Raw genomic sequence first — 144,179 nt, forward strand, 5'->3', positions numbered from 1 at the left:
TTTTTTTTTTTTAAAAAAAGGTTTGTGTCTCTCTAAACAAAAATGTCTTTTTGACAGTGAACAGGTGACCCCAGATTTCTACCTTCAAGTACCACGACCCACATAATACAGTACTACGCAAAGGACAAGAACAACACAGTACTATGCCAGAGAACAAATCCAGGATATCTCCCGAGTTAGACAAAAAACAGGCAAAAAAACCCCCAAGAAATGAAACCCCACTCCCTCCCACCCACCCTCTCACCCAGCTCTAAGAGCAACGCACCCACACACACATACAGACACGCAGTTACTGTGTGTAATGACAGGAAGCACCTACAGCAGCTTCTGGGAAAACTGCACAATTTCAAGCTAAACAGACAAAAGATACTATGTTTAAAAAAATATATAAAAAAATTCAGCACCAAGTAAAAGACTTTTTCTTATTCCAAGCAGCTAGATAATGTTAAGAAAAAAAATGGTGAAGACCCTCAAGGTTATTCTGAAATAACCTACAGTTTTATAAAAAAAAGTCTCTCATCTATATCCTTGCAGTGGAAACCTAACATCAAAGAACTAAAATGCTCAGGCTGCTTGGCATTTTAATGGCTAAAAGGACATTTTAATAGACATTTGGAAATCCGAAGTGAATCTTCAGATTTAAACTGGGGAATAAACTAGGTATCTGAAGACGCTCTAGATAATACTCCAGTATTTCCTCTTCTTTCCCCATCTCATACTGGAGATGTATGTGGACTAAGAACAATATCCCTGTCCAAATTTCTTCTCTACCACTACTTGGAGAGAAACATTTGCATGGCAGCTCCTCCAGCTACGAAGATGCTGCGGACCTGACCTCCTCCTGCCTAGCCCCGATGACATCGAGCTTTTCAAACACCGCACATCGTTCCATCATACCACGTACCATCACGTGCCACATCAGTTGCTAACATTCTGATGAACCAATGGGTTACATGACCAACTGCAATTACGTGTAAAACCAAAATGCCCCAAACTTTTGAGAACAATATTACACAACAGACCTAATTTGTACTTGTACAGCACAATGGAACAAACCTAGAGACCCCATGCCTTGGTCTGACAGTGTGCTGTATTTCCCCTCAAAAGTTAAAGGACAGAGATTTATTTTTTTTTTTTAATTAAAAAAAGTAGAACATTCTACTAAAATACCACAGATCATATGGCCAATCCAATCTTTTAGTCAAGGCAAAATATGATAAGTTATAAAGTGAATTCTCCAGTGCTACAAGATGAAAACAAAATAATTGGGAAAAAAAAAGTTGGCTTCATATAATCATCTACTGGAGTTGCCTATTAAAATCATTATAAAATTAGGCTAATAAAAACTGAACAAATAATACACAGATCAGGATATATGTATTGACTTACTAGCATCTTTATAAAAATTTGAAGATATACACAAAAACACATCAACATTTATGGAACTGTATCCATTAAACTTAGATAAGACAACACAAAAAAACTAACAAATAGCTAAGATGTGGTTGACTGTAAGCACTTTGAGTAGCATTTTAATTTTAAAAGGTCAATATTTACATACTACATTAAATGCCTTTTTTTCCTTTTCATTTTGCATTGTATTTTGAATGCATGATAAAGAAAGAACAAGATAATGGTTGCAACAGATCTTCCAAGAAAGTTAACTTAAGATGCTCAGATTTAACTACGTGCTGAAAGAGAACATGGCAAGAACACATCCATCTAGCTTTACTCTACTTCCTTTGGGGTTTTTTGAGAGGAGACAACAAACAGATCTACAAGAGCTGTATTACCCAAACTGATCATTGCCAAGAGATCCCCTTTTAAGTTAGGATTTGAGAACTAACAAAACACAAACATTTTAACAAATGACTCACCTAACTGCTACTTCTGCTACTGAGTTTTTTAAGATATTAGAGAGATATGGTGACAACACAGGGTGTGAGTATGTATGTATGTGTATAATAGAACTGATATAGACATACATACGTAGAGTATGTTTACGTACAGTAAGATACCCAGGTACTGCAGTAAGCAGCTAAAATCACCACCAGCAATCCACACGTAACCTGTCTATGCACAAGCAATAGTTACTGCAACCGCCTTTAAAGAGGATGCATCTAGTCATTAAACAGGCATTGCTTACATTGCCTCCTACATTTAAACATATCTGAGGCGATTTCATACCTTTATTCTGAAGCCACACATTTGTCTCCAAAAAAATTTTTAAAAAAAAAAACCCAACTGAATAAAAATTCTTAAAACTTTAGTTGGCTGAACCTCAGCCTCTTTGGGAGGGATTCAAAACCCAAAGCGTGAGCATTTCTACAACCTTCTTTGACTTTTGAATCAAACCCATATTCTTAGGCTCCAAGAAACCCTCTAACCCCAATAACGTTTGCTTCTGACAGGAGAGCTGATCAACTGCAGATGTTCCTACTGCTGAACTCAGCTGCTGGCCTGTCTGGCATCTGCATCTAACCCAGATTTACAGACACACACTATGATCGCTCCACTCCAAGATGCGTTCCCAGCCTTCTCGTTACAGAGAAGCTGCCCCTGACAGTGTGATGAAGAACTGTTTAATGACTTGTTTTAAAGATAAGCATTTATTTCTCAAAAATAAAAATTACATAACCTGAGGAGGCCGCGTAGGGGTCCTAGTGCTCACGGTGCAAGGAGTTACACAGCACGGGGCAGATCACCTCGCATGAATCTTCAGGGTCGGCTCCCACCGGGCACTTCCTACCTGCGGCCCACTCTGTCCTGGGCTTGGGTCTACCCTGAAGCACTAATAGCACTTTACGTATAGCAATTGTGCTGGATGTTATTAAGTATTATGCATAAATGGGGAACTATACAGACCGGTGTAAAATTAACTTCCATGCAAAAACTCTCATGATGCTACTATGTCTTGTCACTAAATTGTAAATGGGCTTAGAGTACTTTTTCTTTTTTTTTTTTTTTTCCCCAGTGCAGTATTTCCAAAGTACCACATTATTTCAATGAACAAAGTGCAGTTTTACCTAGAACACTTTTGACAGTATTTATTTCTCAATAATTTTAGTAACTTCTACTCAATTGAAAATCTGGACCAAAACTACAAGAAAGCCAGTCAGGTCTTTGTGACTTGGTTACCATTACATCTTCACAAAACCAAAAAAATCTATGGTACTATAAACTTGCTTAGTTCATCCTTCCACTCTTGGCATGCCTATTTTGGGCCCCATTCGCAGCTGTTTCGTTACATACCAGTAGCGTTCTTCTGCGGTCACACTCAGGTAACAAACCTATAAGGTTTCTGTAAGACCCTCCTTCAAATAGTAGGTGGAGTGCTTAAGAGTATGTTAAAATAAAGGATGAAGCAAAACCTCACAGTCTAAAAACTAAGGAAATGTTCATAAAAACTGGAATCCAATATAAAGACGACATTTTAATAAGTTTATTCAAAAGTAACTGAAAAAAATTCTTCCTTTGGTGACACCATCTAGATGGTTCTAACCGAAAGGAAGTATTATGGATTTTACTTTGAATAAATTATAAGCTCCTTAACGTTTGCATGTAATGTCTGGGAACTGCCACATTCACCAGCAGATTCACAATGTCCTTATAGTCCTGTATTTATCGGGAACAACACATCAAACCAAGTCCTTTCAGTTATGGGTTTCTTATGGTTCAGCATTAGTCACAAAATAAATCTTGAAAAAAAAACCTAATCAAAACAAAGCATAAGGCAATCATGAAAGGCTAGACCAAAAGAACTATTAGGAATGCACCACTCTTCCTGTGTAACGTTTTTGAAGTGAGCCACCAAATATTTCTTTTTCCTTGTATCTGGCAATGTCAATTAAAACAATCTAGTTACAACTTGGAGTTCACTACCCCACGATGCTACTAAAGGGCAAGGATCCTTGTTTTTAAAAACCAAGGGAAAATACAGCAATGTTACTCCTACACAGGGTTTTATGGAATAAGTGGAGTTGGAAGGAGAAGATGGAAGTCTGTGTTGGAATAGGAAAATGCAAAGACAGACTTATTTACAAAGATCGAAACTACAATTTTCCAGTGTCACCTCCAAAGCTTCTCAGCATACTGCTATTCAGTGAAGTAGACCACGTTTAAATCTATGCAAGAATACCTTCTGTGCTCTCAGATATACAACATAACTAATGTGTTTCGTTTAGAAAAGCAAGTTTTCATTCAAATACCTTGCACTGAAGATAAGAGCAACCATTATCAAATATTCTTTGCTATGAAGAAAGTTTTTAAATCTTTCGATGTAAACGTTCTCTCTCAAGTCACTGTGGTCACACAGTAGGATCTTGAAGAACAGTGTCTACATGCATTGAAAGCATTTCGAAAAAAAAGATCTGTAGTTCCATGTGGTTACAACAGAATGTGAACAAATTGAACAGAAATTCCAACTTTGCAGATCCTCTCAAGTTCAGCTCTTCTGGAGGACATCTTACTGCTTTCTGTAGTTCAACACAGCAATTAAAGACTAAGCTGAAAGGTTTCACAACCCGATGGTTTTGCCACTGTGTCTCATGTAGCTCCACAGTACGCTTCTGTTAGTGTCAGGGTTTCTCTCAGCAGACATCACTCGACTATCAGTGCCACGTTTATGTGGGACAGATCTATCATGTGCCTGTTAAAAGTTAAAAGAAATTCAAGCCTCGTACTCGAACTGATTCTAGGGGTGGAGAACAGACAAGGAGGTTCTATGGGGGTCACTAATAAACATGCTTGATTGGATTAAGAGAAACAGAGCAGAGGAGACTGGTTTAATCATTTGAAGGGAGGGAAGGTATTGAGGCAGCAACAGCGCTTAATTATTTACCTGTGGAATTTCTGTTGAAATGCTAAAGCATGTGCTGGCTCCTTAAATTTTGCTATGGCTTTCCGTTGTTGAGGAAGCATCTGTAAACTCTGCAGAGACAAAAAGCCAAAACACACTTTTAATATTCACTTGAAGTTCCACTTAAATAAACCTCATTTTGCACCAAACCAATTCAAATTTTGCCATACTACTTTTCTCTTATTGTGGATGGAAAGAGGCTTCCAAGACTGCAGTCAGGGATCCAGCTGAGGGTGTTTGCATCAGCGCATTAAGCAACTGTACCAACTGGAAAACCCAGATCATCACTCGTTAAGTAAAGGCGACAGCTCTTCAATTCAATCCATACAGATGAACCAAACCTGCAGCCAAACTCCCAAGTAAGAAACACTCAACTGAGCAGAGCTCAACTTCATACACAAGCACCTGGAGACATTCACCTGAGGTACATTAAAGGATCAGGGCTTTCCACAGGTTAAACAGGACAGAACCAAGGAAAAGAAGTGGTAGGGTTTGGTCTCTAGACTGCATAACCTCACAATGTTTTAACAAAAACAAGTGGCTAGCTTTTGACAGATGCTAACCACCACACAACCCCAATGAGACTGCTTAGATCACCACTTCCAAGTCCTCCTAGCAATGGAAAACCATGCAACACACATCTATCCAGACAAGTCCATCTGACACAAGCTTCTCATACCATGGGAGCAGCATTTCACAATGCTGTAACCATCAAAAAAATCCCTATGTAGTATTGAGGTCTCCAAAAAAATACAGCATGCCTCAGCCAGGGCTTTGGAGAACTCATGTCCTTGCTCTCCGCTGCAGCAGGACGTCCAGGCAGTGCCAAGACGATCCCAGACAGCAGTCCTGTGGCCTTGGTAACGAGTAGTTACCAGATTTACTAAGATTAAAGCTGATGATTTGAGTTAGCACCTTAGTTGTAATAGCGTGTTTTTCAAGGAGACACTTGAGAAATGGGAGAAGATACACATTAAGCAGGTACACACCCAACAATCAACGAGAACATGCAACAAGTATCAGCATCACAGAAGTTCAGGATGGACATATTGCGGTCCTGTCATCCCACTGCCTGTAACACAGGCCACAGACATTTCACAGTAACTAGGTTAAAACGGATCTTCTGAAGGCTTCAATCGTAACTTTAAAGCTCCAAGCCACAGTGATTCCAGTATCTCACAGCAAGTTTGGGATGTTCAATGGCCTATGCTGCAGCACATTCAATACAGAATTGTTCCGATTCAGCTTCCAGTTTCCAATTGTTCTTATGGCTTTGGACGCAGAATTAAAGAATTACTAGTATTATTCTTTTCTGTGCATAAGTTTCTACATAAAGCCAACTCAGTTTTGTATTGAACTTATATATATATTTTTATATAAACATATACATATAAATATACACACACATGCATGTATGTATACAGGCACCTTAACACTTTTCTAGATTTCATTATAACCTCCTGATGGATAAGTATAAACATAATTCTCTGTTCCTTCCTCTTGCCTGGAACTCAGTAGTGTCGTCGCCCCACATTTGGATGATTCCGGCACTCCAGCACCAGGATTTTAAAATTCACCTGCAAAAACTCTGTATCATCATCTAGACTATTAAAACATGTCTTTAGACAAACAAGTACTCCGTGGGAAACCACATATAACCTCACTCGCTGACACATTTTAAGGGTGACATACTTTGAGATCTCTCAGTGAAAGAATTTTTAATCCAACTTACATGTTCCCTGTTCATTCAATCTAATGCAGCATTTTAAGCGAGTTGTCAAAACGCCTAGATGAAATTTGCTATTAAAATTGCCTACTTATATCTTTTTTGAACTGCTAAGACTCACATTGATAAGATGCTTGTTTAACAAGAGCCATGGCACCTGATAGGCATATTTCTTCATATCTGAGCCTGACAATACAGCTCTATGCTCTCTCTCTTCCTGTAACTTATCTATCTGTGATTTCAAAGTAATTAATTTTGGCAGTAACTACCTTGCACCTTTTTGTAATTGACGGGAAACTTCCCTCTCACCAGGAAAATCACAGAAGTTTAATACTCCTGTCACTCCTGTGATTTCAAAGTGAAAGCTGAGGAAAAGTTAAAGGATCCAGCAAACCTGATAAGCATCAGCAGGTTAATTTGCACTGTATAGTTTTTGGAAAGCTGCTACGACAGACAGGTTTAGCTAAGTCACTGAGTCAGTGCAACTTCTTAGTTTCTGAGCTGGTAGGAACAGGATCTAGCTTTAAAAAAAGAAAATACTTGGCAGATTATTTTTGTGTGTGTGTGTGTTTGTTCGTTTTTAATCAGAAAGCTCTTGACAAGGTTAAGCACATTTTACCAACTCGAACACAGTCACCAAGCGCCAACAGAAAACCTTGGACAAAGCTCAGTTCTCCTGGAGATTATCTGCTGGAGTGGGTGAAGGAGGTGCTGAAGTTTGTGTTCTTCTCCTTTTCTAACGTCACTTTATAACAATTTACAGAACTGTATCAAATACACATTCTCTTGACACCACTTTTCTGGCTAGAAAAGAACTAAGGACTAAGTAAGCCCTATCACCAAGGATTATGTTTTGAAGAGTAAGAACTAATCACAGCCATTAAATAAGATCTAGAAACAAGAGACTTGCAGAATTGAAAACAAAATAATCTGTATTGCAAAAATTGTATTTTATTAATTTATTATATTTAAATATAATTTATATATATTAAAAAAAGAAGTAAATCTGTTCTTTGAAAAAACCTGACACTTTTAATATGAGGAAAACCTGTTTGAATCACTGAAAGGACAAATATTTCAGAGAACAGTCGGACAAGAGGAGCTGGAAAAGAGTCCTGGGACGCATCCCTTCAGCTGTACCCTGCATGTCCTGCTGTCACCTGCTTCTCTTCCCTCCTGAACCACCTCCAGCCCTCTTGCTGACAGCTGATCCTCACAACAACGTCATGTATTACTCAGCTACCACAGAAGATTCTCCCGATGCTTTATGCTCCAAACCGCTGCCGTGATAAACAGCAGAAGCTGCATTCAGTGACTTTTTTTTTTCCACAAGAATCGAGCTATTATTGCATTAATAGTCTTGAGATGCAAAAAAACAAAATGTGATTTTGCAGTTTATACACCCGTAACGATAAATCATTACGAAGCTGCTCAGTAATCAGCATACAAAGACTTGCCTAAAGGAAGACATTCTGGTACAGTGCAGACTTATTAGCAAAATTATGCAAAGTAACTAAATATTAACACAAACAATTCATTTACACCTTCATATGAATAATAAAGTTTATTGACTGACTAGTTTGGGTATTATGTCACAGCTTGTTCTTATGTTGTATTAAGGCCTTATTTTCCAAAGCAAAAAAAATGCAATCAAAACACTAACTACATTTTAATTTTAATACTCAATTGTTTTGGCAATAAGGCATCAGTTCTTGGATAAGTCTATTGAAAAGCATCTTTATCAGATTTAATTTCACTTGTCAACACAGACAATTGTGGAAACAGAAAGGCAACCCATCTGGATCCTTCACTGAGCTGCCCAAACACCACCCATTACACAGCCCAGGGATGGGGCAACAACTTCTAGCATCAGGGTCTTCTCAGCTACTGCAGTTACACATGCCCTCACTTTAACAAGGGAGAGAATCAAGGCCTGCAAAACAAAAGGATAAACTAATGCTACACAAGTGATACTCCTGCAGTTGGAAACTGTCTGAAAAATGTTAATTCAAATTGTTTTAATACAAATTCTCAGCCTCCACTGCATGCATAAACAATGGTAGTGAAAATGATGCAGTCACTTCATGTTTGTTTAGGTATATTGGGTACACATACTTTATTTAGGTACAAAAAAAAAAAGTTCTGGTTTTGTTTTAACAAGAAAAAAGACATGTACTAAGCTAAGTTACTGTGATGGTATGACCACCGTGGCCTGAAATACTGCCATAAATATCTTTGCTGACAAAGATTTTTAATATCTCAATGTAAATCATGATCTACATTGTGTTTTCAAACAAATCCCCATGTATCATGACTTGCAAGTATGAACTTTATTCATCCTGCTAACAAAGATCTCTTGAAAAATTGTGTTCTGATTTTGGGACAGTATGCACTTACCTGCATTACTATTTAAACCCCGAGTTTTATGCTTAACAACATTGACTGTCAGGCACAGAACAAGTAGGTATGATTTTGCCAGACTCTGTAGGTCCTGAGCTGCTGCTATGCTACCCAGAGCAGATGGGTTATTGGCCAGACATACAAACTAGTGTTCCACTTCAGTGGAAACCTGAAGTAAGATAACTGCATACTCATCCTACTGGATTATTTCCATCTCCTTGAATGCAGGACAACATACAGTTTAGAGCTGTTCCTGCATTTAGATGATGTTAACAGCGATAGCTTGATGACGACATATTTTGGTGTGTAACCTGTGGAATTTTATTAGCTCAAAATGTTGTTCAAGGCATTATCTTAAAGTCTTACTTCACCAGCTTCTGCTTTTGATGATTTCAAATACACATGCTAGGAAAATACAAAATACATACAAAATTAATTAATTTTGCAGATCTTAATCATGCTACCTTGCTGGTTTAACACACTTAAATTTTTTCACCTTTTTTGAATAATTTGGCAGCCATTTTTTTCAGTGATAACATTCAGCTATTTCTAGCATCCATAACATTCTCAGTCTTGAGTGCTCGCACATTCACTACAAGGTGTTCTGGAAATAACCTAGAAAGCTGTTGCTTTTAACCATGCTCTTTCACCACTCAGACTACCCACTGTATTAGCCAGCTTGCTTGTAAAGAATGCTCTATAAGTTTCCAAAATTGTTGGTACCACTGTCTGACGTACTCCCTAATGTAAAAACCCCCACACACGCAAGCATTCATCTTTCGCTTTTACAGTAAAACCTGAAGTACTGCATTAGTTATGATACAGCTTGCACAAAAATAGATGCTCACCTATAATGTCTTCAGTATTACTTTTGTTTCCCCACAATACATCTAACTTGTATTTCCAACACAACACTGTACATCAGGACAGATTTAAACTCCCGTGATTTCTTTTCATACTGCCTAACTATCTCTGGAGAAGATGCTGTAATAAGTTAAAGAAAAGATTCACTGAACAAAAGGTCTTCTTCCATGATTCTCTATGTAACTAAATCAACTAATCTAGTACTTGTACATTTTTCATCTATTGACATTTTATTTTTGAAGTTAATGATGTTTATTTGAAATTAGTACATGTTCAGAGACAAGGGGTTTTTTTTTAGTTAATATCCAATATGAACAGAAACAACAGGATTTTAAAGGAAGCAGTTACATCTTATTTTTGGACTATGACCTCAATGGCTGCTAAAACTTCCAAGTGAAGCATGAAATCATGGACGTCTCTCCTACAAATCACTGTAAGAAGAGCCTTGAAGCAAGAGCTAACCATAACAGCAAGAGGCTGGAAAGATCACTGCCAAAGTAAGGCGAGGAAAAAATACAGATCTGAGAGAAAAAAAAAAAAGAATTAAAAAGAAATCCTCAGGGTGTGACAATTACCAGGAAGCACAGTAATTTTTAATCCTGAGGAAAATACTTCGTTTCACGATGTTTAATATGGGCAAAATTTACAAAATTCTAGTTTGCCTAGAAAAGGTTTTGTCCATCATTTGAACCAAACCAGACAAATGGACCTACAGGAAGTCTCTGCAAAAATATCAGTCCTTTGTGAGAAGTGCTAGCTCTCCTGCACCACCACATTTCCAAAAATACCACCAGGATTGCCAGAGGGAACCGTGCCAATGACCTGCTCCATGTTCAAGTCCTTAACAGCTAGTGCTATGGCTGATACCCAAGTGCCACAACACAAATATCTCGCATACTATTGGGGGGGGGATTTTCTTACAAAATCTAGATGATTTCTGTTTTATACTCTAAGGCTTGAGTAATGTCCTACTAAATGCATAACTATATGTTACTTAGAGACAGACATGTTAAGATCCCTATTAAATACTAATATTAATAATAAACGTTAACGTTCAGATACAGTAAGCACCACAGATTAATGGTATTTTGTGATGGGTTGACCCTGGCTGGACACCAGGTAGCCCACCAAACCCGCTCTATCACTCCCTCTCCTCAACTGGACAGGGGAGAGGAAAACATAACAAAAGGCTCATGGGTCGAGACAAGGACAGGGAGATCACTCAGCATTTACTGTCACAGGCAGAACAGACTTGACTTGAGGAAAATAGTTTATAATTTGTCACCAATCAAACCAGAGTAGAAAAATTACAAAATAAAATCTAAATCTTAAAAACACCTTCCCTTTACCCCTCCCTTCCTTTCAGGCTCAACTTTACCTTTTTTTTTTTTTTTTTTAAAAAAAAAAAACAACCAAACTTTTTACTCACAAAATTTCTACCTCCTCCCCACCAGCAACGTGGAAGGATGGGAAATGGGGGTTGTGGTCAGTTCATCACATGTTGTCTCTGCTGCTCCTTCCTCCCCAGGGGAGGACTCCTCGCACTCTTCCCTTGCCCCAGTGGGGGCTACTTCCCATGGAAAACAGCCCTTCATGAACTTCTCCAATGCAAGACCCTCCCATAGGCTACAGCTCTTCACAAACTGCTCCAGCGTGTGTCCCCTGTGGGGTCACAAGTCCTGCCAGCAAACCTGCTCAGCATGGGCTCCTCACTCCATGGGCCCACAGGTCCTGGCAGGAGCCTGCTCCAGCATGGACTTCCCCCTGGGGGTCACAGCCTCCTTCGGGGACATCCACCTGCTCCAGCGTGGGGTCCTCCATGGATGGCAGGTGGGCATCTGCTCCACCATGGACCTCCATGGGCCGCAGGGGGACAGCCTGCCTCACCATGGTCTTCATCACAGGCTGCAGGGGAATCGCTGCTCTGGTGCCTGGAGCACCTCCTCGCCCTCCTCCTTCACTGACCTTGGTGTCTGCAGCGTTGTCTCACATATTCTCACTCCTTTCTCTGGCTGATGGTCTGCAGCAGTTTGGTTGCCCCCCCGCCCCCAGCTTCTTACGTATGTTATCACAGAGGTGCTGCCACCACTGCTGATAGGCTCAGCCTTGGTCAGCAGCAGGTCCATCTTGGAGCCAGCTGGCATTGGCTGTATTGGACATAGGGGAAGCTTCTAGCAGCTTCTCCAGAAGCCCCCCCACTAACAAAACCTTGCCATGCAAACCCAAGTTCTGAAAAGTAATTCGGTGTGTTGGTTTTAGACCTGAGGTAGTACCACAGAGAAGCTAAGAGCATCAGACAGGTCTTCCTATAGTACTAATGACAGCTGTTCTCTCATTTTCAAAGAGCACATAATACTAAAGCAATCCGTAGTCTTATGATCTCCATTCTAATGATAAAAATGAGTCCATCTTTCCCAAAGTATCATGCCTCATTAGGAGTTTGATCTGAATTTAATATTATTCCATAATCTACTGATTTTGAAAGGCCAGTCAGGGGAGGCAGCAAACGACTGGCTATGCAGCACTGCCTCTGGAGATGGGCTGGTTCTACCGAGCATCATTTGACTTCCCATTTAACGGGAGGACACTCACATTTCCTCCACAAGAGATTTCCCTGTTGCCACACTGCGCTCCACTAGAATCTCCTTCCATCATGAATTCCTAAACTGAGATATCACATCCTCCCAAACGTCACAGCTCTGAGAAAACAACTTCATTCACATCTTCTCTTTAAGTTGACCTAGTCAGACGCTCACCAGAGGATGAAAACCCCTTCCCGGATCCACTCAGGTGTAAAGGATTGACAATACATACAATAACTTCCAAGGGATTTCAAATGACTGGTTACTTTACTGATTCAGGCGTACAGATCTACCATACAACACTTCTCAAGAACAACCCAAGATCAGAGGTATTCTGTGCACATTCCTATTCGACTCTGGAGAACAGAGATTACATTTTGACACATTCCCAGCATTAAAAATAAAAAACTGGTTTAGGCTGAGGAGGACTATTTTATATGGAAAGGATTTAGACAGCACAGAGCTCATACTGATCTTGACATCATCTCCTCCTTCTGCTTCCTTAGGTACTGCCATGGGAAGATGCAGTTCTTGTGTTGAATGGAAAACGCAATAAAACCAATATTCCAAGATCACTCATTTTTTAATTGAGAGTTTGCCTACAAACTATTGTAAACATACTACTTAATTCAACAACTTAAAAATATCAGCAGCTCTGGCTTTTTCTGTAACTGAACTATTGCCAGTGACTAAAGCATGAATATCATAACAGGACCATTCCCCCTGTAGACATTTCTTTAGGCCTACAGACCTACGCTGCTCTCAAATTTCTCCTTTACACACGCTCTGTAATTAAATCTACACTTTTACAGTATCAGTGAAAATAATATTGAAATAGCCTGTATGGTAACAGCAGCACAATAATCTCTAGTTAAGCTTCACTGCAAAATAAAGAACCTTGAGACAAGCAGCAGGACACCCACGAGTAGAAAGCAAGAGATCACTTGCAGAAAGCAAACATCTTTGACATCGAAACTCTCAGAGGTTACAGAGAGAAAGAAGTTAAAAGGGAGATAAAAGAGCACTGGGAGATGGAAACCAAGCAGGTAGGAGTGAGACTGGAGCAAGCACTCATTTCAGTTATAGCAGACACATTGGAAATAAAAGTTTCCTCCTTTCCTTAATTTCTTTCACTGAAGTAAGTGGACTATCTAATAGACTGCACATTCAGTTCATTGGTGAGTTTGGGATTAGGAGTGGCAGTCCACATGAAGCTGCTAAAAAAGGGTCTATGCAAAAAGAAAGAGTAAACTTTCCTAAGCAACATCATCTCCAGTGTGTGATCCAACCTGCTCTGCAACAAATCAAATAGCAGCACGGCAGGCACTTTCTAAAAAAAAAAAAAAAAAAAAGATCAGATGCTATTTATTCTTCCCTCCCATCAATAAACGCAGACACATTTTTATTATCCTTGCAGTCTCCTGACAAGTGAAGCATCTTTCCTGGGAGCCATTACCAACAGGCACAGAGGCTGGGACAGAATGTATTTATTTTATCCTCAGCTGTCGCAACTCATCCCTTCCACCTTCTGCCCCTCCTTCCTGCTTTTCTGCCACCTTTGACTTCCTACTATCTGCCTTAAAGTGCTCAGCTTTCCATCTCCATACGCAAGATGAGGTGAGAAAAAAGGATCTTCTGTCACTGAGATGGGCATCTGGAGCTCACATACTGCTCTACCGCAGGGCTGAACTGCACAGGCCCATGATGGAGCTGCTCTTCTCTTCCCTCAGCCCCAAGGATGAAGCAGGACTGCCCATATCTTCTCCCACAGCTCCTGCAACAGCTGAAAATGTTTTTACAGCTAGGGAGACCACACAGGTCACCACACCAGCCCTGCGCGCCTCGTGTGCCGTGGCACACAGAGAACCACTCTGCTGAGCCGCAACAGCACCCGTGGTCTGGACGTGCTCATCCTTGCGTGCTTGTTATTTCAACCAAATCGTCTTTAAGCCAAAAATAAACAATTTTGAACACAGTGTCAGTGCAGATAGCTAGCTGCCTTTACCCCAGCTGAGCACTAGGTAGCACTGTCACTCTAAGAAAGCAGAGAGAAGCACATCAACATGGCAATTTTTTTTCCCTTCTGAGACTAGAAAAGAAATTATGTTATCAGAGTAAAACTCGTATTTGTAAAACTACTCAACATACACCTACAACGACAACATTCTCATCACCTCTCATGCACAACAGTGGAGTTTTTCAAGTATATTTTTTCCTTTTTCTTTTTTTTAAGATCAGAATGATGATGTTAAATCTTCACAAAGCAACACTGAGCTTTTGCACTAATGTTTTATGTTGGTAACCATTTGATGTAAGAAAATGTGATTAAAGATGATGATGGAACACCTCCACAGAATGATCACTCAGCACACAAATTATCTGGAGATCTAGCAAATGATCCCCTCTACCTGCCACCACCCTTAAAAAAAATAATAAATTTGAAGGTGGCAATAACTAGAACATAAGCCTCTTTAGTCAGTATAAACATTAAACCAGAATTCAAGAGCACCAAAAAAATGTGCTGGGTTTTTCATGACCTTTACAACTTATTAGTAATCTACTTTAGCAAGTGGTTCTGGATGGATGTGTACTGAATGTCACTGCTCCAGCACAGTCCCCAGGAGGCTCTATTTTGGTGATGTGCTCTGTACTTTCCAGCACTTTGGTATGCATAATTTTATTTATAGCATGTAATTATTTTAGATTCAGCACTCAGATTTTACTGCAGGTATATTATTTGTATCTGAAAGCTTATCCCCTCCAGAAAGAGGCTGACAGCAAACCGTATGTTGAAAGGAAATACCTTTCCTGCTAATTTAATCACGTTAAACTTGTAAAATGCAGCTATGACTAAGGGGCTGTTCCTGCAGCCCCAAAGATTTTCTTCTATTCAATGTCTTGAGAATCTTAATGGTATCTTTTTTCTTCTGTATTAATAACAGAGGAACGATAACGAAGCAAGGATAAGAATTAAAGAGTCTTCAGTTATTAGGCAATAGGGGGCATTTCAAAGCTCATATATGAGAAAAGATAATTTTCTCTATTTCTAGGGTATGGAAGGGAAAAAACGCTGAATTTCCAACTGCAACTGTAGAAGTCCCCTTCATCTTCTCTTATACATGCCCAACTATTCCCAAACCCTGACTCTCAGAACCACCACCTCAATGCAAGCTGATGGCAAAGCTAGGAGCACTGAAAAACATAAATTGAGGGAAGTTTTCAACTTCCCTTCCCAAGGTTTGTGGCAAGGTACTGACATGAAAAAGCTAAAAATAAAATTCCAACCCTTTTGTACCCAGAAAAAGTAATCTCTTCCTCCCCATTCACTCCATTGATTTACAGACTTTTTCCGTAAATACGTTAAAACTTTCTGTTACACCAGCAAAGATCCTCTTCCTGAGAAAAACACATGCAGGATAAGCACACTGCAACAAAATCAGGAGCCAAACTGTGTGTTTGAAAATAGGAGCTTGTGTGGGATCAGTTGTTCTACTGACGCACCATTACGGAAGGTGCAGATTAAGCAGAGGTCCTGTACCAGGTGGGACAAGTGCTTGTGAACTACCCTTGTTGTCAAAGAGCAGAGAGATCACTGGGAAGTATTTCTTCTCCTCTAGGAGCTGTGCCTCGGTGCAGCCATTGCCACGTTCATGTCTTGACTGCAACAGAAACTGATACACGAGAAGCAATATTCAGATTTAGGAGGTATGTTTGCACGTTACTCTGAAGCAAGATGCTTGCTTATAAGTAGAGGCGTATGTTCTACAGTTTGGGAATCTTTACCTTTAAGCAGGGATTTGGTGTTAGGTAATTGGCATGTGCCATTTCAAGACACTATCTGAGCAGGAAGGGAACTCTAAGTTCTGATTCAGATTTGAAATTTCTTTTACAATTTCAGAAAATAAGCATGAGTTTGACGCGTACATTTCCCCCCCGAGATAAGTAGCATTCAGTGAACTGGTAACTCAGAGTTCAGTTCATGAAAGAAAGTTTTGCTGAATATAGTCAACAGCTAAAGATAGGATAGCCTGCATCTTAAAAGATGGAGTCAGCTACAACTGACTCACCTTCCCCTCCTCTTACCTTACTATCACTTGAACTCCATCTGAACCCGCTAAAAACCTGGGCACCTTGCTTAATTTCAAAAAAAAGCAGCTAGAATTTCTCATCTTGCTGTTTTCTCACAGTAATCATTTCCTCAAATCCCCCCTATTTCAGTTCACCAAGCAGCAACACTTCATCTTAGAAGATCAGAGCTCTGCCCAACCTGAGATCTCTCTGCTGTGGTCATGGCCGTGACCTGTCCTTGCCTCTCGCACATATTGTCCTCACTGCCCCAAAGCCCGCATGGCAAGGAGCCCTTCCAGTCGCTACTTGGCTCTTCAGTGACTCACTTCTGCACTCCTCATTGCAAGTCACTTACATGAAACACATTTTAAAGGAAGAACGAGGAAATAGCCAAGCATTCCTTCACTATCAGAGCCTCCTGATGATTCCCAGTTGCTGGGGATTTTGTACAGCACTGAACACAAACACTAGTAAAACCATTAATTTACAGCCACAAGGAAATCCACTTCAGGGTATTGACCTCTTTGAAAATCTAGCACCATTTGTATAAAAGCGATAGCTGTGAACAGGGACAACAGAGATTTTCAAACATTTCATTTTCAGTTAATGTCTTACAAGGCACTTAGAATTGCTGCCACTGCCTCCTCGTTCGGTGTTGTTAAAACTTCTGCGGCGCCGCTTCTCATGGTACCATTAAAAAAATATCCAAAACCAAAACCAAAGAAAAAGCTAAACATTGCACATGGTGGTACCAGTCTCATCATCTTCCTACAAAACGATCACTTCTCCCCTGCATCTCTCACTATCCGTACTTGTGAACGCCATTCAGTCTCAAACAAGCCAGGAAATTTCTAGCCATCTACAAGTCAGACTTGAAATTCCAGTGCTGAATTAGCACAAAATCCTTCTGCATTGGTAGCTAAATTCAAGCAGCTCCTCCAAGTACTACTTTCTAGATTTTTGATATGGAGAAAATAGATGATGCTTTAGAAACCGTAATTTCCAAAGGTACAGCTGATGCTGCTGCAAAAGTACAAGTTCTGTAGGGCACAGGGATGTGTCAGATCCCACTAGAAAATTAATTATCCTTTTCTTCCTATAAGTACATCCTCTAAATTGGTCTGTGACTTTGAATTGAGACACTAGATTTTGGAGTCTGCTATGAAACAGCAAGTACTGAATAAATTTTTTAGCACATTCTCAACTTCTCTCAATTGTAAGTAGGGTAGTGTAATACTACCCTGTGTAGCAGGGTTTCTATTAATCTCCTTCCAATATTCGCATACAAGATTTAGCAAGTAAACACTAAACAAACGTGCTTTGGAACTGTATGAACAATTTCCTAGGGTACTACAGAACATGAAGGGACAAAGTATTTTGTGAAAGTATTTTTGCTTTCACAAACAAATTAAACCTCTCTGAATTGATGACATAAATAATTCAGCATTATTCCATTTACTAAATTGGGAAGAAGTGAGGCACAAGTGCACTTCTTTAGGAGAGCAATATGTTTTGCAACAGAGGGATGATCCCACTAATACAGAAATCTCACAGAACAGCTCCAATTCATGCATTGCATTTGTCTGAAAACACTGATCCTGTCAAAAGCAGCACTCAAAACTGGAAAAAAAAAAATCCAAGTAAAAAAATTCTCCTCCTCTGTGTTTCATTATTCATTGACTGATATTTTCAAATGTACTAACAGTAAGTCAGACAGGGCCTCCTAAGCCCTTCAGTGCTGTGAAAACCTCCTGTATCCCTAAAGCCAGTTTAACTGATATATCAGCTACAGGAGGCAGTTTACGAACAGAAGCTTCACAGTAGATATACCAGTGTGTGTGTGTCACAACCTTGCTCACAAGCCTCTCCTAAAGAGAACCTTCTAACAAAACTAAAGGATAAATAAAATCCTTCAAAGGAGACTGTGTTTTCATCTGAAAAAGTAGATGGTGCTACATGGCACAAAATCTCCTCTGGGCAGCTGTCACTAAGTGCTCTTATCCCAGGACTGCAATGACAGGAAAAGGTAAATGTCAAAAAAGAGGGTAGGTCCAAGTCAACGGTTGTCGCAGTTTGAGCCTACCCAGCTGGCTCCAAAAGCCCCCCCGCAGCTGCTCACTCACCCCACCCTGTCCCCTGAGGGATGGGGAGGAGAAAATGCAACCAAAATGGCCCGAGGGTTGAGACAAAGGACAGGGAGGGCTAACTCACTAGTTATGGTCACGAGCAAAAGACAGACTCAACTTGGGGATAACAACATCAATTTAATACAAACAACTACCACCATCTAGGACAATGAGAGATACAACCAGGTCTTAAATATGACACACCTTTCCCCCACTACCACCCCTCTGGTCTTCCCAGGCTCAGCTCTGCTCCCTCTTCCCCCCCAGCAGTGCAGGGGCAGGGAATGGGGGTTACACAGCCCGGCCGGCACAAGGGGTCTCCGCTGCTCCTCCGTCCTCAGGGAGAGGGGCCCTCGCAGCTTCCCCTGCCCCACCATGGGGTCCCTCTCACGGCAGACAGCCCTCCATGAACTGCTCCAACATGAGACCTTCCCGCGGGGCCGCAGCTCCCCACAAACCGCCCCAGGCCCAGTCCCTGCTCCTCTGGCCTGGGGTCCAACGCGGGCTGCAGGGCGACCTCTGGGCCACTGCTGGTCTCCAGGGGCTGCAGGGGCTCAGCCGCCACCCCACCGTGGGCTGCAGGGGAATCTTTGCACCGGCACAGCTCCCCCTCTCCTGCCTCACTGACCGGGGTGTCCGCAAGGTCTCGCTCACAGACACAAACAGACAAAACAAATAGACAGCAATCAACCGCTTCCTTCTCTCTTCAATAGTTATTCGAAGAGGAGCCATTGGTCTGGCCTTGCCCAGAAGCGGGTCCAAAATTGGAGCTGGGGGAGGTTCTCAAAGCTTCTTACAGGAGCCGCCTCTGTAGCCCTCTCCCCCATTACCAAAACCACACCAAAACTCCACCAGACACCAAACCACCACAACAACAAAAACAAGGACAGCAGCCAAAAATACACTTGCTTTGATACGATCATTTGGCTTTAACAACCGCACAGAAGGGACAGGCTTGCATTGTCTAAGAAAATAACGGAGACAGCACAGGAGCTCCAAAATGAAGGAGACTCTTTTGCAGCAGGAATGTGATGCTTAGCAAAATCCTACCGCAGCTCCCCTGCCGCAATATCATCATGTGCTTGTCTTTGCTACCAGGTGTAGCGTGTGTGGGTGGGGGTGCCTTCAAACATAAATTACCAATAAACACACATTGTATTTAGTGTCAGGGAATTAATTGAGCTTTCTGGAATGAAAGCCTTTTGGCACAAAAATGATAAACCGAGGTTGACCTACCTGAATGGGTCCCACTGACATCAGCAGGTTTTTCAGTTGGACATCAGTAGTTGATGAAGAAAGCCCTTCAACTGACACAATACAGGGCTGAGGTTTGCACTCCACCACTCGCAGGTTCTGTTTATTTGGCATCAAGCGTCCTCGGCCCATCTGGCCTGCTACTCCTCTGCCTCTGCCGTGCATAATGACCTGCCAACAACAAAAGTAACAGTATTTTGATTTACTTACCTAGTGCTTCTGCTCGCTGCGTTTGACAGACGATATAAAAGTTGGCCATTTACTTAAAGACTTGATTAAAGTACATGTTGATTTATAACAGCTTGTTGCTGCTTGCTGATTTGAAAGGCCACTTATTAATATATTCATCCACTGCTTATACAAACCTCTTTTAGAAGGATAGCAAGTTACACATTGAGTTATATCTATTGCATTGAGGCTAAAAGCCTCAGCTTTAGCACAGATCAACCAAGCAGTGGAGGGTCTCAGACCAAAACATATACTCTAGTTTTCAACACTGATCACATTAGCAGCATGTGTTCAGCTCCCATGTTTTGAGTCTGGCCAAAAAAAAATAACCAGTGATCCCTCTCCTTTTTATCTTCTCAACCCACAGGTAAATCTAATGTACCCACAAGACCAGCAAACTGCTTCAAGCACCTCCAGCCTCTACTGAAACCAACTCTTGGTCTGTTATCAGGATGGAGTACTTGCACACACTAACTTTAAAACAACTTTCCCCCAAATCCTGTAGGATCTGGTGCCACAGTATCCTCTGAAGCAGGAAATGTGTGGATTTAATTCTTGTAAATTAAAGGTTGAACAGTTGGAGAGAGGAAAAATAACGACAAGAGTAACAAACATTAAACAGAGTTAACACTTAACATTGAGTTAACACTCAACACAATTTCTCGTTTTCTACTTGGAGAGTCTATGGAGGTTAACGACTTTTCACACTCCTCTGCATCAGCATGGAAACTTTATCCTTACGTGAAGCAGGAAGATTACTGCCAACAGTTTAGAACCAACAAGTAACTTAAAAGCCAAAATACCAGCTATTTTCAGGGAGCGTGCCAGTTTGCAAATGCAGAGTAGGCACACACCACTGCCACCTGAACCCTCTCCCTGCCTCCTCCCAGCGCACGACCAGTGCAAAAATCAAGTTACAAGATCATCAACTGTTTTTAGCGATACCAACTTTGAGGACTGACCAAAGAGCATCCTGAAACAGTCGCTGTCTGCTCCTACATATGCAGGAAACAGCTACAATAAAAGCTGAAGCACAACTTTGGAAAAACTCTTGGCTTTAAGGCCAGAAAGCAAGTTGGATAGCTATCATCGCCTACAGTAGCTATCTCGGGACGCACGCATTTCCTCCAGGGAGTACTGTGCTGGCCAGAAAGGCAGCAGCTGAAACAACCAGCAGGCATCTCCAGTCGGTGCTGGGTACAAACAGGCCTTTCTAGATAAAAGCTTTATATGCAATTATGCATCTCCTGGGTCATGCAGCCCTGCACTAGCAATTGACAAACAGAATGCTAGTTATTCATAGAGCAACACAGCTAGACAGTAAAACTTCTAGCAGCAATATGCATCTAAAAATCACCTTTTTAGGTTGATGGATTCCCTGGATGTTTTTGACTCCTTGAGGAGCTGGTGAATGGATCTGTGCCTGCTGTTGGTGCTGCTGCTGTTGCATTCCCTTTGTCAATGTGACCTTCCGCACTGGCTGCTGTTTCGGCTCCGGGGGTTGTTGAGGCCGCTGGGGCTGGCCCTCTGGGTGAAAAAAGCCAGCATCCTCTCCCCCCTGCTGAAATCAACAACACAACAGGCGGCTCAATGTCCAGGCACTGCAAACCCTCACCCTGAGCAGCCTCCTGCCACATCCAGCTCGCTCAGTGCACAGAACACCAGCGGTTTGCCTGCTAAAGCAAACCGGCAGCTGTGGCAGGCGTGTGCAAGGGCTCAGCCTGGAAATAGTGCTTCAGCCTAAAGTAAATCCACGGTATCTGAGGAACAGGACTTTGTTCAGACTGTAATACATTACAATGTTCAATAATGTCTTTTCATATACAAAACAGCAAGGTGTTTTCACTTCTCTTTCCAAATCATTCCTCCTTCCAGGTTACATGTGAACTATGGTGTGCATTAGGGGTTTTTGTTGTTGTGGGCTTTTTTTGTGGGGGTGGGTGGTTTTGGGTTTTTTTCCTCTTAAGAGAGACATACACAGTGCAGAAGAAGGAGCAAAGAACTGTGAGGGCTGGAAGAACCAGGCAAATACTCTGTTCATCTTTAAAACAGCAACCTCTCTTTAGTTAAAAACTGGTATTTATTTTGAAGGGCATACTTATTCTGTCAACTTCTATACCAGCAGCCTTTAAGCAGTCTCCTTCCTCAAACACTGTATGTACTTGGAATAGTTCTTCCCCATGTTTTTTTGTTTGTTTGCTTTATAAAGCTCTTATTATAGATATTTATAATCACAATGAAACACCACCTCAGTGCCTCTCATACAACGTTGCTTTTTCCACTAAATCTCTCAGTGCAGTCAAGCACATTAAAAGCACAAGTTGAAAGCACTGAGAAAGTACTCCCTTCCACTGCCTCTACCCAAACAGTTCAGCTTTTTCTACAAACAGACAAGCGATTCTTGAATTTGTGTGCCTCTGTCCAGATCAGATCAATCACTGAAAAACATCCCACGGAGCACCAGACAGCAGAGCTGACAAAAGATCAGGTACTTTCGTATCTATAAAGCACATCGTACTACTGCATGGTTTCAACAGCAGTATCTGTACTCCAACTTTAGAACTCAAATACTTGTAAACGTTGTATCTGCAGGGGGAAGGCATTGTCCAGGTCCCTAACCAAACTCAGCAAAAGCTCTCAAATAGAAGGCATGTCTAAAGTGGAAAAAAAAATATGAAAATATCTTTATTTACATTGGGGTTTTTTTCCCTTTTCTTAAATAGTCACAAGTCAAAACTCCTTTTGCATCTGTAACATACGTCACAAACCAGAAGGTTTCATACTAATTGGCATGTTTCTTGCAGATAAAGGAACAAAATAGAAGGCTGTAGAAGGAACAGGTTTATGGTCTGAGATTATCATGACTGCGAATATAAATAATTACCTCTCTACTGGGATTAAACAAAGGCAAAAGAAACACCTACTGAGGACTGGTTACTAAGTCTCTATCATTGGAAGAGAAATAGTCTGGTACAGGTGATATGTAGGACAGTCTCATGTTTGCAAGCTCACTAGTTCACAATTCACACCCCTAAATCAAGTCCTCTGTATTATCAAGTATACGCCGGATTCAACTTCGCAAGAACTCAGCTACTCAAATTCCAGACAAATCAGCTTCATCACCCCCTTGCATCATCTACACTTCAAAAAGCACAATCTGTCATAGGGAAAATCTTGAAGCTCTTCCCACTTAAGGGCTTTCATCCACAGTGTCCAAAGCAAGAAGGCAACAGAAAACTGCACGTCTAATCATATGGGGTTTTTGTCTGCTCAACTGAATGGCTTCATGGCTTCGCAGAAAATTTTGTATGTAAACCTTGAAGAGCAGGAACTAGTGAGAAGTTATAAAGCTTTCCCTTCAGAGTCTCTCTCTTCAATTATCACTCAAAAATATAAAAGCAACAGCTCTCCTCCTCTCCTGAAAAACCCAAACATACACACACAAACAAAACTTTACCAGGACACCAGCATTAAATCCTCCTCATTTTAGTATTAGTTCCTCTATCAGCATCGCTATGAGCCCTATGCCCTGATCAGATAATTTCTTTTATTCAACCCTACAGCAGCTGGAAGATGATGAAACTAAAAGGAACAAAAAAATTCTAGGAGGAATTTAAACACATAATTGGGAGTTAAAATCTAATCTCTGCTAACTGCCTGCTGTGAAAAACAACCATAAATACTTGCAAGCATTTCTTTCCAAATCAAAAAGCAATCCCAGCACACAGGAAGAGCATCTGAGAGTGAAGCTCTCAGGTGTAAAACACATTGAACACGCTCATTACTGAAACTTCAAAAGCAAACAATCATTTCCTATAAAAGGCCAACAACCACCCAATATTTAACCACCAAGCCAAATTATCACCAGTAAAACTGTATAAACTAAACACACACCTATAACAGAGTCAAAGGCATCAGCACACAACATTGGTTCATACTGATGACAAATCTGATGGGGTTTGTTCCCTGCTGGGATCTCAAATGCCACCTTTGGGCTTCACTGCTAGCATGATGTTCCTGCAAAAGTCTGAAAACACAGAAACACCTCTGGACTTTTTAATGATTTATACATTTCAGAAATAAGAAAGCCTATACATAACAATAAAGAAAGTCCATAGGGTAAGAAGAGGGGATGGAGCAAGGTCTGCTCATTCCTGCAACAAGAAAGAAGAAAGGGGAACTGGACCAAACCCTCTCTTTATACTACTGCTCTGAACACCTACCGCTTTTTGAGATGATTTCAAGAGGGGAAGCAGAGATGGACCTGCAGCACCACTTCTCAAGAGAGCTCTATGAGCGAGCGACTTGGTGCTCAAGGACTAACAGCACACCCTGCAAGTCAGCAATACATCACTTCCCACTAGAGGTAGCCCTGGCTTCAGCTGAAGACAAAATTTGGTGGTTTTCTTAAGAAAATGAAAACCAAATACGTGCCTAACAAAACAACACAGCCTCAGATAATGAATTTCAGCACCAATTTCTTTTTCACCATTAAAGACATCACAATACAAGGAGGACAAGCATGGCTTGAGCCAAAAAACCCCAACAAATGCAGTAGTATTTAGCAGCAAATTAGACTCACCACCACCATTATCCTTTAAACTTCTTCTATGCAAGACAATTAGTGTCTTCTTCAGGCACATCAATGAAGAACTAAGTCAAGCAAAACATCCACAAAGAGCTTTTAACATCTGGACTTAAAGCTGCAAAACCTCAAAATACTACTTACAGGTCACACACTTATGAGAACATTATTGGTTTGAAGGAAAAGACGTAGATTGCAAAGATGACTACGTATGTTGGCTCTCGATTTTCACTCACAAGGTACACAATAAGCTGACACCCAGAAGGTAAAGCAAAACACACAGCAAAGCTACTGGCAAGCAGGTAAGTGAACTGAAGGTGTATTGCAGAAGCTACCCAAAATGATGTCTAAATCACAGAGGCTAAATTGCTAGCATCTCTGCTACTTAAAATGTCTCAGTTCTAGTTCATTTTAAATCAACTTTTGCTCTTCCCAAAGACAACTTCTGTATTGCTAATTTTTCTTTAGCTTACATCACTGCCCTCCCCAAATTTCTACATGTAGCAACAGATGGAGGTATTGAAATTTTAAGTCTTCTCTTGTCTAAATACATTTACATCTGCTTTTTTCTACAGCATTTTGGGATGTACAAGGCAATACTAAATTTTTCAGAGATGCATCTATCCGTCACCATTGCCTGCCTCATACAATTTGATGCACAAAGTGCTGAAACCAGGTAGAACACTTTTCAGTCCACCAGAGTCCTGAGATTGACTGATACAAGCTTTGATTTTATACTGCAAATTTCCTCTAAAATCCTCTGCAGAAAAGTCAATTTCCATTCTTTGTCTGCAAACCAATAAAGGAAGAATGTTTTTCTGTTATTGCCTACCACTTAATTTCTATATTACAAATCATTCCAACCTTCAAGCTCTAAATTTCCAAGTTTTAGAAAAGGTCTACCTTCCTAACACACAGCCAGGAAAGAGTTCTCTTGAACAAAACTTTACCACTATTCGGTTAATTCTGGAGTAATAAAAATGCCTTTTTTTAAGTGACAGGAGTTCTGTTCAGGGGAAAGTATAAAAACTATCTTCCAAATTTCAAGCAGTGCAAGATTGTTAGTGGCGCCAAAACGACAAGATAATTTCAATATTTGAAATTAAACAAAACTCGAAAGATTTAGGCAGAAGGTTTTGATCTACATGTTGAATGGTTTTCAACTTCTACTGTGGAAGAGTCTGCACAGTTTGATCTGAAAGTGGACTAACAAAAAACAGAAACTGCACCATTCAATGGCCATGGATTTTAGACAGATTCCCTTGATACTTAGTTATTGAGGCTGCTTTTCAATAGTCAGACTCTCTCACTGCACATACATACATATAGCCAGAGTTGTGTTTTGAGAAACATAAAGACCATTCTGTCAAATATGAGATTATGAATTCTAAAAGCAGAATTTTATGAGGGTCTGCTTGAATTTAGCAAGCTGAAGCTCTCTACTCTATCATAATCATTATGACAGTTTTACAATGAAGATGAAGTTTATTTGCCACCAACATTAGCAGGACAAATTTATTTATAACAAATGCTTTAAAATGTACTGATAAAAATGCCTATTGATACTGTCAGAGCTGCTTGCAATTTGACAGATCAAATCTTATTTTCATTCTTAAACCCCATGAAGGAATGGTATCACCAACTTGCATTCTGTAGTGAGCAAATTGATTAATCCCCCTCTATAGAAATCTCAACTCTTGATTACACCTATCAGACGTTAAGCAGCATTATTCTAGAGTGACAACACTTGACAAATTCCCAAACCATTTTTCTCAGCCTTTGTGGCCCTGCTAGCTTGTATTAACCCTGATGAAAAATTAATTTTCCTTATCTTCTGCTAAACCCCAAAATCCAAATCCGCCAAACTGGCAACTCTTTCTGTAAAGGTATTATGAAAACCTCTAAAAGATTAATTGCATGTCTTCAGGTGACATTAAATTAATTTCTGTACTCGTGACAGACATTTGATACTCCGTACTGAGAGGACAGATAACATTGTCAGGATACACAGAAGGACAGTGGTGCAGTGTCCCAGGGCAGCCTCTTATGAATTCTCCTTTCGATAAGGCCATACTTCACTGTCATTGGCACTGTTAGTGATCTTGCAGCCCATAGACCTCACTGCACAGGTTTCTATTAACTACGACAATGCTGTGTCTATCCATGTAATCTTTATAAAGCTAATTCAAAATCACCCAATAGTAAAGGGATGCGCATGGCAGATAAAGCACTTAAAGGAAATAAACTCCGGTTGATTTGTGTAAAAATAACACAGAGAAGCAAAATGTTTTGAACTTTTCTTAGATGGACTGTACCTCAAATTCTCTGTAGCATGATGAAGGCTTAAATCGTGCAGTGAAATCTGAATCCAAAAATGTCTCGTAATTGATTTCCTTTAAGAAAGGAGAAACCCCTCATCTGTTAGCAGTTTATGTCAATATTTCTAGAAATGAGTACCCTCCACAGTATCACAGTAGTTAAGGAGTAAAAAAACCCCATCCTTTAGGTTACTTAATCTTCACTTCACGGACAAGAGAAACTACTATTCATCAGCCATATAGGTTTTCCTATGTAAACTTGTATTTTACTGATACGGCGACTGACCGTAGTAAAAACCACAGACATCTACACAGACAACTGTGATCCCCACGTAACAAAGAGATAAAAACAGTAAAGCAAAAACCATGCAAAGCAAGAAAGACTATCATCTAATAGATACGAGTATTTTCTCACTACGACTATCAGAAACATACATTAAAGGCAAAACCCTAATAATTAGCTATTTCTCTTTGACTGGTGCTCCAAATACTTTGCCACTTTGATACGGCCGGTTGACGAGACAGAGGACCTGTGAACAGGAAGCCTAATCACTTGCCAAATACCCCACACAACCAAGGGACATGACCAAGCACTGTTTCCGAACAGCTGAGGATCTGCTTTCAGTCTGTCAAATGCCAATGAGAAACACCTGGAGACCTTTTTTTAAAGGCCAAGACCTTTAAAAGTCTTTTTCTAAATTCAAGAATAGCAGTACTTAAAAAACCATCCTGCTCTCCAGCCAGGCTAGAATACACTACTCAATTAATAGACAACTCATCATTAACGGCTGGTTCAAGGTATGGTTTTGACTCAGAGCACGCAGAAATAAGCTACATCAGACTACAGAAGCGGTGGAACAACCAAAGCCCTCCCTGTTCACACCAGAACAATTACGCTTCTGGTGCTGACCAGTGAGTTACGGATTATTTTTCCGAGCCTAAAACTTTTGCATGGGACAAATTTACCTCAAACAAGAGCACCCAGACTAAGCAAGAAATAAATAAAATGCAGAAACAGTTCCCTTCCTGTGATAAAAAGACACGACTGAAAAGCTGCTTCAGTGAGCCATGATGTGATCACTATCTTCTCTTCTAATGGTGTGTGAGCAGCCAGAACAGCAAGAAGAAAATGTCTTGTAAAAATAGCAGCTAATTCCATTTAATCCCATGTACTAACAGCATTCTTACCTTAAGTATCTCCTCATCTGCCCGAGAAGAGAACTAAGGCATGGAGAAGTCATACCCATGCTACACTGAAGTTTCACCAGGAGTGACAGAAACACAGCTGACCAGACGACAACGTGTTTTTCTAGTACAATCACCCACCAGTTCATTACAAAAAAAAAGATAAATTCTGTGTCAAAGCTACAGCAAAATCAAGGTTCTGGACTGGATATGTATAATACTCTCAGAAGTACCTTCATTTTTACGCTGCTGTCTGCAAAATACATAACGTAGATGCCAATAAGCACGTTTTTGAGAAAGCTTCCTGGTTCCCTTTTCAGGTGCCAGTCTCCGGGATAATTTTTTGTACAGAGAATTTTAGTGAAGACTGGACATGCAGAGAAATCACCAGGAGAAAAGGCTCCTATTGGAAAATATCACCAATTCAAAACTTCTGGTGGCCCAAAGCTCCTGAAGAAGCACTTCCCAGCTGAACACGAGCTATGGCACAGAAAGCCAGTACTGCATATCAGAAACCAGTACAACTGGAGCTTCCCTTCTTGTGTTATGTCTACTTTTTTCTAGTTCCTGTTCCTTGAAGCTTAAAACTAATGGCAAATCAAATCCTCCTGGTATGTTACCCTAAGCTCCTTGTAGTCTTGACAGGGACAACCCACATCACCTCTGGCCCCAACCACTTAGTGTCAGGATTCTCCTGACTCAGAGCCACGTCTCTGTACTGAAGGTCTATTCCAAGTGGTCAAACCTGAAATACCATTTAACAAAGGCATTTGTGACTTCTCAAAATATTAAATCGAAATTGGACAAATCTGCATGTTTCCCTCCCAAGTTAAGAGATTGCATTCAATTAGTTTTCATTTGAAAATTAGCTCCTTCTCTTTGTAATCCACTTTCACGGTGTTACAGCTGCCTTTAGCCATTTCCTATCAGGAAGCTGGGCTACTAAATACTCCGTAACACCAACACTATAACACTTACGATGGCAGAAAAACTCTCCTTTGAGACTTAACAAGAGTGACAAGCAATACCAAACACCTTGCTTTCAGAGTGTTCAGGAGGAAGCAGCGCCCTTTATTTTTTTCTTTTTTTATTTAAAAGTCTCCTGAGGAAAAGGAGAAACCTGTTCTGCAGTCTGCAATAGGAAATACTTTATTGCATTTTAGTTCCAAGTTATCCACAGCAAAGTTAAATTCAATTTAGGTAGGTATCTCTTCCCCCTTTCGAGGATTTTATTACAAACCCATAAAAAGTACTACCAGTGTCTGGTTTCTTCATCACCTTAAGTCCCTCTAGTTGTTGTGTGTGTTCACACATGCCCTTGTATTTCATTTTCCCAGTAACCAAACACGCCCCAAACAGTACAGCATAGCCTGCCTCACTTCCCCCAAGCCATGAAATATTCTGTCTCTATAGGTATCCTCACTGGATGTCCAGGAGGATAGGGTTTATTGCTCATTTTCAAATGTTTCATGAAAATACCATGCCTTTTTCATAACCAGAATACCACAGGGCTCCCTGACTTCCTTTTTTTTTTTTTTTGAGGTGGAATTACAGAATTAATGTCCATTTGTGAAATACCTCCACAGTGAAATCTTGCAGGTTGTGGCAGGCACAGTCCTTCTTCAACAGCATTTACATTAGTACTGCTTCAAAGGTCTTGCCCATTTTGACACTCTAAGCGACAAACATGGTACCTGGGCAGTCAACAGCATGGTTTCTGCAGCGCCTTGAGTCTGCTGCTGATAGAATACGGACATTATCCACACCTCCTTCCAACACAGTGGGATATGAATAAGCCACAATGTCATTCTCCTGCTTCTCAAGAAGTGACAGGACTGTATGCGGCAAGAGTTCCTGTGCTGTTTCTTGCAGCTGGTGGCACTGCAGAGCTGGGTGAAGAGCTCCCTCAAGAAGATTCGTCATGCAAATGCCAAAAATCTTAGTGTTTGTAATTCCTGACATATTTAGATGAAAGGCGCTATAGAGCTTTCAAGTCAAATATTTTTAATTAAACTTGAACATACACATGCAAGTAGAGACAAGTACAAACATTAAGCAAAGGTGGTTGATAAAGTTACATTATCAAACAACAATCATCTCAATCAGCATCTTTTTCCATATTTAGAACTCCGTATTTAGAACTCCATATCAATCTTTCACACTTCTCAGTTACTCTAAATATGAATAAAGTTGTCTCGCTTCCATTCCAATTCTCTTTTTCTTTGTACAATCCAAGGACATTTTTTGTGACAGGCTTCTCAAATGAAAGAACCTTCCACAGAGACAAAAACTGGTGTGCTCTTGGTGCAGCATAAAACCCAGCATTTTCAGGCCTTTTGGACAGACAGACATCTCTCTGAGCAAGGCAGGCCTTTTGTGGCTGGAGAAAAATCACCCAACAAAAATATAAGATGACTGAATGATACCGAGATTTTAAACTACTACCATTTCCCACAGAACCTCCAACTAAATGAAAAACATGTTCAGCACATATTTTATATGATCTTAAGACATTTAAGGTTGTAGCTGGTACAAACCTATTCTTCCAGGACTAAAGACACTACTAATATACTGGCTTAAGGAATTCAATTGCAGTTGGTACTAGAACTATTTACTGACAGACTGACCACAGAGTGCCCAAAGACCACCACCATGACGACGAACAGCCAAGGTGTCAGAAAACATGCCCCAGCAAGAGAGACTGAAGGATATTAGTACTCAGAAACAGTTAAGAGATCTTTAAAAAGTGAGACAGCCACAAAGAGGCATATAAATTCTTTCCCATCTCTTTTGAAGTGTAATACAAACAGTCATAGATTCAAAATCACAGCAAGAAAATGTAGTTTGGTCACCAAGAAAATTCTCCCAAGCGTACGTGTTCAACACTGGAATAGATGGCCAAAGGAATCTCCAATAATGAGATCTCAGAAAAAGGTTGGACAAGTCTGTCAGGAATGCCACAGAGTTCATCTCTTCAAGACAGAATAAATTATTTCTATGGTCCTTTCACCCTCATTTTTAAAATTTTATGATCACATATTTAAGTAATTTATTAGGGTGTTTCTTCTCAACACACACTCTACAATCTCACTGAGTTTATTCTTATGAGTATCTTTAGGATTTACTTCAGGCTCCTCATCAAGCCAGGCAAATCTCAGATGTTTTCTTAGTAAAATACACTAGTATGAATACTTGGCAAATACATTGAACTCCTTTATCTGTAAAGGATGTCTCTGAAGACATGCTACACAAGCCATAAAGCACACTGGATCCATCAAAAGATATCTGGGCCTTCATGGAAAAAAAAAAAAAATAATGAAAGTTCATCTGCTAAACACTGCCTCATTTTCCAGGAACATAACATTTAAAGGAGTAATTAAAATGGAAAACTATTCACTGTACTGCCATTCCTGTATAAATTACAGGAGTATTAGAAAGGGATGGGCCTATCAGTATTAGGGAGGAGGCGGGGGGTGGGATTTGTTTTAAAAAATAAATAATAAGCATCAACAGACAAAACCATTAATGACAGTACCAAACGTGTCACCTTGATATGCAGACTTAGTCTGGCATACAGAAAATGCTGAATCATTTTCCACTTCCCTTTTCTTCAAGTATAAGAAGCCACAAATTAAGGCATCTTATGCATCAAGTAAACTGGACAAATTAAAACATTTCTTAAGATTTAATTACTAGTTGTTACAATTCCATAAAAATACTCAAAAAGCAAAGTCCTCTCAAGAGAATATTGTGGAAAGAGATGAAAGGCCATTTTACCTTCTTAAGTAACAAGGGGTACTTCTACCTGGAGGTCAGAGATCCTCAGCAGTACTGCAATGCCCAGCAACACAAATAAACATAGTTAGAAGCTTAGATCAGGGAAGATATTGCCCTCAAGAGAAGAAACCATTCTCTTCTGACAGTATTTGTGCACCGCAAATCTCACCAGTATACCAAGTACATCTCCTTAACTGTCAAACAAAAAACATCACCAGCAACACACCACCATTTAATCCTGGTTCTACAGATGGTCCTACTGAATTTACAACAGTCCTTGCTACCATCTCCTGGTTTAGGTCAATTTGGTCTAGATAAGAGTTAGTGCAGGTCTCAATCAGCTTCTTCAACTACCAGCTCTACTATCATGCTGTACCATGGAGGCTGAAAGAGAAGGGACTTTCCAAGTCTTTACCAACATGAATCAAGAGAGCTTCAAAAAGGAACCTGCACTGCAGCTGATCACAAGCCATCTCACTCGTACATGGGTATTCAAAACACCTCTGCACAGAAGAGCTCTAGACGTGAAAAAGGGTACAAGTGATCAGACAGAGAAATGGGCAGGGCTGCTTAACTGCGGGATCAAGTCAGTGCATACAGATAAGAGATACCAGCCATCCCTTCGGCCAAAGGCACGGAATTAGAGCAAGCACTATTACATGCTAAGGAGAATGGCTAGGAAAAATGAGATTTGCCTTTTGCTTTATATTTAGCATCGAGGCAAAATTTGTGAAAATAAACAAACCATACAGCAGGACTAAATACTAAGTGGAAACTAAGTGTGATCTGTAATCTTTGTAGCATTCAGAGTCCAAGCAGCTTTTAATTCTTCTTTAAAATCCTGTCAAAATGGACAAGATTGGCCCCCCTGCTGCTCAATTTTTTCTTTTTCCTTGTATGGTCAAAGAAACAAAGTCATAGATTCAGCTTGTCACTAACCGATTAAAAATTAATCAACTATCTTGATCAGTGTTAAACAGCTAATTGCAATGCTTGCTTTTATTCTTCCACAGTTGGAAGGAAAACTGAAAATGTCTGTGTCAATATGACAGAAGTAACAAAGACTACATGTAAAGAACCTGCTTTACCTTGCTAAAACCTCAGTATCTGAAAGTTAAGGACAGAGCAAATCTGCTTCTGTGTACAATGAAAGAGGGGTTACACAGGCATTTAATGAAGCTAATTGCTCTTGCTTACCATGAGACTTATGTGAAACAAATAATTTACAGTTTTCTGAAATAAAGCATTATGATAAAAACTATTTCATTGTGAATGCTACTGGGGGCACTGATAACCATTTGTTATGAAGAGCTGTGACTGGCATTGTTTTGTTTCACCACATAATGAAAGAAGTTGTGCATGACTGCTTTATTCAATTATTCATGACTAACAAACCTGTCATACCTCTTGCAGGCCACTGGGATTCCTGCAGACATATTTATATATAAATATTTTTAGCCCAACAGAATCAATTCCTTTCAACTTCTTGTACTTTATTCTTCTGTACTTAAGTTATCATGTCTGAGGAACTAGACATCCTCCCAGTCAGGTTGTTGTCAGCTCTGTGTAGTCAATAAGGCCCTTTATGTTAATATTTTGAAAGACCACATGGTCATTATGCAGTTCACAATTTTAAGTGTATTTAAGTTTTATGAGCTGTACAAAAACATTTATAAAAAGTAATTAAGACTTTGGCATTTCAACTTCCTCCCCATTTCTACAGAGTAAAGCCTGGCCTCCAAGGCCTTGTTCAGCCGCTGTTAACACAACGTGCACTTCATTACAGACCTTCAGCAGTTCTGCAAGTTTCCCTAATTAATGCTCTGAATAATTTAAGAAGCATTCTTCCAAAAAAATACCTCCAATGTACTACAGCATTAAAACACATCACATACTACTTTCCTCCTCAGCATAAACCCGTGGACGGATTTCACACTGACAACACGATCTCATTATGTCCCCTCATCTCAGTTTCTTCAGAGCCCTAACAAATTAACTTGTCTTTTCATTAAGACAGAATAATTTTGGTCAAGATACTTTCTAACCAAAGCCCCAGATCTTACAATACGCACACCGCCATCAAGACCCGCATTCTGAGTCCTCCACATCGGTGCTCAAGGGACACTCTGCAGATAATAGACCCCTCATCAAAAGATAAGGAAATCTCATTTAGATGCAGAAGTGAAATGGGTAACGTTTTAAATCCAGCCTCTAACAGAAAACATCCCTCTCCAATATACTGCTTCAATTAGTTTCACAACACACTTCAAGAAAACAAAAATAATCTTCCCTTGAGTACAGAAACCACACTAACACCAGCATCTGCACACAACTAAATTAGGTGGCTTTAACTACCAAACAATCAGAGTCTTGCTTTTTAACCGAACCTTAAAAACAGCCATCCAAATCCTTTTTTCTGACCCCCTATCAGACCTATCAACCTTAAGCAAAAGGAGTTCAGTTGAGGAGTCTTTCAGACTTAAAACTTAGAAGACAACTTAAAAGGAAGAAGTAATTTCAAAGCGATTTCAGTGATAACTGCCTGGCAGTAAAGCATTACAGGAAACATTAACTTCTGAATAACTGCTACTAACTTACAGTTCTGAAAATATAAAATATGGACTATTAGGTCTGCTAAACCTGCTACTTCCCTCATCAGCTTCGGCCCATTTTTTATTTTGGGATTACACAGGATGAAACACGCAAAACCAAACCATGACAACACACACACACGAGATGAGCCTTGGAAACTTACCCCTCCTGACAACTTAATCACCCTGACTTTGCTGCCGACATGGGACCCATCTCCACTACCACTGTTTGTCCGGTGCATGACAGTCCTTTTCACGCCAGGTTTCAGTTCCTGGGGCCTTGCTTGTACCGAAGCCACTCGAGCAGTCGGTGTCGTGGGCAGCGATGCTCCAGCAGGCTTTGTCTGTAACACTTTCTGTGGCGCCTGAGGCTGACTCAGAGGGACTGTTCTCGTCTGCCTCAGCTGCTTCACTGGCTTAATCTGCTGTCCTTGATACTGCACATTCGCCCCGACCTGTGGGAAATCTGTGGGTTTGGGTTGGATATTTGGAACTACCGTATCTTGCTTTTTAACAAGGAGTCTGTTTTTCACATTTTGCCTGGTCTGTAAGCCGGAGTGGGGTATGTAAGGGCTGCCATTGGTGGGGAACTCGGAGGAGTCGTCCTCCTGCTGCATGTAGGACTGTTGCGTAGGTTGCTGCTGCTGCTGCTGCTGTGCGAGTCTTTCAAGCAATTCTCTCTTTCTAGCACCAGCCTGCTGCTGCCGTCTCAGCTCCTTTTGTTTCAGAATTTCTTCTCTTAGACGCTTCTGCTCTTCTATCTTCAAACGATATAATCTAGTTTCTTCATCTTCGTCTGGGTACTACAAAGGAAAATACAAATGAATTTACAAAATTCTCAATACGTGCCCAGCTTGGCCAAAACAACATTAAATTGTTGTTTCAGATGTTGTAAGTCTCTGAAGAGCTTTTTTCGTTTTGTTTTTTTTTGTTTTTTTTTTTTTTTTTTTTTGCTATTAGTGGAGTATATCTGCTGGTAAGGTTTATTTGCTATTCATTACAGACAAACAGCTCAAATTCGGTTTAGGACTTAGAGATACTACTTCCTAGACAGAAAAGCTTTAATACCAGTTGAGAAATCTTATCAGAATATTAAAAAAAGAGGAAGTTTTACAAATTGGAACTCATTTAGAAGTTTCTAAAACCAATTAAACTATTAATATAATTCAAGATATCAAAATATGTTTCAAATGGAAAGTAACAATACAGAGGCAACCCACTGTCACACAGGTTTTTATCTTGCTCTTTTCTGACAAAGTAACAAAAGGTAGGGTGGTAAATGACCTGAAAGGCCCTGATTAGAACTATTGATTTTTCTCACAGAATTTTCAGCCTGATCTCAAACTCATTTGTCACACAATAATTGGTTATAATGAACAGCACAAGTCAATCTCTCTGACCTTGAACTCATGCACTCTCTTCAGAATCAAAATGTTGCCAAACGCAGAGTTGGAATATTAATGGTATATAGAGAGTGTTTTTAATATTCCAGCCCTGGGCCCTTCTGAAAGTATTACACACCATCAAATAATCTTTCTAAAGATTCTTCAACTTTGGCAGAATGGGTTCTTAAGAAAAGCTGTATAAAAATGGACAAGAGTCAAGGAAATGCAGATTCTCATCATCCTGGAAAAGAAATCAAATTGCTCTTGCAGTACAATCAAATGCATTTTTCAAAATTACACACAGAGCGTACAGCATGCTACTGCTTGTTGGAGAAATTTGTACTGGGCTTATTAAACTAATGGGATGAAAATCATTAGCAATAGGCATTGTGTACTGTTTCCATCTTGACCTGATACACTGTCTTGCCTGTTCTGTATGATGAAGCTCCTTATTGTATACTACAGGTCATTTATATATATTACAGCTCAAATATATATATATATATATATATACACACACACACACCCCCCACCCCCCCCTACACTCTATAGTATAGTATATATAAGGTGCTTTTAAAGCCGAGAAGAGGATTTAACTGCCTGTTTCCATCCCAGCACGGAATCTGTGCTGTTGGGTCATTACGCAACTAATTTCAATTAAACCTGACTCCTAATGCAAATATTTCGTTAATCATCACAGGGCCTCTATATTGGTCTTCCCCTAGTTGCAAGTGTATTTTACTGAGAACTTAACACTAGCAACTTGTTTACGAAGATGCAGGATTTAGGTCTACCTATAGCCCATTAATGGGCTGATCTACAGTTGTCATACAACCTCAGAGCTCTTGGCCCTTGATTTTGAAGCTTGCCCTTTAAGAAGGGATTGACTTCACGGGAAACTAGTAATGATCCTGAGTATTGGAGTTTCTGAAAGGAAAATTTCAGATTATACTTGAGATCAAGTTGCCCGAATAGTCTACTAAGCCTTCATCCAACTTCATATGCGTTGGTAAGACAGTTTGTCAGTTGTCTTCTGTCTTTAATGCTAGTGTAGTTGAAATCAGTGTATCTGTCCAAGGGGTGTCACGCGGATGTATTGGTCAGCGTCCCTCAGGATGCTCATTCTTTGTCTGCTGGCAGGACTCATTTAAGTGTGCTGCAAAGTACACGTCTCTATGCACAAAGGCCAGAGATGCAAATCAGTTCCCTCGGTTTTGTGGAGATGGGTGGTTTTTTGCTGGGTTTTGGGAGTTTTGTTTTTGTTTTGCGGGGTGTGTGTGTTCGTGGTTTAAGCGCAGATTCTCATCCATGTTTGAACAATCCTTGAACACAATATATTTCCCCTGTGGTTTGAAGGGAAGACTGAGACTTAGCTATAGGTTTTTCTTCTGCCTTAAGGTCCAAAACAGCTTTGATGGAAAGTACCAAAAGAAACTGTTACGGGCTGCTTTTCTGAGTCTAGCTGAAGAGCAGCAGTAAGAGATGCAGCAGTCCTACATTATTCTCCAGGAGAACTTAGAACGGCACTGTTGACTGAGGAAAAGACAGCAAAGCCATGCTCCAAAAGGGATTAAACTTTCTACTGAAATGTAAGCTGTAGTATCAGTAGCTTGCTTTTCACATAGTGAATTTAAACAAACCAAACCCACACCTTTTCAGAGGTCTGCAGCCTTCATTACTAGGTGACAGAACTACATGGAGGGTCATTAAGAACCAGATACTGTAAGTGTTCTGGTTTGCTATCAAGGAACAAAGAAGGAATCACATAATCAGGCTCACTTGTGTCCCTCAGTAGAATGGGCACAAGGACAGAGCAATCAAAACGGTTTGATCCGTAGCATAAATACAAACCTATTCAGCAGGTTTATCTTTATTTTTTCAGTTGTAACACTGGAAACAAAAGAGGCTAGAATAATTTGTCCAAAAAATTCAAGTCTTCATTAAAGGTAAGGCCAGATCCAAACTGCATCAATTTGGCTGTTTGTGTTCAAAACCAAAAAAATAACTTAAATAAAGGGACCTACATACACACCACACACTTCACATTGCCATAACATCAGCTCCTGAACCCTAGGAAGGTATGAGTCACCCTACAAAACACAGGTGCTGTGTATCTTGGACAAACAGGAAGAGATGTTGGAACAAGGTTACAAGTTACTCTGAGAAGCACACTGCCCTCTTGCAACCTTCAAACTGGAAAAAGACTGTGATAAGAAGAATCTTCTAAGCACCAGACAGGAGGCACCATTATCAAAATTTGGAAATCAAGCCTATTTAAACTGGAGAAAACTCAAATTTAGACACGTACTATTTTTCAGGTAGTTAATTTCCAAAAAGATGAAAAGATTTAGATATGTTTGGTCTAATAACACAGAAACTATTTTCCATATTGTGAGCCTTGCTAAAAAACCACAGCAACATAAAATCCAACAGCCCAACTTCAAACCAACTTCAAAATTTACTGGACTTGGGAAAATGGAATGTGAAGGTTTTCTTTCAGTATATGAGGGACATTAGCTGCAATATTAGCAGTAATATCAGTACACCTATGATTATGCAGCGCTTACTAATTTCTCACCTGTTCTGAGCTCCAATATCCATTTCTTCTAAAAAGAGATTAACGCCACTTTTCTACATTCTCCCCCTTCTTGAAACTCAAAAATGCTTAATATTGCCTTAATTCCTTTTATCCTAAATTGACCTCAACATAAGCAGAATTAGGCCCCCACAGTCATCACCCATACTTTCCAGTTTCATTGGCTACATCTTGGAGAGTAACAGCTATTCTAAACAAAGGCATTTAAAGTCAGTATTCTGCAGCCTCACAGGAATGGGAACACAAGCATACCATTAGTAAAGTAGGAATCCAGTTTTTAATCTTCTAGTCACTCAGGTTGCAAACCTTTCAAAAAAAAAAAATATATAGCCAATACTGCTATTTTTTCGTGCTTCCTGAATGATAGGGCATTCATAAATATGGCCACTGACTCTTCAGGAAGAAAGATGCAAAGAAAACTCTTAATAATTTTCCAGTTGAAGACACTTGCAAAATAACCTGCCCAATTCAGTTACGAGCAATACAGCTAGAAAAGATGATAGAACTTAACTCTTTCCCATCTTCAAAGAAAGCAAAAGAACCGGACAAAGTTAGCTAATTACAAGAGGAACACACAAAAAAGACTGGAAAACATTACAACCTGCCTAAGAAAAGAACTGTAATAACCCACATTAAATCAACAGTGACGAATATGATCAAATGCTTGGAAATGAACACTACTAGGGCACCAATCCTGTTTGTAGAAGTGACAATAAGCAGCACCCGTCAACAAGACTAGCGCAGTGGCACAGCTGAAAAGGGACAAGCACTACTACGCTGTTGGCAGCACAAGGCTCTGTTTCAAGTCTGCTTTGAAAGCAGAAGAGTTCTGGGTACACACACATTCACACACTTTTGTAGTACTTGCCAAGGAGATCTGCAAAGGCTTTTTACTTTACAATTAGGAGACGTCATTCAGTCCAAGGCAATTTTTTTTTATCCTGTTTTGCAAAAACTTACGTAAAACAGGTATCAAAATGTTTTCAAAGATAGCTTTGACACAGAAATAAATAATAAAAAAAAGCTTTATTTGTAAAACACCAAGAATTCACACAAGAATTTAGTCTTATAATTACAGGTTTGTTAGGATATGCTTAAAACTTAGAGAGAACAAGATGACTGCTTTGGTTTGCGGTGTGGAGTTTTTCAGTTTTGGGTGTTTTTTTTTGTTTTTTGTTTGGTTGGGTTTTTTTAACTCATTTGATTAAGAGGAGTGAAAAAAAAAAACATTAATTCATTTTTCTAGACACTGCCAGAGATATTTTGGAACTAACGCCTTAATTTTCATATGACTACACTACGGAAGAACTTTAAGATGTTTCAGACGTTGAGGACTGCAGCTGATTTGCTTCAATATCCTAATAGCCAAATTACTAATAGCCTAAAAGACAGAGGCTTCTCTAAGAGGCACTGCATTTTCTATGACTTAGATTATTCCAAGAGACTGAATTGAGGGGAAGGGGATTACTCAATTTTTCCAAAAATGATCAAAACTAAAAGCTGAAATAAGGATTTTTTAAACACGTATTTTCATTGAAAAGCAAGTGCACAGGAGCTCAAACACTGCTAGCTACGAGTTCTTTTGTGCCTCATTTGTGAAAATTAGTTATGACCATCCCGAATATAAGAACAAGATGAAAAGCTAATCATGAGCAGCTTGAAGGAAAGACATTATTATCTCAATTAAAGCCTTCAACGGTTGTTGAAGAAAACCTGGTCCTTGAGAAAAGATTCTTGGTCAACTCAACTAGAAAGAATTACAGTTCTGCTCAGAATTACCTGACCCTCAGAAATTACACAGGGTGCATTTAGCCATCATGTTCCTCTAGTACCGCCTGATGTTCAGGACTCTCAGCGCCATCAGTGCAATCCTACTCACGCTCTCAAACTAACAGTGCTCGTGAAGAGCTGTTTCTAGCTTCCAGGAGAATCTGTGCAGGGAAACGGGCATCTGTTCACACTGCATGATCCAGTGGAGCCCAAAACACTGGCACCTCATTTTTTGATTGGGCAGAGTACTAGCAGAACAAACAGCACCATTTTCCCCAAAATGGAACACTTAAGGAGTATTTCCTACTTTCCCTCATGTCAAAAGGTTTCACAAAAGAGAGATTTTCTTCAAGAGCAAGAAGCTCCATGGACGATGCAGCTGCAACCTCCTGCATGAGGGCTCAAGACACTAGAGGAGACTGAACAGCCTAAAGGAACACAGCATGAGGAAGACAGCTCTCCAAATAGCCTTTTTTTTTTTTTTTGAGGCATACAGCATCATAGGAACTGGAAGAGAAAAGGCCTTCTGACTTAGAAGGACATGATTACCTGGAGAGAACAAAAAAAAAAAAAAAAAAGGATCATAATCTTGGAAGACAGAAATAGGCACAATGGGTATTTCAGAGGCTTGCATCATTGATAACCTTTACTCAACCTCTGACTTCTCCTCCTGCAGAACAGATTCACCACAGCCTTGCCAACCTGCCAGACATTTTTTTTGTCGATGGAGACTGGTTTTGCTGTCACATTAAAGAGACAAGTGCAACTTGGAAGGGAGGCCTCTAGTGGCACCAAAAAGTGAATAAATACATTAAGCGTGCTTACAGTTCATGAGTCAGATTACTAAAGTTTTATAAAGGTGGGAATTTTTTGTTTCTTGTTGTTTGCTTTGTTGTTTTTTTTTTTTTTTAAAAAAAAAAAAGCCTTACCTCTGGTTCAGATTTCACTTCTGATTTTGCTTGGCCCACTGGTGTGATTGCTCTAGCTTTCATCTCAGGCCTTCCCTGTGAGTTTCCAACACCAGGTACGGACTTGGTGGCAGACATCGTGCTGGTAATGGGTTTGACCTGAGCAGCTGGGGTAGAGGTTCGCCTGTTGTTGTTCATTTCCATAGCATGTGATGGTGCTATTGGCAATTCACGCAAGTTACTGTTTCTTGGAGCAGTTGACTGTAGCTGCTGATTTGAACGCTTGACAATATTCTGTGATGGTGTATTCTGAAAAGCAGAAAGGAAAAATACTGCAGACTTCCACTGCAAATCAGACTAAAGTGTTTCCTGTTTCACATTTTCATGATTTAGTTAAGTTTGTGAAAAAAAACTTTTAAAAGAGGCATAATATTTTCAATATGAGAAGAAAAACGATAAAAATGAGAACATTTTAACAACAATTTATTTAATTAAAAGTAAAACTGCATCTCACTTGATTAACATCCTTCTCAGAAATTTGCTTCACTGTCTGATTCACTTTCCTAATCAAAGCAATGATTCTGAACTTCAGTCATGTTGTCTTGAGCACTGCTACGGACTGTTGTGCTACCCCAACCTACCAAGCAACAGAACATGCTGCACGGGAGCAAAGTCACAAGACACAAGTAAGTGGCATTATCTGAACCAGAAAGCTTACTAGCAGTGGTACAGAGAGGCCTTCAAAATGAAAGACAGTGTCAGAGAACTGGGCTCCCACACAATCACAGGCTATCAGCAGTTTTTAAACCTTATTAAGCAAATCCATTCTCCAGAGGAGAAAAGAAAAAGATACACGTGCTGTTCTTGGATGTAGGTTATAAAATGATTAAGGCAAAATGAATGAGAAATGGTGGAAGAAGGGCACAGAACAGGAAGGGAATAAATGAGACTGAAAAACCACCCTGGTGAGTTTTGAAACCTGAGTTTACACACCTGCTACTCATGCAGAACTACACAAGGCAACACTGATGTACGTGGTACTTACATGCCTTGGCTTCATTGGACCCTGTCGCGGCTGACACTGCATCCTGTTGTTATTTGGCTGCTGCTGCGTGGCCTGCATATGAGGCCTGAACTGTGGCTGGTTCATGGGCATCAAGGGCTGCGGTGGCCCTTGGAGATGATGGTGGTGTTGCTGCTGCTGCTGCTGGTGATGGTGTTGCTGCTGCTGGTGATGGTGCTGCTGAGGCTGAGGCTGTGGCTGAGGCTGTAATGGAGGATGCAAGGGACCCTTCACAGGAAGAAAAAGATTATTTGACTTTAGTTTCAAGGTAATAAACTCCCGAAAAGTAGCTCCAGCCTCCCAAGTCCTCAAAACATCTGTCAGCAGCTATGGACCAGTATAAACCAAAAGTAATACACTGAGTAAAAGCCATACTAACAGCAGCTGTGCAAGGTAGCTGTACACTTAAACCTGTGTAAGCCAACAGCTGAAGTGGAAAAAAGCAAATGCAAGGGTTCCCGCCCTCTGCTGCCTTTTCTAATGACTTTTAAACTGGTTTGTTTGTGGGGGTTTTTTAGTTGTTTTTTTTTTCCCCCCAACATCAGAGGACTTCAGGATTTCCCCACATTCAACGCACAGACACACACATAAAGCCCACGGGACACGCAGGGCCCAGCACACCCCCAAAACCTGTACCTACTCCAAGCCCCAAATTCAGGTTCCTCCCGGTTTGCCGGGGGCCCCCGGCTCCCCGCCAGGCTCCGCGGCTGAGCAGCAGAGGGCGCTCCCGCCCTGCCGCTCGCCCCGCGGCCGCTCTGCCCGCCGGCGCGGGGCTCCGGCAGCTCCAGGAGCCCGCCGGGGCTGCGGGCTCGCTGGCGGGGCTGCGGCAGCGCTGGCCAGCGGGGACAAAATTAACCGCTTCTTCAGGCACAGCGACCAAAAGCGTGACGGGCCCGTCTGCCTCGTACCTGTCCTCTCCAGTACCCCCAGTCACGCCAGCCCTGTGAGCCCGCCGGGCCGCGCGTACCTGCATGCCGGGCTGGGTGTGCGCGGCGAGGAAGGGCTGTCCCGGCGCCTGCAGGAACTGCTGCCTCGGCGGGATGAACGGGCGGGGATTCGCCGAACCCGGCTGGTTGAAGTGGAGGATCCCCACGGGACCCTGAGGCTGCATGTTCGGCCGTACCGGCCGCTCTCGGGGGAACACCGGCTGCTGTCCCTGCTGGTTGAACGCCGGGCCGGGCTGGCTGAACGGCATCGGAGTTTGGGCAGGGACGGGGTGGGCGCTATTAAGCAGCGGAGGAGGTGGCGGTGGGGGGGGGCTTCGCTGCTCAAACAAGGGATGGCTTGGAAACCTTGGATCTGTGGGAATCAGGTAACTGATTAAATGACCGCCTCCCCGGGACACAAACATGCTTTCGAGACGCAAAGCCCTAGTTTGATTTGGAAAAGTAACCTGAAATTTGTAGAAAGCAAAATTGTTTGGGATGTTTGAATTTTGAAAGCTACCCTCAAGGTTATGTTTCTCTTGCTTCTGCCACTTGCGTGTAAAAGGAACTGATGCCTGAAAGATCTGCACAGCTGGTACTTTGCTGGAATTAGCAATACGTTTTAGGAATTCTACTTTAATTAAATCAATGAAGGATTTCAGGGATTATAGTTTAAACCACACAAAACCCCATAAAATGATACCATTTGCTGACCAGATATTTGGCAGATTTTCACACGTTTTGTGTAAAATGTCAGTAACATATACATTATATATATATATATGCATATGACATATATATGATATATACATATATCTATATAATATAAACATGCACATGCACCATCTATTTTGTTTGCTATGCTGTATCATTTTAGCTAACCTTAACAGATTTCTTACAGTACCCACATAGGCCAGGCAGTTTAAAGAGTTACTAGTGGAAACCAAAGCGTATGGAGAGTACTACCTACCTAAAATGTAATTACATTTACATGTAATTTACACGTATTTATAAACTGTATTATGGATAAATTACAACTTTATTGCAATAATCATTTACACATTAATTTTATTTTGCATCTGTATAAATATCCAGATTGATGGTAGTTACAGACAAAGACAGACTATTACATCAGAAAAGCAAAGAGATACCAGACCACCAGAATTTTTGGCATGTACTAGTCTGGCTACATCAAACATGATCTTCCAGCCTTCAGGTCCTTCTGAACACGTCATGTTACGATACATCCTTACTCTGCATAGCATTTTTTTACAAAAAGCGGATTTTGTATGTTAATGGCTGTGAAAATGCTTACCTGCTATGAAGAAAGGATCTCTTTCCTGAGGAGGTGGAGGAGGGAGTGGTGGTGGCGGTGGTGGCGGCCCTCTCCACTGGTCCTGGATTGGCAGCCTTGGGGCTTGGGAGAAGTTGGTAGGAACTGGTCCAGGCGTATGCTGCTGAAAGTCTGGAGGGCCCTATTTAATAAGGCAGAACTAAGATAAAGACTGCCATCCAGGAATTCATTTAGTGCCTGCCATGACTTTTCTTCTCTTAAAAACACAATTGCTTTATGAGGTATCTCCTATCATCGGTACAAACTGGCAGCCCTTACTGAGTCATTCTTTCACAATGGAAGAACTTCTAAACCCAAGTACAGTACCTTGAAATGAATTCACAATGTTTTAATAATCACTAGCACCACAGGAATGCCATTTCTTCTCAAGATTATTGAAATCCATGCAATTATTGACCTTCTTTTGCATTAATCCAAAAAAATCTGAATGTCTACTTTAGAAGACATTCCTGACATTTATCTTCTTAAACCATGCTATTCTTCACCATCAATTTAGTACCAGTTAAGCTACAGAAGTGAAGCAGATTTACTTTAAAAAAAAAAATGGGGGGGAAGGACAATTTATGGCATCCAGAAAATTAAAGAAATCATCTTCTAAAAAGAAGTAACAGGAGAGTAATACTTCTGTCTATTCACAACTTAGCATCTGGAGTATTATAAGAAAGAGTGCAATATTATCTTTCTCCAGTAAGGTTTTTTTTTAAATGTAAAGTGAGCCTTTACATATTGCAGAAAGCAGGATATTAATCCAAAAGCAGAACTTTGCAGAAGACACACTTAATTGAGTAATGCACACTATCATTTTTTTCTTTTCTATCAAAAGTTGACAAAATATCTTGGCAACCTCCGATAAACAGAAGCAGCTTTGCTTCACATATATCATTATATTCACAAGCATATCATTATGTGTGAGCATATCAAAGTAATGAGAAAAAAAAAAAAAATCTATGAACATCCTTGTTTTCCTCTTTATACAGATTCGGAAAACAGTGGTGGCATCTGTTCTGTCTACGTTTGGTGCTCACCTTAAAGCTTAGAACTTGCCGTTGCTGAAGACAAGCTTTTCAAAACAGATTTCAGATCAAACACTCCCTGCTAGACTGAAATATGGTCATCAAAGGATCAAACTACTAAGTTGCAGTGGTTATGATTTATCTATTGAGCTGCCCTCACCAACAGTTTGCACATCTCACTCTACCCTATTTGTACTGCAAAAATACTTCCATTTTAGGACAAGAATTTCTCACCCAGCAAAACCGGCTATTTGCCCTGGAAATTGAAGTCTACACACTACTGAAGTAGCACAAGACAAAGCTGCTTCCTATGCTTCTACCAGTACAATAAACTGGGATTGGCAAGGCCCAAACAGATAGATGAGAGGCACTGAGGATCACAGCCATTGTTAGACCTGTGGCCTTCTTGAAAACATCTAAATGGGAATATGTGAGATACCAAAACCTCTTATTTGGAAGTGATGCTGTGATTACTTATGTCATTACACAGCCATCAACTGTAAATGCTTTATCATTCCTAGAGATTAAAGGGTCTATATCCCCTTGCCAGTGCTCTTAGTCAGCCAGTCTCCTGTGGCTATTTCATTTAGTGGAAAGACATTATATTACACTCAAGCCTGACAGTCCTCAAAACATATATAACTGTTTGTAGGAGGAGCTCCTACGCTTCTGCAAGTGAAGTTACCAACACAAAATATTCTTGCCACCTTGGAAAAGACCATCACCTTTGAATTTCACAGGCTGTTTGCAAACAACAGCAGTTGGAGGAAGAGGGAGCTATTTGGGATGGAGAAAGTGACATTTATTTGTCCCATCAAAATCTGTTCAGGTTTAGCTGAACAAGGCTGTTCAACTGCGTTGCCCTTCCCTTGTGTTGAGCAGGACAGCGCTGGCTGCCTGCCAAAAGAGCAACTGAACACAAACCTTGAGCATCCTGACCCTTCGCTCCCAAAACACACCTCTACCATCACCGCACGCAGGAGCTGCCAGAGGTACTTTAAAATTAAGGTTAAATGCATTCCCTCCTCTTGGAAGCCCTGAGATGAAAGCCTAGTTCTCAAAGCATTGCTCTTCAATCCATCCCAGGGAACACTGAGCGCTTCTGCAAGCCGCACGGCCTGGAGGGAGGCACCCAGCAAACCAACTGATATTCAGCTATTTAGTTATTAGTTTATCACTGCATAATGCATAAGGTGTCATCGCAACAGAGGCAGGGGAGAAACCAGTTCATCAGGGCAGTTTTCACACAAGATGGTTTTCATCTTGCATCTTATTTACCGCACGTAGTCACACGAACGTATTGCACCTGGGGAGACAAAGCAGTCTCAACAAGACAACCTGCTTTTTCTTATTTTCTGAGAGCTTGACTTTGAAGCTCTGAAATTCTCCCTGTATTTTTCTCTAGACACAATATATGCCTACATATATCTTGGTTATTTCTAAAACAGCCAGCAAAAACCAAATTATGTGGAAACTTACTGAAACCCGGGCTAATAAAACCTAAGTACCACATATTTGCCACCCGAACTGAAGAACTGGCAGCAGCAATGATCTGGCTGGGCTTGTTTCCAAGCATCAAATGGCACTGCAGTGACCACAGTCTCCTCTACCTGCTTCTTCCGAACTCAATGTATTCTCTTGCGGTGGAAGTAACAGATCCTTCTTGGTCTCTTCTCTCACTCCCAAACTTCAGTTTTAGGGCTAGGCTACAAAATACAGGCTTAGGTTACAAAACAAGCAGTCATCTCCGCTTCTATGACCAAATTTGTAACCCAGTCTCAAGCAACTTCCCAATATAAATTATTTGTCCAATTAGCCTTACTGTTCTCCCAGTCCTGCTTGCTCTTCAGACACATTCTCTCATCCCCATCATGTCTTTCACTCTGCCCACTGGTTCCCAATCCCAGCACGGATCCAGCTTCCCAGCTCCCTGACTCCAAGCTGGTGGCCTTGCCTTGCAGCAGCTCGTCAGGAGCTCCCACTTACCCGACCCAGACCCAGGCTTTCCTGCCTGTACACTTAGCCCAAGCAACTTCCCCTCTTTTTCCTGCCAGGGAAGGAGATGCAAATGACAGCACAGGGGAAAAAGGATTCCCTGCTTATATTTCAAATAAACACTTCTTCGTACCAGCTTTCCCTCTCCTGCCAACCCATATCCTCGTTCTTATGCACCAACCTACTTCATGCCAAAGCAGCCCTGAATTGCAAATGCATGGGAAGTCCTGTTGAATTTCACACAGCTCTTATGTGTACTGAAACATCCTCAGTGCAGCCAAACTCTATTTTATTCCTTGAAAAACTGAGCAACGATAAAACATGTCTAAATAGTTCACTTGGGCATAACAGTATTTTTCTACCATTTCAATCTTGGAATGAAAGTATTTGGAAAATGTCAATCACAACTATTCAAACTGAGGCAGGCAACCAGCACAGCATCTTGGTTCAAACCACAGAAGTCTGGTTGTACTACACATGCTAAGAGCAGCTTTGTGCTTTCCATCATAAGGAAACTTTAAACCCTTCTGAAAAACGTTTTAGTTAAGTTTTAGAACTGAGTAATAAGCAGTTATTTTTGATCTAAGAAAAGTCACACTTAAAAAATGAGATGATAGTTTATTTACAAATAAAATTACAGAAACCAATAACCAGCAAGATATGTTCCTGTTAAAAACACAAATAATGCCGACTCCCTTCAGTACCAAAGGTGCCCTCTGGCTTAATTTAAGAAGCAAATATTTACTGTCCTCTTAAATACTTTCACTGATTTAAGATAAAGTAACAGTTATCCAAAACCAGTATCTAAAAACCCCAACAAATGCCCACCAAGATACATCGAGAAAACAGCTTTTTGCTCTAGTTTTATTGGTATATTTCATACAGTTATATCCCGCCACTCCAAAACAGTCCAATGAAATCAGAGCAAGAAGGAAATATTTGAAGTTTGGAACTCTTCCTATTGGCCTCTCTCTTTTCCATCCTTCACAGTTAAGAATTCTGGTTCCCCCCCCCGTCCTTACTTTTTAAGTAAGATTCCAGTTAAGCTTTGAGGCTGAGAAGTTTTTAAAGATAAATATTTTCCCATCCTAAAGCCAACCCTCCTTCTCCATTTTGCATTTAAAGTAACATGAAGATCCTTTTTATATCCTGCAATGAACATGAGATGTCCCTCAATGTCAGGATTCATTAGGGCTGAAACAATGACCCTTCCCTGCCAGAGCACTTACACCACATACAATGGAACAGAGGGTTGGGCTTTTTGAAACCCAAAACTTTCAAAAATGGCCAAACTACAGCAGTACAGCTGATCTAAATCACACCACAGTAAAGCTGCATGCTATAGACACTTGGGTATTGCCAAAAAATACCTACCTATTTGATCACTGAACAGATTTTAACTTTATGTATATGACATTTTGAAGAACTACTAAAATATGACTGATCACATTTCTTGGCTGATAACCAAAGGCCAATCATGCAAGATTAATTGCAAAGACATTTGTTATTTGCAGAAAAACGAATTACCAATATTTGCTTCCAAAAAAAAAAAAAAAAAAAGAAATTAGTTTGATTCTTTTCCTTTTAATATCCATGAAAAAGACTGACCTCCACTTTTTTTTCCGAAACCAGCTTTGCTTCTAATATCCCTAAAGACTGAAATAAAGTTCTGCCCTAAATTACAGTAACACGGCTGGGGGGAAGCTTGTATTTTCTGATTTTTACATTGCTGAGATCTTTCTTCTGAAAAAGCTTTCAGGACAATTTCAACAGGAATTTGATTGTGTGATGGATTAATTTCACATACATGTGAAACTAGAGCTCTAAGGTTCAGGCAGAGTTACTACTTCCAGACGTAATTTTTTTTTTTTTAGAAAATACATAAACAGTGGTGGATACTTTTCTAACTTATGAGGTCCTTGTCTATTATTCTGAAACACCATCACATTTTTTTTCCAATTTAATAAGAATACGCTACTACTACAACTTTTACTTATGCCAAATTCTAATTGTCCTGAAAATATTACAAAGTAGTATAACAGTTCTCCATTAGTTAAAGTTTTTGAGGGTGGTGGTTGTTTTTTTCTCCTTAACAGTTATTAAACTATAATTCTAGGAGTGGATTATTTTACCATTAGTGTTAAACTCTACATTCAGCAAGTATTTGCTCCTAATAACCCCCAAGTGCCCTCTGGTATTTTGTAGAAAAGACCACGCACAGCTATTTAACTTCAAAAATTAATGAAGAGCAGGTGCAAAAGCCAGTTTTCATAATGGTCTATTTTTGATAAAATAAGCATACTGTAACATAGATGCATAGTAAATCTTTATATGCACAGCAGTTACTCCCATTTTTCATGGTTTTGCTATCTGGACAGTTTCAAATTACAACCAACTATTCAGTACACACACCAACTAAGACTCCCTACAAAAAAATAATTTTAACTATTACATCATCAGTATGATACCTTTTAGAAAACTTCATTACTTAAAAATCTCACATTCTTCAAAATACTTATTTTCAAGTTAACAGGTTTCAACCTAACAAGAGAGAGATTTGCAACTTCCTATGATCAGCCAAGGCTGCAAGGTTCTACCGTTCAGTCCAAGACTGGGGCCACCTCTGACATTGGTGGAAAGGACAAAATACTTATGTGCCTTTCCAGCAAGACCCCATAAAGCTGGAACACATTCATACAGACAACGGTTCCGAAGATTGAGTTACCAAACATCTGTACGAGGAAGACTTGGCAGAGGGTAACTTTTTGGAGGAGTCTTCTCTCCTTCTCATCGTTACTGCACTATATAGTATCATTATTATTGATTTAGTATCATTAATAATGATTACTTAGTATTATCAGATTGATTACTTAGTAGAAGTGCACCAAACTGCAAGGTAAGACTCATAAAATAGAGGGTTTTAGCTATGTTTAAAGCTATTTGCACAAACAGCACAGAATTGGGAAACAGCACAAGACCTGAAGCAGATGTACCCGTCACGCCACAGTCCAGCCTAGAAGTCCTCAACCAACCAAGACATATGCCTTCACAAAACCGCAACCACTTCAGCACTGCAGTTCCTTCCAAACCACTCGCTGCAGCCCTGGTGTCAACAAGTATTTCAAAGATCTGAGAGAGAAACTGTGTAATTTTGAAAGCTGAAGAGCTCTTGAACAGCCTTCTCAGTAAGGCTTTGTGGGCTACAAGGGGACACAGCTCTGGCCATTCTTTCTTTTCTTCTGTGAAAATCAAAAGATGTCAATGCCTGAACACTGAAAGCTAGGTACTGAAGATCAAGACTGTTCTTAAACTAACAAAGAAAGTAATTTTTGGTCTGTATTTTTTCTGATTTTTAAGGAGTGTGTTTATCACTTAATTTATCTTCATGTAAATTAATTTTACTTCAAAAATTCTTATGTATCATCTTTTTTGAATACAAGAACCAAGGCCTAGAAGGAAATTACATTGGAAATGGGCTTCTGTGTGGATTTCCAAAGAGACCGCAATCACAGATGTTTTAGAAATACTTAAAATGAAAAGATAAGCACACCGAAGTGCTACTGACAGGTATTTTGTTGTCTTAAATCTTTAATTTTGTGAAGTTTACTCTGACAAAAAAAAAATCCTCCCCACACACTATAATTTACAGCACCTCAGACTGACGTTTTTATACAATTCTGCATGCTGGCATGTTGCACAACTTCGCCTTTTACTAACGTCCATGATTCAACATAGCTAAGGCATAACTTACACCTTATCAATCACTTTTGGAAAAAAAAAATGCAATGCAAACTTGTGTCTACAATTCATTAGCGTTGTGAATAGCTCATTGAACATGACTTTCACACACTCAGGCAATCCCACCTTCTGAAAGAACACGAGATAAGGTTACTTTAATCCTTTCAAAGAACTGTGCTATTTTGCCTTCCTTTTATCCCTTTAAATATCCTTCCTAGTTAAGAAATTAACATTCTCTGTCATACAATTCTTACACAAATTGTACTTTTACTTTTCTGCATCTCTTGTTAATTACATGATGTTATCTCCAATAATCTATTCATGAAGCACAGATAACTTTGGTTACCAATAAAGGGAAAAACTTAGCATAAATTGCTTAGCACAAAGTTAATCTTATAAAGCAAGGAATAAAGAGGATCTAACAGCTATTATATGACTTATCAGCTTCTCTAAAAGGGTCACTCTACTTTTTTTTTCATGAGACTAATTAAATACCTTAACAATGTCATTGAAACTTCATGAATCTTTCAATAAAATACACCCTGCCTCTACAACATGTTTTCATTTATTAATCTCACTTAAAATGCAAAGAGCTAGGAGAACCCCATTGACAGTTAAGCAGGGCCACTCAGTTAATTCTTCTTATACGGTTTAAATGCAAAGAACAATGACCACTATAACCTATGACAATTAAAACTATAGCCGTCTGTCACAAGATGTTAATCCTCTTATTTCAGCAGCTACTAGACTTTTTGAAAAGCTTTCCTAAAATGCCTACCTTCCAGTGCAAGGAACTGACACTTCATCCTCTTGTGCAGGAACCCTGCTTCATATATCTTGGACATGGCTCAAAAATTTTCAAGTAGAAATGTATATATCCCACAAACCATGGCTTTTCACATTCAAGTTCCACAGTATTCTCATTTACTGTGCACAGCACACAGAAAGGGAATAATTAACTGGAATATTGTAATAAAAATTTTGGTATTTCCTTAAATTCAGTCTAAGTGACTCCATAGTGTCCCTGCGATGTCCACGACAATCATGTAATTCCATCAAGGTGAACTAAAACGTAGCAAGTGCCGTGATTTTCTCAATGGATTTAGTATAATAAGACAACCTTATATAAAAATTCATGCCTTAAATACATTTCAATCGGGGACAAAAATTAAAAGTTCAGAGTGATCATAAAACTCAAGACAACGATTGTACACTACCCACACATAAGTCTTCTCAAAGCTTCTGGAATATATTTTCTGAGGGGAAAATGCAAGGAGACAGCAAGTGCTGGTTCAAGTATATGGACTGCACAGGTTCCAGTATTACAGGCAGAGTAAGTCTGACAGAGAATGGGTTGATATTTTCCTCAGCTGAGTCGAAAGTAACTTTTAACATTAAGATGTACCACGTAACTTTGACAAGCTTCTCTTTGATATGACACAACTCCCAAGAGATAAGAAAGTGTGTTGGGAGGTTTAGGCACAAGTCCAGGTCATCTGAAAGAAATCACCAATGCCCAATTTCACTGTTTAAGCTCCCAAAATATAATTCAATCATCATGTAAAACCAGTACAAGCAAGGACAGAAAGGCTTGGAATCCCTTGTTATTTAAGCCAACTTGTGATCAAATAGCCACAATAAGGGCACAGGCAATACAGAAAAAGGATACTACCAGCATGCTAAGACAATCCTCATCAGGAGACCAATTAGATTCATTGTATATTAAAAGTATCCCTCTTCAGCAAGTTTCAGGGCATCCCCCAATACATCAAGAGGGACATACTCATGTTGCAAACAGAGACAAAAATACTCCCAGTTTCAGTGTTTCTGTAAGAGAAGAAACAAAGCGGAATGGCCCACAAGCAACCAGCTCTACACAGACGGATACTTCACACATAGGTTTCTTGAACCTCGATCTGCTCTACCATTGTGGTATGTATGTTAGAAAAGGAAAATCTGCAGCACAAGTGCTGCCATTCAAGAAAAAACTCTCAGAAAACACTCTTAAATGAAATACAGGTATAGGAAAGGTATTGTTAACTAAATCCCAACTCTAGTTTTAAATTCCTAACAGTGCTTATGCGCAGGAAAAACACGCTCCCACGCATCTGTTTTGTTTGGATGAAGGAAGAGTGTTTCCAGCAAGCAGAGACAGGCCATAAGAAGATATAATGTGACAGACACGTTGTAGCAGCCTGCACTGCCTGAAGGAAGAGTAAACCCAAACCTCTCAGATTAGAGCACAAACCTAAGTAATTTCTTGAACAGGTGTTTAAAATGAATTCATCTGGAAGATTCATTTTCACTTTAATTTGTAATCCTCTTCGGGGTGTGGCGTAGAAGAGCACAGGATCATTTTTGTTTGGTGCCCTCTAACTTTTTTAAATCAAGTACAACACAAATAGAAATTGAAGAAAGTGTAAGGGACATTAGTGCTATTTAGAAAGAGGAACTCTCCCTTGAAAGAAGAGAATTTCATAATCTATTTAAAGACAAAAAAAATCCTTCTGCATATTTTTTGTGCTGAAAGCTGACATTTCTAGGGATGTGTAAAAAATTAGGGATCCAGAAGTTTTGTATCTCCTCTGTTTTCAGAACTAATGAGATAAAACATCTAACAAAATTCGCATCTTATCCTTGGACTTACCAGAGACTACTCCATGGAAATACTATTACAGTCTTTATTTACCTAGTGTATATGGGTGATCTGCAAGTCACTGACAATTAGAAACAACTCTGAGGTCAGAACTACACTGGATCATCAATATCAAATTCAGGATTTCTAGATTACACTCCAAGCTTGAAGGCACAGTTACAGTTGATTTAAAAACAACCTGAGAACCTCAAAGATAAATACATGTGACTTGGGGATGACGCTTCTTCCTTCAACAAAAAAATGCTCAGATTGCTACAAAAAAGTCAAGAAGCAGGTAGTTTTATAGAAGACAAATATTAGAATTGTTGCTAACCTGGACTTTCATGTGTACTAGAAAATGACATTTCAAACCTGATTATTTAGTAGTTAAATTACCTGATTCCTGATTTTTAATTCTGCAAGGAAATCTCATTTTTGAGATGTTTTACACATCTCTGAACTTGCAAACACATCGATACGAGAACTTTACATACCCAGAGCTCCCAACGTGCCTACAGGTACTACTGCCTTGTTGTGTACGAGGGCCTGAGCTTTTTTTCTTTTTTAGGAATCCCACAGTCAACTTGTAATATTCCTCTAAATTACCTCATTTTATTGTAAGCAGTAGAATGATTTACTGTTTTATAATGAAGTATGTTTTCCTTTCACATTCTAAAGAATTAGAAAGAACTGGAAGTGTAGAAGGTGAATAAATACCACAGATTTTTTTTTGTATTGTGATGCACAAATGTACTGAATTACTTTTTAAAGGATGTTTTCTCAGCTCCATGAAAATAGCTTAAGAGAACTATACTATCACTACGACTCTATAATATTATAATAAATATATTTTAGGTCTCCATTCAGTGTTTAAGCACTGGATTACTCTTACTGCACTGTAGCAGGAAGTTAATTGTATATTTTAATTGGATTTCTTGATGAGTCTTGGACTTCTGCAAAGTATCTCTTTAACAGTGCCTAATTAACGGCTACATAGCTATATGCATAATACTTTTCCCTCTTCGCTTTGACAAAAATTTGTGCTTTGCTTACAAGGTTTAAAAACTTCTAATTTAATTCATACAAATATATCGAAAACAATGTACAAACCTATATGTATAAAAATGTATCTAAATAAAAACTTTTTTACTGTGAGGGTGACTGAGCACAGGTTGCCCAGAGTTTGAGTCTCCATCCTTGGAGATATTCAAAAGCCATCTGGACATGGTCCTGTCTAGGTAGCCCCGCCTGAGCAGGGGGGGTGGGGGACGAGATGACCTCCAGAAGTCCTGCCAACCTCAGCCACTCTGTGGTTCTGTATTTAGCAGGTACTAAAGCTGAGATGGAAGAAAATCTAGCACTATGAACACAGGGAAAAAAAAAATTAATTCTACAACTCTGGTTTCCTTGGCAGTGCTAAATAGCAATCACTTAATGGAAAGGTAAATGACAATAACTATGAAATATAAATGCACAAGTTTTCTGTTTGATTTTAATATCTACAAAGCATGTGCACACTGGAGCTAGCATGACAAGTTAAAGGGTTACTGCATTTAGAAATCATCTATTTCTCTCTTATTTAATAGCTGTTACCATCATGTTTAGCTGCTGCTGCTCCTCCTGCAGATGGGAATTCATTGATATGATTAAATTTGATGGTATGATAATGTATGGTAATCGTGATTAATCAGAAGCCCACTAGCAAATGGAGGATGTTGGGTATTATGTCACCTGCATTTTAAACTGCATTCCCTCTATGCCAGCCTGACAATATTTGACAGCTGGAGGGATCTCATGCTGCATCTGCTTGCTACTACTTATAGATCTGATAAGAGAAAGTGCCCATCATTCCTTCACTATCTTAAGTGCTGTAATTATAGGGCTTTGCAGTCAAGTTGTGAAAAGTGTTAAAAACGAAAGCTTTTTGCTAGCTGCTGAACAAGCTCTGTCTCACACCTGCAAGGGCTATAATCTGAAAGAAATGTAATTTGATGCAGCAGTCTCATTCAAACATGATTTGCATGAAATGCTGTATAAAGCACCATCCAAGAAACGTCAATCAACACCACCTGATACCATGTATCCTGTTAAGCGAAAACAAAATGCTTTCCATACTACCTGTGATCTGCCACTGCTACGCAGTAATAGAGTGAAAATTTCATTTACTGTTACGCATTATAGTAAAGCCATAGCTAAAGCAGAATAATTGTGAGGAAGTAGGAGAATCATTTTCACAAGTGGCTTTTCATTTCCATTAACAGTTTGTCTCCTACATGCACACTGTTGCAAACACGTACTAGTTACTAAATACATTACTTACTAAATATCAGTTTAAAATGACTGACTGTACTCAGATGCAGGCCCATTTAAATTGTCCTTACTGTGAGTACAGGAGAATGAGCCATGACCTTAGAAACAGTGGCTAAAACCCTTATTCACATGTAGCGACTCACGACTGAATTTGAACTGATAGAAAGAAAAAAAAAATTACTTCCTATTTGCATTTCCCACAACAAACAGCAAACACTACTGCAAGGAGTTTTGCTTTCAAAAGCACTGCAAATTTCTGCTTCTACATACTGCAAGAGGTGTTTACATAAAGGCACACCTACAGACCCAGGTACACTGTAATATCCATTAAACCAACCCAAGTTTGCTAAAATGGTGTTGCAGGCTGACCCAAGTCAGCCCAAGGGTTGCTTTGGGGAAAAGGAAGTAAACTGTATTCTAATGTACCTTTTGTAATTAATTTGTACAGCACTAACATATTGCTTGTCTAAAACAAATGTCTCAAGTGAGTGGCAAAGGACATCAACCTCTGTTTTGAGCAACGACTGGGCACTTGTTTAAAAACCTCTCACAGATTAAAGCATAAAAGTGTTTGAAAACAATGTCTGAATTACAAACAAAGCTCAGAATTCATCAAACTAGAGTTTTCAGAAACGGTGAAAAAAAAAGAATCAAAATAATCAACTGCCTTTCACACCATCCATTTAAGACAACACCTAATGTCCTGGAGATAAACTTGAAGCATGTTGAACGAGAACACAAAAGTTTACTAAAGTTTTTGCAGTTCAAGGAAAAAACAATAAAAATCAAGTAACCTTTGGGATAAAGACGATTTTGAAAAGAAATTGTAAGGTACATTCCAAAAACAAATCATGTCAAAATCCCCTAGGAACTGAAAAGGCATGTGAAGTAGAATATTCACAATGATCCGAGGACAAGTCACTATTAAAGTCTTAGTTTTATACTGAATAAACCATAATTTATGTTATACAATTCAACTTTTTCAGAATTGAATTCAACCATTACCTGAAAGGCAGCCAGTGCACTAAGGTGTCCTATAAAAAGAGAAAAGCTTTGTGCATTAAAAAATACCACAGAATCATTTAGATTGGAAGAGACCTTTAAGATCATCAAGTCCAACTGTTAACCCAGCACTGTCAAGTCCACCACTAAACCATGTCCCTAAGCACCACAACTACACTCTTTTAAATACCTCCAGGGATGGTGACTCCACCACTTCCCTGGGTAGCCTGTTCCAATGTTTGACTACCCTTCTGGTGAAGAAATTCTTCCTAACATCCAACCTAAACCTCCCCTGCCACAACTTGAGGCCATTTCCTCTTGTCCTATCACTTGTTACTTGGGAGAAGAGACTGACCCCCACCTCACTACAGCCTCCTTTCAGGCATTTGTAGAGAGCGATAAGGTCTCCCTCAGCCTCCTCTTCTCCAGGCTAAACAGCCCCAGGTCCCTCAGCCGCTCCTCACCAGACCTGTTCTCCAGACCCTTCACCAGCTTCGCTGCCCTTCTCTGGACACGCTCCAGCACCTCAATGTCTTTCTTGGAGTAAGGGGCCCAAACCTGAAGTCTAGGTAGGCAACATCCACAGTCTTTCCCTCATCCATTAAGTGGGTCACCTTGTCACAGGCGTCATTGGGATGGACATCTGCCCAGCTTGCACCACACCCAGGGTGACAGGTTAAGGAGAGCGGCTAAATCAGAATTTATTCCAGTTTCCTGAAAGTTCTCCTGGCAAAAGGCATGCAGATGTGTTAACAGGCTCTGCTCTCTCTGCAGCCATTTCAGAGAAGGATCCAGGGCACAGACAGAGGGAAAATGGCCTCAGATCCGAGGAATTCCTCTCTTCTGCCTTGAGAAGTGTGAGGCAGGTTCTCTCCAACTTCCTCTTCACTCCAAATGCCCAAAATGTGGATGCTAGCGATACCTCACAACTTCTGTCTGAAGTATGTTGACAGTGAAAACATCTTCCCTTCATCATGCTCTATCCCAAAGTGGCCATGACAACACTCACTCCATTTTTATATGTCCTTATAAAATTGCACACGTGCCACACATAAGTATAACTTCAGTGTTCATTAAGTTAAATAAATGATGTTTGAAGCAAAAAGACTATAAACTTTTCTTCAGGCAAACACTGAAATATTTCAGACACAGAATATGCTGGCGGACTCGCATAAGGGATGAAAAGATTTGGACCATCAACTTAGCTCCTAGTTTCATATTGAGTAATTATCTGGCCTCTACAATAGTCAGCCACAGCCTACATATAAAGTGTTTGGAAACACCTCTTCCATTTTCTATTTAATTTCTTCTTCCCTTGTTTTACCTTCACAGAATGCAGGATTTGAAAGATAAACTAGCCCAGATAACAAACACCAGAGGACAGGAACCACAATGGTCCCTCTTGCATAACAAGAAAAAAGACACCGTACCTGCACTGGGGCATCCAAAAGATTTAATAATTTGGTCAGAACTCATGTGAAAAGTTCAGAAGACCCATACAACTAACCTATGAATAAATTCTTCTCTCACCCTCCTTTAAGTGGATTGGTCCTCAAAGTAGACTGTTATTTGTAAAATATCAACTGTAACACTGAGACAGGAACTCAGAAAAAGGCATCTTAACCACTTTAAAGCAATGGCAGGTGATAACGTAAGACCTTCAGAAGGACTCTGTCAAAGAGGTTAGCTTAATCTATTCCTGAACAGTTTAAAGAAAACATGTGGTTGGCACTTGCACAGTTCCAGGTTAATTCAAATACCTGGAAAAATATTCTCAAGCACCATTCACCTTGAATGCTTACAGAACGAGACAGACAACTTGCTTCCTTGATTCAAGATTACTGTAAATGTTAAAGTAACTCTAAGTAAAGAACACAGATTCATTCTATTATACCCTTTCTAGTACTTCCTCTCTAAACATTTCAAGAGGTAAGTTTTAAGTAAGAAATAATTGAACAATGAGCCCGATCCCGAAATATCAAAATTCAGATTCAAGGTTAAGTGAATTTAATCGGTCCCAACTCCAAGCAGGTTCAATCCTGATCAACATTACCCTGATTTAGTACTACATTATTTCTAATAATTTAGAACTCGCACCAGTACGCTAACATGCTCATTACAACTTTGTTCAACTCTTCAATTACATCCTTCTGCAGGAGGTTGTAAGAATTAACCATTACATGGTTACAAGTCACTTCATTAGCCCTAAATTAATCACACCTGGTTTCCAATGGATTTATGACTGGCAATTGATTAGCTCTGATTGGAGCTCTTGCTATGTTCAGAGCACACACAGGCTCTGCACTCAGGGGGTTCTCTCCGAGGTAAGGTAGGGACTCGGAGGCAATTTTTCCTTTCGTTAGGGCACTAGCCACTTCTAGGTCTCTCCCTCCCAAGAATTTCATTCCCTTTAATGTTTCCACCTCTGCCACATTCAATCAAAATGAACCATCTAGTTCCAAGTTAAAGGGGAAAGCAGGCTACAAATATTTAATTCTAACCCCCCATTTTTTAGAGACAAAGCAATCAGAAAAATCAGTTGACTACTTTCCTTTGATTAGGAAACAAGAGGAAATTCAAGTTATTACATATCCAGAACTCTTCCTGCAACGAGGAAAAGGATGAATGAACTACAGTCTGGAATACTACTTTGATCTTTTTCAAATGGCTTGTCAAAGTTGTCTAACCATTGCTATATTGCTGTAAGTCAACATTTATACATAAACAAGTGAATTATAATGGCACAAAGGCATTTGACATGTAACAGAGCAAAAAAGGTAGTTCAGCAAGATAAAATGTTAGTCAGAAAGTAAATTTGTCTTCAGCTTGAGAGCTAACATAGTACATTTAATAAAACAAACATGAGCTATGTACACAGTGACACTTAATTCCTAATCCTAATATGACTGATAACCTATGCAAAATTTATAAAGTACTTCATAAGGGAAGTCCGTATTATACTGTTTGATAACTCAGTGAGTCATGGAAAGATGAAGTAACTTTCTCAGGGTCATACAGCAGGTTACTAGCTGAAGTAGAAAAAACCCCAACCAACAACCTGGGGCAACCAAATCACAGTACTGGATCCTCTTAGTTAAGGTAGCCCTCCTCCTCTCACACTCTTTGCTAGCGCACTGTTTGCATAAAAAGGCAGCAAGCGGTCAAACATTTTTCTTCAGGCAAAAGGATCAGGAGTCCTACCAAAAATGTTCAATCTACTTTACTCCCTTTTAAAAACTGTTGCATACAAGATTAGCTAGGTTTGCAGTACTTCTCAACTTGGAAAACTGAAAGTGAACCGAACTAAAATCTAGTTTCACAGACAATTTAATAATAAATTAATTTCCAATTTTTCTACACTTACGTAAACTCATTTCAAAGATGTCAATTGCACTGCCTTTACAGATATTCCTTGTCCTGCAATTTCTTTTCCATCCCAAATCCTATTTGCTGGCAAAGCAACTTAGTGTCAAAGCAAAACAAATGCAAGATACTTGTTCTCATAAAAACCAAGTAGAATTACTCGTAAAATGTTACTAAGGTCTCCACATAATACCAATGGCTGCTGAAGAAAACTATTTCCTCTGAAAACTGAATATTAAATAGAAAAACATCTCTGGTTAAAGTGTTGATGATAAAATTATGTAACATGGATTTACTTAATGAAAATGTTGTTTTATTTTCATAGTTCACTGAAGAAAAAAGGCAATTTATAAACTCTGTTATTGTACAAAAAACAGACATCACAATTCCTCAGCTAGATATCCTGTACGAAAAATATTGTGCATCAAAAACACCTAGGTATGCACATGGCAACCAAAAGTCACAGCAGGTTTCTGAAATCTGCTTCTTTCACATACATCTGACCTCTATGCAAGTAATTTACAGTGTGATACTACACAGATGTTCACAAACATCTACTTTCCTCCTTCAACACTGCACACATTAACAGAGGATAATTTTTGTGTGTTTTATATATCTGGGAAACATAATATATCGGTCTTTATTCGAAAATATTTACCGTAACATTGCACAAACTATTTTTCTTTTGCTTATTCTGATACTCTGCAAACCACTTGGACTAAAAAATTTAGGACAACAAAACTGTGAAATGATGAGAAAAGCCCTAGAAGCATGCACTGTCTCCATTCACAAAATCAAAAAAAGAATTATCAAGTGAAGTCAGCCTAGTGAAGCATTTAAGTGCCTTGTTTGTTTTAGAAGTTAGAAACATAAGAGAAAGCAAGGTCATGCAATGCCATTCCCATTTTTTTAGAAAAAAGACATGAGGGCATTTAAATGCCTGAAGTAATGATAAAAATGATTGCTGATTTTTACAATAAATATGTATTACTGCTTTTTAAGCTTAGGGATTATTTCAAATAGCCTTTTATTATATCAAATAAAATAAGGATTCTATTTATACAGAGTCAAGTAATAAAATGAAGCCCATATTCCTTAAGACAAGGTGCATTCATGCCTCTCCCACTGGAGAGACTGGTTCAACAATTTTACAGTTAAACAGAATTAATTCTACTCTCAAAAATCCATTGACCTTAAGCTTTTAACAAACATTTTCAACTGCAGAGTGTATTGTCAATATTTACAAATCCTTAAAATTATATTTCACTAGAACAGCTTTTATTTGCTATATTAATATTTCCTTGCAAATGTATGCTTATCCATATCAGAGAATAAGAAACAGCTGCTACTCACGGGAAATCTCTGGGGTCCTACAGCAGGTCTTGGCTGGGCTGGAACTGGCAGCAAGGGCACTGAAACAAGAAGCACCTTTTAACACCATTTGTTTTACCTAACAGTTGTTGCTGTTACTTCCAAAAGCAGTTGCAGAAAGCAGCCATGATTAAAATCTGCTACGTTTAGCCTCACGTCACAGTTCCTACAATTCACTTTAAGCAACCATTCCCTTCCCTGCAACATGCAACAGGGCAATCAGGATACTCCTAGTTAATTTACATAATTTAATTCTGCATTTTCCAGAATTAAACTGCTCCTTGTTGCAGGAAGGAAAACTAGAATACTTATTCAGACCAGACATCTCTTAGACAAAGCTCAGAGACTGTAACGATAATTTCACGTTTCAAATAGAAGGATGCACGATTAATTTGCCTTCTCCACTTCACACCCCTCGAGTTTCCTAGGTTTCTCCCAGTCTCACCACCCACTTCTCACAATAAGCATGGGCATGAGAGACTCTTTATCTGGTATACATTACTGTTCACAGGAGGGTAAAATGAGGCAGGTAGTGGCAACCGACAGCAAGCAAAAACTACTTAACCTGGCCTTGCCACCATAATGGTACATGCAACTGTGATCCCAGTTTGTGTAATCCCAGAACTGCTGGTCTCAGATGAAAGACTGCTATTTGGTAAAGAGACACCAAGAAGAATTACGAGACCCTCTTCCTGAAAAATAACCTCCAAAATAAGTATTTCAGGGGTATTAACATGGGTGACTCGTTCATACAACTGCATTTCAAAAGACTAGTCACAAACAAGTATTTCCCAAAATATTCACTTAATATTATGGAATAATGCACAAAGCGTCTCCAGCTGGATCACCCTGGGGACTGAATCCGTATTTGAATCCCCAGTACAAAGTGTAATGACAGATTTCCCATTTTCTAGCGTGCTTTTTATTTCCTCTCCGAGTTGTTTAAGTGGCTAAAAATACAACTGTTTCAATGTGAAACAAAAGGCCCACAGAAGTTAAACAAAGCATTTCAAACAGCACTGAATGCGTTTGCTCATTTACTGAAAGCTTTTAGTAAGGCTGTTTTTCTTCAGTCTGTTTTTAGCACTTCTGAAAGTGACAGGAAACATTTCCCACACAAGGTTAAATGTTAACTTTGTAGACAACTACTGTATTACACTTCATAGCAGAAAAGATGTCCAGAAATGCAGCTAGTTTAAGGGAGAAGCTGGGTGCATTTCCCAGTGCAGGTATTTGCTAAGATTCCTCAAAAATACCTTTTTCCTTGGTAACTGAGGCACAAGAACTAATGCATTAGTGGTTATTTTTTATTTTTAATTAATGTCCATGTTTGGCTTCTATCCACTTTCGCTAAGTACTTGTGGTTTACCCGTTCAGGGACTGATGGGGTAAACTAATTGCACCAGTCTTTCAGCACTGAAGGACTACATGCAGACTGTATCCGGTTACATGAGCAAATTAGTTAAGTAGTCTCATCTTGGCTTCTAATGAACATCTGTCGATATCAAACAGTCAGCGCCACCTGGCAAAACTTAACAGGGTGCTCTTGACAGACCTAGGACTAAAATAGCTCAGGTATTACAGGTCAGAGAGACACGGGGGGGGGGGGGGGGAGAAAAAAAAAAAAATCACAGAAGGTGGGAAATATAGAGAAATGTCAGCTGAACAAGGCACTCATGTCTATTTCTGTATCCTGCCTCTGGCAGTAGCATATAGATATGTATTTTAAACAAGTAAATTTAATACTCATGAAAGATAGCAGTTCAAACTCTGTGCCCTTTCAATCCTTGGACATTTGCTGAAGCAGCAAAGAAGTCTCAAATAAGCATTCATTTTTCTGATGTCAAATCTTCCATAGGTTTGAAAAGTATGTTTCAAAAATAATACACAGCATGTTGTTAGGTACTATTTTAAGAAGATTAAATTGCTTTTGGCTGTAAATTCCAATGCTATACCTGACAAGATGAAGATGTAATTCCCATATTGATTATTTAGGAGAATTATAATGTAACTTTTCCCCAGATACCAGTTTTTAAAAGGTAAATGGCATACTAATCTACCTAGCTGCCATAAAGTGCTCATTAATTCATGTGAATTTTGGCAGCATTACATTATCCTTAAAATAGTTATGATAACTATTATATAGTTATATATATCATAATATACAAATATAATAAACTATAATCATAATAGTTATAGATAAACATTAAGGGGAAAAACCTCAGTACCTGTGTCACAGGTTGAATGAGTATTTCACAGTACATCTACATACAGTCCTCTGGCATTTGTAAATTGATCATACTCAAATTTGGACATGCATTCAGCCAAAAATTACTACTTAAAATTCAAAACTAATTTACAGCATAGGACACACAGAAAAAAACTATATGGCAAGCAAGGAACAAAAAGACATGGGATTCAAACGCCACAAAAGGCACCACTGAACAGCATCTGCAGCAGGTAGACGCAGAGGCTCCCATGACTGTTTTAGAGGCTTTTATAGATTGAGTCCTTCAATCATTTATGAAGCTACAAAACCTAAAAATATTTCTAAAAATAGATTTGTTGGAAACAAAAGTGACTTGAAAGTAACTATTTTTTTGAACCAAGATTCAAGGCTGGGCAGGGAGATGGTGGCCACTGTAAGAGATTTATTTGCCTTTGAGACATCAAAGGAATAAGCCAATGACAGGATTCTTCAAGAGTGCTTCAACTCACTTTTAGGCTGAAGTAGCTGGCTACTACAGCTCTTATACCTGCTATTTTATTCATATGAAAATTTCATAGCAATTTACAGGAGGTTTGAGTCTATTTTAGAAAATACTGATACATTCGATGCATTTCAAGACTAACTCAACCCAAGACGATGCTGAGAAAGTATATTCCTGTAATTTGCAGTTAGAAAAAGCGTCCCTGGTGCTGACAATTAGCAGCATGTGAGCTTAATCCTGCCATAAAATTAGAGAGGAAAAATGCCAGTCTACACTAAAACATGACAGCGCACCATTAAAATTACCATAACCTAAGTGTGCATATCATACACTTCCAGACAGCACTTTTAGCTTCCAGGCATCACATTTTCAACAATAGAATCCAAATAAACTTTGCACCTATCTGACTGTATTGTCCAATGTAAAAACCCTCACATATCTGGAAATACACTCAGCTAAGAAGGGGCAGGACATCATCAAGAACATGAAGTCCATCTCATCTTTCATACTTCCTGTTACCCTGAAATAAACGATGCTGCAGGTGAAACACATCCCAGTGTTGCGAACTACCAGTCTCCGCCTCTCGGGCCTCAAGCAGACTGATTAAACTGAGGAGGACTTCTTAAGAGAAAGTTTAGAATAGCTCTCCCTCCACTGGAATTTCTGTCTACTGTTTGCCTGCAGTGACTGATTAAGCATTCATCTTAATATGCAAATGCCAGTGAAGATTTTAGAATTATGCTCATCTTCCCTGAAGACGACTACTGACTTCCTACACGTTTTCCTTAGGTGTGCAAACGTACACTTTCATGTAACGTAACTCTACTGCTGCAGACTAAAAGACTGAGATGGCCACTACTCTCAGCCACTGCAGAAGACTCAGCTTCCCATAGATGCTCTCTAATCAAGATTAAAATTTTACAGTGATTTCAAAGATTGCATTTAACAGGATGCTGCACAGCTATTAGCAGAAATAGTCAGTAGTCTGGCCAAGGAATCCTTCAGTAAAACGGATGACACAAGCTATTTCATACGAACCAGCTGCCATCAACATACATAGCAAAGATCTTCCTCACTGAAATACAAATCTTATACCACTCAAAAACGGATCACACTTCTCCAGAGCTGCTCATTCTGAGAGGATGATTGGACTTTTACCACTCAAGAAATGAATGTGCACACAAACCAAGCAGCTATAAGATGTAAAAAAAAGTTTACAAATCCAATACTGAAGATCTCTTAACATGCAGGAAGTACACAATTTTTTTTAAAATGCGGATCTGCAAGTGAAGACAGAAAAAAGGCTACACTGAAGATAAAGCGAGGCGCCCCGAATACCCCCAGAGCCACAGATGTAGTGGTAAGGCTGAGACAAGCCTGAAGTCACCTGGTGATGTGAAAAATCAGACAAAAGAATGAAGATACACTTTCCATGTTAGGCAAAAGCAAAAATCCTCAGTAGCCACTGTTAGCATTAGGAGGACACTTGTTCACCTAGATACAGAAGATCTGTTGACCGTTTCATGGGAACAGAGGAGAGGCATCTAGAAGAGCCTTAAACAATTTTTGCTTTTCACAAGTCAGTAACTGTTGCTTTGGAAATGTCAGAAAATACACAGAAGGCATAAATCCAAGACTAAAGTACCTTTTCAACTGCTTCCAGATAATCTGTCCCGATGCACAATTTGGTGGGAAGCACTGATTTTATCAGACAGAAAAAAGCAAATTAATCTCGACAAATGCAGCTACTATGAAGCCATCTGTGAGAAGCCTAATAGATCCCTATCAACAGGCAATGCCCTACCCTGTCAAATTCCTACTTTTCATTGGTCAAATAAATGAAGCAAAGATAGGACTGACTTGGAGTTCTGCTGATTTGAAGGGGGAAAAATAAGAAAACCTAATGGCAAATATGTATAAACATATAAGTATTTCTTTACTTTGTCTAGTCCCAACAGAATGACAAATGAGAGCTATGTAGGTGTGTCTTTTTTTTTTTAATCCTCTTACAGATTAAACACTTCCTAAATAAGTAGTAATGTTAACAGTTTTGCTGAGAGCTGCCCTAAATGCATAGTCCAAAGAGTGCTTGTGTTAAGCTACTTCCAGGCTGCGAATCAAGCCATCATAAATGTGGCACTGAAAGAAGAACTGAGGGCATTTATCTTGTCAAGTAAGGCTGGCAGCTGGTACCTTTCACAGGCAATTACTGCACAAGGAGTGCCTCAGTGTACTTTCACTGAAATAGGTGGGTGGTCATTCTGTGAATGCCTGGCTGAAGCAGGGATGATGTGGGAAATTATGAACTGCAGTACTTACCTAGCTTTGAAAACTGACGTTTGCTACTTCTAAAAAGCACATTCTCTTTTCAGTTTCCATTTTTACTGCTCTTTGCAGGCTTTACAGTAGAGTAACAAAGATGATAAAGAAAAGGCTTTACATTTCACCTGGCCAGTTCAACAACACTATGTTTTACTTCAGGCAAAACATTTGTTTCAAGCTTAAGGAAAAAAATACCAGCCTGAAGCACACTTCTGTGAAGTGATAAACAAACAAATTGTTGCACCTCTGGCAAAGAATAAGATGAGTCATGCTTGCATGACTGGGAAGGCGTTCAGAAAGCTCACCTTGTACAGGCGTCACTACTGTCCCCTTGAAATGTGGATTTATGTGTATGTTCTTCGGCTGCTGAGGTGTCACTGGAGGTGGAGTCATCATTATTCTAGGTGTTTCTATCTGAGGGGGCATATGTAGCCCTGGAGGAGGAGAAGAATGATGCTGATGCTGTAAAGGAAGCAGAGATTGTAACTGTTGCTGCTGCTGCTGCTGTTGTTGCTGCTGCTGCTGCTGTTGCTGCTGTTGTTGTTGCTGCTGCTGCTGCTGCTGTTGGTGCTGCTGGAACAGACTCCTAACAGGTTGCTGGTGTGTTGGAATTAACCTCTGTGAATGAGTCTAAAGTCAGACAAAAGAACAAAGTCAAAAGGCTTTGAAGTTACAATATCCTGACATAAACCAGCACAAAACCAAGACACCTTTGGAGACCAACTAAGGCCAAATATGAACAGAAAAACTTCCTTCCCGTATCACCAACAGGAACTGTTAAGAACCATCAGCACATGAAAGTAAAGGAACAATTTAAGACATTCAGGTGAGGGAGAGGACAGCAAAGAGCAAGAAAGCACACAGGGAATGCAGACATTCATTCACTTATTTTTAACAGTGAAACTGTCTAGTTTCCTGTTAGGGTTCTGCATATGTCACTGGAAAACTGTCATCAATTGCAATAAGGTAGATGTGATGATCACCAGAAATCCTAGCATCAAAACAAATCCACTAACTTTTGTCTCATGTATAGAAGAGCCTCTCTGAGAAAACGGACCTAACAGTAGCAACAGAAGTCAAAATACAAATTAAGCTGGATTCTTAAGACAGCAGTGCAGCCCACCTATCCATAGTGCTTGAAGAAAAAACTACTTTAAAGATACCTTTCAAAGGTACTTTTCATAACATAGAAGAAAGTCTCTTGCTGCTCAACACCCTCAAACACAAACGGTCAAAATCAGTTAGAACAAAAAAGAAAATATGGTCACGTTGCTCTTCAGAGACTTTCTCCTGCTTCTGAACTCACTGATACTAGGTACCAGTTTTCCAATAACTTCCAAATGGTGGGGCAAGAAGAGTCTCAAGAAGGCAACCTTTTGGTAACAAAGATGTGACACAATTTTTTTTCAGCAGCCATATACATAAAGCAAAGCAGCTACAAAGTATGCACAAGAAGGTGGTATTGTGATGACCACAAAAATGTTTACAACATTAAGATCAAAATAACTAGCAAAGACTGCAGCAATACAGAAAAAAAAAAATATTCCACCTTCACTGTTTTACAAGCACGAAATACTCTACTGCAGGGCTCTCAACCGCTGAGATATCCACCGACTCCTGCTAGTGATCAGCACCTAGAGTTACTGCTGTTGGAAAAAATCCCCTGTGTTTAATACAGATGACCTTGTTCTGCAAAGACATACACAGGCTTTGTTCTACAATCTCAGCTTGCAGTACATTTTACAACAGTTAACAAAAATAAGTGGTCTACTTCTTGATCACACACTTGCTGTGTTTGCTAATTTTTCGGATGAAAAAGTAACATCTTTTAGTTTGTGGTACAAAGCACAGGGGTGGGGAAGAGTACTAAAGCTAAATTTCACCTGAAATCTCAAGATACTCTAATGGTGACTACCTTCCTAAGGTTTTATTTGCCTCCATAGTAGCATGGCAGGTACACAAACAGATTTTTTTTTTAAAGTATCAGCAAAAATATTAGTTTGACAAAAAAAAAAAAGAAATATTTTACAGACTCATTTTTTTAAACTAAATTACGATCATTACTGTGGGACTGAACATGTTCCCATGATGCATATAGAGGACTCCACAGAGGAATTAACTTTTTCCTCCATCCTTTTACAAACCAGTAGGTAAGGCTGACTGCGTTGCAGAAGTCAAAATCCACTTTTCATTGGAGGCCTTGAGATTCCTCAAGTTGAGGCTGGTAACAGGACTAAGCACATACTTTCACAATCACCACATTACGCAAAGCCCATCTTGCCTAACAGTGCTCTGAAGGAGCAAAAAGCGTACATTGGAATATGTATTCCACCTTTGTAAAGATTCATGATTTAGAATACGTTTCTCTGTAATTTCCTGAAAGTATGTTCAAAGAATACTAAGGATTAAAAGGTACCATTGTTGATGGCTGGTTTGGCAGCAGCGCAGGCCTGTGATCCTTCATTCTTCCCCTATCATTATTGTCTCTCCTTTGTTCTCCCATTCCATGGCACATAACGGAGCCTCCTCTTCGCCCTCCTCTCCTTGAGCCATACCGTCCCTGTTTAAGCTGCCTTTCCCTCTCTTCAAATTCAAGTAACGCTGCTTTGGCTTCTGCAGAAAGTTCTGTTAAGAGAGAAATGGAAAAAAAAAAAATTTAGCTTTGTGCTGAAAAGATGGAAAATATAAAGAAAAAACCATCCCTAGAACTACAGAAGCATCCCCACAACTAACATGAAATTTGCAGGCACTTTGATCTCCTTTAGGTGGCATGTTAACATTTCATTAAAGACATGTTTAAAAGGAAAAAGTACACAGATATTTGTCTGTTGCACAGGCAAAAAGCAGCAGGTAAATGAAACAAACGTGAACAAAAAGGCTTGGATGTGGGGGTTTTTTAAATGCTATTGAAGTTTGCCTTACGCTGTAAGAGGAGGTTGTGGCTCCTCTCACATTTGTGTTATCTTAAACAACATCTCACTTACCTGCAGAGGTGTCAGGCAGTACAATGAAACCCCCAGCAAATTTTACAGTAAAGGATACATTGAGTCTTCCATGTAAACAGATTTTACCCACCAGACTCTTTTGTACATTGGCCTGTTCCAAAGGATGACTTTCTGGTCACTGTTTTTCCAGTACCTAACTACTTAATATTTATTTTTGTTGTATGTGGTTTAAGAACCAACTGTACTTTACAAGTGATAATTCCACTCAAGAGGGAGCACACTCCAAAATCTGTGCTCAGCTCAAGTCAAATACAGGGCCACTGGTAACACCCGCCCAATTCACATCGCAGGTAAACACCAGAGGACAGATGGTACTCAAGACTGACAAATTTGCGTGAAACCTGGGACAACGCTGGTAACATTAAGAGAAAACCACGCAGTAACACGCCCAGGTAATCAAATTACTTGGAAATTCAACGAAAGTCTACAATGAACTTCAGGGAACACACCGTGACAGCACGAGCAGTGCCACTCACCAGGTTTCAGTTACTTAAAGGGAATGAACTTTAACCTAAAAACACAGCTGAGGATTTGGCCATGTGCCACCCTTGTTACCTCTAAAATTGACTCCTGCCTCTAACGGGGCAAAAATCAAACTACTCTACAAGAAACACCTGACGAATAAAAACATTTTGAATTAATATAAAAGCCAATTAATGCAAGAAATCCAGTCTTCCACTTTAAAAGTCTGCTCTTAATGTTAAAGGAGACTGGGTACAGGGACCACTTTTCAGGATAAAGTGTTTTTACTTGCTAATACTTACACATAGTGGCTATAATATCTGAAGATCAGAATTAAATTGGTTTGTGTCCAGTAGCTGAGATGCTGCTAAAACATCCCCACATCACTACATGACCTCCATTGAGAATATCTAACTAAAGCAATTAGAAAACTATTAAAATTTCTTGTGAGACTCATAGCCAAAGCTACTTAAACCACCATCTTAAACATCTTCATAAGTAATCTCAATGAGCCTTTGAAGCTGAGGACTGACAGAAGGGCAGAAGAGGGTGAGTACCGCGCATTCCCACTGCGGCAGTTGTTCTTACTTGCCTACAAAAACTACCTGCACAACTGAGCTGCAAAGACTGTAAATCTGCATGTCCCAGTTTTCAGAGGTATTCAGTACCTCCAGAAAGCAAGGGCTTTTTGATTTTTAAAGGAAAAGTTTAGAACTTGCTCTCTAAGCACACAGCAAACATGACAGACTCCTAAAAGCCTAGGCTCTGCCATATAGTTTCCTATTGCATTTCTGAATGTTGGTGATGAGACAAGTTTCTCTACCTCCTCTTCTCTCCCCTCGGGACACCATAATTAAGTGACATACAACTTTAATTTACAATCACAACAGACACTCTTATGAAATGCTACCTTTGCCCTACCACCTGCCTTGAGACAGAGCCCAAGACAATCAGGTTTTATCAGGAAAATCTCATAGCACGCTTAGAAAGGGGCAAGGAATCACACTCCCTCAAGTCTTTGTATGGTATTAAATGTGCATGCTATGGATTTCCAAGGAAAACTGAGACAAATGTACTCTTGTCCAAACCCATCAAAAGCATTAGATGTGACTAAACCAACCACCTTATCCATCCTTAGCACACAGGGTGTCCTGGGTTACAGCGTAAAATGTGCCAAAAGAAAAAATATTCTATTACCATCTTCAGGAGCTGTTGAGACCAGGTGGGGCGGTGCTCCCTGCCTCCCCCCTCTGGCCTATCTCCTGTCAATGGGCACAACAATGCCTTATCGCCTGACCCATCGATAACTCGCTCCTGGGCTATCTCCTGTTAACGGCCCATCAAGGAACTGCCTCACCACTCCCCATCCCATTGTGAGATGCTCCGCCCGGGGGGAAGGAGCCAAGCAGTCCATGCCAAATAAAAACTGAGATCTCGAACACCCTAGCAGCCTTTCTTCCACTGGATTCCCAGAGGAGCTCTTCCCCCCACTGGAGTTCCAGAGGACAACAGCTACCTACCTACCACTGGACCTTCGGAGGAAGACCAGACCCTTTTACCTGATTGCTGCTTCCACAGAACTACACCCATCGCTTCAGGAGGACTGCAGCCAGCATCTTATCGGACTGCTACTGCCACCCTAACAGGGTGTCAGGTTGTATTTCTGACTCTGTCAGTGTAAACCAGTGGGTTGTTTGTTTTTCCCTGCCTTGTGTTATATATATATATATTAGTAAAGAACTGTTATTCCTATTCCCCATATCTTTGCCTGAAGGCCCGTTAATTTCAAAATTATAATAATTTGGAGGGAAGGGGGTTGCACTTTCCATTTCAAGGGAGGCTCCTGCCTTCCTCCACAGACACCTGTCTTTTCAAACCAAGACACAGGGATGAAAAAAAGCTGGTTTAACAGGAAAAATAGAGCTCTGATTTCAAGCCTCCTTCCTGTCCACATGTGCAGCAAGTTCAGTTTCTTCACAGGTTTGCAGGTGTGAAAGGGCTAACATGGGCTTTTAGTTGGTCTGCAGGAAAGAAAGACCATTAGTTCCCATATACTTATGGGAAGAAATGGTGCCATTACATTGCAAAGCAATAGCTCTCCTTTCTTCAACCAGAGAGGATCCAAATCCTGCTGGCATCCTAGGCATGCTGCGAGTTAGCAAGTTTCCTTTTTCTAACAGGACAGGCAGGAAAATTTTTATGCCATCTTCCACTCTACAATCCCCAAAGTAGTTTGGAAAGCAAGGTTCAGTCACTGCAACAACCACTGATACTTGTTCAAGATGATATTTCCTATTAGACACATTAGAAGTCCTATGTGAGAAAAGCAGCTCTTAATGAACCTGAGAATAAAGCTAGCCTTCCTACCAGGCAGTATCATGTCTGCGTCTCAGCCTCTTGAGCACATATCCAAGGACACTGCATAGAAACAACTCCAGAAGAAAGAATGGGCTGCTCCAAACAAAATGACTATAGAGGGCTGCGCTGATTAAGCTTGGGGAAGGGGTGATGACATCCAGAGCAAAGTCAGTCCTGATGATCTGCGATGTGCAAGTACTTTTTACTCTCTTTAAAATGAAAGCTAATAAATTGTCTTCCTACTTACTGTACATGAAAGATCTTTCGAGGTCCCTTCCAACCCCTAACATTCTGTGAAAGTTCTCAAACTTTAAGGCTGTATCCTTAAAGGCACAGTCCACATATTCAGGTTTTCAGCCAGAAAAGATAGAATGTGGTTTTCAGCCAGAAAAGGTAAGATGTGCCTAACACTGACCTTGGAAAAAATATCCCAACCAAAACAAAAACCCCCTTGAATTCACTGCAGCAAGCATCACTACATTCATACCACATCTATGAGCACAAAAGTGCAATATAATCTTTTGGTTTTTAAAAAAATACATATAACTTTTACATTAACATCAATCATACCTCCTCCACAACATGCCACTGAAGGCAATAGTGTTCTACCTGTGAAGAATTTTGCTTACACACAAAACTGCAGGTTCAGAGCCTCAGAGACAGACTGCAAAAACAAAGACTTATGCAGTGAACAAACTCGTGAATACCTCAAGTGCTTTATATTGCTATGGGTCACACGCAGCAAAATACACAGTCAGATCAATTATTAGGTGGGCTGTTCATTGAATTTGAGACCATTGCGCCATAGAGAGATCAAGGAGAGGAGACAGTGTGGAAGACAGTTTTGCAGAGAGGGGAGCAATGAAAATAGTCCCTGTCTTCGCTGAAAGCAGGATCAGGCTGCTAATTAGAAAAGAGCTGAGGAGCAGAGGAAGAAGAGATCCTCTTTCCCTCCCTGGACTCTTGCAAAGCACAGCCAGGTACTCACACGAAAAGGCGCACTGCTTCTCTCTGGCTAAGAGCTTGTGTGCACTGTGACCAAAGCACACTGAGCCAGGCTGGGTGCTGCCGTGCCCTGGACAGTGTGTGCAGGCTGCTGCAGCAAACGGCCACACGCTGCTGATGCAGTGCAACAGGACACTGGTGAAACCACTCATTTTGATTTCCTAGTCTTGCCCAAAGTATCAGCCACTAGTTATCAGAGTGAACATAAGCCAACTAAGCAGGACCTAACAACAAGTACTACCGCATCCAATAACCACTGCTATCACTTTGCAAATGGCTCTGCATAAGTGTAACCTTTTGTTCTGGTTTTTAAATTAGGTACAGAGGGAATACTTTAGTTTGGTGATGCCAAACAAAGACATTTTTCTTCTTCACATTCCTTAACAGGTAACTAAATCCAGAGCATAATGACAATTCCAACTCTGGTAAGACTTCAACTATGTGCACTGAAAGAAGTTACATATTTCTCATCACAGATGGCAAACTTAGTATCTCTAGAAATCAAATGCATAGTTGTCCTACAATGCGTCTCCTTTAAACTTTTCAAAACCACTACTTCACTACTTTGGATAAAGAAATGTTTAGGAAAGATCTCAGCTATATTAATGAGAATACTCTCTATTTTTGCACATTTTTACCAGCACACACTTACTCTCATCTTGACTGTACAGTTCTCAGACACACAGTTAATGCAGTGAATCAGCAATTATTTTTCTAGTGTCTCTAAGTGTCAAGATTAATTTCACTATTGCTGGTAATAAAATGGTTTCAAATGACATCTTTAATCAGCAAGTAAGAATGCACTCCTCCAATAGAGACAAGCTGTCACAAAAGGTCACCAAAATGTGACAGGATGGAAATTACGTTTGTAACTTCAACTGAAATGTTAATTCCTCTTTAAGGGTTTTCTCAACTATGTTCAGATTTTAAAGTAAGGAGATGTAGCTCTGCAACGAAGTTCCATTTTTAAACCAGCAGCATCTGTAAAAATTTGCTCCATAATCTCAAAAGCAAGCAGATACTTATATGCAAACAAGTATTTTTTGCTGTTTAACTTTCCACCACATGTTCAATCATTTGGTCTCTTTATCTGCAAATTAACATGAAAAACTAATACAAACAGAAACCATTTCACAACAGCAAGACTGTATTTTTGCCAAAGATTTGTTTCAAAAAAAGCTCTTTAGTTTATAGATTCATCCACATTGCATTACCTAATCCAAATCACTGTTCTTTAACAGTCAAGCTCCACTATGGGTTCTCTCCTCATTGCCTGGTCTTGTCTTTACATTAAACTATAGAGTAAATCCATAGATAATACAAAAATGCACGCAATTGTCATTTACCTTGCAATACTGTGCAGAAATTTAACTATTCCAGAGCACTTTTTTTTTCTTTTTTTTAAATATTCTGTTTTGTAAAACTGCCAGCATTTTTCACAGACATGGTCTGTAAGTGGTATGTAGAAATATGGTCTTATGGTTGAAATCACATTTGGAATGCACCTCCACTAAAATATCCCTTGCCCGTATAGACTACTCTGTGCCTCTAGAGGGTTCCCTTCAGTTTTATGCCAATCAGAATCAATTCCTGATTATTTAAACGATGCTGAATAAAGGCCCTTAATACACACTTTGCCTGAAATTGCAAGTAAGAAGAGCTATTTGCTAAACACGAACAACAGATGAGAAAAATCTTCCTTCAAAATCATGCACTGCTGTCTCGCTCACAGCACGACATGGCCTACAGGAATACCACTGTGAAAGCCTGGTTCAGCTTCTGCAGCTGACTCCTGGCTGTTCAGGAACAACTCCCCTTAGCCATACCACCTTTGTTAAAAAATTAAGGCTTCTCAATTTGTGCAGGCACAGTAAAAGCCCAAATTCCTTGCAACCAAATTAAAGAATTAGTAGGCTATGCAACACAAAGAGACAAATCCTTAGAACTAACATCCTTTGCAAAGCAAGGCTTTTAAGGCAAGAGGAAAATATCATCAGGACAAGTTCTGGCAATCTAGGTATGTGCTCTGGGAACGTAATTCCCAAATGCCCTATTGTGCCAAAGACACTGACTCATCTGGAAAGAAAGCAGAAGCATCCAGCTCCCAAGCTCACGCTGCACAGCACCCATCTTAAAGCAATCCGGTGTGAAGAACCCAACCTTACAGTCTGGCAAAACTTGAAGTATCATCAAAACATATACATCTTCTCCCAGTGGTATCTGACAACTAGCCAACTGTGTCTGACAATTTGCCTTCATTACCAGTTCACCTCCTGCATACCTTGATTCTCTTCAGAAGATCAGGGCTTTTTCACCATAGTTTGAGAATTGGTATTTCGGTTCAGTGGCAAAACTATGAGAATGGTACGCCCTTCTGAAAGCAAAACTTAGTTTCTGCCCACATCCCTAATATAACCTTTTTAATTTGACTTATTATTATTATTTATTATTATTACCACCACCTTAAAGCCAACATGAAGAGACAATATAGTTATACCCAGTGGGGCAGGTACGACACCAGTATCAGATACCTGAGTACCCAGGGCACATGAGGGGTCTTGAAGTTAACTCTCAAAACCATAAACCAATGTGCTTTTATTTATAGTCCAAAACAGAGCAGCTGCAAGAAAGTCTCAAATCTACTGCTTCTTCTGAATTAGCAGTGGCAAATTCATTAGCTACACAGAGCAGCGTTCCTAGAAACAAACACACTTGTGTTATGCTACTCAAATACAAAGACACTGCCTAAAGAATCAAGGTGGTGTAAGAGATCCAGACTCTTCCATGTCAGACAAGCTGAACCTAGGAAACAGGGGTTTCCCTATTTTCCTAACACACTGCCCAGCAAGTTAGAATTTCTCTAGCCCAACCTAACAGTAGGAACACAACAAGTTCACAGCACACTTATATCCCTGGGGGAAAACAGCAAACGTGCAGGTATTTGACAGCAGAACACAAGTAACAAGATCTGTGAAGATTGTCAGTTGGTAACACAATATGGAAGTCCAAAGGCATTCCTTAAAACGTATTGCACCACGATATGTAGAGAAGCACAGATCAGAGAGATGCTGCTTGAAAACAAGAAAGCTTCTGAAGACACCACAAAAGTCTCAATGAACAAACATTGTGCTGTTTTTCAAAACATGATCTGCTTAAACATTATTCCCAAGGAGACAGACACTACACACACCACATACAACTTTGGACAACTTGGATATAGGCCAGTCTAAGTTCAAAAGCAACTGTTCTTTTGCCTTTAAACTCCTCTCTGACAGTTTTGGCAAGCCTGTCTTCTACTTTCTTTCATTATAAGCTCTTCAAAATAGACCACTGCCACAAAACCTCACCCAAAGTTTCTGGAATGTTTCTCCTTTCTCTTGTCACATCCGAGAGCCTAATTATTGTTCCTTCTTTCCGTTCCGTTTTGAAACGTAATCGTCCAGACTCTTCGTCGTCATCCTCCTCTTCATCAGATTCTTCTTTTGTTTCTTCTTGAAGTTCCAGAGATTCAATACCTGCCTGAATCACAAAACACAGAGAACATGTAAACTGAAAAATCTACTTTCTTATAATCAGTGAGAATCAAGAGACAAAGCTTTCTTTAAAGGTCCCATTGTTCAAATTTTGCTGGCATTATACATTATTCTCATACACAACTCAGTGAACATTTAAGAGCTCAGTGAATTTTTCTTTTAAAGATACAAATTCTATAGTAAATTATATAGCAAAATCCATTGAGAAAACCAGTTTTGCTGCAATATTTAATGGAATATGGAAACTCCAGTCAGAACCACCATCTGATTAGTAGCTACTTTTGCACACAGAGTGACATTTTATCACTGAATTGACCAAGATGCAAACCTCAGATACTACCAGATTCAAGTAATACAAACATTAAATCATTAATTTTTTTTTCATTTGTTAACAACTGTCAGTAGCACGTTGTTAAAAAAAAAAAAAAAAACCAAATAAATAAAACAAACTCTAGTTACCTTACATATAAATTTTACCCCTCTAGGTATGTTTAACTGTACTTGTCTTTACTTTTTCTACTCCTTGAATACTTCCCAGTTTTAATTCAGCAATTGACAAAGAAAATGAACAACAGGATTGGATAAAATTTGATATATTAAATTTGTATACAGGAATGCTACTCCCTTGTCCTCATTTACTTTCCAGTTCTTTCTATAACAGAGAACATTTACTTAGATGAAACAATGTCCCAAATGAGAATGGATCCCTCTCCTTCAAATGCAAAAAAAAAAAAAAAAGAAAAAAATCAATTTTCCTGTGCTGGCATGATAAAATTACTGTTCAGAATGTTACACAAGTTATATTTGATTTCTAGAGTTGAAAATTAGAAGTGTTCTAATATAGTAGGATTTTCCATAAAATATTTGGTTACTGTGTATTTGGTTATTCCTTGTGCAAGCCCACTTGTTCATTTCTTAGAGCCTGCACATGCATTTTAATTCTTTGTAAAGCCATTAAATACATCATAACTTTTTTGTTGCTCGAGGACAGTTAAAATTGAGTGAAATGTAACATGCAAAAAATGGTTTAATCTTCTAATTAACCAGATTAGTTCAGTAACTTATACGAAAAAGACCCAGCAAGAGTGTCAGTCAGGTGGACAGATACTAAGTCACAAATTAAGAAAAAGAACTAATGGCAAAATGGTGCAAGAGATGGCAAATTGCCTTATCCAGGATCCTGACTTCATCCACAACCGAAAAGAAACAGGAGAAGTAAGATCAGAGATAGGATCTGGCAAGACAGCACAGCGTCTACTTTAAAAGACTGCACACCATATGAACTGAAGCTCAAAGCTATTCCAACTTCGGTCTGGCGAAGAAATGATCTGTACACTTAGTAACCAGGCTTTAACGGGCTACTGATCCCAATGTGTTTTATCCATTCCAAGCAAACACTCAAGCACCACATTTTCTGGCCTCACAAAAATGCTTTAAGATACAGCTAAGGGAATAGTCAAAGCCTACATAAAGCTTTAAAGCTTATGTATTTAAAAAATATTTACTTTTATATAACAACTTTATTATATCAAAAAATGCAGCTAAAAACAACAGACAGGATAGCAGAAAAAAAAAAAATCCTTCAAGACTGAAAGAAATCCAAACCTCAAAAGCAAACCAAAATTGAGCACAACTGGTCTGATTAACATATCCATGTATAATCAAAGCACCTCTGAGGACAGGCAGTTGAGACTCATGGAAGAGAGGAGGGATGTTAGCAAGGAAAGAGATGCTAACATAGTTTAATAAAACCAAACAAAAAATCAAGGGAAAAAAACCCTTGAGTTAGTGTTTTACTTTCAAAAGAAGGACTCCCAAAAGAAAAAGGAGTAGCAGTATCTCTCTGTGTTTTTAAATATCATAAACCCCATAATATTACTGATGTGATGCTTGTCTTTAAAAACTTTCCCTTCAGGATCAGGATTTGGAAGTCAGAGCTGGAATGACTGTTTTACAAGACATGTTCTCTCACTATACTGAGCCTCCTGCTTTACTTTAGAGCATGAATCCCAGACACATCCACTCTCTATGTCCGTGCTCCTTAAAAGCTACATCGAAATTCCAGGTTTTATTCATCAAAGAACAGTCTCAGTCATGTAATCTCCTCTGTGCCTGCAAAACTTACTTGAGCAAGGCTCTATGTGTGGCTCAGACTGCAGAATCAGGACTAGAATAGTTAATACAGTCGGCACTGTCCTGAAAATTTTTGTAATGCTTTAATAAAATACTACAGGAAATACCCGTGGAAACTCTGTTGCCTTTTGATAATTACTCATTCTGGAAAAAAATATATATATCCACTCTAAAAAAACAAAATCCAAGTTGTAACAGACTACAAGACAACTACTTCCCTATGCAACAATAAAAAAACATTTCTCAAACTTTTCTAGACCAGCACCATTCTATTCTTAGCTACTTATACTAATTCTGTAGTCTTCTGGGTCTAACTCACTTTATTCATCAGTATAATGCTCATGCCACCTATTAACAAACAACAGCCGTACAAGCGTTAAGTATCAAAGACAAAAAAAAATCAAAGGAGCTAATGAAAAAGCAGGCACCAAGGAAAGGCAGTGCTCGAGAATGCTAACTGACCCATGTCCAAGTCTGATTACATGTATTATTGAGGGATTTATATTAGTTGCGATGGAGACACAAACACGTCTGACAGCCAGCCATATGTTCTCTACATATAGCTCCAGGAAAGGTTACCTGAGCTGTGTAGGAGCACACACCCTTCCCCTGCAATCTGTTCAATAGCTGCAGCACGCAAGACTTGTTTAGATCATCTTTTCCAACTTCCAGCCTAACAGGATGAGTTGTTTTGCCAAGATTACAGTATATGAATGGATTCTACGTTTCAACCAAAATTAATACAGGAGAAGACACAAGCACAGACATAGAATTAATACATACTTGTACTTACAGAATTCTATTTAATACTTGCTAACCATTAACATCTCTGCATATACATAAACAGTCCTTGAACAGCCACTTGAGGTCACCTGACCAGACTAGGCAGCCCAGGATTCTTAGCAGCTCTCATCAAAGGGAGCTTATCATTTCCCATTATGACACCTTGCACAAAGCTACCAAAGAGCTTTGCTGACTCTTCCTTACAAAGAAAAATAATGACCCTTCTTCTATCACAAGGCCACAGTTTTCTCCCACTCTCATTAAATAATTATGCCATAAATCCCAGCCACTGACCAGAAGTCTCTGCACTGAGTCACGATCTGCTATGGAGAAAGAGTGAGTGCTCCTGCCCCAAACAGCTTACCACACAGCTGCAGGGCTGATAACAGACAGAGCTCAAGGAAAGCAGGAGAAAACACTAGTCAGCATGACAAACGCCGATCTTAGCACAGGATCCTCCTAACATGGGATTGTCAAGTGTTCGGGAGAGCTTTGTGTCAGAGATCGCCAAGACGTACAGAACAAGCAAGCACTGTAAAGGCTAAACCAGATCCCTTCCACATGAAACATTATGAAGGTGAAACAAAGAGCTTTTATTAACTAGCTAGAAAATAAGCAGTGGAAGCTTCTACCAGAGGCTAAACACTGAAACAGCAGCAATTGCTCAATCTTAAGTGATCACAAAATAACATGGAGCAGGTAAGAGGACGTTACACCTATTCCAAGGGCATCTCCACCTCAGATGAAAAATGGGAATAAAAAACAAATCTAAGAGCTTCTAAATATATTTAAAAATTGGCTGTTTTGATTTGCACTCTTGTCATAATTTTCCTCCAGGCTGACAAGTAGTGCCTTCAAACTTGAACGAAAATGCCCAAGTTTTGCCTAAACACAGATGTAACAACTCAACAGGTATACACATTGGCCTTTTTTTCCAAGTCTGTATTCTATCAAAAGAAAAGCAGCACGCAGCACTTCTTCATGAAGTGTTTTCTTGAATTAAGTCCTCATCTTATCAGCACAACCCAAGACACAGTTTAAATTTATGCAGGGAGAAAGCCCCTATCAGAAGACTTCACAGACTAGTCCCAACATAAAACAAAGAAATTGTGAATTCTAATTTCAAGAGGTTACATTTTTATGAACATTTCACAGAAATAATTAGTGATATTATTCTGCTGAAAATATTTAGGACGTGACATAACTGACAGTTTTACCACACCTATTTGCTGCTGAAACTTCTGGGTATTGGTACCTTAGGAAGGCAAAAATATTTCCTGAAGCATTGCTACATTTTTCAAGGAAGTTCCACAGAGAATGTTATTTATTCAAAATCCAAGTTCTAAGCACTGTTTCAAATCAAGTATCAAGTTAAAAAGCAAGCCTTGAACCCAATCTGGGCAAGGACACAAACTTCTCCTGCCTCTTTCCTCACACCTCCCACCTGAGTGCCACTCTTAACAGATGTCTCACTTCCCTTATTCACCAGTTTCCCCCCATCATGTTCCAACTCCCCAGCCAGTCAGCTTTTCCCTTTGTTTATAAAATTTCTTCATGCAATATAGTAAGAGGCTTTATTTGGTTTTAATGTGGAAACTGCCTAAAATACAACACTTCCAAATCCTTTTCTCTATCAACTCGCTTTCAGTTATCTAGCTGCCAAATTTCAATCAAGAAATAATAATGCTATTTATTTGTACCACATCCATTACAGCTCCACTCTTGTGTTGCATTTTCTACAGGAGAATGCCAACAATTACCCTTGTTCACAAGCAGTGAATGTTATGAGACTTAAGGAGGAGCGCTGTTATATAATGCTGGAATAAAGAACAAAACTATTCAGAGCTGGAGGCATGCATCTAACCAGGCACTAAACAGAAGTGCACATTCTATAAAGGTTCTCTCTCTCGGTGGTATTTTGAAGAGTGCAATTGTGAGCCTACTGATAAATGTAAATAAGCTACATAAGAAATAATAAAGGAATAAAAAGACAGTACTATTTTGGAAGCAAGAAGCATGTGGCAATCTGCAAGCCACAATGTACATTAACTGAATACAGATGGGGCCACAACATTCACGTTACATGATGAACAAATTCTCCAAAAGCTCTATTAACAAAATAAATTAAAAACCTGCATTAATGTTATCTTTTGAATGAAAGGAATTTAATTCTGAATTGGACAAATTTAGACAACATGATCACTACAGAATTCTCACTAGTCCATACTCTAAAACCAAAGCTGTGCTTTTTTAAAGCACTACGTTTGAGAGGGAATCCCAGCTATGTACTTAATTTTACAGAATGTGCAGCGCTTTCATCATCTCATACAGACTGTGGTGGCAGATAGCACAAATGTACCAGTCTGCTTCTAAAACACCAGAAGGAAAGTGTATATAATCAAGTGAATGAATAAGAAGTGTTTAAGTGTTTCACAGTTCTTTGGAAGGGTAGATTTAATACTTAGGAAGTAGGAAATTAACTATGTTACAGTATATTTAGTGTCAGACGTAACGCTCGCAACAGCAAAGACTCAACAAAGCAAGTGTCCCCTTTCAATGCATCTCTCCACCTATCAAAGAAAAGTTGTTTTATTATAATAAAAGTTTGATACAACTGGAGTATCGCAGCACACCCATTTGTTAGAACTTCATAGAATAACGCTGCTGTGTCTTTGAGGAATTAATTTCCTTATGAGTTAAAGCTCCAAAGAGGGAACACACTCTGACTCCACTGCTCAGCAGGTAATCCATTCAATCCTATTTAATTAAGATCTGGAATAAAAGTAATATTAAAGCAGATTCCTGGTGGGGAAAGGAAAAAATCCCACATCAAAAACTTGCTGCAAATTAATAACAGGTACAATACCACTGTTCCAGGCTATAACCAGTGAGCATCTACTTGACAGTTTTTGGCATAAGCTTTCTTCTGGCAAATGAAGGAACTCATCCTTTTTCCTCATCAAAAAATTAAGATAAACTTCATAGAAATTTCAGTCCCAACACAACTTCTTTCAAAACTACAAACAATCTGACCTTTGCCTTTCTAACGTACAGAACCGTCCATGCTCACACTCTTCAAAGCGGGATCCCCAGAACTGTATCTACAGTCCCAACAGCAGCAAATTATCCACCTGGGAAGTGAGGCACCACAGCTATTAGAGATTTAACAGACAGCATGCAGTACTACTATGATTCTCCTACCTGAGAGGGCCCCTAAAGTTTCTAATGTTGAAGCTAAGATTAAATATGGACATTTTGAGCTCTCTCTTATGATTTTCGTCATCCCAAGGGAGAGAGGGGATCCGATGTACCTGACAATACAGATGTTACCACAATTCGTCCTACAGAAAGAGTAATACCACCACCAACTCAACACTGGCAAAGTTGCATCAGTTCTTACCCAGCAATATGGACAATTCTACACATGCAAATTCAATAACCACTAGTTATTTTAAGTTTCCATTAAATTCACCACATACCTCTTCTGATTCATTTGGCATTGTCTGAGATTCTTCCAGCTCCTCATCAGCTGTATATTCTTCGTGTTCTTCCATTCCTTGCTCATTATATGATTGCATGTAATCTTCATCCTAAGGCAGTAACACATGAAGGTGAAAAAAACACAGGCCCACTTTTCAGATTCACAAACCCATTAAGAGACAGGGCCTGTATGCATTGTTACTGTTTCCAGAATGGGAAGAGAAGTATTCTATCTGTTAGAACTGTCAACTGTAAGGGACATATCATCTATGATACAGTTAGCAGTGCTTTTAACTAGACAATAATTTCAGTATTATCAAAACCAGTTTTAATTCCGATCCCAGCCATGTCATGATAAAGATCCCATCTACTCCTGTTTGCCCCATCTACTTCTGTACTTCTACATCCTTTGATTACAAGTTCACGAAGCAAATACTGCAGCACTTTCTTACCAAAGGAAACATCCATCTATAGCACATATACATTAAGATCAGATTTTATCCCATCAAAAAAAATAAACATTCTTAAAACATCCTATTAATGTTTTATGTATTCTATTGAACATAGTACAAATGGGTTAAATTATGAACAATTATGAATGTAAAACAAGAGCAAAACCTTTCTTAATTTTACTTGTATTTTAAAATACCTCACTGATCACATTCAGTTTTAATTAAGATTAAACCATTTCACTAGCAATTAAAGCCAATGCACGTCCTCTAATACACTGCTTAAATTATATGAAATTATGCAGGTGACATTTTCTGAACTAACCTCCAATCTCTTTATTCAGGTTTAGACAGTTCTCACTTACAAAAAGGATGAACGAGCAGGACATCAATCACTTTGGGATATTAGCACCTTAAAGATGTCTTTAGCAGGTCAATAATCTTTTCACCTTCGAAGGACTTTATCAGATCTTGTCTAAAGCCTGGATAAAAGCTTTTGCATTAAGTACTTCTAACAATTGGCAGTGTATCTCCACCACACAAAGCTGTTTTCTTCCTTAAGGATACAATCCTCAAGGTCATGATTCTCAACTGCCTTCCAGCATGACAAAGGAGCATTACCTACCGCCAAACAAGCTGTCAACACAAACTTTGTCACAGCCTAGATAAAGAAACTGGCAGACAGTGATAATAGGTCTAATTTCCCCTCCTCCCTAGGGAGGTAAACAGATTTCAGATCAGTCTAAACCCCTATGCACGTGAAGCAATGTTATCTTCAAAGATACAATAGAAAGAAACTCACTGGAAATTCATCTAGGGGTTCATTGATTTCAAGGTCTAGCACTTCATCTTCTTCTCCAGGCTCTTCCCCATATTCTATTTGGTCTTCTGTCAGCTCAGGATCATTGCCTTCATAATGTCCTTCCTCTGCATACTCTGAAGCATATACTTCAGGTGCTTCAGATTTGTCATAAACAATTTCATCTTCCCCTTGGTCGTACTCAGACTCATGTTCTATTGATGGATCGTTGATGGTCTCAGAGAGTTCGTACGATGTAAGTATGCCAGATGAAGCATTGAGGCTAACTGTGACACCTTGAGAACTATGGTATAAGGCAGGGGGGAAATTCAGAGGTTGAAGCATAACAGGCAACTACTCACAAAAATTTAGCAAAACAAAACCAACAAATACAAATTCTCTAAGTTGGTGGACCAAATCATACCTCACGCACTATTTGACTCCGTGCCATATTGTCATAATACATACTGTACCGCAGCTTATCACCAGCTGCAGGCTATTTGACCAGGGGAATCAAACCAACCAGATGGTTTAGCAGGTCAAACTGGCAAAAGTCCTGCTTGGTAACCAAAGCAGACTGGATTCAATTTTAATTCCAAGATTAACAAAAAACACACAAAATTACTATAACTGCATCCATTTTCCCAATCTTTCAGAATACGCTAGTAAATTATTTTTTATTAAATGTATTAATATTGTTCCTTGTTGATTATCTTAAACTTAAATTTTTATGACAGATTTAATGTTCTACTTAATGTAAAATATATAGTCAAGAACTGTCATTTAAATGCTTAAGACTTATTCTAACTTAGTAACAGCACTGGCACAGACACTGGGGAAAAAAAACAATCAATAAAAAACCTGGCAAGTTTATAATCTAGAGGAAAAGCAAAACTCAGAATTTATTGTTTACATTAGCCAGTGCCATCAACACATAAAAGAGCAACTACCCAACTGCAGACTAGTTAGAAAAGCAGAGGGGGGAAAAGCTCTTCTTGATTTGAGGGGTCCAGGTACAAAGAAACAAATAGATTATTTTTATGACATTACTATTATTCACTGTTTTCCTAAGTTGGGGGGACCAAGGTCTAGGCAGCTTTAAGCTATTTGCATCTATAAGACAGAGAAGATTTAACATGAAAATGAAGACGTTATGTAGGATTATCATTATCCTCCCACCTAGAGAGGCATAAATGAGTTTGAATGGAAACAGAGAGAGAGGGGAAAGGAGCAGAGCAAGGCTCTCGCTCTCCCACAATAAAACTGCTAAAAATGCAAGACTTGTGTACAGAAACCTGCCTCCACTGAGCAACGTTATCCCACTTCAGATACCTTCTCATCTCTCGTGCAATCACATAGCCATCCCTGCTGCCCAGGGCTCACAAGGAGGAAACCCAGAGAAGAAACAGTAAGGACTGTAACTGGGATTCCCCATTTTGAAGCAAACAGTCCAACCCTCAATCCTGCAGTGAGGAAAACAGAAGCCAATGGAGAGACTGATGGTCTGAGGTATTTTGCCACACCCTCATCAATCTAACACAGGGAACAGGACTCCTTATCCTAATTCCAGCCAAGGACAGAAAGGAGATCTCAGAGCAACATATACCTAAGTTATACTTTTTTTTCCATGTCCCTTCAGATGACATGACAGCACAGCACGCAATAAGTAAAGGAAAAGCTGGCAAAACACAGGCCATCAAAAGCAGCAGTGGTACTGCATCACTTCTACATCTCAAGCATCTTCCTTCCCCCTGCAGCCCACCTTGAAAAGTAAACGTGTCATATTGACTTGTATTGCCCATAATTCAGTTGTGGAGCTGTATCACCACAGACTACTCACAGGGCAGGATCCTCAGAAATCCCATGGAAGTACCTGCTCAAGCCTATGAACTCTGTACAAAATCTTCTGCTATCTAATTGTACACAAATATATAAGCCACAAATCAAGCCCTATGTACTATGAAGGTCCCTCCTCAGCATCTTAGGAGGCAAGATATATTTTTAAAAGAAAGATGGCAGAAAAGCATTTTACAGGAGAAGGAAGCCTACAATACCACAAAGGCACAGAACAGCTCTATAAGTATTTATGCATAGGAGATGACACTGGTTCTTCTTCATAAGCTTTTTTTATAGACTTGAGTTAAATTTATTAGATTCAAATAAACAAAAAATAATTTTACTGAAATGCTAACAATGCTACTAACACATTACATATACATCATTAAGTAGCTGGCTAGTAAAAAGCAAAACTATTTTAAGTATATAGACCAATAACTTCAGTCTAGTAGCTATTAGTTATCAGTAGTAGTAGTCATTAATAGCTTTGACTTATCCAAAACACAAGATTTAGAAAAGAGATACCGAAATTCTGGTTCCTCTTCATTGTCACTTTGCAGAAGATCATCATTCAGCTCTTCATCTGACAAGTCTGACTGATTCTAGGTTTCAAAAAAAGTCAATCATTAACATAAAGGTTATAAAAAAAGGATATAAACTTTTAACTACATACTGAAACTACTGAAACTTCCGAACACTATTTGTTGTGAAGAACGCATCCCAGACTAAGACCGTACCTTCAATGAAATTGCCTAATTCAATGAGAAAAAATACACTACATAAGACAACTAATCTGAAAATAAATGTTTGACAGGGTTATGGAAATTTACAAAACTCAAACCTGCCTAGCCATCAACGCTCTTCACTGGTACCTTCCCAAATATAGCCAAAAACGACAACTCACTTCAGAAACAACAGGAAGAAAGGTTATCTTTAGTACACTGACTTGTGACCTTAATGCACTTGTCAAGAAAATCCAGTAAGTTACTGCAGTTTCCAGAGAGCAGAGATGCTTAGGAGACTGAAGGAAAGGATATGACATGAAGAAAACTGAAAAGCCATCATTAGTTTGTAAGTGAAGAAAAAAATCCAGAAGAAAATACTATGCCTTTTCTGAACTCCTCCTAATTTGCCTATCATACTTTCACTTGTCTCATTTACCTTTTTTTTTTTTAAATAATTACCCATTAGGAAGAGATAACTGCAGTTCTGCTCAGCAGCCTCATTTCCATCCCCTAAAGTAATAGGGGCAGAAAGGTTATACAAGGGTAGATTTATCTAAAAGTACTAGGATGAGATTAGGTAGAAGCAAGTTTAGCCTAAATAGCTCAGGGAAAACTTCCTGAGAAATCTATTATCACTCTACCATATGAGTCCATACTCACAGATACTGAAAACAAGAATAGAAAAAGCACAAGAACACGTAATACATCAGAGAAATCTAGTATTAGTTAGTATTCACACAGATAATTTTTGTAAGATAAGTAAGTAGCTTTAGCAACTCACATTTCAACTACTAAGATGTATGCAACGTTAACTGCTTATGTTTTGATAACTGCGTAACAACGCACATCCACAATCTCAATCCTCCTGGAATTTTATTTTCGTTTTTAAACCACTACACAAGACAAAGGAACTTCCTGTCTTTAATAGGGATTACTTACAGAATAATTTCGAGAACATAACTTCCAATGTTTAGAGTGTGATTATAAAAAATGACATCAATTAAAACTCAAAACTTTTACTAGGTCCGGGTTTCTTAACAAACCTATTCATCTCCAACTAAAACTTTAAAAACTATTTTCTAACTTAATTCATTTAGCAGATAAAGAGGACAAAGAGGCAACTAGACAGTTTTGATTTCCCAAACAGAAACCCTGTCTTCTGCTGCAGATACCTGGCAAATCCAAACATGCATTTAGTTCTTTTCATGGAGTTCAATTTCAGAAATAGGTATCGGAGTGAGGAGTCCATAACAGACATGGGAGGACTCGTTCATGTTCTCTGACGCTAGCTGCTCTCATATTCTTCCCTCACTGTCAAGGAGAAATGCTCTGCCTACTTGTCAGACAAAGTAGTAGTGGATTGTGTGCAGTGAGTGGAACTTCAACAGACACCACTGATTGCTTTTTTTACTCTCTGGTAAATACTGCTGGTATTTTGATGAGCAACTTTTAATAGCCAGGAAACCAGCAGTTGAAGTGAGTTCTCCAGAATGCTAATCAGCACTCAAGAGGCATAACTGGGGGGTTTGGGGCAGGTTTTTTTGTTTGTTTTTAGGGTTGGGGTGTGTTTTGTTTTGTTTTTTGTTAAGTCAATATGAGCTACTGAGAAACTGATTTTGAGAACCATCTCCTTTTTGAACTGTGTGTTATGAGAGTAAATATTATCTCAGAAAAAAAACAATTTTTCTAAAAGTTGTATTTTAAAAAGCCACACTTGGAGGTACTTGACAAAAGGAAACAGCTCCGGGTGCAGGGTGCTCTGGCAACAGGGCAGATCTCAAGTACCTATGGCTGTCAAGCTTCAGGGAGGTGACCATAATATACATAAAAGGCCATAGCAAACAACTGAAGTGGGCAAGTTGAAGAACATTCATATTTTAATACATGTAATAATTCATTTTAATGCTCATCTCCTACCTTTTTGCCAGTTAGCAAATCCTCTCCAAGCAAGTCATCATCAAGTTCACTGGAAAAGATTAACAAATTTAAGAAGCTGCACCTTAGCAAACAAACACCAGACAGGGTATACGCTGTAAAAACCCAACTTTTCGTTTTCCTGTGTTGTCCTTTCCACATCCCTCCAACTGTAACACAGCACATACACCCAGACAAGGCGCAGGCATTTAACACACAGTTAGCTCAGTCCCCACTCTAGAGCCTTCCCTTCAAGGCCATCTGGGCATATTGTCCAAACTGCTGTTCCCAGCTCCCCAGGGAAGAAGCAAGTGAGAAACAGTAATGTCCCGCAGGCAAGACCCCATCTAGGCCACCCTGTGCCCCAAGCTGCACTTCAGCAAGGAGGCACTGGGAGGCCGGCTGGCTTGGGAGTCACTTCAGCCTAGATCTTTCATAAATACTTTATTCCCTCCTCCTCACATTGAGGGTCAGGTCAAACAGACTTTTGTAGGATGACAAAATCACATATATGTTTTGCCATCTTAATGGGCGTGGCTAAGAATTCAGAAGGCATAGAAATATCCAGCTTATAAAACTTCTGCTATCACATAGCATCTGTCCCATAAATAGGATGCAACACAAAGAACTACAGTCAAGATTAGTTAAACTTTAGGACAACTGCTTAACTTCATTCTTCCTTCAGTGTAAGAATTATCTATTGACAGGAATAAACAGAATCCCCCTTCTGTAATAAACACTTATTACTGACAAATGCCCGTATCAGAACATGCGTGTCCTAATACTAAAATGAGATGCCAGTGATTTGAACTATGAAAACCACAGAATCATTTAGGCTGGAAAAGACCAACCACTAACCTACCACTGCCAAGTCCACCACTAAACAATGACATTAAGTGCCACATCTATGTCTTTTAAATACCTCCAGGGATGGCAACTCAACCACTTCCCTGTAATTCAAGAGTGTAATTCATGAGCTGTAATTCAAGAATGTGAACCTAGTTCTACCTGCACACCTTTAAAAAAAACCAACCAAACAAAAAACCCCCATAAAAATTAAATATCCCAGAGAGAATGGGCTGTATGAACAGAATGGGAATACATATAAGAGTTCCCTAGGACAATACAGGAAACATTTGAAAATGGGGAAAGCCATTCCCGAGACAAAAATCACTGCTAAAAGTTGGTTTCGCAGATGGGTACATCTCTTTCAGAGCTGGTTACTGTACAGATAATGCAGGGGAAAAAAAAATGTTGTGAGCTAGAAGAGAACAGACGATATTCCACATCAGCACTGAACAGGATGTTATCATCAGTACACAGTATTTGTCCACAGTTACTGATCTCAAACAGTTCCAGGAATGACTGAATATTAATAAATAGCAATTGTTTTGTGCTCACTGCAATATTAAACAAAAATTAGGACATAAGACTTATCATACATTCAAAGAGCAAAATGACTAGAATTTAAGCCCTTTATTTCAGAGACAAAAAAGTCTCCATAACAGAAATAGTTTCAGAGGAATTTAGAGCCAAAACTGAAGCAGGAGAAAGTCACTAATCTCTTCAGCTGCCAGTAATCTGACAAATGCACCAAAAGGGTTGAAAATAGTTCCCAGTACTATGGTCCACCACGGACAGCTTTTAATAAAACTGCAGTACAGAAATTCCAAAAGACTGCAAGAGTGTGTAATAGCAGCATTCAAAGATGAAAAGCAAGTTCATGTAGTAAGAAATTCATATCAAAAATGAATAGAAAAGAAAGCAAAAGATTCAATTAATCATCTAAACATAGTTAGGGCTATTCAACACATTACTAAAAAACATCCTCAATGTGACTATTTAAAAAAATATTAAACATTTGGTCAATAGAAGTAATTGCATATGTATTCTAAATTTTTAAAAGCTTTGGCTAATAAGCCAAGTAGTAACTCGAGAGTCGAAAAAATTAGCACTAGCACATAAATGAAGATCATAACAGAAATAAAAGTGTTTCACAGAATGTCCCACAAACTGATTAAAATATTCCGTGTCATTCAATATTTTCACCGGTAAGTTAAAAGAAGAAAAATCACCATTGGTAACTTTTTGAATAAACAAAGTAACAGTGAAAAGGCTGCACAGTAAAGTCAAGCTCTCTCAAGCTTCTTTTAAAACAGCCAAATCTATCTATCAGAAAGAAGAGGGACCAGATTTACCAGATCTGACTATTTAAAAAACAACAGATAATAAAAGATCTTAGGCTAGCTGAGAAAAACAGCCAAAAATGAATGGTTGCAATCTGATACCACACAAAACCACACAAAATAAATTGGAATAAAAGTCCACATCTGCAATAGTTCCAAAGGCAAGTCATCCTCACTATCACCAACACACAAAGGTCTTTCCAAAACCACAATTCTAAGAAATAAGGGTTATGATAATCCAAAAGTTCACTGCTCTCACAAGAGACAGACCCACTTCCTCCCCTGCCTCAACATTCCCCTAATTCAGCTCACCAAATGAGGAAGAGAAAATAATAATAAAGAGATAAGTAGTGAAAAGTTCTCTGCCAGTGTAGAGAAATAAATCATCTCACAGAAGGCTCAGAACAAGTAAATTTCATCAAAAGTTAACTACTAAATCAGCCCTGTCACTCACAGAATAGCACCAGAATGGCATGTTTTTCCCAAATCCAAGCTTTGCACTACTTATAGAGATAAATGTATAAATTAACAGTCTGTGATAAAGATGTCAGACTGGCCCTTTCTGGCCTCCAATTTCATGAGCATGCCTCATTAAACATGAGCAGTAGCAAGGACACAAGTGTTCCAGGAAAAGAATTTGTAAAAAAATGTAATGGGAAAAATTCTCCAAGAACAATGTTACACTTGTACTCCCAAATAAGAGGGGCCTTCCAACTCTCAGTTACCACTCTCCAATGTTTGAGGAAGGAAAGAGATCTGGAAATTCAAAATTATTTAAATGACTGGGGGATGGGACTCAGCAGTACCAACACAGTAAGAGTTGATGGTTCGTCGAGATCCATCACTAACAGCATAACCCCTTCACCCTCCCCTACAGAAAAAGTGATTTAGGTTGCAAAAAATAAGCATGAAGGATTAAAAAAAAAAGTCTACTGTATTCATTCAGCCTTTCTTCCATCTTCAAAAAACTGTGTCCTATATTGAATTAGGACAGTAGTTAAAAAAAATCAAGCAATTACATCAGGCAACAACATATCCATGTACAGCATTTTAATTGCCCAGACATCCATAGAACTTAACACTTCCAAAGACAGCTTGGCAATCTAAAAAGAATTAATAATAATAAAAAATATATAAATTCCAATGCATGCAAATAATATTATATTACAGTGGTAAAAAAAAAAAATTTGTGAAGTGATCAGCAAGATGAAATTCTGGCATCTCCAGCACTGCACCTGAAACCACTTCCCTTCCAACTTCACTGAAGAATAAACAATACAATTCTTTCATCATCTATCTTAAATTAGATGCAGCTAATAATAAACACAAACAAAAACATTTTTCTAAAACTGAATCCTTCCTTGTGTGCTTCAAAGTCTCGGCTTACTGAAAATACTCTATAACCTTTCTCAAGTCCTATTACAACAGCTTTGCCACAGGGAGTTTGCCATTGTAATCAGCTTACAACTTCCAATACAATGGCTGTTTGACTCTTCCAAATTTTCTGACGTGGTAAGAGTAGGACAGCTGAAAACAACCATTTAGCATCTAAGAGCCCACCTATTCAGACCATGAAGTCAGCAAAGGCAAAAAGTTCAGAAAATATTCTAATACGAAGCATTTCACCTCTAATACTGGCTTCAGCATTTCTAAATACTCAGAGTTGGGGCTGTGAGGCAGCACGGTACAGTGGCCCAGCTCGAACAAGTTGTTTTAATTACACACTCAAACCAGATCGGTTCCTTGATGCAGTTCACCATCCAACCCACAAACAGCTCTGCTGGCATGACAGAGAGCAGCCACCCCTCACCAGCATACAGCAGAACACCCTGAGTACCGAAACTACTGTCCAAATTCCTTATTCGCTCTTACTCACCTCCTAGAGCAATGAAAACTACCCACTTCACCTAGCAGAAAAGCACAGAAGAGGAAACTAATCCCTCTGGAATGATGATAAACGTAGAGTAAATGATTCACTCCAAGGGCTCAGCTCAGTGGAAAAGTACTTAGAGTAAAATTTGTTTACTACAATCACTTGAATGATTATTAGAAAACATAAAAATCTATTTGGAACATTTTTTCCCCCCTTTTTTACAGTGAAAACCACTGGCAAAATCTGAACAAGTCTCTCTATTACTAAAAAAGAATAATTAAAAAAAAAAAAGTTGAAAAGTTTTCTCCCAGAAAGGACAGACAAGTCTAGCCAGCAGCTCAATTTAAGTCTTCCCTGGCTAGAGTGCCTTCTCATAAAGTGCCTTCTCATAAAAGAACATGCTCTTATTCTCCCCCAAAATAACCAAGTTCATACATACTTCTGAATCTTTACGACAGTTATATTTTTCAATAAAAGCCCATACCTAAGTTCCATGACTCTTCCCCAATGTAAAACTGGAGTAGGAGTTTGAGGATAAGAATTTAAACATCTAGTTAAAAAAAAAAAAAATTAAGTTGGGCAAATTCAAGTAGTAGCAAAATCTAACTATATAAACCACTGAGAGCTAGTAAATATTTAAAAGGAAAACCAGGACATTAACTGCAAAGTTAATTACACGCCACAAATAGTTTGTATTTATCCAATTTTAAATGGTATCTCTTCATAGTGCTCTCTAGATTCCTCAAGGCAAGTATATGCTTGGCACAATCCAGCACCGGCTGACACATGCATAACAACCAACATCTTCATTAGTATCTAAACACGCGCTACTCTAAATGTTAGAATACAAAATGCCAGAATGGGAAAACAGAGTAATGTAATTCAGCATACAGACACTGAACATGAAAATATTCTACCTACCTGTCCCAGTCGTCATCTCCAGCTCTTCTTCTCCAAGACCTTTCTGCACCAGGCTTATCAAACTGATCAAAGTCATCATCTGTAAAGAAAGTGACTACATTAAATAATTCATACTGAAACGAAATGTTTCTGAAGGAACCAAACAGGTGAGATTTTTAGGGAGATTGTTGCTTTTCAGAAGATGCAAAAATACCTTTTCCTACTTTCAGTGTTAACATAAGGAAAACAGATAAATATCAACATGCTTCAATAATAAAAAAAACATAACGTACTGTATAGCTTTCCCTCTTCTCACTATTGAAGTGAGGATGACCCGAGGAAAACAGATAGAGCATGAGATAAATCACTGGAAAATTTTGCCAGTGAAGGTCACTCTAGAGCCAGGAGCTCCCCAGAAATGCATGGAACTGGGGTGCAATGGAGGTGAAGGGAACCACGTCTGCCAGATCTCTCCTTGCCTTGAGGGCCACAAGCTCATCTACCCACACTGAGCCCGCAAAGGCGCTTTGAAAATAGAAGTAAACCTCAGGTCAGCACAAGGCAGGACAGTACCAGCAACCCGAAATACAAGAGGGAGGTCAGGTGTAAACACACCATCAATTATCTCCACCGGGGCACTGAGAGCACGGCAAGTGATTGAAGCAGTTACACTGTGTACCTAAGCGTGCACATGCCTTCCAAGACAAAACTGGTGATCCATGTATTGCTCTCAACAAGTACCCTACTTTAGCCTATTAAATCACAGATCGTTCTTGCGCAGCTTAGTTTGCAATGACAGTTTTGCTACTTAAAAATATTAAATCTTCCTTTAATCTGCAAAAGAAACGCAAAGCTCATCTGCTCTGTTCAGACACCCAGATGTGTCATCATCTGTACACACTGGAAACACATACCTTCAGAAACACTCAACCCCCACCCTCCCACCCTGTGGCTACAGTCCAACAGAGCATGCACACCTGGATTTAGTGTCTTCTCACACATTTTAATGCCTTTTTTAAGACTCAAACAAATGGGTAGATAAAAGTTATGCTCAACACAGCGGGAAACCAGCTGCAGTTTAATGCTCTGCAAAATACAAGAGGTCGAGCGATCTGGTCCTTGCAGTCTGACAGTCTGAATTGGTGATCACCAAGCTGCCACATACCCAGTCATTCTCCTGACTCTATTTGCACTCAACTCTCTGATCAAGTACCATGCGAAGGATCAACCGGGTTTTGTGTGTGTTTGGGGTTTTTCAAATGAACCTTCAAAACCAAATCTGTCTTCAGCTTTTTAAACTCAACCCAGTATCCTTTAGTGAATATTCCCCATATGCAATGACAAACCTCTTCACATCTTACTTCATATAATCAAAATACAGGTGTTAAGTGACCAACATAAGTTTAAAAGGAAGTAAAAATATTAAAAAGAAAAAACTCAGTTCTTACAATGTCACTAAATTAAGAGCTTTCAAACCAGAAATTTCAGTCATAAAAACAACTGCTCACTATGAATTGCGACACAACACAAGTCAAGTGTTCCAACTCTTTCATTTTGAAACAGTAGGTAAAAGCAATTCCCTTCGATCAGGTTCCTCCCTTTACTCCCTACAGATATTCTTACATTTTAAATTAATCTTCTATATTTAAACTAATTTACATGGGCCAACACCACTGAAACAAACAGTTGTTTTATATTTCTCTGCTCAAGCATCTACTTACTGCAACCACCTTCTATTCCAATTCCTATTTCACCCACAGGGGAAAGCCAAACATATACCCAAGCATCTACTATCTTCCTCTTGAACACTAAATTGTCCAATTTCACAGTCTCTGAGAAAAATGCCACCTTGCTCTCTTTATGATCACTCAAAATCATGCTGCAGTGGTCATCTCAGTGCACTGCCACGTTAAGGGCACAAACATCCTGCGCTGTCATTGTTCTTACAGCTGGACTGCACTAATCCACTGACTTGATGTAACCACCTTCAAAGATTTTTTAATTTTTTTTTTTTTAAAGATAATGCAACTGGTTTTGCAGCAGCCCAAATTACGAGTGTCCACACATTGACTAACATTTCTCAAGACAATGACTACCATCAGGAAGACAGTAACTTCTTTTTAAGCTATGCCTGTTTGTTCGCAAAACACATATTTTTTTCATGCCAGGCACAGCCTTTAGAACTACTGAGAGCTGTATTATAAACCAACACTGCTTGAAGACAAGATCTTAGCCCTTCGGCACACAATGCTTACACAGACGGACCTCCACATCAGCCAAATTTAAATCTAGACAACACAAAGTTACAGGCCAAACCCTGCTGAGATCTACAGCAAGAAGAAACATTCTTCAGTATTAATTCATAGTACTTTTCCAGGCCAGATAAGTTTCACAGCCATAAAAGTGCTCCAACCTAGTATTACTGCTGGTGAAAAAACTACGAAAAGAGGGTCCAAGCTCCTGCCAAGTTCCTAGCCTAGACATGGACCCCCACCCACCATCATCATGAACCTCTACCCTCCAGCTCTTCCAACCCCTCCAGATTTCCCACACCCTATTCTGTATTTATGAGCAACTTCTACCACTATCCAAAGCTGAATTACATTCCTACAAAGCCCTTTTCACAAGTCCTCTCAGCAGGATGCACACAAAAGCCTCAAAAACAACTGGTCATTCTATGTGTGGTGACCACAGCTTCTAACAACTGTTCCACCTCCCTCCCTGTCTCATCACACGCTTAGGATATAAAGATCTATGGGACAGAGGGAGCCAGTTTTTATTTTTTTACACTTATTTGTTCTTTGACAGCTGACACTGACAATCAGTGTTACAAATTATGCCACTTTGACATTAAATGACGTCAGAGCCCAAAGCAGGTTGTAGCTCTTCTTTAGAAAAGGAGGTCACAGGTCATACATCTACAAACAGCATTCACTGCCACCTTCATCATTTGTGAGATAGCAAGCATGAAAATGGACACAGGTCTTACACCTGTAGTGTGATCTGATACCTAGCAAACCTCTGAGAGGCATCTTTTTTTTTTGATTTCTGAAACTACACATATTTTCATTTCTTTTCTACCTGTCTAGGCATTAACATTGGAAAATACCAGTAAACAACAGTCAGCATAACATTTATGGATGCTTCTCCTTGGGAAACTCTAAGTCAATGTTTGTGTCAAGTGTGGTTAAGTGCCTGTAAAACATTAACTTGTACAGAAGGAGGAACACTTAGCATCAGCGGAACACAAAACCACTGAGAGCAACAGCCAAACATTTTTTTATTTTTTTAATAATTTTCAGTACTACTCTGTAGGAGGTGAGGAGAGAAGAAAAGGAAAAAAAAAAAAAGGTGGGTATATTGGGTTTCCATGGCAAGGTTGGGGGGGGCACTACAGGGGTGGCTTCTGTGAAAAGCTGCCAAAAGCTTCCCCCATGTCTGACAGAGCCAACGCCAGCCGGCTCCAAGACAGACCCACCGCTGGCCAAGCCCGAGTCCGTCAGTGACAGTGGTAGCGCCTCCGCGATAATGGACTTCAGAAGCGGGGCAGGGGGTAGAACTGTGCAACAGAAATTGTAGCTGGAGAGAGGAGAGAAACATGTGAGGGAGTCAACTCTGCAGAACCAAGGTCAGTGAAGAAGGAGGCTGAGGAGGTGCTCCAGGCACCAGAGCAGTGATTCCCTGCAGCCTGTGATGAAGACCATGGTGAGGCAGGCTGTCCCCCTGTAGCCCATGGAAGTCCATGGTGGAGCAGATGCCCACCTGCTGTCCATGGAGGACCCCACGCTGGAGCAGGTGGATGTGCCTGAAGGAGGCTGTGGCCCCCTGAGGGAAGCCCGTGCTGGAGCAGGCTCCTACCAGGACCTGTGGGCCCATGGAGTGAGGAGCCCATGCTGGAGCAGGTTTGCTGGCAGGACTTGTGACCCCCCGGGGTACACACACTAGAGCAGTCTGTTCCTCAGGGACTGCACCCCGTGGAAGGAACCCAGGCTGGAGAAGGGGAAGAGTGTGAGGAGTCCTCACCCTGAGGAGGAAGGAGCAGCAGAGACAACGTGTGATGAAGTGACCACAACCCCCATTCCTCATCCCCCCACACCACTGGTGGGGAGGAAGTAGAGGATTCGGGAGTAAAGTTGGGCCTGGGAAGAAGTAAGGGGTGTAGCAAAGGTGTTTTAAGATTTAGTTTTTATTTTCTGAGTAACCTACTCCGATTTGATTGGTAATAAATTAAACCAATTTTCCCAAGTTGAGTCTCTTTTGCCCATGACAGTAATTGGCCAGTGATCTCCCTGTCCTTATCTCGACCCACGAACCTTTCATGACATTTTCTCTCCCCTATCCAGTTGAGGAGGGGAAGTGATAGAGCAGCTTTGGTGGGGAGCTGGTGTCCAGCCAGGGTCAACCCACCACACAGGGAATCCATGAAAATAAGCTTTCTAATCAGCAAAATGTCCACTGTAGGAGCTGGAAGAAGTTTTGTATTTCTTCCAGCAGTATCAATGCAGCCCAGAAAGGCAGTCGTACATGGCAACTGTCGCTAAGACAAGCAATGCAACGGCTATGGCTCCTCGTTTCAATTGAAGACTCTCACGGCAAAGCTCACCAAGAAGCGTGCACATTAGCTGGGGATCAACTGGAAGATCCTGACAGGCAATCACTAAACACACTAATCCCCCTCTCTAACTTCCAAGCAGCACTAGGAGGAAAAAAAAACCAAAACTCAAGACCTATCAAATACCAAAAAAGCACTAACTGAATAAGGAAGCAGGACAGGGCAGTTCAGAGGAAAACAAAAGAAACAATCCACCACTCCACCACTCGGCTCTTCCTACTGCAGCTCTAAGAAAATCACCATTATCGAAGTGACAGAGAAGTTGCAGGATGCTGCAGAGACTGACTAACGCTGGCTGTTTTGTTAGACCTGCCAGCCTTGCAAGGCTCTGGCCAGCTGTGAACAAGAACAAGCACACAGACAGCCAAACACACTTGGTTCCCCACTCTAAAAGGTTCCTATTTGCTTTACACTTACCCTGGTGCAGCACCAGCAGTTCTATAAGCTGTTCTAAACAGCTTATTTTCTGGTTTTGTGATATATGCCGAGAACTGTTAACCTTTTTTCCTGCTTAATAAGAACAAATCATCCACACTAGCAATGCACACAATACAAGCCTCATTTCCTCTCTGGCTATGCTGATGGTAGTTTCTAAGTCTGGGGACACTTCCAATAAAACCTTCACTAATCATTTTTCTATGTAAAATGGAAGTCCTAAGCTACACAGTCAAGTCTCACAAGCGTAGGAGGTGAATCAGTAGGAACACTGCAGAGCTCTTAACATCTTAAAATGGTACTAACATCGCCTAAAAAGGTAGTACTACATAGCAACTGTTGCTAAGATGGAGTATTTTACTGCAATGAGGTGGCCAAGATTTCTAGACTAGGAAAAACATTTGATGACTCCTTCGTTCATCTTCCCAGAAATATACCCGCACACTTTCTGGAACACTAACCACTTGTCTCATAAACCTTAACAGTTCAAAATTTTGTATTTTGGTTCGCTTCAATATGACGCTGTCATGAACATAAAACATACTATTAGTTTTAGGCATTGAAAAAGCATCGAAGATTTCTCCTTCTCCAAAACAAGACTGAGATGCAACAGTGGTCCAGTAGTTCAATGAATAAAAAAAGTATTATGCACTGTTTACCCAACAGGTCTCTCAATAAAGTAAGTAAGTTGCACCGCTTTTGGGCAGAAGAGGTAAGGGAGCTATTAAAACAACAACAACAAAAAACCCACGCAAGAGGAGAAAAGTCATTTATCACATGAAAAAATGCCACTTCTCTATACTTAGATTTAATGCTGAACAAGTCCATCTTGATCTATCCCATTCCCCAGTATATTTAAAACACTCAACGTGACAACTCACCAGCATTTCAAGCATTTCAAGTCTTCATATTAAAAACATTTTTTTTCATCAGATTTCATTGCAAAAGGTTACACAACACATAGGTATTGTAAAGTCTCAATTTTCAGGAACTGAGCATACCATTTAAAAACAGACATATGTTTCTGCCCAACAGTGAACTGGATTTCAGCATCTCTTGCTATGCAATACAGAATAACAACAGGCTTCATGAAGAACGGCCATGTCTACAACATGGGCTGACCAAGTAGCTGTACTATGAACACCAGTTGAATGAAAACTTCTGGTAACAAAGGGCAACAGCATCTAGCAGTACAAGCACAAGGTCAACAGGAACTCCTGAACCCAAGTCTGTGATGTAAACCTAACTCATTGTCAAACACCCTATGAATCCAGTCCCATTTATTGCAGATAATCAAGCTCTCTACCTCACCATAAAAATCACATTCACTCCTGCTACCGCATTATGCACAAGAACACACATGCACGAATACACCACGCTCAAACACAAACAGTTTAGTTTATCTGTTCAGCAACAGACATCATTTAGTCTTTGTATCGGTAAACAATTACTCAAAGAAGTCTTAAGTATTCAGCAACTAAGTAGTCATAACAATGTAAGAATCATATAACATGTTCCTCAACTGCAGTATTTCATGTCTTCTTTTCAAGTCAGTCCTATAGGATAGACTTCAGCTTCCTCAAAGAAATAAAATAGAAAAATTAATTTCTACAGGAGGTAAGTTCTTTTTTCCTTCTCAAAACCAACTTTTTTTTTTTTTTTTTTAAGAGAGTTTGTCCTGATGCAAAGCAAGTGACTACGAATAAGGAATTAATTATGATACGCTGCCTGGAACTGAAGTTCTCTAACCACTGTTCCAAGGAAACAGTACCTTTTTTTTTAAAAAAAAAAAAAAAACAACAACAACAAAAAAAACCCACCAAAAACCAAAAACCTACATCCAAACCCAAAACCACCAAGCCACAAAAACACATTTCCAAAGTCTGCTTGGATTTGAAAATATATTTGCTTTGGAAAAAAACATTTTCAAAGTGTCATAGTCCTTTCCTCACAAATGCTGAACAATGAAACGAGGCCAAGAGTTTAAATGAAATCCACATGAACTCAGTTCCCAAATGGCTTCGGATACGAGAAACTGCAACTCTCCAGAAACTCTCTGGCATCTTTCAGAGTTACCAAAAGTTATAGTTAAAACTGAGGCTGCATCACAGCAGAATACAACACAGGATGAATCACATTACTTACTTGGAGGTTTTCTGGTTAAGTCAGTGACAACCATCATCTTAAACTACTCTCAACGACAAGTTCTATGTGACTTAAAAATCTGTGGTTTATTATTTGATGCAATAAAGCATGCTTTGGCTTTCGCAAAAACAAGTGACGCTAAGGCTATGTTTAATTTATGTCAAAGAAGCATAAAGAGATTAAAAGCTGCCATGCTTTAAAGCAAATTGCTTGCCACAAGCTCATTCAAACATTAATGTTTCCTGGCACTAGTCCTTAGCTGGTACAATAGCCCATGATCATATATTTGTATTTCATGAACTGTAAACTCTGTAGGCCTTTGACACTTAGAGGAGTCCTAGTGTGTGCACGTTCCAATATAACTCTTAAGTTATAGTGACCAGTTGCATCAGTTCACCCAATAAAGTAGGATGCAATACCCACAGAGACCAAAACACGGCCAGCACTCCACCACTTTCGTCTAGGCACAAATGTAGAATCTATTTACAGTCCCTGTATGCTGCTGCCGAATAGCCTGAAGCACAACAAATTCAATGGAATTTGTCACACCGGAGAATTTTTACTACATCTTTGACCCACAACACAGAGAAAGGTGCTTGTGTGCTAGCAGTATAAGCTTTTTTCCCATTTTTATGAATAGCTTCACAAGAGGTTTTTAAAGCCACTACATTGCTGAGAGCACAACAGCAGCCCTCAGATTAGTTAAAATTAAATTAAACTGATGACAGCTTAAATCCAAGAACATAATGGGCTCAGAGGCAGAGAAACAGCCATTCAGCAGGTAGACATGTAGAGATGGGGCTCTCTTCAGTTCCTCCCTCACCCCATTCCCTGTCATGATTCACACCCCAAGGATATCTACAATCAAAGTCTTCTAGACCACTGATGTTCATCAGAAGTGAATTAATCTGAAAGGAAGAAAACTTACAATAGTTTTCCCTTACTTCAGTATGGCAGACAATCGAGATGAGAAGTGCTTCTTGCTTTGTTTTCGTGATGGTTTGCTGTTTACCCCATAACCATCTCTCCCTAAATTACTGCAATCAATTTACAGCTAGATTTTAAATACTGAGAAAAAATTTCAGTATATATACAACACAGTTGTTATGTGACTCTATAAGCAGATGATCACTAAATCATAGAACCGCCCAGGTTGAAAGGGACCTTGAAACACCATTTGGTCCAACTTTTCATGGGACAAGGAGCCCAGATGAGATAGATTATGTACAACCCTGCCCAATCACATCTTAACCTCCAGTGACAGGGACTCCATCATGTCCCTAAGGAGGTTGTTCCAGTGATTCACTGTTCTCACTGCAAAAAAAAGTGTGTTTCTTCTATCAATTGAAGCCTCTCCTGGTGCAACTTGTAGCTGTTACCCCTTGTCTTCTACACATGGCTCCCTGTGAAGAGAGGGCCTCAGTCCTCTCTGTCACTGCCCTTTAAGATGATTTTACTCAACATTCAATGTGTTTGCTCTGGTTCTGTTATATGAAAGTTTGAATCAAAGTTTGGGAACCATTGCCTTAACCGTATCCACAGACTAATGAGCAATTATAAGCCCTCCAAGTCCATCCTCACCACATGAATCAAGCCAGTATTTCCCAAAACCCTAAAATATTATAAATGACCAATGAGTCCACACATGCTGTCCAACAGACATATCACCTTCCTTCCATCCCATCAAATATATTTACATGTTCAGGCAACATAACCATTTCACGTTTCATTTTTCAGCCTTGCATCATACCCTTACAGAATAGTTAAACTTTAATCTCTATCTTCAAAGCCAAAACTATCTCACTGTGTGAACTGTTACCCTGCAACGCCATCAAATTAACACTCCATACATTTTTGCAAGACCTATCTCATACTACTTTACCATTCATTACAGCCTTTTTTTTTCTAGAAAACACTGGAGTGCTGTCATCTCCAGATTTTAAAGTTCTTCCCTCCCCCCCAAAAAAATCCAAAAACTAAACCCAAAACATTAGCTCCTACAGTTAAAACTTCAACTGAACAAAAACGTTTAAGCCAAATAACCACTTAGTCCTGGGCTTTTTTCCCATTCGTTACCACTATTGACTTAGGATAGTAGTCCCTTTCCAAAAAGAGTTACGTATACCATTCCTGTAAGTTCCAGGCTTTTTTACTGAGTTTTAAAAGTGTATTTAACAACTTCAACCAGGAATTTTCCTTGAGTAGTCATACAGACATAAGCGTGTGACTGACACCTCTGGGTTTCTTCATTCAGGCAAGTGCTGCACAGGATCATCTAGACTAAACAAACACTGTTTATGTGGGGCAAGGATCGTATTTAATTGGCCACCATTTATTGATGATCACAGTGTTAATGCTGAACAAACAACTGCTTGTGCCCACTTGGTACAAACGGATCCTAATTCACGGTTAGACACAAACAGTACCCCACAAAAAAAAAAAACTAGTCTTGAAGCTGCAGTTTCACCACTTAGTTGAAGGTTGTCTACTGCATAAACCTTTGTACATGAAAGCCAGCTCATTCAACATGCAGCAGAGTTTTAAACACAAGAACTAAAATGCTTCAAAAGCGACACTTTCTTTACTCTGTCCTCCCAATGCTACAAAAAAAAAAAACTTCCACCGATAGAACACACGTACAAAGTTTACTTCTACATCACGTATAACTGATCTAAACCACAGAAACTAACACAAAGATTTCTGTAAAATAACTTAAAACATTGCAATATATTTAACACCATTAAACTAATGCCCAAGATGCTCAAATATTTACTGTTTTACCAATCACTGCTGTCCTTCCTAGCCTTCTTCCCAAACTGAACTCTTGAATTTCAGAATTTCTTTCTAACATGCACTTATAGTAAGAAATTTGTGTTTATGTGTTTTGTTACCAATTAAGCAAACAATGGTGAACAGTCTGACCACTTAGCTGAGTAATCACAAGGACAAGCCACGTTCTTCTCCATGACACCTCCTCACAAAAAAAAAAAAAAAAAAAAAAAAAGACTAAAATCATCACAAACTTTTGTACAGACAAGGACAAGAGGGTCAACTGACAACTCTGTCCAGTCTTTACCAAAACTGCTATTCCTAGTAAAAGCAAGGTCCACACCACCACAAACAGACATGTTCTCTTAACTGTGTCTCTCTTGAACACCCCAGTGTGACCCCTGAAAGTCCTGAAAGTCTTTCTTTTACTCACTCGACCAAACGTTCTCATTTTAAAATTTGTTTAATATACCAATGAGAACTACAGAGGGTTTTGAGTTGACATTTAAAATGCTGTGAGAAGAAGTGTCCTTCGTCAAGAAGAGCAGCAGTGGCACTTTTCAGAGTCCTGGGCTCAAGCAGACTTCACTTTACACTTTCCAAGCGAGACCTTCTGCTTCTGGGCAGTCTGTAAAATAAATTATAACTGCTCCCCAGATGAGAAATAAGTTACTCAAACAGGTCACACACTGTAACTGTAAAAACTACGGGAATTAAATGTCTCTAAATAAACCCATCCATCCCACTTGGAGATCCTGCACCTGCAGTGAGTGATGAAGCTGTTGCCCCTTCCTGGCCTTGCCCCAGCCAAGGGGAGACCACAGCCTCCCATCAACGCACGACGCCGACTCCCACTAGCAAGAGAGGAGTCCCCGGGGCCTTGCGGTGCCAGAGGAACTCCTGCTCCCCCTCTGGAGAGCGGGGCCCGCCCGATCCGCACCCCGCCAGCACTCCCGAGCACGCAAAACTCGCCGCCCCCACCCAGGCGGGAGACAGAGAGGCGGCGGGGGGGCGGCAGCGCCGCCGCCCCAGGAAGGCCCCGCAGCCCACGGCTCCCCTCAGCCCCGCCGGCCGCTCCGCCCCCAGCCAGGCCCCGCGCCGCGGCTGCAGCCGGCCCCGCTCCCCCCAGGCGAGGCCCCAGAGCCCCGAGCCCCCTGCCCGCCCCCAGGCGAAGCCTTTCGGGGCCGCAGCACCCACCTGCGCCTCCTCCCAGGGCGGCAGCCATGGCTCTTCGCCTTGCCCAGGCGGCAGCGGCTCGCGGCAGCGGCTCCTGGCAGGCGACCCCGTGCCGCCCCCTGGAGCGGCGGGGAGCGGGAGGACGGGGAAGGGCTCGGATTCAGCGCCCGGCGGATCCCCCTCCCGCCGCCCCTCCACACGCACCCACCGCAGGAGAACAACAAACTACCACAACATGGCGGCCGCCGCCACCACCGTCGCTGTCGCCGCCGCCCCCGCGGTGCATCATGGGACGGCGGAGGACCGGGCCCTCCCTCACGGGGCGGGCGGGCAGCGCACGCCGCTGGTTGGTCAGCCGGAGCCCAACCAGTCCGCACGCCTGTTGTCGTCAGCGCCCTCTGCGCATGCGCCTCATGGCGGCCTCCCGGCGGAGCCGGCCGGGCGAGCTGGGCAGGAGTACGCATGTGCTGTAGCGTGGCACGTGCCGCCGCGGAGGGGCGGGGATGCGCGTGCGCGCGGGGCTCGGGGGGGTGGGGCTGGCCGCTGCGGGCGGAATGGCGGCGGGGCCGTACGCGCCGCGGCTCTCTCGGGCCTTGGGTCCGCGGGTTGCGCAGCGGCTGTGGGGAAGGGCCGTGGAGCCGTGCCCGTGTCCCCGCGGGCGGTCCGTGGTGCCTAGGCCTATCTCCCCCCTCAGAGGGGAGCAGGCCCGCCGCCTCCGGCCCTGGGGGAGGCCGCTCTCCGCGGCCTGGCTGCGTGCGGAGGCGGCCGCGCCGGCTGCGGTGCCTTTACCCGACCGGGACAAATAGTGGGGAATGGGAACGGGAACGGGAGGAAGAGGCGCTGATTTTCGGTGCTCCCACATCTCCCTGCTGAGGATCTGTAGGTGTTTCTCGGCAAAGTAGGAGGCGGCTCACACTACCGCCAAAATGCCCAGCTCACATGGGGCTACATCGAGGCGTCAGTAGATCATAGGTGCAGCTTGAGCCCCCAGGTTCGGCTGCCTCTTGCGTAAACCTGATGAGTTAATGGGATTAAAATGCACCATGAAAGGGGTAATTTGGGCCATGTTAGGTAGACCTGTGGTCCTTCATCTTTTAAGGCTTGAATATCCAAGGGGGTTAATGTTTGCATAAACTAAACTAAATTCAGGGCATGTAGTTCTTGCTTCTTTGCTCAAACTTCACCTGGGCACGTAATTTAGAGGCTCAGTGTCATAACATGCTAAATCCAGTTTCACTACAAACTGGAAGTCCTTTTCTGCTAGCCCTTTCCCAAGCACCTCCCCCTGGCTGCTCAGCTACCTGTTCCCCACCTCCTTTTCAAAGGACTTAGTGATCATGTGGCTGCAGAGTCAATCAATTTGGATTGCTGATCGCACAGAAAAATAATTCACCAAAACCAGTTTTCATTTTGAGTTTCCTTCCTGCCTTTTCCTGGTTTTAATGGGGGAATCGGGACTTGTGGCATTCTGCACAGGATGGGTTAAACAGTCTAAAATTTGATACAAACCAAACTTTTAGGTAGTGCTACTTGTGAAGAAGCCAAATCTGATCTAAAACCGTTTAATGGAGCCTACTATAACAAGACTAGTTCAAGTAAACGGCAAAACTTTCCCAGGTGGACAAGTCCTCATGGAAATAATTAACAATGTTAGTATTTAAATTATCGGCGTTATCTGATTAAACCCTCGCTCTGAGAATAGGGAAGTTGTCATGTCACTTTGTTCCGGGCTCCCTGCAGACTTCTCTCTGCATTGCATTTGGTCTCATTTTTTAGGTTTTCTTCACAACTCTACAGGTAGAGATTAATTCTTCACATATTCCTACAAACTCACAGCCAAATTCTGACTTCTAATTTGGGAAACAGACCATCAGTAGGCAGTGCTTGCTGATAATTTAATACAAAGTCCAGGAGTCCAGCCCTGATTGCCTGACCTGGAGGCAGTAAGTGGAGTGACTACTACTGCTATCAATGGTAAAAAAAATGTGATGATTTCAGTGGGGCCAGGATTTCAGCCATTTCTCTTTGGTATTGTTTTGGGTGGGTGGTTTGCAGCACAAAAGGATTTCCTGGCAAGGGAGAGAGTTCTCTGGACCCTTTAAAAGCGGGACAGAGGAGAAGCGCACAGGGCGAGACTTGCCAGTCTCGGTAGCAGCCTGTTACAGTTCACAGCTTCTCATAATTCTCTGTATCCTTTCTGTTTGAGGCTGGGAAATCAAGTGTTAAACGTAAGCCATATTCACAGTGAGTGTATTTGTGGCATTCAGATATGTAGAAAAGCGTATTTTATGGGTATTTTATGCTCTATATTTTTGCTCATTTTAATAGCTGATTTGATTTCCATGACTCACAGTCCGAACACAAATCAAGTTACTATTTGTTTAACACACCAATCCAATATTAAAGAGTATTAACAGGATAGTTCCATGTTGCTCTGATTGTTAATATATGGACCCTTCAGCCATTTTGCACAGCTCTGGTACAAAAAAGGGCTGTTCCCAGATGTCTGAACTTCAGCAAGTGTGCAACAGGGACCTAAACTATGGTAACAGAGACAAGTATGGTGACTCTACTCGCCTTCACTCAGGACTTGCCATGAGTTTTCAAATTCAGGGACTATAGTTGCTCTGGATTCTGTATAAAACACTCTAACCTTTTCTCAGTACTACCTAACCTGTGCTATAAAGTGCAACTGTGCTCGTGTCGTTCCTGAAAATGAGGGTTAACGTGCTTGCCGCCTCTGGAATCCAGGGACTAAAATGGCTTTGTGTGAACTAATCATCATCAATTTATTAAATGCTGTTGGAAGTATCTGCATAAATACATATTTGCCATTTGGAAGATGTGTGTCTTCCAAAGCAAATCCAGCTGCAGTTGGGAATGCAACAGATTGTCTTGCAAGGGGATTAAGTAAATAACTGAGCCAGAACTCAAGAAACTTGTAATCCTGGCCCTGCACTTGCTTGCTGCATTACTGGGGCAGGTTGCCTTGCATCTGCTGCCTCAGATTTCCCTCTCTAAGCTGGGGAGAATAATGCTGAACTTCTTTTTTTCTGATTATTTTAAACCTTTCAGTAAAGATTGTTGTGTCCTAAGTTCTCTACATTAAGCTGTTTCCTCTGCAGTAGTCATTATCAGTTTTATTTACACTGATTTTGGATGTTAACTTTTTTTTCCAAAAAGCTTAGTAGCTTATTTTTGGAGCAGGCACATTCATTTTTTCTCTGTTCTTTATTTAAATCATTATTTATTTTTGCACGCACTCTCCAATGGTTAAAAATCACCAGTCAGTAATCCAGTAAACCAGACTTCCAAGTTTAATTCCCTTAAACACTTAAAATTGATAGAGGGCTATGAAGAACAGCGTTATCAACAGCAAATGGCTCCTAATTCCCTAGAGGAAATGTCCTTCTGGCTTATTCTTTAACCACAGTTACGTCTCTGTGAACTTTCATTCCAGTCTGGCAAAACCAGGCTGAGCTTTCGTAGCATGGCAGGCTGCCCGAGGTGGGTGGTCCAGTCAGGGGTTTGGCTCATAACCTTCTTGTGATGAACCTCTCAAAGTGACATCCAACTCCAAGGCACCATCTTCCATTCGAAGATAAGCCTGTCTTTGGACGAATTCCTCCAAGTTAGATAGGTCTTGTGTTCTTTCAGCAACATCCTGTGATGCAGCAAATGTTCTGTCACACCTGACAGGAAATTCTGGATTTAAAGTGTACAATTGAGGGGTGCAGAAGCAAATTCCATCTTTTGTAGGTGCCACTGGGCCTGATCTATGACCTGTTGGGAGTGGCAGCAATCTTAGGAGGCAGCAGTACCTCCTATAAGATACACGCAGGTGAAAGATGCTTTCTCTTTGAGTGTATTCCTCAGAAGGGCAAAAGCAGAGTAGGAAATGAGGAAGACTTTAGTAATTCTCTTACTGAAGGAGAGAGAACAGTATGAGGATTAAAACAATTAAAATATATGAAAAACAGTGGTATGATAAACTTTGAACAGAAAACATACTGAGTGTGTTACAGCCTCTGGACTAACCGTAGTTTCAGAGCTGTGCACAGTGTTTGTGTGTATCAGATTTTGTTATCACTGTTAATTTTTCTTTCTCTTTTCCTCCCCTGTTCTTGTTACTTATTTATCCACTTTTTGCAGCTTACCTGCCTTGTTGTCTGCAGTCCACTCCATGCATCTTATTTTGGTTGTGATTTCTTCAGAGCAACATGACCTAAGGACCCCTGAAACAGCTGCTAGGGTGGAGAATAGGAGAGCTTGTGTGCCAGGAAGTGGTCTAAGGAAGCAATGTGTCTATCAAGCATGTTGCTAACGCGTCAAGTGTGGAGTCCCTAGGAAGCTCGTCACCCACCGAAGATCAAAATCTCAACAGAACGCATGTATTGTTGAAGTATAGTGTAAAATACATTAATTACTACCAGCTCCAATGGCTGCGGGGAGGTTTGGGCTGTAGCTTTGGGTTCTGAACTGAGAGCAGCACACAGCAGCCTGGGCATTGCCCTGGACCCCAGTGTTTGCAATGTATTTTAGAGATCTAGAGAAAAGAAGTCAACAAATGCCAGAGGAATCCAAGTGTTAAACGTATTACAGAATTTTATTTGTAATTATTTTTTTTTTTCAGTCTGGATGCTGGAAGTCTTTCTGACTAAGCTTTGCTTTTTTCCATCAGGAAGCCCATTTGGTGTCAGGGGCAGCAGGGGAATCAGGGTGAAGTTGACAAAAGTAAGGCAGTCCTTCCTTTCAAGAATGGCTCAGAATATAGTGGAAAACGTCTAAGGGGCCCCATTCTTAGGCAAAGGGAGTGGTACCCCATGATAAACATATCAGAATCAGTAAAGGTTAGCAGTGTTTCCCAAGGTTTCCTGACAAGGAACCGATGTATGGCATCGCTGGCCTTGCCCAAATGCCAAGTTTTGGGAACGGCTTGCTTTCTCTGGACACAGGCCAGGCTGGCTGTTTCCACTCTGTAAAGAGCAGAGGGACATGTGATGGCTCTAGGCAAACCTCAGAGCATCACAAGCAACTTCTGTGGCCCAGATTCTTGTGGCACATACCTGTGAGCAAAGCCCCGTGCTCTGTGGAGCCCCACTGAACATTGTGCACAGGTACCGAATGTCAGCTGTCACACATGAACTTCCAGATCAGAGCTTCTGTTCCTAAGAACTCCTCATACCAGAAGGCTATAATCCTGTTAAAAGCCTCTGGGAACTACTGCAATGCAAATAATAGTAGCAATAATTAGCTCTGCTTTAATTGATACTGTGCATTCCTCAAATGTCAGTGAAAATTTACTTTGCTAAGCCAACAACTTCTCCCCTGGAACTCTGCTGGCTTTACCAGAATTACACAAGGGGTGAATTTGGATCATTGTAGGTTCCTGGCATAAATTATCAGCTGTTGATTCCTTGCCCTTTAAAACTTGGCAAGCATACAGGAGGAGTTTGCCAGACATGCGAGAACTACGTCTATGCATTTATGGGGAAATCCTTTGGGACTATGCACAGAAAGGAGTACAATTTGCTAGACGTACCCAGCTGTGAAATCCAAGAACTCCTGCACACAGCTCTAGCAAGTTAGAGCGTATATAGCCTGGCCTCGATACCAATGGTTCTTGGAAGCACTTTTTGTGCCCTCAGCTTTATGAAAGCAATGTAAATGTGTGGAGTTGCTAAGTTTACAGAATAGCCTTAACAGGGATGATTTTGGTTGGAATAATATAGAGTTGTTTTATGGTTACTCCTGTTTACCCCAGTGGCCAGGAGTTGTCTCTGCTTAACATTGAGAGTGCAGTTCTGAGCACTGCCATAAATAAGTAAAGATAACACACTTTGAAGCAATCAGCAGCTCCAGTATGAACAAGATCCACAACCGGACCTTTTGTGTTACTGAGCACCCAAGAATTTTGATGCCACATCCTTCATGGACAGACATCTGTGTCGTAGCACTGCTACAGCTGCATGCTGAGACACTCCTCGGGGATTCTTTCTAAGGGAAGGGTAAATGTTCTCTAGCTCTAGTTGTCTAAAAGTTAGATGCCTAATCTAAGCTTGTTGTGTGAACCTACTCCGTTTAGTTACATTAGATGGGCTGAATGGCAGCTCTTAGCTGTAGGAGACCTGTCTTGTTAAAAGTGAAGGGAAATAAATCCCAACCATAGAGTCTCTATTTTGATAGTTCTGAGCAAGATTAGAGTCAGAAGCAGACCTCAAGTCTAAAATTTTCCGCATTTACCAGGAAAAGACTCCTGACCTGTAGAACTTCAGTGGATATTGCAGGATCAGCCATTTCTGTGTTTGCTGGGCATAATGGGTAATGGGTTTAGGCTATAATGGAGTCCTTCAGAGACTCAGAGATACAATGCACCCGATTTTATGGATTATCCATATGTACAAAAGTGTTGCTGCCAAACAAACTCAGGAACAGATCACTCTAGCACATTACCAATAAGCCAATTAGTGAAATGAAGCATTGCAAGTATTAGACTTCTTTATGCAAATATGCCTGTGTGGAAAAGAGAATGATTTGAACTGGGTTTAGTGTGCAGGAAGACCTTGCCAGTGTGATACCTGGTAATAGTCGCTATAGCTATTATTGACCAGTTTCTTTTTTTACGCAGTATGTGTGGATGTAAATGCAACGAGTGATGAGAACCTTAATGAATAAAAGGATGGTCAGGATTTAGACCTTCTCATGTGTTTTTTCAGTAGCTGCGTTTGTTCCACAGGTTTCACAACATCTTCTAACATTAGCTTCGGTTGCACTGTTTTTCCATTACAGTGATCGACAGCATCAGTATTTTATTTGGGCCAAAATCAACAAATCTTTCACATTCAACTAATTTCCTTACAAGGAAGACTGACAGAATTAGGCCCTACATATCAAAGCAGTTTCGTCTGTGGACCTTAGTTTATCTAGTCGATCCAACAGATTTATTTATCACAGCCCGTCCACGTTAAGCTGGGCACCTTTTCTGTAATGAGTTCCTTGCAGCCCAGGAGCAGGTTATGGAACATGACCCATTACAGCGTGCTGTGGTACAGGGAACTGATAGAGATGCATTATCCAACACAGCCATGGTTTGAAGTGCTATCTTGTATAACAAATTATTGAATTCATTGTACATAGTACTAGGATTTAATTAAGCGATAAGGCCCATCATAGTGGTCCTTTATCTAGCAGATAAGGAATTACCAAGCTTACCCAAGAGGTCTTTATCTGAAAGATAAGAAAAAGGTACATAAGGTGCCTTCCCCTGTTTTTAAATCATTAATTGAAAAGACCTTATTTTTTAAGTTCTAGGTTGTTGTATTTTCTTCATGGCTTAGTATTAAAGATTCAGATGGACTTTTATAAGGGAGGTTGTAGGAGGGAAGAATCTTACCAGTGGCCTTCACTGGGTAAAATTGATAGGATTTATATAGTTTTTATTCACAATGTGTCAGCTCTCAGCTCAAATGGAAATTTAGCCTCTGATCTGCAGGAGATTTTCCAGGGACTCCGTGATGATGGCATAAAAGAGATTCATTGCTGATTTCAGAGGTCTACTATTGTGATTACGTTGTAAAGTTTAGAAAAAGTTGGAATTACACAAGAGAAGAAAATGAGGGATACAGATAATTTCAAGACAGTTCTTTTAATGACTGTGTTGCTAGCTAAGCTAAATGATAGAAAAATCTCTAGTCCTTTGCCTGTGTGACATAAAGACAAGTAGAAAACTGAAAAATTAAGGCTAGTGCAAGGAACTAACACTTCAAATAAGATGAACACACTGGAATACACAAAATAATGCTACTGCTAATGCTCAGTGGAGAAGAACGCAGAGGAAATTCCTGAGAAAGGAGGGAAGATGATATGGTTTTTATGAGAAAGGCACATAAGAGCTACTGTGTGTTTGAAAACAGGACAGGATCTTTGCACTTAGCAGATTTAATCCCTAATGTTACAAACATCTTTTAAATGGAATCTTTTCATAAAGGTTCAAGCTTTTTTTAGAAGTAGATAGGCTGTTGCCTCCCCCTCCCTTAGAGGAAGGCTGTTGTGCAACATCCTTGTACTAGTAGTTACCTGAGAGCTTCCAGTTTACAGTGTGACTGTATCCCTGGCCAGTCCATACTTGTTTTTTCTCATGTGCTGATAATATCTTTTAGCATAAGTGACACTTCCTCCTTCCCAGGGTGTTTCCTTCCCATCCCTGTGTAAGCCCAGACAGCAGTCAGCCTTTACTACGCTGCGTAGACTGACCCCCCCCCTTGGACTGTTCTGCCACCACAGGTCCAGAAGTGACAACCATGACTTGACTCTGTACCCCTTCAAGGACCAGGGCCGTATCGGACTCACTGTTCATTCCACCTCAAGTTGCTTTGTGTGGGCTTTGTGAATTTCTCATGAATTTCCAGGCATCCAAGAACCTAAGCTGCCAGATACTGGAAATCCAGTAGGTTACTGCCCAAAGCAGTTGTCTACCACATAAATTGATAGCGTTGGCAGCTCTGCTTGTGAAAGCCTCCCTGTTCCCCAGATTGTATTAATCATCCTGCTCTGCACCTGTTCCAGCTTGAATTCTTCATGCTTGAACAGGGGCAGTAAAGCAGGGTCTGAAGGGATCAGATTGTATTAGAAGTGCTTGGAGCAATTCAAGCCAGGACCGAGTCGCAATTATAATGAGAGGTACCCTTCAGGTTACACGAGAGGCAAATTGCCTCGGTAGCGGGTGGAAGTGTGTGGTGCTGCTCCAAGCCTGGTTGTTCAGTAACCAGGGGATTTCATTTCCATTGTTGACAATCTGACACCTTTTATGGGCAATTGATTCACTTTTTTTAAAAGTATCTGGCGTGGAAGCAATAAGTGAGTGGAAAGGTGTGAATTAAAATGTGTACACAGCTAAAGACGATTACTCAGATATTTGCTTAGACCTGAAATCCCAGCTGTGAAGCTGGGATTATTCTCTCTTGCTCCAACTACCCTTCCGTAATTGCCTCCTGAACAATTTTTCTGCTGTGTCTTTTTTACTTATTTGTTTGCAACTTTGAAAACTGATTGAGCTTTCTGCCTCAGAGAAAGCTATAAGCACAGTCCCTCACCTTAATATACCCCATAGTTTCCTCCCCTTGGTGTAGCCTCTCTTGCCTGCAAGACCTTGAAACAGGTCTCTGATGGCTCGTACTATAGAGAAGCCAACGGAGCTTCAGCCACTGGCTGCAGCAGAATAACTTTCCCACCACATACTTCATGCTTATTTCACTCAGAAGAAGATTTTACCTGAGTGGGACTAGCAGACACTCTGCTGTCCTCTTCTTCTCTGACAACTAGGGAACAAAATCAGCCCCCTTCACTTCTATGTATTTCAACATGAAATTATTTTGCTTTGTGCATCTGAATGGCATCATATAAAAAGGGATTTTTCTTCCTTCAAATCGCACTCTGGTGGGAGCTGCCCCAATCAGCAATGTTTGCTCTCTCGCTCTCCCTGTGTAGTTGTTCCATTAAAGTAGTGTGAAAGCTACAACTGTGTGTCCACTGTCATTCCATATTAGAAGTCAGGGGTAAGGTAATGATATGCAAGCTTGATCCTTCTGTAATACTTTCCTTGGAAGTACAGTTCTGCCGTTTCTGCTGTCAGCCTGCATTTAGAGTGCAGAGAGTGCTGCATGACTTGAAAGCAGCAGTAGGCAATTCCCAGTCTAAGCCTTAGACATTTACATATTTATGCTCACTTCAGCGGAGTAAATATGCTATGAATAAATCCTATTATGTTTGAAACTGTACTTACAGTATAATAAAAACACACAGTATGGTGGTGCAATCTCAGGTTTTCTTTCGCTGTCAATATGGGCATATATTTACTAAATTATGGATTGTTAACATGGTATTCAACTTCCAGCAGCTGTTAGATATACCTTGTATAATATGAGAAAATAATGAGGGAAAAGTCCTTTAGTCTTTAGACAAGAATTGGAGAAAAAACACTGGCTGCAGGTAAAACAGTTCTGTGGGTAATGGCCGGTCCATAAGGGGTGCCTCTACAGCTGTTACTTTTGTTATTATTGCTTTTGAAGTTGTGTACATCTAATTGTGCCATCTAATGCAAGTGATTTTTTCAAAGGACATTGCCAGGTATTGCTGATACAATGCCACGATGTTGCACATGTCACAACCATATGGTTGGTTGTGTGTTCTGGGGAAGAGATCATTCAACAGCTGCCAAAATTTCTCAGAGTTTCCTGACTGGAAAAGATGGCAGGCTGATGCCTGGGTTTACATGGTCCCCACAGCAGTTATTTCAGCATTGTGCTAAGATGAAGGATCCCTATGAGAGGAGGAGTAGTGTTTTCTGGTGATGAAAGACACAGCCAGAACACCTGGTTTCTGTTCTGAGTCATGCTACTGACCTTTTCTTTGACCTTTCTTGAGACACACCACCTTTCTCTGCTTCCATTTCCTTCCCATCCTTCTCTATATATATGTTGTGAACTCTTCACGATACTATTATCCAAAGGAATTTTAAACGTATTCATTATTTCAAAGCAATTATTTTTTTGTGTGTGCAAACCTTTAGCACCAGACGTACAATATATCACCCAGAGGAGTCCTGAAGAAACCAACAGGCTGTTCATAGTAGGATGCTCTGTGTTAGGCTCCACATTGCTGTGGATATCTCTTTGCTTCTACAGCTTGACCCTAAGTCCACTGAAGTAGATGAGTTTTACATTACGTCAACACAGAGGAGCCCCTAATATTTGCACAAAGCCTTTCAGTAAAGCCAAAGTCTTTAAGACCATTAAGTCTTACTCCATCTGCTAGATGATGTATGAAGACTGCCCATCTTAACTGGAATAGTCATAAGATTTTCCATGGTCTATTTTACAACTTCCATCTAGTCTCAAGCTTTCACTTGAGAGATGACCTGTACTGCAGAGGGAACTTCCAGGCTGAGAAGCAGACTCAGAGGAGCTGAAAGTGTAACAGTTTTGTGCATGTCCTCCCACTACAGGGTACGAGGTGTCTCTTAATGGAGAACCTAAACAAAGGAAAAGATGCTTACAAGACTTTGGAGTAAGGAGAGTTGAATAATAAAAAAGGTAAAGATCTATGGAAAATGTGAAAAGAAGACAAAGCTCCAGCTAAGCACAACGGACCTCAAACTGCACATAGTCATGTCAGGTTGTTGATGATAATTCAGGCTTTGCTGGACACAGGAATTTGGGCTGAATCCGGTCACGTCTACTTGACAGAGATAAGAATATCAATTAAACGCTTTGATATTTGCCATTGAGACCGGAATGTTCTTAACTTTGAGGGAAGAATGAAAAAAAAAACCTCTAAAATGCTCATTTTTCAGGCAAAATATTATCTGTGAAATTTCGAGATGGAATACTTTTAAGAAAGACCAATTCTAGTAGGCAGTTGCAGGAAGAAGTTGTGCTAATGCAATCCGCAGCCTTGAACATGCCGAGGACTGTGCATTGAGTGTGTGGTGAGTAGAAGAAGAGTTGCTGTGACCTGTGCTCGTATCAGAAGAACACCTTTATGTGGTGCTGAAGTGGCTGTGCTTACTTTAGGGCATGAAATATGCAACTTGCTTTATGTGGAGCTGGCATGCTGTGACAGTGGTCATTTCACTTCTCATAATTGCCCGTCTGTTCCTTCATGATCCTCAGGACTGGTTTTTAAATATCTTGGTTGTCTTGCTTTCTGTGTTTACTTTGTGAGGTCTTTGAGGTAGGGACAGTCACAAAAGCTAGGAAAAGGCAGATCCCGTTCTCAGTAAGAGTCTCCGGGTGTAGTGAAACACAATATCCTCATAAAAGCATCACTTTGGTCAAAGCTTGAAGAAGATTGAGAATCAGTATGCAGTTCTACTCTGAGCAGCTACTGGAAAATGTAGCTTAAGAAACAGAAGAAATACCTTGTTTACTGCCTTTCATTGAATTCTGGATCAAATTTGCTAATTTTTTTGCAGTTTTGGTTTAGGGAAAATAGAGATTTCCTTCTGTTAGGTGTCACTACTGTCAGGAAGTATTGAGATTGTGATACATTCACAGGCCATTTATTCAGTCAGCACAATCTCACTTCACACCATTTACCACAGGGTCATTATTTAAAAAGCAAATGAGTCCTCAAATGAAGAGAGTGGCTACATCTTATCAGTAAAGAGACAGCATCAGAGATTACCCTCTGGTTCTGGGGATGAGTGGCCCAGCTCACTGAACTCTGTTACCCCCAAAACAGGGTGGCCAGACTCACCTCACCAGTCAGCTCTATCATCCTTGTTTTAGAATTAAGAATAAAATAATACAGGGGGACTAGTGGTCTATAGAGATAGTTGAGCTACCTCAGCTATTGCAAGAAGTCTAGTGTCACAGGACTCAATGTAGGCTAATTTTCCAGCCTTCACAGATCTATGACTACAGATATACCCTCAGGGTTACAATGTGGATCAGTATAAAGACACCAGCATGAACTCATTTGGACCTGTCTCAGGACCCAGAAATAGGCCAGCCACAACAGCATGAGGCTCCAGATGCACCAATTCATCACAGTCAGACTGCTTCCCAGGCGGTGCAGTGTAGACCTTCACAAGGGTGTTGCCCAAGATCACACAAGCAGTTTGACCTTATGGCAAAATTGAATTCCTCTCCCCTAAATCAGCCTTATGTAGGACTGTTGACTCATTGTTCCTCTCTTTAGGAGATTAGATTTCATTTCTGTGGCAAATCAAACACAAGTCTTCTGGAGACTGTTGTTCCACAGACTGCAGACTGCGAGCAGTTGTTCCCGGACTTGAAGGCCCATAAAATAAATTATGTGGGTTTCTACTGGGGGGACAGCAAGATACTTACAAATCTGAAACAAATATATTTCTAGATTGAGACTGTTAAGATTGTAGTCAGTAGTAATTTTGCCATTATTTTCAGTGAATATAGTCCTGAGAAATTTGAAAGCGTGAAGGTCTCGAGTTAGTTTTCATTTTAGAAAACACAAGAAATGGTATGCGGAGAAATCTTTTGTACAAACCACAATAACTTGACAGATCTTCTGCCGAGGATAGAGCGCACCAGAGCAAACCAATATGTCTTAATTAATAATCCTGTCTACTCAGTACAACTGCAGTAATACTAATCTTTTCCTGAGAAGACTCTTGGCTGAATATAAAGGCTTTTTAGACTTCTGTTTGATTTGCCTTTTCAGAACTGTAGTGTTTTGAAGATAAATAAAAGCTGGTAATGAATATGTATATGTTTCCTGATGTAGAGTATCTCAGTGAATATTCTAGGACGGTTTTGTAGTCTGCAATGAACATGCTCCTTTGAAGTTATTATTGATTTAAAAATACAGTCATTATGTTTGGGTCACACATCAGTTTACTGATTTAATTAGACAACATATTTTGAGACAAGAACACTTTTCAACCTCAAATGGTGAAATACCTTGAAAATTCTTTTCAATAGCTGCAAGACAGTTAAAAATGCATTTAACAATATGGAACAAGCTTGATTTTTGCCTGTTAGAAACAACAGCAAAGCCCACCATCTTCTCATCTGCTTAAACAAGAAAAATGAATGAGTTTAGAGATACCGGAGGACTAGAGACGTCCATATGAAGGCTGTATGGAGACTATACTGTGCAGCACCTGCTGTCCAGTGTGCTGACTTCATGCCTTGCTGTCCAGGGAGAACAGTGACAGCTCTGGTCTAGGGGGGCAAGCACCCATGCTCTGAACCCCTGGGCAATCCCAGTAACAAGAACAGAACTGGCTGCATGGCCGTTTGCTCGGTGGCTGTTTGTGTGGTCTGATTTTGGAATCGCAGCTGCGGGAACATCCTGTGACTTGGCTTTCATGGGAAGCCAAGGTGGGTGGAATGAAGTCTTCAGTTTTACTTCAAAGGTAGGGCAATAAATGAAGAGCTCAATACTTAACATTAAATTTCCATTTTCTCTTTGTGTTTTCAACATTCCGGTGTCAATAAAAAGACTTCAGTAAGAGCATCGTCCTGTGGCATAAGGTAGTGCACAAGCTCAGGATAAGGTAGTTCCTGTCCCAACGAAATTACAATCTGAAAGATAAAACAGAAGATGGGAAAAGGAATAAGGGCTTAAAGAAGCAGAGCTATTTACACCGGGTTATAAGAAGTGAAGAATGTGATGTCCCCTCCAGTCTAATTCACAGACTGGCAATAAATTTGTGGGCAGCAGCCTCACAGAATCACAAAATGATTGAGATTGGTGAAGACCTCATTTGGTCCAATCCCACTGCTCAAGCAGGGCCACCTAGAGCCGGTCGCCCAGGACCATGTCCAGACAGCTTTTGAATACCTCCAAGGATGAATGGAGACTCCACAACCTCCCTGAGCAACCTGCTCTGTTACCCTCACAGTAAAAAAAAGTGTTTCCTGATGATGACGGAGCCTCCCGTAGTTTTAGTCTGACCCTATTGCATCTGGTCTGGTTCTGTCCTCTTTGCACTGTCCCTGCAGGTGATACACAATGATAATATCCTCCCTGAGCCTTCTCTCCTCCAGGCTAAGCAGTCCCAGCTCTCTCAGCCTTTCCTTATAAGAGAGAGGCTCCAGTCCCTTCATCGTCTTTGTGGTCCTTCATTGGACTTTCTCCAGTATGTCCATGTCTCTCTTGTACTGCAGAACCAGAACTGGACACAGCTCTCCAGGTATGGCCTCACCAGTGCTGAGTAGTCTCCTAGATACTAAAGGTGAAACACTCAGGGAACAAGCAATTAGGGCTACCTAAAGCTAGCATCTATGCAAGCCAGATTTCTCCAGCAATCTCCTTGCACTTCACTGTGTGGAACATCTGGAGGTGGTTTGTTCTGAGCCAGTAGGGCTCCTCCATTTTTATACCAAACTGACGCCTAACACTGGATGACAGGGAAGGCATCTTAGACCCTGAAATCATATTCCCCTGGTGTCAAAAGGGAAGGATGTCTTATCAAAGTGTACTTGAGATTTGAGCCATGTCCTGTTGCAATATGCTTTTGGAGTCCTGAAGAGTGGCTTGCTAGCTCAGGTTGTAGTGCTGAGAAATACAGTAACTGGATTCTTTTGCAAAGACCGTCCTGCAAACAGTGTGTGGAATTGCCGGAGACTCTTGCTCTGTTCCTTGCTCTGATGAGCTGCAGCTCTGCAACGTTCTGCTGGGCAAGGTAGCCATGAGGACACATGCTTTCATAGAGCTTGTACCCTTGGTCCTGTGCAAGTGTGGTGCCTCTTAGTTGCAAGGCTGTGTGTTCTAGGAGAGCTTGCAGGACTTCCTGAGACCAGGAATCAGCACAACCAGGGTTCAAGACTGCCTTGGACTCAAGGTGTGTTTAAGCACAATGAGAAGATTGGAAGAAGTCAAATTATGAACAGGATTGATGCAGGGTAAGGTCGTGGAAAGGAGACCACTCAGTCACCAACTTCTGGCAAAAATCCCAACCTTAGCTACACCTTGAGGTGTGTCAATGAATTTTGAAGCGGAGGCAGAGATTTCTGGTATTTATTTATATCAGGATGTCCCATGTGCATCCCTTCACACACACACACACACACACACACCACTTTCCAAAACTGCTGACCAGCCACATCCGACCATTTGGGTTGCATTTAAGGTTATTTTGGAAGCACCGGTCAGCTCTGTCTCAGAATGAGGGAACTATGCTTAATATGAGAGCATTTATAAGACTTAAAGCACAGAGTTGACTTCAGCCATCAATGCTGAAGCTGCTGCAAGCTGCAGCCCAAACTTCCTTACAGCCCCAAAATCCTCACTCTGGATCTCTCTGGAGCAGATGCTGCTCTGTGTGTGTGTGTGTGCGCGCGCACACGCACGTGCGATACTCCTGTGATGTGCGTGTGTGCGATACTCCTGTGATGCAATCAACTGAGGATTAGTGAAACCTTATTTTTATTGATGACTTAAAGCAGAATTCCCAGTCCCTGAGGGGGAGGGGACTGCTCCTGCAACCAGCGATGCTCAGCATCTGACGTAAGCACAGCACTGCAGTCCTGTACGGAAATTAGCATTACAGTCAGCTTTACTGTGTCACCCAGAAATACTGTAAAAAGGAAGTCTCCAATGAGGTCATTTCATGCTGGGGGGTTTGCTGTGGTAACTTCAGTTCAGCGTTGCACTGGTGCTACCTGGCTGGGCCTTCATGCAGGCAAGGCAGGTACTCGACCACTGAGGCTCCCCAGTTCTCCATTCATTTAGGTCCCTGGTGTCCCCTCCTGGGGTGGTGGCAGTAGCAGAGAGCCCTTGAAGCAGACCCGTGACATGCCAGCAAGTGCTGTTTCTTTCTGGTGTAGGTGCCAGATTGCACATGCCGATGGGAGGAAGGACACTTATCAATTGGCATTGGGCTGCGGATGAATCCAGCCTGAGCTCAGGTTGGGCTGCCTGCTGCCAGGCGGAGCCGGCAGGTTTGGGGAAAGTTTCACTTCCAGCTGATGAAGCTGACAGGCATCAGGCTGCAGTTGTGGAGTGAAGGCTGCTCTTTGATGGGAACTGCTGACCTTCTCGCTAATCTGGGGGAGAGCTGTGGCCGAGCGCTCTCTGCAGTTACAGATTTGCAGGGAAAACTGCAGCATCTTTCACCTGCTTGATGTTTTGTCTACGTCAGGTTTGGCAGCCACTTAAAGAAGAGATTAATTTTCTTGTTTTTTTTCTTGACAAGCATTTTGTGTTTAATTGTTCAGAAGCCAAGGACTGACGGTCGCTTTCCCCTCTTTCCAGCAGGAACTATGCCAAAGTGTACGTTTGCTGGCAGTCATGAACCAACACTGCCTGCTTCGGTACCAACAGCGCTGACTTTGCATTGTACCTCCCCAAACCTGCTCACCTATATATTTACATTGTCAACATGAATCAACTCGAAAGCAAATGTCTTAGTCAGTGGTTGCCAAAGTACCAGCTCATGTTCAGTCCTTAAATTTGCACAGCAGCTGTGGAGTTGTGTTAAACAGATTATTTCAGAAAGTGGTTTCAGATCATGCCGGGTGTCCTGTAAACAGAACAGGTCAGCAGTGCTGGTTAGTGCCTGAATTTAGAAAAAGGGAACTTCTGCAGCAAGCTAAGGGAACGCTGTTACCAGCCATTTCTGGTTTGAAAGCCAGGCTTTGTTGGACTAAACATCCGGCCTACCAATTTGACCTTCTTCCAGCAGTTATTCCGAAGAGCTGATGTACATGTAGAGTTTGTTATCATTCTGACTGTAAGAAAAGAGCAATCTCTGAAACGCATTGGTCCAATTCTGCGAATGCATATGGGGTGGATGTCTCTGTGAGTTTTGGGTGTGGAAGCTCTGGCCGATAGAGATCAAGAAGAACGTCAGTGCCAGGTATTGTCTTATGCCTCCCAGGAGGCTCAACACAAGACAAGGGAGGAAAATGGCTTCATGATGTCCTTGAGTTCCAGGGCCTCGGGACTGATCCAAGGGCTGGCACAGCTGCCAGCCGTCACCCCAAGCGTTGCTATAGCTTATAGATGCTACCCACAGTTGCCCACCAGCTGCTATGCAACCCAAAATAGCCTCAGCACAAAGCACTCCAGGAAGCCCCCTCTTCTTTTCCCTCCATGTCCACTTCATCCGGCACTCTGATGCGGAGGGGTTAGACTAAAATGAAGAGGTTACCTCATGAATAAATTGAATTAATTTAATTCATTTTTAATGAAGTAAAAAAAAAAAAAATTCTACTGCAGATTTGAAATGAAATAGCATTTTGTCTTTCTAATTGTTCTTAGCATTTATTTTCACTTTTTAAGATAACCTTAATTCTTGCTTCATCTCTTTTTGCTTTGTTGGAAATAACAAAAGATATAAGGGATTTTTCTTTTCCCTTTCCATCTGCTTTTCCTCTTGCCACTCTATAGCTATTTAGTCTGGTTGTTACAAATGGCGCAGGGGAGAATGGTGAAAAAAAAAATGTTTAAAAATGTTACTAGATTGATGGCATTTCTTTTTCTCTTTTTCCAACACTCCCAAACCTGGGAAATTTAGAAAAGCTAGGTCTTGATCCTACAACCATGTAAGAAGCTGTGTACCAGGTCAGAACAAAAGTCCATCTGGCACAGTATTTATCTCCAAGAATGACCGGTAAGTACATAGACCCAAGACCAAAAAAGCGAACAAGAACATGTTATATGTACTCAAAATATTTTCCATACATTTGTGGTTGGGGAACTAGAAATTACACCTTTGCGTGTAATACTGCTTCACTCCTGTCATTGCCATCTTGCTTCTTGTTATGGGGCCAAGGTTCAAAGACAAGGGTAGATCCTTTTGTTCTGCTGCAGAATTTAATTCATGAATGACCACAAGTGACTATTGAATTTGAGGGGTTTCCCTGAAATTTCAGGTCATGCACAGTGAAATGTTTATAAGCATGCTTGGGTTTTAAATGCATTGTGACCATTCAGCACAGACTGGCTATGAAAGAGCTAAGTAGAGTCGTGGTGTGAGATGAAAATACTTGTTGAGTAGGCATTTCTAGTGAAGGAGGCTGCTGGAATGCTTGGGTGAGAAATTAATCTTATCAGAGCCGGTAGAAAATGGAGAGGTTATATATCGAGGAAAATAGGGAATTAACTGAAAAATATGTTTAGAAATTTTCACTTGAGCCTCTTAAAAAACGGTGGAGAAAAGCAAGTTTGTTCGCTTTTTTTTGTATTCCTCTTTCCCCTCGGTGTTATATTTCTTCCTGAATAAAGTAATTTATTTCTAAAAGGTTTTACAGTTTTGCCCTTTATACAGCATTGCCATATATTATGGTGGAGCTTAAACGTCCCATGCCAACATGGCCTGCATTTCACTGCGGAGGAGGTAGTCACTGATCACTTCACACTGATATCTCATGAGCATACCTGATGGATGCTGCTCAGGTGCTTTGTTATCCTCTCTAAAAAATTACTGAAAGGAGAAACCATTACTCTTTAACTGATCAATGCAAAAAATCTTACCGGGGTGCTGATGGATGTTCTGAGAGGACAACAAGGTCCCCTAGCCTCCCAGCCTTGATTGTGTTACATTACAATCACAGAGGTGCTCTGCACATGGAGAGGGCTCCTCACTCTCCTTTGCCTGTTCAGCTTTTGACAGTTTTTCTCTCTCATTGAACAAGACATCCTGCATCGTACAAAAGAGATTATTTTAGTGGCGTCTTTGAGGTGTGCAAATTATAAGTGGGATTTGCTGCTTTGAGTTAGCATTTCATTCCCTGCCATGAAGACAAGTGCAGGATGGCTCCTGAGGGTTACCCTGCCATGCCTGCTGCTAACACACATTTGCCACAGCTTTAAACTTACCTCTGAGATAGGAGATGAGCTGTCGGAGAGCCTGGATTTTTTCTTCTCCTCATCCCTCAGGTGCGTTGCTCTAATTTTGTCATCCTCACCAGGAAATTTATAGCTTTGCCACAAATCAAAGGTTTTGACATTGACCCTGTGAAGCCACATGAGGTTTTCACCCCTTGCTTTGGCTGGGAAATGGAACATCATGATCGTACTTTCCTACTGAAAGAGGCTGTCAGGGAGAAGATGGGAAGGAAGAAGAAGGATCCGAGGGAGCTTTCCAAGGGTATCTGGTCAGCTTTAAGGGAGAACAAAGCTGCCTTAACACTTGGGTTCATTGCTGACTTTTAGGCTTGGAAAATTGCCCATTTGGCTGCTGAGGCAGCAGCCTGAATTGTTGTGCAACTTGGCTGTGAAGGGAATGCAAAGGGATTTCTTCCCCTTCAGGTTCACGCATCACTAACCATGCCAGGCGTGTTGCTCCGTACTGTACACCCTGAATGAATAAACTGCTTCTAATAAAGAACGAATGTTGCTAATATCTTCGTGTAATTTAAACCAAGGCTTTTTGAATTTAGCTCATTTGGGGAAGAAAAAAAAAGCACTGATGTTGCAAACGCTTATGCATCTGATTAACTTCGCTGCTTAACTTAATTTGCAGGATCAGGGCCTTAGCTATCAAGAGGCTACATGGCATTACAGCCCTTCTATACATCTTCATTAGAGTATCTTTCTTATGAATTTGCTTTCGTGCATGTTTTTACAACCTCAGTCATAAACTGGATTGTGTCTGCCAGCAGCAGTGTTTAACTATGTCAGCTCCTCAGTGCCTGAGCTAATCCCTCGTCCTTCTTGACAGGAATCAGGGGGAGTGCTGTTTCCTAAGGATCGATGCACAAAAGTTGCCATGTTTCTGGTCATTCGGCTAAAAAATTGAAGAGATCATGAGTTTTTGTTTGGGCCAGCATTTTTGCCCATTCAGGCTTTTTTTGTTTGGATTTTTCTGCAATTTTCTCTAAGAGCAGGATTGTTACTTCTCTCCAAATGTACTCATTTTCAAGTGGGTGGTTTTTCATTCTAAGCTTCTCTTACTTCTACTCATTTCCTTTCCATTCTGGCCTCCCCACAGCTTTTACTTTTCCTTTTCCAGTTTTGTCTATTTCTATTCCATCTTTTTTTCCATTTCTTTTTTTTTTTTTTTTCCAGTGACACGATGGAAATACAGTTCCTCACAGCTTCCTCCAGCTGCTACAGCTGCTACAGCTCATATTTTCAGATTTTAAGTCTGGCAACTCTAGTGGTTGTCCATCTGGGGAATTATACAGGTGCAGAAAGGAGCAAGTGTTTCTCCTCTCGAAGGTCTGTGTTGTTGCTGTCCTTCCTGGTGTCTAAGGACATGCTCCCTCAAACAGCAGCTCCCTCCAAGGTGCCATGACTCTTGGCTGCCCCCACCCAAAGCACTGTGTGAAAAGCTTGACAGAGGCTGAGATACGAGTGCGGATATTAAAACACAGAGACTTCATGTTTTTTTAAGGGTTGTGTCTAATCCTTTCTCTCCTGAGGCCCTATTTTTTAGAGTCCAAGTGTTTGTTACAGGACTTGTAGCTTGTAGAGGCAGATGTAGCACTGGCAGCTTCCCAGTTGTAAGAGACATGGAGGAAAATTTCGGCTACGTGGGGCTCCACATAAGTGCTGATGAACTTGGTCCATGGCTGAAGCATCCCCAAGCTGGGGGATCCTGCCAGCTGTCTCCTTGCTATACCATCAGAGACGCAGGTGCAATATGTGGGTGCTCAAAATCAATGTGTGCGGGCAGTCCTTGCTGAGAGTTCATGGCAGGCAGAACTCTGCTGGAAGTTGGGTTAGATAGAGGGCTTTACATGCCTTAAAGACATAAATGCGTAATATAAGATACCTGATTATTTGAAAATTGTTGGGTTTTTTCCCATGGGCATGTGCAAACTTAAATAATAGCAGAATTAAATATGGCAGAAGAAAAGAAGATATCTGTAAATTAAGATATCCTTTCCATAGCCGTATATTAAAGTGCTTTAGCTTTTTTATTTGGTTACATTACTCCTGCAGCGTGAGACAGGAGGATGAACCCTGAAGTCCACACAGAGCACACAGAGCATCTTTGCATAGAGCATCTACCTTTTCACTGCACAAGCCAGTCATCAGTCAAAAGTTGCATTTGGCTGTAAAAACCCAGGATGGGCAAGCGTTGGTCATTTGGTGCCTCAGAACCACTCAGTGGCACCTCCGGACCCCTGCCATTGCTGACAGTCTCTGGGGCTGCTGCCTGGTCCCCAGTGGGGTGCCTGCAGAGCACAGGCCACCTCACCTGCCGCTGCTGGTGCGGGGAGCCTGGCCGCAGTGGGCACGGGGCTTTGCAGAGGTGAGGGGCTCATTTGGGGGACTGTTTGCTGAGGCCAACCACGCTTCTTTAAGAAGTGATGGGCACGAACGTCTGCTGGGACCCCAAAATGCTGCCTGCCAAGGCAGCATCCCAGGTTTGAACTTTGAAAGCAGGTTTGCAGAAGGGCTGAGCACCACCCGCGGCTGGAAGCGGCGCTGGGGGTAGAGGGCGAAAGTCTTTCTAATGCCAGTGGAAAAAATTATATTTTGTTTAGTTTTCAGACAAATTTTCTGGCATGCCCATCTGCCTCAGAAGTACTTCTTCATCCCCAGGGAGTTGCTTTGCTGCTCCTGCTGCTGACTTCGGTCTTCCTGGAGTACAGCAGTGCTGCTTGCACTGGGCAATGCCACTGGGTGCTGCCACCTGTGTGATCGGAGTAGTGCTGTGGGAGCAGGCTGAGCACTTGCTTTCCAGTGAAAATAAATCTGATACCAGCCCCTATTCTGCTTGGGTGAAATACCGGCCCCAAAACGACCAGAGAGTGGAGGGTGATCAGAATGTTCTGGCTTTGCAGTCCCCTTTCTGGAAAACTTTTTCCTTCCTAATGAAATCCCTTTTCTGTAAAACTTCCCTTCCTAACCAACGTCCCCTTTCTGTAAAATTTCAAGTTTTCAATAAAACTTCCAGTTACAGTCCCCTTTCTGTAAAACCTCCCTTTAAAAATTCCAACCCATGGGCTCAGGAATGGACCCAGTCACACTGGAAAAGTGTCAGCTCAGTATTAAAAGGTGCAATAATCACCTCTGAAAAAAAGGACTGTTATTGATGCTTAAGTCAATAGCTGCTTGTAGCCATTGGGGGACTTGCTGCTCACTTCGTGTTTGCTTTTTCCCCTGCAGGACTCAGTTGGTCAGTCAGCAGAGCATGGTTTCCTTCACAGTCTGGAACGCAGTGTTTAGTTAGGTGCACACCAAGCCTTCATTGAAAGCTGTGGTATCTCCACAGAGGCAACAGTTGAGGCTTCAGATTTTTTTCTGCATCTGAGATTCATGGTGCCATCACCAGACAGTGATTTGGGGCGAGCACCATCCACAGCAGCCAACAGGAGGGTCAAATCTGCAACCGGGGCACACACCGTGTGGCATGAAGATGCGTGACCTCCTCCTTGAGCTCCACTGCTGGAATCATCACTCGGCACCCTGCAAGCCAGAGGGATTTTGGGGTTTTCACCATTGTAGCTGGCTTTGTTTGTTAAGCTGATCTGCACGCTGTGAGCCAAAGTGCTCGGGAAGACCCGTGCAGCACCCTTCTTCCCAGGCGCACTCGTCGTGGTGGTGATTCCACCTGGCTCCAGCTAAGAAGGCTTTGGCATATATTGACAGTAATGCACACAGGGGGAAAAACTCCCCATCTGTGGTCGTGTAGCGGAGAGACGAGTGGCTGCGTTTCTTAACAGATGGCATAACAAACTACACGAAACGCGCATCCCCCTGAGACACATAACCTGACATCAGATAGTTTCAACAACATATTGAAATAAGTCCTCCCTGATGAACGCCGTGGCTTCAGACGCAGCCGTACCTCCTCTCTCCCTGAATCCCTTGACAAAGCCGTGGGTGATGGAGGCACAGCAGTTTTGAGGGGTCCCACCCTGCTGCCACGCGGCAGCAGGATTTGGGGTGGCAGGCTGAGCAGTGACTGAGACGGCCCCCAGATGCTGGGGACTGGAGAAGCAGGGAGCTAAAGTGTTAGTACTTCTCCTTTTCAAGCTGAATAAGCTCTTTGTTCTGAGAAATGCTTACTTTAAACATCTGCAGTAGGAGTTTTAGTGTTTTTCTTTAGGGATAATATACTTGGGCTTGTCTAAATGGAACAGGAGCAGAACCACCTTGAGGACAAGCGCATTCAGAAGTTGCTTTTGCTGTTGAGAAGCTCTACGTTGTGGAGCACTGCCCTAAAGCTGGACAGTGGACACGTCATCCTGGCCTTCATGATACTCTGAACCTGTGAAACAATGCTGAAATATGACCAATTTTGAGAATTTGGGAGCTGGAAATCGTAGTGCTCAGCAGCCCAGATTGGACCCGTCAGCTCCAGAGGTGCCTGGTGTGGCTGTAGGAGCCAGGGCAGGGCTCCTGTTCCATGTCTGCCCAGGGCTGGGGATGCTCCATACTGGTACAGCAGCAATCCAGGCCTTGACTGTGTCCTTGGTGATTGCAGTGAGTGAGGAAGAGATGGAAACAGCCTGCCTGACATGCAAATAGCATCAGCATCAGATGGAGCGGGAGCTGGTGGGGAAACAAACATTAAATTAATTTAGTTCACAACTCTCCTGTAGGGTATGGGATCTCCCTGTTTTCCCAGGAAGAAGTCTAGAGAGATTAATGTCAAAAAGATCCACTAATTTTGATGACCCAATTTGCATGCCTAATGACCTGATTTTTCTGAACACTTCTCGTTCTCTAGCACTTCATGCGCTAGAAGGACAGTGCCCTTGTTTTCTTTTGCAGCAACGAGTGCTCAGCAGTTTTGTGAATCAGAACTTGGGGCATTAATTTATGCATTCGCAAAACAAAACCCCACACAATTACTGAGACAAAGCTTTCGATGTATGGTTTGGATGACTTGGCAGTATCTCAGAGAAACTCTTCAGCAGGGACAGAGATAGCAGCCAGTTCCCCAGGACACCATTCAGCTGCCTTCACCATGTCTCCTTCCTCCTCCTCCAATTTCCTGCCTTGTTCACTGGGCAGCTTCCAGTTTCAGCAACAAATGAGAGGGGAATTCAGTGGACACAGGGCTCTTTCCCAGCTGGCACTAAAGCAGACATTTTCTGGCTTCTGAGTTCCTGATTTACAACCTTAATATATTTTTGTAATTACTTCTGTATAGTACAGCATCCTTTTTTTTAGCTCTTTTACAGTTTGGTTCATCAGATCTCATCTCCAAAGAACTTACACTGTTTTAACACATGGAGCATCACTGTAAGTTCCTTCTTGGGCTCTGCAGTTATGCATCTAGTTTTGAACAGGAGATGATCTCCAAAGGCCACCACTGTGGTCCTGCAAGGAGCATTGCCATCAAGACGAGGAGCTCTGCCCTTCCCACCTCCACCGCAGTGCCACCATCATGGATGGTGCGGTCATGCGGGGGGCCAGACCAGAGGATTGACCCAGACTAAGACCTAAGGCTGAGACTTCATCCGTGGACCTGAAGTATAAAATACATTGCAATATGGACAGGATGCTGAAAAGGAGTAATATTACTTTGCTTCAACCTCCCACGGTTGGCTGCATCTGTTGAGTGCTGATCTGGCCCCACCACAGACTGGTGCAGGGGGATGAGCTGGCCAAAAGCTCTTCCCTGGTATTTGTGGGGTATTTACTGTGTTGCTTATCCCAGTGTAACTTGTTCCTGGGTGTGAGGAAAGCCTGCCTCATGTCAGCAGGTTTACATTCCGTGCACATATATACATGCTGAATGCACACTGTGCACAGCACTCTGCTACACTATGTAGAAATCTGGGTCTTTGGTGGGCAATGTAGGCTGATCTGTACCTAGGCTGATCTATATGACCCATAGAGAAGGTAAAATACAGTGGCCTTCAGGAGGAGCAGGGTAGCCTTTTAGCTGTGACATGTTACATACAGATTCAAGACAGTGAAGGAGAAACACTGGTGGTTCTCTTGAAATCAAATGTCAAATAAAATCAACACAATTTAATTAAAAGGAAAAAAATCTTTCCAAAAAATCTTTGAATTAGATTGAAGACTCTATCTCTTAAGAACATACTGCAAGCTTAATTTTTGATGTTACAGTTAAATAAAGACATACTTATCTGATTAGCTGTAATCCTCTCATGTTTATTCCTTGAGTTAGAGGCCTTATAAAAATGTATCTGAGATTTAAAAGTGGGACCCAAGGACAGCCTGCACCTGGTCTCTGTGTCTGATTGTGGGGAGATATCTCTGCAGCGTTACCAACAGAAAATTACTCAGCTATTTTGATAATCTCCATTGTGCTCAGAACTGAAATGTAAAACATGTATTTGTCCGTCTCCTTCCACAGTTACCAGTTCTCACCTGAGATTTTTGGACTTTCCCCGCCTTGTAGCAGAACTGGAGCATAGCCTTGACCAAAATCTAAAGACCCAACATGGAGGGGACAGAAGCTCTTCTCAGCCATAAACAAGAACCTCCATCCCACGGCACTGATCCCCCGATTCGGGCTTCCTAAAGGGGACACCTGTATAATGTCCTCATTTCAACCACCATCATCCTCGCCAGCTGAGCACAAGGGCATTGTTTTCTGCGTGGCATCTCCTTGCAGTCACACTGGGGCAATATCTACCACGTGTCTGCGCTGGTCACTCCAGCTAAATCGAGGTCATGATTCATCCCGTGCCTGAAATACATCAGACCATCAGTGGGAATTACACCCTGGATCTCGCTCCTCTGGCTGTAATGAGGATGTAGCTCTAGAAGTCCATGTTGCAGATGTCTGAAGGTGAGGTAAAACCCATCCAAGGAGACTAATATTCAGCTTATTTTCTGTTAAACTCATATTCTGACTGTGGAAACGACTCAGGAAAATCTAGTTCATATCTGTATTTTTTGACATTTAAAAAAAACAAACGCCCAAAATGGGATGAAGGACATTTTGCAGAGTTTTTTCTGCTCTATGCTGTTGGGAGTGACCGAGCTTTCCCTTGCTGCCATTAGTGGGAGCCATAGCACAGGGCAGGGCAAGACCCTGCTCTGCTTGGGTTCTCACTCTACTTCTGCACTGGTTGGGATTTTCTGCTGCAAGGACTACAGAAGCCAAAGTCTGAGAGAATGTTTCAAGTGGGGTTTTTTTTTCCTATGAATTAGTGTATTTGTTTGTGAAAAAAATGCCATTTCTGAGGACCAAAATTTCCAAAAGTTGTTTGTTGAAGAGTTTCACTTGTCCTCTGCCCACTCCGTAGTAAATCTTTAACATCTTTCAAATAAATTAGCTTGAATTTTCAATTTAAAGTGGTCTTTACAGCCAAAAAATTGTCAATGTCTGCCATTCACCATTATTTCCCTTTACATTTGTGTACTTACATCTCCTTTGCCTGTGAGCAAATGTTACACACTCCTACTGAAAAACTGTTAGGTTTATAAATCATAAGAAATGCCATGCTGAATGACTTTTCTCTGGACTTCGGTCTTTCCATCAGCTAGCCATTTTCTCAAGTTTTATGTTTCTATCATGGTAAAAATCCCATATTATATTACATACACCAGACATGACATTCTCACAGGATTGCGTTGATAGCGATGCTGCTTCTGAAGCACCTGTGGTAGGAGTGGAGTCTGAGCAGGCCACTGGAAAAATGTTTCAAGAACACAGAGCCAGAGGTCTTTCAGTAATCTTTCCCATTTGCAATATAATGGCATATGCAAAGAAACTGCTCTTCTCCATGGGGAAATGGGTCTGGTTGTGTTTCTTGTCCCTGCAAGCTCCTCCGCTGTGATGCAGAGATGCTGTTCCTCCTTGGAAGACCTTTCCTTTCCCAGGGACTTGAGGAACAGTCTGACTTCCACTGAAGTCGGTGACAGTGCTGTTGCTTTCAGAGGGGCTAGTATCAGGTCCTCCATGCTTAGCAGGACCTCATTGCAAAATCTCTGCCTGTGCTTTGTAAGCCATACAGATAAACAATTAAAAAAAAAGCTTTTCTAACTTATTTGAGAGCACAGCTGTGATAAAGGTGTAATAAAAGGACCAGCTCCGAAACCTGTGTGATCATGGTGGTCCTACTGTGAGTTACAGCAACATTTCAGATGTCTGTTTATTTTACTTAAAGAAGAAAAGTTTCAGTTACTGTAGACTTAACAGATTTTTATCTTGTATGAAATATGCTTAGCAGAGGACACGCTTCAGTATGGTTTCGTTGTTAGCAGACCTTTGGCAGTTCGTGTCAAATATCAGTATAATGGACTTACACACGCTATTGATTTAATGACAACTATCACTGAGAGGAATTGATCTAATGTTTTCATTAGACTTAAAAAATGTTTTAACAACAAGTTCATTCAGAACTGGATAATTGCAAAGCCCTACATGGCCAAAGATCACATTCCCTATAGAAATGTAGTTTAGATGATCTTTTTAGAAGATAAGTAGATTAATAATAATAGAGGCACAGTTGAGGGAAATTAAAGCTAGTCTTTATGCCTTAAAAACATAAATAAATTGAATTATCACCCATTATATTACTGGATGGAATTTGCTGAACTTTCGAACAAATCTTAATGAATATGCAATGGTATTTTGTTTGCTCTGATTGGCACAACATAACTGGTTCTGTTAGCCCTCTGTCTTTTTGTCTGACGTTTTTGCTCCTCATCCAGTGGACATTAGCAGACATGTTTGGGGTTTTTTGCTTGGGTTGGATATAAATATTTGTTCATTTTTAGCAGCGATGTCATCTTTTGCTCTTGTATTTGAATAGGCCAGGGAGGGACATTTTTGAGAGATTTCGGATGGTGCCCTCATGGGTACATCGGTGATGTTGGACTGTCCTCCAAGCAGAGCTCCACCTTACTGGCTGTGATTGAAGCTACACTGGACTGGTTAGTGGCTCTACGTGAGGGCATTGACTATATATGGGTGCAGAAAGAGGTTTCCCATTCTGATGTGAAAGCTGCAGACACACGTCCCTTATGACTCCAGGTGACAGTGGTTTTCTTGCCAAACCGTCTTCAGCTTCTTCTCTGCTTTATACAAAGGCTCCTCCCTTGGTCAATATTTCAGTTTTTTGCTGACACTGGATCCAAAGGCCATACTGCATGTGCTCACTGCAATGGGTCACAGCTTGCACGTACTGCTGGATCTTCCTTGGCATTGCAAGTTGCTTTCTGCTCTTTGTAAGGGTCTGCAGCTTTCAAGATGTTTCTTGAGAGCCCATCCTGGGACCGGTCATTTTTAGTGTCTGCGCCTTGTGCTCTGATTGCCTGCGGAGTCTGTGTTGCTCAGATCTTTAAGCCAGATCTCAGATATCTTACGGTGGATGTTTGAAAATAAGAGTAGACAGTAATAGGTTCACTTCAGACATGATGGTCTCAGCCTTAACTAGCATAAAGCCTGAGTCTTCTCTCTCCCCTCCAGCCTATGGAAAGACTTACTTGTCCCTAAATTACAGATGTCTTTTCCTATCAGCTTTACTTTAGACCACATTCTGGGGGGTATAATAATCCAGGAAAGTCTAGAATAAAAAGTATGCCAGGTTATCGAGACTGGCTATGAAACAGAGCCACTTTGAACCAACATGCCTATATACTACCTCAGGAAAGTCTGAAGCTCCTCTTTCAAGGGAAATCCTGCCCTTTCATGTATGTCGTGTAGCTTTACCAAACTCAGGGCTCTGGCTGGCTGAGTACATTTCCAGTAGAACCATTAATATCTGACTGGGGCAAACATTGGAAATACATGGAGTCCTACCACAGAACAAATCTGGGAAGTAATGTAGATCCACAAAAATTCCTAACCCCACACAACTACCAAACTATGAGATATATTATTAAATGTACTCTCGTAGCATTACATTTTGTGAGAAATACAATAGAGGATCAATCTGATGGTCAGAAGATGCTCAAAGTGAATAAGACCAATGTAATGAATCCACCAAACCTCTTGCGGCACAAGTACAACCTACAGCTGCCTCTCTGTTTCTGCCGTCAAAAAGCTCCTTGCAGGCAAACAAACTCCGTGGCTAAACCAGTGAGGAGCTCAGGTGTCCCATCACGGCCACACGACTGAAACCTTTTGGCTGCAGAGCTGCAGTCTGTGCTGCTGTGGCAGGAGAAGAGAAGTCCCTTCCCTAAAGCACGGTGATCTGCAGTGCAGCAGATGAACCTTACATGCTGTGTGGAGCAGTGAGACCAGAAGCACATCATGGGTGTCCACAGGATCACCCTGGAACAAGGCTTCAGCTTCTGAACAACATGAAGTTTGCTTTAAATAACTTCCACAGAAAGGCAGCCACTCTGGGAACTAAGTGTCTCCATGTGTCCTTTGGGTCCAGGATTTTGTATGCTTCAAGGTATAAACGAAGATTAAAGGCAATATTCTTAAATGAACAGGGAGATGCTTATGCCAAAATATACATGAGTAATCTAGAGCATGATACAAAAATGCAAATTCAAGAATAGAAGGAAATCAGGACACTGTAATGCGTATTGCTTTAATTTGAGGAGCAAAGGGATTTGAGTGGATTTCTAGGGTATAATGCAATACAGAATAATACAGTGTTTATGTCAGATATAGCTGATGAAAGCTCCCAACAGATCAATGCAGGAAAAGGGTATAAATCAGTAGTATTGGAAGATGTCACTTGAGAGCAAATCTGTTCTCAAGCTGAGGTAATATTTTCTGATACTCCCTGTAGTTGAATACAGTTAACGTGAAACAACTTGGGAGCGAGAAAAAATAAATCCAAATGGCTTGAAGGGAAAATGGAAGTTTGAAATACCATCTCCAGGATCCATCTTCTGCTCAGAGGGCTTTGGGTGAGAGAGAGCACCCATCCTGTTAGCAGTCAGGAAGATAAGGCTGCAGTGGCCATCTTTGCTGCTGGGTCAGAGGTGAACTTCAGTTTGCCCAGGGCAGACTTTCATCACAGCACCTTTCACTGAAACACTGCCTCAAGGTGTTGCTCAGCTCTTGGCTCTGCAGACAAAAGATGTTGCCACACATTTCCTTTGCATTACATTATCTTATTCATTTTGATTGTGTTAGATCACTTTAAGTTAATGTGCTGTATACTAGTGTGTGATGGTGTAAAACACTGCTTACAAAGGTATCTGAAATATTCAGCTTTCTTTTGAGCACAGACTTTACTGAGCAAAAAGAAAATGAATAAACATAGCTAAGAAAACTACTATTCCTGTCTCCAGTAATTACTTCTCCTTCATCATCTGTTGAGTTTTAATATGTAAATGAATGGAGAGAGCCTTCTGGCTTTGCAGTCTCTGTGAGTGAAGGTTCTTCTTAAGAAATAGAATTTTGAAGAAAAAGGGAATTCACTGTACAGTAAGCCCAAGCTAGGACTTATTTATACTGGTTTTAAATCACTGGATTTTTTTCCCATCATTGCTGGTATGAAATCAGACCAAGGGAGAACCAACAGAGCACCTGGTCTTCTGCCTGGGCTGTGTTCCTCCTGTCCATCTTGCATCCCTTCCTACCTCGTTTTTCCCTGGCTTGTTATAATATTCTTCCTGTAGTAAAAGAAAAGAGGAAGATGAGTAGGTCACCATGGGTAGAAAAAGAGCTGGCTGCAGCAGAGATGTGTGCTATCACAGTCCCCTGGGGCACATTGACTGTCTCAGCTGAGCACATCACTTCGCTCCTGAGGTCGTGCGTCCGAGGGCAGGAGGCACAGGCTGGGTAATTGCCACTTTTCTCTCCGAAACTCGGTTTAGCAGTACCTGTGGGGTTGTCCTGTTCTTTGCCTGCAGAAATCATTTTATATCTGTCCTCCTGCTTTAGCTTCCACTTGATTTCTCTATCTACCTAGAGCTCAGAGTTAAATAGATAGGTAGGTAGGTTTGAAGTTATCCTCTTGTGCATGAATGCCTGTTTTTTTCAGATAAAATTCACTGACATCTCAAACTTTTATCTTGAACATGTATTAGACAAGTTTCTTCATATATATATATATATTTGCAGTGCTCACAAAGTGATAGCTCCATTGAAGTTTCTGTTAGAAAATTTTTTCCTGCACAGGCTGGAGACGAGGGGAGGAAACAGGTTTGTAAAACAGCCTCACAAGCTTGCTGTGACCTGGAATTCAGTTTACTCTAGGGTGAGTTCTCAAATGCAGAGAGATAGAGAAGATAGTCTTGTCCTTGGGCCACCAGCCTGGATTTGAGGTACGTGGTTTCCACTACCTTGCCACGTGCCTGAGCCCTCCAGTGTCTCCAGTTTCCCTATTTTGGAGGGAGAAAGAAGAAGCTGTCCCTCCACCGCCCCATGCCATGATTCCTGGTCTCTTTGTGGAGTTTCTCAGAGTCTCTCCTGCTCCTTCACCTGATGGTAGTGCTGGCCTGCCGTCCTGGAGGCAGTTTCACAGCAGAGACCATAACAGACCTGCAGTGGGAGGTGGTGTGACCTCCTTCCTCCAGTCTGCAGCTCACAGATTTTCTCCATTTCTCCAAGGTTTCGCATTAGCCATTTTTCAACTGGTTCCAGTGCAGCCAGTGTGGGAGCTCGGCCAGCATTCCTTCTTTGCTGAGGAATTACTTCGTGTCTGACCGTACTGATTGCCCACGTGCAGCTCACCGGGTGATGCAGATCACCCCACATCTGTGATTTATCCTTTCACTACTAATCACACATCCAATGTCTGTGTTTTCTGATGATGATGATATTTTTTCCTCAAATGCATAATATGAAAGATTGAGGACTTAGAACTGGGACTCTTTCAGAATTACCTTCATCTAGTCATAGTTTTCTTTTATAGTTACCTTTAAAGGCCTGTTGTTTAAAATTTTCCTTTTACCTATGACATACCAGGTTAATTTTGGTTTGAGTTCAGTACCTAAGCTGTCACAGAGTATGGAGTAAATTACTTTATAGAAGTCTGTTACATATTGAGTATAATACCAGGTTAACTAACCCTCACCTTCATGAACTCACACTGCATTGCATTTAGTATGTTATTTTTTATATCTATTATGAATTGAGCTCTGAACACATCATCCTTCCCAGGAGCTGGGCCAGCTTAGGATTTGGCCAGGTGATTTTGCTTTTAAAAATCAGTATTGTGTTGACAGCCATCCAGCCCCCTTCAACTTCCAAGACTTATTGAAAATTCATATTAACATTCCAGCGTTAAGGCTTCTGGGTAGATTCTCTTACATATACATAAATAAAAGTTTAATGTAGCTGAAACTGAGACTAGCTCTGAGGTGGGAAGGAAGCAAAGTATGAGTAGGGTAGACAGGACTGCTCAGTGCTTGATAGCAGTTGCTAACCAAGAGCCTTGTGGTGGCTTTTAGAAGGCATCAAGCACTCGGGTTCAGGGTAAAAGAGCTGCTAAAACTAGAAAGAAGACTAACTTGGGAACTTTGCTCCTCTGTCTCTTCCAGCAGTGCAATCTGGGAAGAGTCATGCTAAAGGAAACCCTGAAGGAAACCCCAGGAAAGGAAGTGGGGATCAGATACACAGTTGAGGTCCATGTCACGGTCTGACTGGGGAGCTCAGAAAGTGGTGCGCCAACTCCCCAGCCCTCAGACAGGGGCTGCAACTCCCTGTTCCTCTCATGGGGGTGTTGGATCGTATGTGCACAAGCCCCCGGGGAATTTCAAGATTAAATGTCGCTCTCAGGAATGCAGTAACTTCACTTCTTTTAAATACATTTTCAGCCCTTTGCCGGTGATTAAAGTTCAAGGTCGAGATGCATCTTTCCTTGTGGACATTTGCTTTGATTCCTGATGTGCTTTACTGAAAAATCTCAAACGTACGGCGAAGGAGGTGACAGCATGTCAGAGAACTACATATTTAGTTCTAGCAGCGAGTCAATCAGACATCTAGGCAATTACCCTCTGCTCAGGATGACAACTGAGAGATGTGTTTATTCTGTCTCCAGGAATCTCTGTTATTTTAGGATCCTTTCCAGAGTGCAACCAGTGCTAACTCGTCAGCATGTGGAGACTCTTGTTTATGCTTTGGTTTCCTATCTGGGTGGGATTATTCAGTTATTGACTTGCTGGCCCCCAGTCAACCTTTTAAATTCATTTCTACCTTCCACACAATTTCTTGGCAGGAGCTACAGGCTGTATAAGCCCAAGCCCTCATATCTTCATCTGTGCTGATTAATCTTTTATCTGCTTTTCAAAGGGTATTAGCTTTTCCATGAGCTGTTAGGTGGCACCTTGCTATCACTGCTAAGACTCCTGCATTTGGCTGCGGTTTGGCATCTCCTGCAGCCTGACGCAGCAGTTGGCTGGTCCTTCACAGAGCTTCTCACCATGATGGCCCTTGCAGAGGCAGAACTTACTCTGCCTGTGCGGCGGGATCCCCGTGTAAAACTCTTGCTCTCCTTTACATCCCTATAAAGTTGTTGACCTCAGAGGCATCACTGCAGGCCGGTACTGGGATATATGAAAGCCAGCTATTGCCCATCCCCTCTCAATATACTGTAGGCACACTGCAGACAGCAGCAGTCACAACTCCTGCCTGAATCTGATTAGTGAGCTAAACATTTTCTGCTCCATGGGAGCACCCCGTGCCATATAAGCTGGAGGCTTCCCTCAGGCAATGAACAGATGAGTTTAGCTGGAACAAACTTTGTCATCTTTTGACACTTTACTGGGGAATCAGTTACTTCTGTGAGAGAAAACGTGTTTCTGATGGCATTCACCTTTCTGAGTGACGCAAAGCCTCTGACAAGCTCAAGGGTGGGCCACCATTACCCCCTGAAATGTCCCCAGCTGGGGCAGGAATTATAAGCAGCCTACATACAGTGAACTCAAGCTCCCCCTTTTCATCTGAAGAGGATTCAATATAATGACTATACTGCCCCAACAAAGCAAGCCTCAGGGCCCCCAGCTCCCGCCGAGCGCCCCCAGCATGACCCAGAGCCAGGTGCTGCAGCGTCACGGGCGGGATGGCACCTGAACCACGCACAGAGACAACCCTCTCCTAGCCCACTCAAACCTCTCCTCACTAAAACTCTCCCCACGTGCACCCACTTCTCCTCCTGTGAGACTGGAGGACAAAGAAGGTTTTTGCAGGTTCAGGAGGCCTTTCTTTATTTCTCTTCCTGGAAGCCTGGTTATTATAACAGTAGCCTCTAGCTACATCTGTGAAGAGGAGCACCTCCACCAGGCGCCTCCTGTAATAATGACTTTTTTGTTTGAACTTGCGAGGCACTGTTGTATGACATTAAGAAGGTGAATCCAAAGAGGACCATAGATGTAGGGTCATTCCAAGTAAACCCTGACGGGACACAAGAGAGGAGTAAGGTAACAGAAAAATGATATGACAGCACATAATTGCTGATATGTGCAATTACCAACCACTTATCCAAACAGCAGTTGGTCTTAATCTTACAACCTTTTTTCTTGCTAAGGGTATCAGCCACTAAATTGCTTCTGCTTCCTCTGGGACATAAAGTAATCTTTAGGCTTGAAATTGAGGTATTTTCCTTCCTTTTCAGTACCTACATTTCTTTGCCTTTTTAATATTTGAAGCAGCATTGTTCCATTGTTAATCTTGATAAAAAATAAATCAGAGCTACATGCATTATTAAGACAGAGAAAGAAAAAGAGAGAATGAGAGGGAGGGAATACACATTCCTCCTAGAGCTAGACCGTTATCTAATCAGAGATTGCACAGGAGGTCCAAATAGTGTCCATTGTCATCCATGGGCTTCTTATGGGTGCTGGATACCTTCACCTTCATTGCCCATGGTGGGAACTGGGGGTGGTCAACATTGTGGTGGACCAAACCCTCACATTGCCAACTTCCAGGAGCAGAGTTTGGCTTACGGTATGTGTTTTGCAGCATGGAAAATAGAGATCATACTAGATATATGTCAGTAGAAGTGCCTTGGGGAAACGTTTGGTGAGCTAGGTCATTCGGCAGATATTTCAGAGGACTGTTGTCGACTCAGATAATGGACTTTTCCATCATTGCTATCTGTAAATTAAAAGGCTTAAGAGAGTATTTAAGGTATAATGAAGATGAAAGCTTCTTCTTTATAAATGGCAGTGACCTTCTCAAGATGATGCTTCTCAGGCCTGGCTTTCCATGGCTATTCCCAAGCTATCACTGAGACGGACTGAGGACCAAGCCGTCCAAGGATACATCTGGAAATAGGCCACAGCTTTCCAAGGCAGTGGGTGACGAGATGAATCAGAAGCTGTCCAAGACACCTGAGTCTTCTGAAGTCCAACTCCAAGAAGTTTATCTTTACCGTCAGTGAGGACTTCGGGCTCGGGATACAATTGTGGCCAACGGCAAGAGAGCAGCTTATGGTCAAATAAGATTAACAGCTAAGAGAAAGCGAGAGGAGAGCACAGTAGCTTGCCTGGCATTGCATGGTTGATCTATAGCAGAACAAGTGATAGCTCCTGGGGTGGTCCCAGGTCAGCACCCCAACACTTGGACCTTGCTGCCTCTAGCAGCGTGGGTCAGCGTCAGATTTCAGTAATGGGCTGGTACATGTCTGTCTTCCTCACTTTGAGCAAGAAGGTCATTTCAGCACATAGATGATGTCTCGATGTGGGCAGGAGTATGAGTGGGTGCCCACACCTGCCTCTGGACATATGGACACAGAGGACCTGACTGCAGTAGATCTTGGTATGATAAGTAAAGCAATACAGATAACCAAGCATACATTAACGAAGTCTGACTGTAGTCCATACTGCCATTCTTGTTTATTCGCATGTTGACCCCAATATTAGCAGTACACATTTCTTAAACAAAATCCATGTCCTGCACTGCTAATTGTTAACATAACAGAGGGTTCGTGAACCCGTCTTTCATCACATCACTTAAACATTGTTTAAACAGTATTTTATTACATTTATTTCTTCAGAGGTAAAAACATTTCCTTGCTATGCCTGTCAACTGATTTGAAAACTAAATATCTAAATTGCTGTAGTTTATTTTTCACAATGATTTCTGTATTGTTTCAGTATTAGCCTTTGAGAATAAAACAAAACTGTAGCTCTCTGTTGTCTTAATTTTGGGATATCAGAAGACTGCTTTCCCAGGGAAGAACTATTGCCTGGCTTGTTAACAGAATGAGTTTTAGACCCTGGTTTGGATCTTCAAAAGTGAACAAGGGAGGTAGATGCTCAAACCCAGTGACTTTCAATGAGAATTGGTTACTTAAAATTCAGAGGCCTCCTTCAAAAGCTCATCCCTAATCTCTTCAGAACAATTTCTACTTGGTTGTAATTAACTGTGGATTTAGACTTCAGTATAAATTCACCTTGACTAAAATTTGCGAAAGCATCCTGAAGTCCTGTTTTCAGAATATCTCAGGCCCCAGAGAGCCCAAGATCTACTGAAAGTCCCCAAAGTTACTAATGCCGTATGTGAAGTGTGGCGCTGGACACCTTTCCTGAGCTCCTGAGTTCAGATGTTTGCTGCCACATCCAATTTCCATCCCACAATAAAGTCTGTGCACCCATTGCCTTCTCTCCCAGCAAGAGCTGGGGATGTGTGGGCTAGAGAAGGGCTGCAGTTCTCCTGCTCATTCTGGACCTGGCGAAGGTGACCAGGATGGTGAGATGTGCAGTGAAGCCTACCTGCCCACACGCTGTACCTAACCCATGTCTCCCATGGCTGTAAGGTTTAGGAAGCTCAAGATTTAGGTCAGTGTTTGGAAAACATGTTTTACTTTGTCTTTCTAGGATTTTTGGCCATGATCTGTCTTGGTCTGATGGGTTGGACAATTAAAGGAATGCATTTTGTTAGGATATTGCTCTTCAAGAAGAAGGGAAAGGTTTGGCTTGGTATGCGTGAGTAGGGGTTCATAGTGTACCTTGAAGCAGACATAGAGAATGGATAGATGTGGACATAGGATTTCTCTTCTCATCAGAGCTGCTAACTGTGTCTATGAAAAACCTATGTAGAATAGGTTTTTAAAAAGTGGCATAATTGTCTCCTGTCTATTGATTGCTCTTCCACTTTGTTAAAGAAGAAGGGTCAGTGAAACCCAATATTGAAAGCAATTCCAGAAAACCGAAGAAAAAGCCTTTTCTGGAAGTTTTAAGTGTAAGTTTCCCACTTCTCTTGGTACGATTGCAGGAGTTTCAATTCTAGGCTCTGTTTCTGCAGAAGCTGAACACTCTTCACCCTAAAGTGCTCACTGCATCCTGCACTGTCCCCAGGCAAATACCTTAATACCCTTAAATAATGGTATCTGAGAAGAGATCAGTTCAATAATATGGTTGATAAGCGACCAGTGCCTGAGCCCATGTGTGACACTTGGCAGCCAGAGCCCTGCCTGACTCCAGCTCTCTCTTCTGGGTACCACAGTCATCAGCAGCATCAGTGCCTCCACCGTTGGAGTTGTTGGACATTTTTTGGCACCCTGATCTCTGATTTTCTGGCAGAGTATTGATTAATCTGGGATTCATCTTTTCTTTTGAAAAGAAAATTCATCTTAAAGTTGAGAACCTTTTTTTGATTAAGCATTTGTGAGGCTTATTACATTCTGTAATCAGTTTTGGTTCCAGCAAATCAGGCTGGATGCCAGTGTGTGGACAGAATAAAATACACCTTAGAGCAACATCCCTAACAACAGCCCTCCCAGTCAGAGTCTCATCCTACATTTCTGTCTCTGACTTTGCATTGCTTGTCTAATTATGTTGGCTGCTGTGTAATTATTTTCATGGAACAATAATTTTAACAGCATGCAGTTTATCAGAGGTGCAAATTATACATAATAGCATACAGCAATTTTCAGTTAAAACTTTCATAACGTTCAAAAGTCCTTGCATTTTTTAACAAATTGAAGAGGAAAAAAGTATTCTCCATTTTCTATCCTTCCTTTCCCTTTTTCTTAGAGAAAACAACATACAGATTTTCTTGTAGTCAATTAAACCCATTTGAAATAAAGCACTTCTAGTTTGGAACAAGACTGTCCACATGGGGAGTTAATCAAGAATAATTATTCCTCTCTAAATTCACATCCTCAAATAATTTGAATTAAATCCCCAGTATAGACAAGCCCTAAATGTCAGAGGAGGTTAAAAAAAAAGGCAGCTAGAGGAGCTCCATCTTATCAGAAAGCAATGAGAATAAAAACCTTGCCTAGGCACCCAGGCCAGGCCGGTGAGGAAAGCCATGTCAAGACTGATTCAAACTCATTCACCACACTTGAGTACACATGCACGTGCTCAGTGCTTTGAAGTCAATCACGTATACATTTCAGTAGC

At 40.9% G+C, this 144,179-nt stretch overlaps 2 protein-coding genes across 2 annotated transcripts in view; one reads left to right on the top strand and one right to left on the bottom strand.

Annotated features, from left to right (window-relative positions):
- Positions 1-1,360: 1,360 nt before the first annotated feature.
- RBM33 (RNA binding motif protein 33) lies at positions 1,361-105,667 on the bottom strand. Its single transcript, XM_086467467.1, has 19 exons — positions 105,624-105,667; positions 94,487-94,565; positions 89,510-89,558; positions 87,393-87,469; positions 85,035-85,335; positions 83,783-83,893; positions 77,202-77,373; positions 69,441-69,649; positions 67,330-67,654; positions 61,974-62,032; positions 44,526-44,685; positions 43,252-43,583; positions 42,267-42,512; positions 41,243-41,530; positions 34,727-35,365; positions 21,464-21,667; positions 19,861-20,049; positions 4,841-4,929; positions 1,361-4,648 (listed from the first exon to the last, which is right to left on the bottom strand). Exons 1-19 carry the CDS (start codon positions 105,649-105,651, stop codon positions 4,600-4,602), a joined length of 3,606 nt encoding a protein of 1,201 aa, XP_086323593.1. The 5' UTR covers positions 105,652-105,667; the 3' UTR covers positions 1,361-4,599.
- A 33,586-nt stretch (positions 105,668-139,253) lies between these two features.
- Positions 139,254-144,179, top strand: part of CNPY1 (canopy FGF signaling regulator 1) — a 71,100-nt gene continuing 66,174 nt past the window's right edge. The window contains 2 exon segments of the mRNA XM_086467330.1: positions 139,254-139,307; positions 140,154-140,249. Of these exon segments, the coding sequence (XP_086323456.1) occupies positions 139,254-139,307; positions 140,154-140,249 (150 nt within the window).

Source organism: Leptosomus discolor, chromosome 6, assembly GCF_034619465.1.
Source record: "Leptosomus discolor isolate bLepDis1 chromosome 6, bLepDis1.hap2, whole genome shotgun sequence".
NCBI classification, from domain to species: domain Eukaryota; kingdom Metazoa; phylum Chordata; class Aves; order Leptosomiformes; family Leptosomidae; genus Leptosomus; species Leptosomus discolor.

What these genes read in the sequence shown, in the direction of transcription:
- RBM33 (XM_086467467.1), bottom strand. Translation starts at nt 105,651, where the DNA reads ATGGCTGCCGCCCTGGGAGGAGGCGCAG. An exon ending in AGATCCTTTCTTCATAGCAG is followed by an intron (nt 43,584 to 44,525) that starts GTAAGCATTTTC and finishes TGATTCCCACAG; the next exon opens with ATCCAAGGTTTCCAAGCCAT. An exon ending in TGTCAGTGGGACCCATTCAG is followed by an intron (nt 4,930 to 19,860) that starts GTAGGTCAACCT and finishes TTGTCTCTGCAG; the next exon opens with AGTTTACAGATGCTTCCTCA.